Raw genomic sequence first — 142,757 nt, forward strand, 5'->3', positions numbered from 1 at the left:
CATCCCTGCGCAGCAAGGCGGGCAGCAGTTGTTGGAATTCCTGCTCCAGCAGCTCCGTCCGGCTGGGCTTCGTCGGGCAGATGGGAGGCGCCTTCCCGGCCGAGGCCCTTGCACCCTGAGTTGGGACAGAGGGGACGTGCATGGAGCCGCCGGGAGGCCTGGGGTGGGAGCGCAGCCCGCAGCCCGAGCTCTCGGGGGCCGTGGGGGGCAGGAGTGCCCACGGCAGGAACCCGGGCCTTGATGCCTTTGGCTCAGTCACTTAGCATCTGACTCTGGGCTGTGGCTCGGGTCGTGGCCTCAGCACCCTGGGATCCCGCCCTGGCAGGCCCTGCGCTTGGGGCCCAGTCTGCTTCAGGAGCCTGGGTCTCCCTCTCCCCTCCCTGCTCTCTGCCTGTCTCTTACACAAACAAGACAAACTATCCGATAAAGAAACAATCTTAGAGGATAAATGTTCAAAAAAGTTTGGATCAGTACAAGGACCTCAAGAGACACAGAGAGACAGAGACCGAGAGAGACAGACACACAGACAGAGGGAGAAGCAGCCCTGGTGCAGAGAGCCCGAGGCGGGACTCGATCCCGGGCCTGCGGGGTCAGGGCCTGGGCGGAAGGCAGGCGCTAAACCCCTGGGCGACCAGGCCGCCCCTGAAGGCTCTGCTCTGATATTCCTACACCTCTGTGCACAGGGACTCTGCATCTGGCCCAGGCAGGGGCAGGGCCCTGGGGCAAGTGTGGGGAGCAGGGGAATGCAGACTCATGTAGGAGCAGGAGTGTAGGGGGGAGCCCAGGGGAGTAGCAGGCTGGCTTCTGGGACCCGGGGCCCTTCGTGCCGCATCGGGGACCCGGGTGTCGGGGGTGCCCCGGCCCCTGCACTCATTTGAGCCCGCGCTGGCCTCTGTTAGCTGCGCAGGGCACTTCCCAGTTCCTCGAGGCGGTGGGGCAGAGCACCCCTTCCTCCCGCTCGCGCCCCCAGTCCCGGGTGGAGCTCTGTGGAGACAGTGCCCGGCAGCCAGGCAGGAGGCCTCAGCGCCCGGTCCGGCCGCCTCGGCTGGGCCGCACCCCCAGCGGCCCCCATCCAGACACACCACAGCGCAGGCGGCACCCCCCTCCCCCAAGGAGAGCAAAGGGATCGGCTGCAGGGCCTCGGGGGGACTCTTACTCGGAGGGTAAGAGGACCTCAGGAGCCCTGTTTGCACCCTGCCCACCTTGACCTCAGGGTGACCCTGAAGGGATCACCGGGGAACCTGCCGCCCTGCAATGTCCCCCAGCCTGGATGCACCTGCCCACACATCCCTGTTTCCCGGAAGCTGAAGAGGAGGGGATGGGGCCACCCAGGATGGCTGGCACAGGGGGCCTGGCCTGGCCTGCTCTGGGTTACCTGACGGCGCCTCCTGATAAACGCCCTGAGGCGTTGGTTTTTATGCTGGAGCCAAAGCCTACAGCATTGGAACAAGCGGCACCCCTGGGGTTCCTGGGAGCCAGAGCCCCCAGAGGTGGGCCGGCAGCAGGAGAACATCTTCCAGGAGCGGATGTCTCCAGCCAAGTGAGCCTGAGGTGGGGCTGCACTAGATGCGGTTGCCTGGTCACGGGGGTTCCAAGTTCTGTTGGGCTCTGTGTCACGGGAGTGACCTCACTTCCTGGGACCCCCTCCCTGACCCACTCCTGGAGGAAGCTGCAGGGGTGGCGCTCGGGGCTGCCGACGGCTCCCCCGTCCCTGCAGGCGATGGCCTGTGCACACAGTGACACACCCGCACCCCTGTCCACAGGCCCCAGGGAAGGACTGTGTGCAGCCAGGGCCCCAGCCTGGACACACGCCTGCGTTCAGACACAACTTTCCATTCTTCCCCGGTTTTGACCCCAGAGAAGCCGTTGTGCCCGTCGGGGATGGTCTGCATCTTGTCCGTGGGACAGGGATTATCCTAGCGGGTGCTTCCTCCAGACGTCCCCAGGCCACTGTGGCATCATATCTATGACATTGGAGGCGGGTGTCACATGCGGGAAATACCTCCAACCACATGTTCTTCCTTGGTGTGTACATGCGCCCAGGCCCACGAGGTCCATGTGCACACACGTGGGCACCAGTTCTCTCATACTGGAGGCCCAGAAGATGACAGTCCCACCGGGGGAGGCATGGGCAATAGCTCCCCACGATCCTAGGCTCCTGAATCCAAGGCAAACCCTACAGAAGGTGTCAGAGTCTCGGCCTAGAAGGTGTGAGGCCGTCCTTATCCTGAACCCCTGCCTGTCGTGTGTTATGGGCCCTTCCCTCCTTCCCACTGGGTGAGCTGTGGACAGCGGTGCACCCAGTGGGTCGCCCTGACCTGGGCTCTAGGGAACCTGCTGTCAGCCACAGAACTGAAAGTAGACAGGAGGCACTGACTCTCCGGCTTGACCCCCAACTGAACTGAAAGCACGTTGTGTGTCCACGTACACTGACAGAGAAACAGAGACACGGATATAAATGTAGACACAGATGCAGAACTAGGAAGTTAGCAGAGGAGAAGCAACATCACTGAAGATCATTAAATAAAAAAAGAAAGACAGCTGAGTCTCGAATGGAGAAAAATGGAGTAATTAAAATAGAATCATGAAAAAATAATTCATCAAACCGAAAAGCAGAGAGAGGGATAAAGAAGAAGGAGCACTTTGGTGACACAAAGAAACGGCAAGCCTCGAATGTAAGGGTGATCGTGCCTCACGGACTCCATGGAACCTAAGTTGGGCAACAAGCAGCACCTTCCAGCAAAGGCCTAAGCGAATTATTTTCTGTTGTTGTTTTTTATTTAAAGATTTTTATCTCTTTATTCATGAGAGTGACAGAGAGTGAGAGAGGCAGAGACATAGGCTGAGGGAGAAGCAGGCTCCATGCAGGAAGCCTGATGGGGGACTCGATCCCGGATCCCAGGATCAGGCCCTGGGCCGAAGGTGGATGCTCAGCTCAGCCCCTGAGTCACCTGGGGGTCTAGACTAAGCTAATGAAAATGTACAAGGGATTGTGTCATACTGTGTTTGTAAGGGGGTAAAATTTCTCTTTACTAAGAAAGCGAGGGCAGCCCGGGTGGCTCAGCGGTTTAGCACCGCCTTCGGTCCAGGGCCTGATCCTGGGGACCCGAGATCAAGTCCCCCCTCGGGCTCCCTGCATGGAGCCTGCTTCTCCCTCTGCCTGTGTCTCTGCCTCTCTCTCTCTCTCTCACTGTGTGCCTATCATAAATAAAAAATAAAAAAAAATTAAAAAAAAAAAAAAGAGTCATGGCTCGAGTAAAAGGGTTTTGGTATCAAACCACTGATCACACTGTTTTGTGCCAGTCTTAGCATATCAATATGCTAATATCAATATACCACTCTTGTGTTTGGACCCGCTATTGTGCTTCTTATTATGATTTCAAGATGCCCTTCAAGAACAATGGGAAACTTTGAAAAAATAGAGATTTATTATTTATAAGACCTGGAAATCACACAGCACACCTGGAACCACATAGCGAGGTCACACAGGGCAGGGGGAAGGAGGATGGCGAGCATACAAGTATGCACAGGCAGGTTTTCTGCTTTTATCAGAGCCAAGTGTGGGGGGCTAGGGTTTTATAGGCTCACTCTTTATTAGAAAATTTAAAATATAAGAGTGTGGAATTTAAAGCTCAGGAAGAGAAAAGGCAAGTGGCCCAAATGGTCACTTATTGAAATCAACCAAGTTCACAAAGGAGCCTAGGGGGCAGTGGGGCTGGCTCTTTGTCTAGTCTTGTGGTTGGCAATGTGTTTATTTGAAATAACTATCTTTTGTCAGTTACTCGTATTACCAAAAAAAAAAAAAAAAGCCAAAGCTCATGGCTTATATCGCATTGCCAAGTGCTGCAGAGTAACCATCCTGGAGTACCACTCTGTTCATCTGACCCCCCTGCAAAGTACCCTCACAATTGCTTCCTGATTATGCAAATTTTTCAGGTACAAAATGACCCAACTTTGCCTTCTCAATCCTGGATCCCACCACTGTAATCTACATGCCCTGTCTCCAACCAACTGGGCTATTCACTTCTCTTTTCACAACGCAGCACTCACCTAGCTCCTTGCCTTTGTCCATACTGGTGCCAACATGTTATCATCAAGCACATGGTGTTTTTGCAGAGATGGTTGGTAAATAAATAAGGAATGGGCCTCCAGTGGCCTCCATGATAATATATTATTCCTCACCCCTCTGATTTTCCTCCTCCTGTTTTTCTACCACAACCCCTCCTATCTAGTCACACTCCTAAATGTTCCACTCTCTTCATTAACCCACAGCTGAACTTCAGGCTTTACAATCCTAACATGTTAACAGACATTTATGCGGGGTCTACTCTGAAGCAGGTACTGCACAAGGTATATAGGTGAAACAAAGACGAATAAGCTACTTATGTTCCTGCCCTGAAAAAGCACACAATAAACTACAGAATGAGAAATGCAGGATGCTTGGGGAGTGCAGGAGGGAATTTAAAGACAGTTTTTTGGAGTTTTAACCTGAAAAATAAAACTATCAGTTATTTTACTAGCAAAAAAATGGTTTTTTTCAGGAATAACAGAATTCCAATTCTGGACATGCAACAAACAAAGAGGAACATTATTTTGTGCAGAAGAAGAATGAAGCTGGGAGGGTTTTTTCCGAACAAAAGTCCATCGGGGGGAAAAATAGCAGAAGTCCAGGTCATGATGGTTTCCAAAGGGCTGAGTTGCAGGGGTAGTGGAGATGTTGTCAGAGATACGAAATACATCTTTCCCTTGCAGGAGACTGTGATTGATGATTCTTTCCTGCTGCTGATTCTTCTGTTGGGCTCTTCATTGATAATTCTTTCTGTAATTAACCATAATTGATGTTGAGTGGTAAGGCTTCACCTCCTAACTTTCTCTTTTCTCCTCCTTTCCCTATTTTAGTGAGGTTCCACTAATTAATATTGTCTTAAACATTGGAAACCCTGGGGCCAAGTGAAGAGCATGGGAAAGAAGAAAGGGCAGGATTCCAGGGAGCAGAAGCAAACAGAGAGCATTCAGACATTTCCAACCATTTGGTGGGACTACGGTAGCAAAGGTTAGGTGGTGGGAAAAGAGGCCAGACTGTCAATAGTTTACTAAGCGATGCCGGGAGTTTCTCTCCTGAAAGTAATAGGTTGCCTTTAATAGATTTTTAGATTGGGGAATAATCAGCGAGTTCTCTAGAATGATCATTCAGGCAGCATTATCAGAGGTGGTTTGGAAGTGGGAGAAAAGGCAATCAGGGAAGTGAACTATCAAACTGTTGTAAGAGAGGCACCTGGGTGGCTGAGTTGGTGAAGGGTCAGCCTTCGGCTCAGGTCATGATCACAGAGTCCCAGAAGAGAGTCCCTGGTGGAGCCCCGGGATGGAGCCCCAGGAGGGAGCCCTACACGGAGCTCCGCCCCTCCCCCTGCTGTCGTTCTCTCTCTCTCCCTCCCTCTCAAATAAAAATAAAATGTTTTTTGAAACATTTTCTTTCTTTTTTTTTTTTTTTAAGAAACTGTCGGAAGATCCCGGAGCAGGCCGGAGACACGGTCGCGGGGGCTGGAGCGCCCCCCGAGGCCCCTGCTAGGCGGACAGACCTCTCGGGTCGTGAGTGTGCGCCTCGGCCTCCGCCGCACCTGCACCCGATTCCGACCGCGCTCGTGCCGTCTGCCCCCAAACTTATGCACTTAATTATCTTTTCCTGGACTCCCCAGTCGTTTCCTGCCCACCACTCCAGTCTCCCTAGATAACACAATAGGAATTGATGGGGTTGGAAGGGCTCGCAAGCCCTCGGAGGCCCAGCTCACGCCCAGGAAAGCGGGGAGGCGCTCCGGGAGCCCCATCACGGGGCTCATCACCCGGTCGCCTTCCCGGGACACGGAGCAGGACACCTCTAGCGCGCCCCCACAGCTGTCAGGCCCTCGGCGGCCGCCAGGGGGCGCGTCCGTTCCCCTCCCCATCCCCCCCCCCCCCCCGTTTTTTCTCTTTTGCGGAAACGCGAACCCGCGCTTCTCCAAAGCAAATGAACCCTGAGGTAATTCGGCCCTCTGCCGTCGCCGTAGCCCCAGACTGTAAACAGGAAGTAGGCGCCAAGAGGCGGGTGAAAAATAACGCCCGGGGCTCGGAGGCGCCGTCGCCTGCGCGCTCAGGGGGTCCCTGCGGTTCTGCGCGGGGAGGGCTTCCCTCGCCAGTCCCTCCTCCAGTGGAGGTCTTTTGCCGCTAGCCAGCTCTCCCCTCGGCGGACAGGGCGTCCCCCCAACCATGGCCGAATACTCGTACGTGAAGTCCACCAAACTCGTGCTCAAGGGAACCAAGGCCAAGAGGTAAGGCCAGAGCTGGCGCGGGAGACTCTGGGTCTCTTCCGACGGCGCCCCCGCCCCCCCCGCCCCCCCCGTGGGGAGGAGAGTCGAGTCTCGCGGAACTCGGGGTGTGAGGGAGCCGGGAACTCCGGCGCCCCGCCCTCGGGCCTGCTTCGGGCCGCGGGCTCTGTGGCTGCCGGGCAGCTCCGGGCGCTCGTGCGGGGCCGGCCTGACGGAGGAGACCTGAGGGCGCCACCGCGAGCCGCAGCTGCAGGCCCGGCCCCGGGTCAGGAGCCCCCCAGACCGCTGCTCGGCGCGTCCGCCTTAGTCTCGTGCTGCAGGTCGTGACAGCGACGTCTCCTGTTAGGGCTCGTTACTTCACGCCCGCCCCCCCGCCCAGTACTCCTTAAACGTCTCCCCTCAAAAAAAATCCTTCATTCCCCCCCCCACAAAAAAAACCCTTAATTAATCATCCCTCCCTCCCCCCGCCCCAAAAGAGCAAATCCTTAATTTTTTTAATACGATATGCAGATGTGCGTTTTGACAGGTATAGAATAAGCTCAAGTCCGCGTTCTCCGCAGTTACTAGTTTAGCAGTTTGTGGCAGGTCCGTTAATATCCTGGAGCTTCTATTTACTCATTCATTAGGGAAGATTAGCGGTAGGAGAACTGATGCTAGGGGGCAGCCCGGCGGCTCCGCGGCTTGGCGCCGCCTTGGGCCGGGAGCGTGACCCTGGTGACCCTGGAGTCCCGGGATCGGCCCCACGTCAGGCTCCCTGCACGGAGCCTGCTTCTCCCTCTGTCTGTGTCTCTGCCTCTCTCTCTGTCTTTCATTAATAAATAAATAAAATCTTAAAAAAAAAAAAAAAAAGAATTGCTACGAGGATTAGATGAGTTAACGCGTACAGTAAGCGGAACCAAATGCAAGGAGAAGGTCGTAGTGGTGATTTACGGTCGTTGGACTTTTTAGGAAAAAGTATCTGCCCGCCCAGATCTCCACCTCTCTTCTCTCTGGTAGATTTGCTCACGGTTGATCATTCATTACAGATGTTAATCTGAAGCTTGTCCTGCCTGGCTTTACAGGAGAGAGGGGAGAGTTAGCTTCTGAAAGCTTACGTTTCCATGAAAATACAAATAAGCGCATCTCATGCTCATCACAACTATCAATCTTCATTAACGCACGTAGATAGCACTTTCTGCCTGCCTAGAACAACTCTAAGCACTTTGAATACGACTTATTTGGAAACCCCCCCCCGGGTGTTGTGTTTTTTTTTTTTTTCTTTTTTTTATTACTGAGATATGATACATATAAAATTCACCCTATAAAGCACAGTTCTGTGGGTTTTAGTGTTTAGTCCACAAAGTTCCCCACTGTCATGTTGTCCAACATTTTCATGGTCTGGGAAGGAAACCCCATAATCCTTAGTAGTCCCTCTCCAGTCCACTCTTCCCTCATGCCCGCAACCACTAATATACTTTCTCTCTGTTATCAGTTTGCCTGTTCTGAATATTTCCTATAAATGGAGTCATGCAATATGCGGTCTCTTGTATCTGGCTTCATCCATGTCTAGCATGTATCAGTATCCTTATTTTTATGGCTGAATAATATTCCATTGTATGGATATAACACATTTTGTTTATCCTTTCACCCGTTGAAGGACATCTGGGGTATTTCCACTTTTTGGCTATTAGGAATCATGCTGTTACGAATTTCTTAGAAAATTTTTGTGTGGATGTGTGTTCTCATTTCTCTTGGGTATATACCTAGCAGTACATAGGTTAGGTCATATGATAACTCTGTTTAACTTTTTGAAGAACCCCAAACTATTTCCTTTTTTTTTTTTTTTTTTAAAGTTTTTTTTTAATTTTATTTATTTATGATAGTCACACACACGCACACACACACAGAGAGAGAGAGAGAGAGAGAGAGAGAGACAGGCAGAGACATAGGCAGAGGGAGAAGCAGGCTCCATGCACCGGGAGCCCGACGTGGGATTCGATCCCGGTTCTCCAGGATCGCGCCCTGGGCCAAAGGCAGGCGCCAAACTGCTGCGCCACCCAGGGATCCCCCAAACTATTTCCTATAGCAGCTGTACCACTTTTCATTTTCACCAGCAACATAGGAAGATTCACATTCACCCTTAATCCTCGCAGTAACCTTAAGAGCATAAATTATTATCCTCATGTTATAGATGAGAAGCTGACAGTGATTAAGAAATGTTCCAAAAGTCGCAGAGCTAAGAAATAACAAGATTAAAAAGGCAGTCCTCCAGAGCCTGTTCTCTTAACTATAATACAATACATACAGGATCAGAACTGACTTCTCAGTATTAGAAGGAAGAGAACATATCGGTGTAGATAACTGTGAATCAATAATTCATAAATCTGTGTACAGCTTAAAAGAGGCTTGTAAGATTCCATCTTAGATGTTTAACATCAAATCAATATTTCTAAACTTATCTATATAAATTATCTCCTACAGTAAGAAGAAAAAGAGCAAAGAGAAGAAGAGAAAAAGAGAAGAAGATGAAGAAACTCAACTTGATATTGTTGGTAAGTTTTCCATACTTTATTCTGGGAAAAGTTAATACTGCTGAGATGCCTTTAAAAATATTTTCCTAGTGGGACGTCTCGATGGCTCAGCAGCTGAGCGTCTGCCTTTGGCTCCGGGAGTGATCCCGGGGTCCGATACAGTTCTGAGTCTTTGCTCCTAGTCTATGGTTTAACTTTTCATTTTATTAAATGGTATTTTTCTTAAAGCAAAAGTTTAAAAAATTGAAAAAAATTTTTCAATTATAATTTTTCAACTATAAGTTTTTTTTTAAGATTTTATTTATTTATTCATGACAGACACAGAGAGAGAGGCAGAAACACAGGCAGAGGGAGAAGCAGGCTTCACCCAAGTGTCCCAGAAGTTTTTAGTTTTTATAAGATTCCATTTATTACTATTTTTCTGTTACATTACCATCTTATATCTTCAGTCTAAGAAGTTGTTGCTTACCCCAAGGTCATGAAGAAATTCTTCCACATTTTCTTTATGAGGCTTCAGTTTTAGTTTCTCATTAGATCTATGATCTATCGTGGTTTATGTATACAATGGAATATTGCTCAGCCATTAGAAACGACAAATACCCACCATTTGCTTCAACGTGGATGGAACTGGAGGGTATTATGCTGAGTGAAGTAAGTCAGTCGGAGAAGGACAAACATTGTATGTTCTCTTTCATTTGGGGAATATAATTATTAGTGAAAGGGAATATAAGGGAAGGGAGAAGAAATGTGTGGGAAATATCAGAAAGGGAGACAGAACGTAAAGACTGCTAACTCTGGGAAACGAACTAGGGGTGGTGGAAGGGGAGGAGGGTGGGGGGTGGGGGTGAATGGGTGACGGGCACTGAGGGGGGCACTTGACGGGATGAGCACTGGGTGTTATTCTGTATGTTGGTAGACTGAACACCAATAAAAAATAAATTTATTTTAAAAAAAGATCTATGATCTATCTCATTAATTTTTAGTCTTGTGTGAATTAGGGATCAAAGTTCTTTTTTTCATTTTTTCGTATTGATAACCAGTTGTTGTAGCACCACTGTTGAATAGACTTTCCTTTCTCCATTAAACTGCCTTAATACGTTTGTCAAAAATCATTTGACTTTATATGTGCTGATATATTTTTGGACTTTGTTCCATTGATTTGTCTGTTCTGTTGATATATTTGTCTTGATTACTGTCCCTTCGCAAGTTTTTGAAATCAGGAGGTCTTCAAGGTTCATCCATGTTACAGCATGTGTCAGTCTTCCTTTTAAGACTGATATTCCAGGCAGCCCAGGTGGCTCTGGGGTTGAGCACCTGCCTTTGGCCCAGGGCGTGACCCTGGAGACCCGGGATCGAGTCCCACATAGGGCTCCCTGCATGGAGCCTGCTTCTCCCTCTGCCTGTGTCTCTGCCTCTCTCTCTCTCTCTCTCTCTCTCTCTCTCTCTGTCTAATGAATAAATAAATAAAATCTTTAAAAAAAGAAAAAAAAAATACTGATACTCCATTGTGTATATACTGCATTTATCCATTCATATTTCAATGAACACATGAGTGACTTCCACTTTTTGCCTATTGTGGATAATTCTGCGAGGAATATGGGTGTACAGATATCTCTTCAAGACTTTGGTTTCAGTTCTTTTGGGCATGTACCTAGAAGTGGAATTGCTGGATCATGACAGTAATGCCATTTTTAATTTTGTGAGAAACCACCATACTGTTTTGCATAGTTGCATTTTATATTTCCACCAGCAGTGCACAGGGTTTCAATTTTTCCGTATCCTCACCAACATTTGTTATTTCTGGTTCTCTGATAATAGCCATCCTAGTGGGTATGAAATGGTATCTCATTATGGTTTATGCCTGTGTCTCTGCCTCTCTCCCCGTGTGTCTCTCATAAATAAATAAAAATCAGTATACACCACATTTTCTTTATCCATTTACCTTTGATGGACATCTGAGTTGCTCCCAGCCCTTGGCTATGATAAAGAATGCTTCTATGAGGATGGAGGTCTCTTGGCGACCCTGCTTTCAATTCTTTTGACTACACGTACCCCAGAAATAGGATTGCTGGATTATATGGTAGTTGTAGTTTTAATTTTTTTGAGGAACTCTCATACTGTTTACATAGTGGTTGCACCATGTTACATTCCTATCAGCAATGCACAAGTGTCCTGATTTCTCCATATCCTTGCCAACATTTTATTTTTTAACAGTGGTCATCCTAATGGGTGTGAGGTGACCCTCATCGTGGTTGTGATTTGCCTTTTTTGATGGTTAGTGATGTGGAGCATCATTTCATAGGTTCATTGGCCATTTATACATCTTCTTTCAAGGAATGTCTGTACAGGCTCTTCGTCCTTTCTTCCATTGGGCTACTTGTTGCCTTGTGACGAAGTTCGTAGGAGTTTTTTGTATGTTAACTTATTGTCAAATACATGGTTTGCACATATTTTTCCCATTCTATTCGTTGTCTCTTCACTCTCTAGATTGTATCCTTTGGTGCATTTGAAGTTTTATAGACCCCATTTGTCTATGTTTACTTGTTTGCTGGTGCTTTGGTATCGTAGTCAGGAAATCACTGCCAGGTCCGTGGATCCTGGGTGGCTCAGTCAGTAAGCATATGACTCAATGTCAGCTCAGGTCTTGATCTCAGGGTTGTGAGTTCAGGCCCCATATTAGGCTCCACCCTGGGTATGGAGCCTGTTTACAAAAAGAAAGAAATCATTGGCAGATCTAATATTGTGAATCTTTTCCTTATGTTTCCTTTCAAGCATTTTATCTATAAAATAGATATCTATTATTGGGGTTTTTTTTAAACATTACTCTTACATATGTTTTCTCATTTTCAGTGTATGATTCTTTCACTTCTTTCATTAGTCTTGTTCCTGAATATCTTACCTTTTTCAGTGTTGTGGTAAATGGAGTTGTGTTCTTGAGTTCCACTTCAAATTGTTCATTGTTAACATCTAGAGATGCAACTGCTTCTTGGTGTGTTGGTTTTCATTTCTGCAACCTTGTTGAATTTGTTTACTGCTTCTAATTTTTTTAATCCTTACGATTTCTACGTATAAGATTATGGTATATGCAAATATGATTCTTCTTCTTCCTTTCCAGTTTGGATGCGTTTTGTTTCTTTTACTTGCCTAATTGCTCTGGCTAAGTTTTCTAGTACTATATTTGATGGAAAGGCCAGAGTAAAGAACTTTATTTTGATCCTATTTTTAGAGGAAAAGTTTGAGTCTTTTGCTATTTTGTACATTAGTTGGAATTTTTTTTTCATATTTGGTCTTTATGATGTTTAGTTGGTTTACTTTTACTCCTAGTTTAGTAAGAGTTCTTTTCATGAAAGAGTATTAAGTCTCGTGAAGTGAAAAAAATAAACAACATACAAAGTCAGATGCTTTTACCATCTGAACCACCTAGGTGCCCCCCTTTGCACATTCTTTTTTTGTTTCTTAAATTACACTTAGGAATGAAATCATATGGTATTTGTGTTTCTCTGACTCACTTATTTCACTTAGCATTACTCTTTAGCTCCATGTACGTCATTCCAAATGACGAGATTTCATTCTTTTGTATAACTGAATAATACTCCATCGCATATGTACCACGTCTTCTTTATCCATTCATCTATTCTTTCTACAGTTCCTTGAGAGATTTATATATATTTTTTTTTCTTTTTTTTTCTGTATGTGTTTATAGCATTAAGCTCTCCTAGAAATCTTTTGCTGCAGCCTAAATGTTTTGGTATATTGGGTTTCCTTGTTTCATTTGTTTCAAGATACTATGTATTTATGTAAGAAAGAGAACCCAGGAGTGGGTGGGGGCAGGGGGAAAGGAGAGGGAGAATCTTAAGCAGGCTCCACACTCACTGCAGAACCCAGCACAGGGCTCGATCTCAAGATACTGAGATCATGATCTGAGCCAAATCAGGAGTCGAAGGCTTAACCAACTGAGCCACCCAGATGGCCTCAAGATGCTTTTTAATTTCCCCCTTAAGTTATTCTATGAAAAAGTTTTTCTTCTTTGACCTGTTGGTTGTTAAGAGAACGTTGTTTCATAATTGGCTCTTTATACATCTGAGACTTCACTAATGTGGTGGTCACTGGCCAGGCACATGTGACAATTTACATTAAAATTAATTAAAATTATATAAAATTTTATATAATTGAGAAAATTCACTTTCTCAATCACACTCGCCATATATATCAGATATGTAATAACCACATACCATATTGGGCAGCACTAGTAGACAGTATTTCCTTTTTACGGTACGATCCATTGGTAGTCTTGATATAGATAGAATAATAGTTGTCAACCAGGTGCAATTTTGTCCCCCATGGGACGTATGGCAATATTTGGAAACATGTTTGATTTCACAGGTAGGGGATCCGTGTTTTACTGGCACCTAGTGGGTGGAGTTCCGGAAAGCTGTTAAAATCCCGTAATTCACAGGACAGCCCCCCAACAAAGGCTCATCCGGCCCACATGCCAGTAGTTTTGACGGTGAAAACCTTTGACCTATAATATGTTTCAGCAGGACGTGGAGGGCTCGTTGTTTTTTCCCTCTGATTGGCCAGTTGACTAGACCCCCTCTGCTGTGTGTATTCAATTCATCCTCTGCTTACTGCTAGTGAACTTTAGGCTAAAAATGTGTTTTGGTTTTTTTTGTTTTTTTCTTTTTTTTTTTTTACTTAAATGGTGGAGAAGGTCCTATTCCTTGCTAATTAGCATGCAATTTTTTTTAAAGTGAAATTGATAGTTAAGGTCCTTTACAATGAAAGAATACATATTTAATTTTATTTTTTTATTTTTTAAAGATTTTCTTTATTTATTCATGAGAAGGACACAGAGGGAGAGAGAGGCACAGACACAGGCAGAGGGAGAAGCAGGCTCCACGCAGAAGCCTGACGTGGGACTCGATCCTGGGTCTCCAGGATCACACCCTGGGCCGAAGGCAGTCACCAAACCACTGAGCCACCCGGGCGGCCCAGCATACAATTTTAAAAAATTGACTTTTGCTGTCTTACAGGTTCTTTGACTCTGCACATATAGACAAATCTCTGTTTCTGGCTCATCATGGCTTCCACTTCAAGGTAAGTGCCTTTGATGAAAGCCTTTATGAAGGGCCACACCCAGGACATTTTTAGCTCTTGGTTCTGCTGGCCTCACTAAGCATATGGTGTCTAGGAAAGAAAAAGGAGGAAGAGAGAGCACAAAAGGGAGACTGAGGAAAGATGAGGCAAGCAGGGTAGTGCATGTGGTATAGGTGAGGCTTTGTAGCTCCAGGGTCTGCACTGTGTCTGAAAATGTGATTTATTTCTCTCATCTTATTTTTTTTTTTAAGATTTATATTATATATAAATCAGAGAGAGGGAGAGAGAGCACAAGTGGGAATTAGAGAGAGAGGGAGAACACGCTCCAGATTGAGCACGGAGCCCGATGTGGGACTCGACCTCATGACCCCGAGATCAGGATCCAAGCTGAAACCAACAGTTGGTCACATAACTGACTGTGCCATCCAGGCGCCCCCTCCTCATCTTTTAATGCACAAGGTGCTTGCTACTGGACTACCATGCTCCCTGCAAGCTTTACCATTCCATGAGTCTTCTTTCCTTATTTTTTCAAGTTTTTAGTTAACATATACTGTAATATTGGTTCAAGACTAGTGTTTAGTGATTCATCACTTACCTATAACACCCAGTGCTCATCACAACAAGTGCCCTCCTCACTGCCAATCACCACGCCAATCCCATGCCCTCCTTCCCTCCAGCAAGCCTGTTGTTCTCTGTACTAAAGAATCTCTTATAGTATACCTCCCACTCTTTTCCTTCCTTCCCCTATATCCGTTTGTTGTTGTTGTTGTTGTTGTTGTTGTTTTAATTCCACATATGAGTGAAATCATCTGGTATTTTCTCTGAATGACTGACTTTGCTTAACATATAGAATACACTCTAGGTCCTTTCTTTGGTGTTAGTAGTGATCTCTCCTTTCTCATCATGATTTTATTAGTTTGAGTGTTTTCTGTCTTCTTTTAAATAAGGCTGGCTAATGGTTTATCTACCTTCTTAATTGTTTCAAAGAACCAACTCCTGGTTTTGTTGATCTTTTCCACAGTTCTTCTGGTCTCTATTTCATTGAGTTCTGCTCGAGTCTTTTTTAACCCTCTTCTTCTGCTGGGTGTTGGATCTATTTGCTGTCTTTCACCAGCTCCCTTAGGTGGAAGGTTAGCTTTTCTATTTGAGTTTTTTCCAGTTTTTGGATGGATGCTTGTATTGCGATGTATTTCCCCCTCAGGACTGCTTTTGCTGTATCCCAAAGATTTTGAATGGTGGTGTCTTCATTCTCATTAGTTTCCATGAATCTTTTTAATTCTTCTCTAATTTCGTGGTTGACCCTTTCACCTTGTAGCAGGATGGTCCTTAACCTCCACGTATTTGAAATCCTTCCAAACTTCTTCTTGTGATTTAGTTCTAGTTTCAAAGCATTATGGTCTGAAAATACACAGGGTCGATCCCAATCTTTTGGTATCAATTAAGACCTGATGTGTGACCCAGTTTGTGGTCTCTTCTGGAGAAAGCCCCACGTGCACTTGAGAAGAATGTGTATTCAGTTGCGTTTGCATGTAAAGTTCTATAAATATCTGTGAAATCCATCTGGTCCAGTGTATCATTTAAAGCTCCTGTTTCTTTGGAGATGTTGTGCTTAAAAGACCTGTGGATTGCAGAAAGCGCTCCATTGAAGTCACCAAGTATAAGTGTATTATTATCTAAGTATGTCTTAACTTTGGTTATTAATCGATTGATATACTTGGCGGCTCACGCATCCGGGCCATAAATATTCGTGATTGTTAGGTCCTCTTGTTGGATAGATCCTTTAAGTATGATATAGTGTCCCTCTTCACCTCTCACTACAGTCTTTGGGACAAACTTTAATTTATCTGATATAAGGATGGCTACCCCTGCATTTATTGAGGACTATTTGAATGGTACACAGTTCTCCAACCTTTTATTTTCAGGCTGTAGGTGTCCTGATGTCTAAAATGAGTCTCTTGGAGACAGCAAATGGATGGGTCTTGCCTTTTTTTATCCAGTCTGAAACCCTGCGTCCTTTTGATGGGGTCATTAAGCCCATTCACGTTCAGAGTTACTATTGACAGATATGGATTTAGTGTCATCATGATACCTATTCAGTCCCTGTTTTTGTGGATTGTTTCCTTGGACTTCCCCTTTCTTTTACAGGGTCCCCCCTTAATATTTCTGGCAGAGCCGGCTTGGTGGTCACATATCCTGTCAGTTTCTGCCTCTCTTGGAAGCTCTTTATCTCTCCTTCTATTCTGAATGAGAGCCTTGCTGGATAAAGTATTCTTGGCTGCAGGTTCCTCTCATTTAGGACCCTGACTGTATCCTGCCGGCCCTTTCTCACCTCCCAGGTCTCTGTGGAGAGGTCTGCTGTTGTCCTAAAGCTTCTCCCCATAAAAGTTAGTGATTTCTTGTCTCTTGCTGCATTAAGGATCTTCTCTTTATCTTTGGAATTTGCAAGTTCCAGTATTAAATGTTAAATGTTGAGCGGTTTTTATGGATTTAAGGGGGGTGGGGGTGATCTCTCTAGCTCCTGGATCTAAATGCCTGTTTCCCTTCCCAAGTTAGGAAAGTTTTCAGCTATGATTTGTTCAAATACATAATCTGGACCTCTGTCCCTTTTGGCGCCCTCGGGAACCCCAATTAAACGTAGATTTTTTCCTTCTGAGGCTGTCATTTATTTCCCTTAACCTATCCTCATGGTCTCTTAATTGTCTTTCTTTTCTTCCCTCAGTTTCCGCCCTTGCCATCAACTTGTCTTCTGTGTCACTCACTCGTTCTTCTCCCTCGTTAACCCTGGTCGTTAGGACCTCCAGTTTGGATTGCATCTCATTTAACTGATTTTTAATTTCGGCCTGATTAGATCTAAATCCTACAGTCATGAAGTCTCTTGAGTCCTTTATGCTTTTTTCTAGAGCCACCAGTAGCTTTATAACTGTGCTTCTGAATTGGCTTTCTGACATTGAATTGTAATCCAAATGTTGTAACTCTGTGGGAGAGAGGACTGTTTCTGATTTCTTTCTTTGGAGGTGAGTTTTTCCTTCTAGCCATTTTACTCAGTGCGGAGTGGCCAAAAACAAGTTGTACTGGAATAACGAGAAAGAGAGAGAGAGAGAAAAAAAGAAAAGAAGAAATAAAAAAGAATTAAAAAGGGGGTGGGGGTGGGGAAACAACAGAAACAAACAGAAAAGAAAAAAACAAGGGGGAGTATCCTCTGATCCTATATACTGTAAATCCCTCGGCTTCCCCTGGAACTTTCCAGTGCTGCTTGGTCAATACCTTGCTTTTCCCCTGACCTTCTAGCTGGTCTTCTGAGGGAGGGGCCTGCTGTGCTGATTGTCGGGTGTGTGCACCTGGGGAGCTGCCCAGGCCCCTGCCAGGTGTATGGCTCAGTGGGAGTTGTTTATCTGTGAGGCCCCTGCTCAGTCCCAGGTACAGGGTGACACCAGGAGGGACAACAACAGTGGGGGCGGCCAGCTGTGCAGCTCTGGAGTCAGCTCCCGCAGTGACTACTGCAGCTCCCAGTGTGCAGGGGCCTGGATGCTCCAGGGGCGGGCCCGCCGATCTGTACAGCTCGGGCCGCCCGGGGGCAGGAGCCACCTGGCTGTCCTGTGTCCTCCCGGCCTCTGCCTGACCTGGGGGAGCACCCGATCCTGGGCTGTGTCCCCCGGCGCCCTGGGCTCTGGGACCTGTGACACTGTGAATGGACCTAAAGTGTAGGTCCACGATGTATAATTTAAAAGCATCAGAGTGAATTTTGTTTGAAGTTAACTTATACTTTATTACAATAAAACTCATAAGCCATTTTACAGGTTAAAGAAAAACTCAAAATATAGAAACAGTGAAATGACACGGGAAGGGCAAGCCTCCGTTGGGCTGCAGGCATGACGAGCCCCGCGGTGGGAGCTGGGGCGGGCTCCCGAGGTGGTCAGGGGGCTGCGCAGAGGTTGAAGCCAGTTGTCCCGGAGGCAATTGGCGGCTCTGGCACTCTGGGGACCCCGATTGCAGGTGCCAGGGCCTGCTCCTCCTCCGGGGTGGCCGCAGGTGCACGTGGCTCGTCCAGGGCGCAGCCGTGATCTAGAGCAGTGACCACTATCTGCAGGGGCTTCGCCTCCCCAGCTGGCACCTCAGCTGGGGCCAAGCCCTCAGCCCCAGCAGCCAGGGCGGCCTCGAGCACTTCAGGCCCATCCGAGGCAGCAGGCCCCACAGTTGGGGCTGGGGCGGGCTCCGGAAGTGCTTCAGGGTCTTTTGCTCGGGCCGAAGCTGTAGCTCCAAGAAGACAAAGTATCACCACCAGGACGGACTTTCCACGTCCCTCCCAAATCAAGGACACTCTTCCAACCGCTCAAAGAGCCCTGGGAGGTGTCCCCAGCCTGCAGCTCGTGGGGATGGGGTGTGAGCCGAACCCCTGCTCCCGGCCCAGCTGCACGGACGCTGGATCCGTGGGGCCCACCCTGTCCCCAGCTCGGCCACCCCCAGGCCTCCTCACCCCCAGCCTCTGGCTCCGCTGCATGGAGGCGTCTGAGTTGTTGCAGGTAACGCCGGGCACGGAGCTCCACGTCTGTGCCTGGCATGCGCTGCCTTATGAATTCCAGAATCTTCTTCAGGGAGGCAGATTGGGGGAGCCGACAAAAGTCCTCCTGATAATAGTCCATCCATATCTCCAGGATGCAGCAGATGGCCCTGGGGAGGGACAGGTGGGCACAGGGGTCAGAAGACAGGGCTCCCTCACACCGAGGTGTCCCGGGGAAGCCCTGCAGGACCCGGGGCCTCGGCCTCCCGTGCGGGGCTGTCAGAGGCCAGTCCTGCTCCTCGTCCACCTGCCACCTGGCGGTCCTGCCTGCCACAGGCCTGCTCCCCGAGGAGGGGCTGGCACGAAGCCTCTGTGCGGGGGAGCCCACGCCCAGCGGTGTGACCATCACGGTCTTTGCTGGGAAGCGGGGCTCCCTCCTCAGCCTGGCTCCCTGCCCACTTGCCCCTTGAATCCACCGGCAGGCGTCCGGGGACGGGGGGCGTCTGGCCCGTCATCGCCCTCACTGCACACACTGTCGCTCTGGGAAGGTCCAAGCCAGGAGGGCTCGGGCTCTGTGTCCTGCCAGGCCTTGCCAGGAGCCACCCGGGACCTCCACTTTCCCTCCCTGTGGCTCTGCGCTGCCTCCCTCATGAGGGGCCCCGGGGGGTGTCCTTCCACTGACTCTAATCTGCCGTCTCCCACGGGGCCAGGGCCACCGGGTCTGTGAGCCCTCAATGGCCCTCGTGGCAACCTGCTGTGCACTGGGTCCAGGTGCCACCAGATTGGGGAGTGCGATGCTCCCCACCCCCTCTGCTCTGGGTCCCAGGTGTGGGGCAGACAGAGGGCTGGGAGGGGCGGGCATGGAGAAAGTCTCCCTTAGGGGTCCCAGTGCTCTCCCACCAAGCCCACACCCTATTCACGGCTCTCCTTTCCTCCTTTCCTGAAGGGCCCTTAGACCTTTACCCCGTCACGGGAATTGCAGATGTGTGGGGTGAGGGTCCAGCACCCCCGGCCCACAGCCCCCTCGCTGCCCTCCTGGAGAGGGAAGGCCCTCGGGCAGGGGCCGGAGTCACTCACAGTTTCCAGCGCTGCAGGACCGCGTCGTCGCCACCACACGCAGCTGCGATGCACCCATATCTAGGGGAGGGCGGGGGCATCCCACGAATCATCCTGTGGCCGCGACCTCTCACCGTGGGGGCTGTCACCTCTGACCCCCGACTAGGCCGGAGCCCCGGGGGCCGTCAGCTCTGTGCGGGGGGCCACGGGCAGCCCCCGGAGAAGCGCCCGCACCTGCCGGGGCCTCCTGAATGCTGGAGCATGAAAGGCTCCGGCCAGGCCCACGGCCGATATCTGAGTGGGCCTGGGCGCCCGGGGACCCCGGGGTCCCCCTGTGTGGTTGCCCCAGGACACAGCCCCCCGATGGACTCTCCAACCTCCCTTTCAATGGGAAAAGAGGCCAGCTCAGGACCCCGGTGACGGTGGGGAGGAGGCACAGGCCCCGTCACGGGGGAGGAGGACGGCTGCGGAGCACAGGCACAGCCCCTCTGGCCGACCCGCCACAGGCCAGGCCCCGGGGCTGCCCTCCGGGACCCCACTGTGCCCTGGGTGACTCTGCTCCAGGCGGGGGAGCGGCCCGAGGCCGGGCAGCTCAGAACCATTCCCAGCCTCCCCACCAGCAGGTGGCCCACCCCTGGGCTGCGGAGGCGCAGGTGCTCACTTCGTAAACAGCAGATCCAGCACCTCGTCGGTGGTGGCAAATCCATGACAGTTGTCTAAAAAGATGAAAACGGAGATGACATCCCTGCGCAGCAAGGCGGGCAGCAGTTGTTGGAATTCCTGCTCCAGCAGCTCCGTCCGGCTGGGCTTCGTCGGGCAGATGGGAGGCGCCTTCCCGGCCGAGGCCCTTGCACCCTGAGTTGGGACAGAGGGGACGTGCATGGAGCCGCCGGGAGGCCTGGGGTGGGAGCGCAGCCCGCAGCCCGAGCTCTCGGGGGCCGTGGGGGGCAGGAGTGCCCACGGCAGGAACCCGGGCCTTGATGCCTGTGGCTCAGTCACTTAGCCTCTGACTCTGGGCTGTGGCTCGGGTCGTGGCCTCAGCACCCTGGGATCCCGCCCTGGCAGGCCCTGCGCTTGGGGCCCAGTCTGCTTCAGGAGCCTGGGTCTCCCTCTCCCCTCCCTGCTCTCTGCCTGTCTCTTACACAAACAAGACAAACTATCCGATAAAGAAACAATCTTAGAGGATAAATGTTCAAAAAAGTTTGGATCAGTACAAGGACCTCAAGAGACACAGAGAGACAGAGACCGAGAGAGACAGACACACAGACAGAGGGAGAAGCAGCCCTGGTGCAGAGAGCCCGAGGCGGGACTCGATCCCGGGCCTGCGGGGTCAGGGCCTGGGCGGAAGGCAGGCGCTAAACCCCTGGGCGACCAGGCCGCCCCTGAAGGCTCTGCTCTGATATTCCTACACCTCTGTGCACAGGGACTCTGCATCTGGCCCAGGCAGGGGCAGGGCCCTGGGGCAAGTGTGGGGAGCAGGGGAATGCAGACTCATGTGGGAGCAGGAGTGTAGGGGGGAGCCCAGGGGAGTAGCAGGCTGGCTTCTGGGACCCGGGGCCCTTCGTGCCGCATCGGGGACCCGGGTGTCGGGGGTGCCCCGGCCCCTGCACTCATTTGAGCCCGCGCTGGCCTCTGTTAGCTGCGCAGGGCACTTCCCAGTTCCTCGAGGCGGTGGGGCAGAGCACCCCTTCCTCCCGCTCGCGCCCCCTGTCCCGGGTGGAGCTCTGTGGAGACAGTGCCCGGCAGCCAGGCAGGAGGCCTCAGCGCCCGGTCCGGCCGCCTCGGCTGGGCCGCACCCCCAGCGGCCCCCATCCAGACACACCACAGCGCAGGCGGCACCCCCCTCCCCCAAGGAGAGCAAAGGGATCGGCTGCAGGGCCTCGGGGGGACTCTTACTCGGAGGGTAAGAGGACCTCAGGAGCCCTGTTTGCACCCTGCCCACCTTGACCTCAGGGTGACCCTGAAGGGATCACCGGGGAACCTGCCGCCCTGCAATGTCCCCCAGCCTGGATGCACCTGCCCACACATCCCTGTTTCCCGGAAGCTGAAGAGGAGGGGATGGGGCCACCCAGGATGGCTGGCACAGGGGGCCTGGCCTGGCCTGCTCTGGGTTACCTGACGGCGCCTCCTGATAAACGCCCTGAGGCGTTGGTTTTTATGCTGGAGCCAAAGCCTACAGCATTGGAACAAGCGGCACCCCTGGGGTTCCTGGGAGCCAGAGCCCCCAGAGGTGGGCCGGCAGCAGGAGAACATCTTCCAGGAGCGGATGTCTCCAGCCAAGTGAGCCTGAGGTGGGGCTGCACTAGATGCGGTTGCCTGGTCACGGGGGTTCCAAGTTCTGTTGGGCTCTGTGTCACGGGAGTGACCTCACTTCCTGGGACCCCCTCCCTGACCCACTCCTGGAGGAAGCTGCAGGGGCGGCGCTCGGGGCTGCCGACGGCTCCCCCGTCCCTGCAGGCGATGGCCTGTGCACACAGTGACACACCCGCACCCCTGTCCACAGGCCCCAGGGAAGGACTGTGTGCAGCCAGGGCCCCAGCCTGGACACACGCCTGCGTTCAGACACAACTTTCCATTCTTCCCCGGTTTTGACCCCAGAGAAGCCGTTGTGCCCGTCGGGGATGGTCTGCATCTTGCCCGTGGGACAGGGATTATCCTAGCGGGTGCTTCCTCCAGACGTCCCCAGGCCACTGTGGCATCATATCTATGACATTGGAGGCGGGTGTCACATGCGGGAAATACCTCCAACCACATGTTCTTCCTTGGTGTGTACATGCGCCCAGGCCCACGAGGTCCATGTGCACACACGTGGGCACCAGTTCTCTCATACTGGAGGCCCAGAAGATGACAGTCCCACCGGGGGAGGCATGGGCAATAGCTCCCCACGATCCTAGGCTCCTGAATCCAAGGCAAACCCTACAGAAGGTGTCAGAGTCTCGGCCTAGAAGGTGTGAGGCCGTCCTTATCCTGAACCCCTGCCTGTCGTGTGTTATGGGCCCTTCCCTCCTTCCCACTGGGTGAGCTGTGGACAGCGGTGCACCCAGTGGGTCGCCCTGACCTGGGCTCTAGGGAACCTGCTGTCAGCCACAGAACTGAAAGTAGACAGGAGGCACTGACTCTCCGGCTTGACCCCCAACTGAACTGAAAGCACGTTGTGTGTCCACGTACACTGACAGAGAAACAGAGACACGGATATAAATGTAGACACAGATGCAGAACTAGGAAGTTAGCAGAGGAGAAGCAACATCACTGAAGATCATTAAATAAAAAAAGAAAGACAGCTGAGTCTCGAATGGAGAAAAATGGAGTAATTAAAATAGAATCATGAAAAAATAATTCATCAAACCGAAAAGCAGAGAGAGGGATAAAGAAGAAGGAGCACTTTGGTGACACAAAGAAACGGCAAGCCTCGAATGTAAGGGTGATCGTGCCTCACGGACTCCATGGAACCTAAGTTGGGCAACAAGCAGCACCTTCCAGCAAAGGCCTAAGCGAATTATTTTCTGTTGTTGTTTTTTATTTAAAGATTTTTATCTCTTTATTCATGAGAGTGACAGAGAGTGAGAGAGGCAGAGACATAGGCCGAGGGAGAAGCAGGCTCCATGCAGGAAGCCTGATGGGGGACTCGATCCCGGATCCCAGGATCAGGCCCTGGGCCGAAGGTGGATGCTCAGCTCAGCCCCTGAGTCACCTGGGGGTCTAGACTAAGCTAATGAAAATGTACAAGGGATTGTGTCATACTGTGTTTGTAAGGGGGTAAAATTTCTCTTTACTAAGAAAGCGAGGGCAGCCCGGGTGGCTCAGCGGTTTAGCACCGCCTTCGGTCCAGGGCCTGATCCTGGGGACCCGAGATCAAGTCCCCCCTCGGGCTCCCTGCATGGAGCCTGCTTCTCCCTCTGCCTGTGTCTCTGCCTCTCTCTCTCTCTCTCACTGTGTGCCTATCATAAATAAAAAATAAAAAAAAATTAAAAAAAAAAAAGAGTCATGGCTCGAGTAAAAGGGTTTTGGTATCACACCACTGATCACACTGTTTTGTGCCAGTCTTAGCATATCAATATGCTAATATCAATATACCACTCTTGTGTTTGGACCCGCTATTGTGCTTCTTATTATGATTTCAAGATGCCCTTCAAGAACAATGGGAAACTTTGAAAAAATAGAGATTTATTATTTATAAGACCTGGAAATCACACAGCACACCTGGAACCACATAGCGAGGTCACACAGGGCAGGGGGAAGGAGGATGGCGAGCATACAAGTATGCACAGGCAGGTTTTCTGCTTTTATCAGAGCCAAGTGTGGGGGGCTAGGGTTTTATAGGCTCACTCTTTATTAGAAAATTTAAAATATAAGAGTGTGGAATTTAAAGCTCAGGAAGAGAAAAGGCAAGTGGCCCAAATGGTCACTTATTGAAATCAACCAAGTTCACAAAGGAGCCTAGGGGGCAGTGGGGCTGGCTCTTTGTCTAGTCTTGTGGTTGGCAATGTGTTTATTTGAAATAACTATCTTTTGTCAGTTACTCGTATTACCAAAAAAAAAAAAAAAAAAGCCAAAGCTCATGGCTTATATCGCATTGCCAAGTGCTGCAGAGTAACCATCCTGGAGTACCACTCTGTTCATCTGACCCCCCTGCAAAGTACCCTCACAATTGCTTCCTGATTATGCAAATTTTTCAGGTACAAAATGACCCAACTTTGCCTTCTCAATCCTGGATCCCACCACTGTAATCTACATGCCCTGTCTCCAACCAACTGGGCTATTCACTTCTCTTTTCACAACGCAGCACTCACCTAGCTCCTTGCCTTTGTCCATACTGGTGCCAACATGTTATCATCAAGCACATGGTGTTTTTGCAGAGATGGTTGGTAAATAAATAAGGAATGGGCCTCCAGTGGCCTCCATGATAATATATTATTCCTCACCCCTCTGATTTTCCTCCTCCTGTTTTTCTACCACAACCCCTCCTATCTAGTCACACTCCTAAATGTTCCACTCTCTTCATTAACCCACAGCTGAACTTCAGGCTTTACAATCCTAACATGTTAACAGACATTTATGCGGGGTCTACTCTGAAGCAGGTACTGCACAAGGTATATAGGTGAAACAAAGACGAATAAGCTACTTATGTTCCTGCCCTGAAAAAGCACACAATTAACTACAGAATGAGAAATGCAGGATGCTTGGGGAGTGCAGGAGGGAATTTAAAGACAGTTTTTTGGAGTTTTAACCTGAAAAATAAAACTATCAGTTATTTTACTAGCAAAAAAATGGTTTTTTTCAGGAATAACAGAATTCCAATTCTGGACATGCAACAAACAAAGAGGAACATTATTTTGTGCAGAAGAAGAATGAAGCTGGGAGGGTTTTTTCCGAACAAAAGTCCATCGGGGGGAAAAATAGCAGAAGTCCAGGTCATGATGGTTTCCAAAGGGCTGAGTTGCAGGGGTAGTGGAGATGTTGTCAGAGATACGAAATACATCTTTCCCTTGCAGGAGACTGTGATTGATGATTCTTTCCTGCTGCTGATTCTTCTGTTGGGCTCTTCATTGATAATTCTTTCTGTAATTAACCATAATTGATGTTGAGTGGTAAGGCTTCACCTCCTAACTTTCTCTTTTCTCCTCCTTTCCCTATTTTAGTGAGGTTCCACTAATTAATATTGTCTTAAACATTGGAAACCCTGGGGCCAAGTGAAGAGCATGGGAAAGAAGAAAGGGCAGGATTCCAGGGAGCAGAAGCAAACAGAGAGCATTCAGACATTTCCAACCATTTGGTGGGACTACGGTAGCAAAGGTTAGGTGGTGGGAAAAGAGGCCAGACTGTCAATAGTTTACTAAGCGATGCCGGGAGTTTCTCTCCTGAAAGTAATAGGTTGCCTTTAATAGATTTTTAGATTGGGGAATAATCAGCGAGTTCTCTAGAATGATCATTCAGGCAGCATTATCAGAGGTGGTTTGGAAGTGGGAGAAAAGGCAATCAGGGAAGTGAACTATCAAACTGTTGTAAGAGAGGCACCTGGGTGGCTGAGTTGGTGAAGGGTCAGCCTTCGGCTCAGGTCATGATCACAGAGTCCCAGAAGAGAGCCCCAGGAGGGAGCCCTACACGGAGCTCCGCCCCTCCCCCTGCTGTCGTTCTCTCTCTCTCCCTCCCTCTCAAATAAAAATAAAATGTTTTTTGAAACATTTTCTTTCTTTTTTTTTTTTTTTAAGAAACTGTCGGAAGATCCCGGAGCAGGCCGGAGACACGGTCGCGGGGGCTGGAGCGCCCCCCGAGGCCCCTGCTAGGCGGACAGACCTCTCGGGTCGTGAGTGTGCGCCTCGGCCTCCGCCGCACCTGCACCCGATTCCGACCGCGCTCGTGCCGTCTGCCCCCAAACTTATGCACTTAATTATCTTTTCCTGGACTCCCCAGTCGTTTCCTGCCCACCACTCCAGTCTCCCTAGATAACACAATAGGAATTGATGGGGTTGGAAGGGCTCGCAAGCCCTCGGAGGCCCAGCTCACGCCCAGGAAAGCGGGGAGGCGCTCCGGGAGCCCCATCACGGGGCTCATCACCCGGTCGCCTTCCCGGGACACGGAGCAGGACACCTCCCCGGGACACGGAGCAGGACACCTCTAGCGCGCCCCCACAGCTGTCAGGCCCTCGGCGGCCGCCAGGGGGCGCGTCCGTTCCCCCCCCTCCCCCCCCCCCCCCCCCGTTTTTTCTCTTTTGCGGAAACGCGAACCCGCGCTTCTCCAAAGCAAATGAACCCTGAGGTAATTCGGCCCTCTGCCGTCGCCGTAGCCCCAGACTGTAAACAGGAAGTAGGCGCCAAGAGGCGGGTGAAAAATAACGCCCGGGGCTCGGAGGCGCCGTCGCCTGCGCGCTCAGGGGGTCCCTGCGGTTCTGCGCGGGGAGGGCTTCCCTCGCCAGTCCCTCCTCCAGTGGAGGTCTTTTGCCGCTAGCCAGCTCTCCCCTCGGCGGACAGGGCGTCCCCCCAACCATGGCCGAATACTCGTACGTGAAGTCCACCAAACTCGTGCTCAAGGGAACCAAGGCCAAGAGGTAAGGCCAGAGCTGGCGCGGGAGACTCTGGGTCTCTTCCGACGGCGCCCCCGCCCCCCCCGCCCCCCCCGTGGGGAGGAGAGTCGAGTCTCGCGGAACTCGGGGTGTGAGGGAGCCGGGAACTCCGGCGCCCCGCCCTCGGGCCTGCTTCGGGCCGCGGGCTCTGTGGCTGCCGGGCAGCTCCGGGCGCTCGTGCGGGGCCGGCCTGACGGAGGAGACCTGAGGGCGCCACCGCGAGCCGCAGCTGCAGGCCCGGCCCCGGGTCAGGAGCCCCCCAGACCGCTGCTCGGCGCGTCCGCCTTAGTCTCGTGCTGCAGGTCGTGACAGCGACGTCTCCTGTTAGGGCTCGTTACTTCACGCCCGCCCCCCCGCCCAGTACTCCTTAAACGTCTCCCCTCAAAAAAAATCCTTCATTCCCCCCCCCACAAAAAAAACCCTTAATTAATCATCCCTCCCTCCCCCCGCCCCAAAAGAGCAAATCCTTAATTTTTTTAATACGATATGCAGATGTGCGTTTTGACAGGTATAGAATAAGCTCAAGTCCGCGTTCTCCGCAGTTACTAGTTTAGCAGTTTGTGGCAGGTCCGTTAATATCCTGGAGCTTCTATTTACTCATTCATTAGGGAAGATTAGCGGTAGGAGAACTGATGCTAGGGGGCAGCCCGGCGGCTCCGCGGCTTGGCGCCGCCTTGGGCCCGGAGCGTGACCCTGGTGACCCTGGAGTCCCGGGATCGGCCCCACGTCAGGCTCCCTGCACGGAGCCTGCTTCTCCCTCTGTCTGTGTCTCTGCCTCTCTCTCTGTCTTTCATTAATAAATAAATAAAATCTTAAAAAAAAAAAAAAAGAATTGCTACGAGGATTAGATGAGTTAACGCGTACAGTAAGCGGAACCAAATGCAAGGAGAAGGTCGTAGTGGTGATTTACGGTCGTTGGACTTTTTAGGAAAAAGTATCTGCCCGCCCAGATCTCCACCTCTCTTCTCTCTGGTAGATTTGCTCACGGTTGATCATTCATTACAGATGTTAATCTGAAGCTTGTCCTGCCTGGCTTTACAGGAGAGAGGGGAGAGTTAGCTTCTGAAAGCTTACGTTTCCATGAAAATACAAATAAGCGCATCTCATGCTCATCACAACTATCAATCTTCATTAACGCACGTAGATAGCACTTTCTGCCTGCCTAGAACAACTCTAAGCACTTTGAATACGACTTATTTGGAAACCCCCCCCGGGTGTTGTGTTTTTTTTTTTTTCTTTTTTTTATTACTGAGATATGATACATATAAAATTCACCCTATAAAGCACAGTTCTGTGGGTTTTAGTGTTTAGTCCACAAAGTTCCCCACTGTCATGTTGTCCAACATTTTCATGGTCTGGGAAGGAAACCCCATAATCCTTAGTAGTCCCTCTCCAGTCCACTCTTCCCTCATGCCCGCAACCACTAATATACTTTCTCTCTGTTATCAGTTTGCCTGTTCTGAATATTTCCTATAAATGGAGTCATGCAATATGCGGTCTCTTGTATCTGGCTTCATCCATGTCTAGCATGTATCAGTATCCTTATTTTTATGGCTGAATAATATTCCATTGTATGGATATAACACATTTTGTTTATCCTTTCACCCGTTGAAGGACATCTGGGGTATTTCCACTTTTTGGCTATTAGGAATCATGCTGTTACGAATTTCTTAGAAAATTTTTGTGTGGATGTGTGTTCTCATTTCTCTTGGGTATATACCTAGCAGTACATAGGTTAGGTCATATGATAACTCTGTTTAACTTTTTGAAGAACCCCAAACTATTTCCTTTTTTTTTTTTTTTTTTAAAGTTTTTTTTTAATTTTATTTATTTATGATAGTCACACACACGCACACACACACAGAGAGAGAGAGAGAGAGAGAGAGAGAGACAGGCAGAGACATAGGCAGAGGGAGAAGCAGGCTCCATGCACCGGGAGCCCGACGTGGGATTCGATCCCGGTTCTCCAGGATCGCGCCCTGGGCCAAAGGCAGGCGCCAAACTGCTGCGCCACCCAGGGATCCCCCAAACTATTTCCTATAGCAGCTGTACCACTTTTCATTTTCACCAGCAACATAGGAAGATTCACATTCACCCTTAATCCTCGCAGTAACCTTAAGAGCATAAATTATTATCCTCATGTTATAGATGAGAAGCTGACAGTGATTAAGAAATGTTCCAAAAGTCGCAGAGCTAAGAAATAACAAGATTAAAAAGGCAGTCCTCCAGAGCCTGTTCTCTTAACTATAATACAATACATACAGGATCAGAACTGACTTCTCAGTATTAGAAGGAAGAGAACATATCGGTGTAGATAACTGTGAATCAATAATTCATAAATCTGTGTACAGCTTAAAAGAGGCTTGTAAGATTCCATCTTAGATGTTTAACATCAAATCAATATTTCTAAACTTATCTATATAAATTATCTCCTACAGTAAGAAGAAAAAGAGCAAAGAGAAGAAGAGAAAAAGAGAAGAAGATGAAGAAACTCAACTTGATATTGTTGGTAAGTTTTCCATACTTTATTCTGGGAAAAGTTAATACTGCTGAGATGCCTTTAAAAATATTTTCCTAGTGGGACGTCTCGATGGCTCAGCAGCTGAGCGTCTGCCTTTGGCTCCGGGAGTGATCCCGGGGTCCGATACAGTTCTGAGTCTTTGCTCCTAGTCTATGGTTTAACTTTTCATTTTATTAAATGGTATTTTTCTTAAAGCAAAAGTTTAAAAAATTGAAAAAAATTTTTCAATTATAATTTTTCAACTATAAGTTTTTTTTTAAGATTTTATTTATTTATTCATGACAGACACAGAGAGAGAGGCAGAAACACAGGCAGAGGGAGAAGCAGGCTTCACCCAAGTGTCCCAGAAGTTTTTAGTTTTTATAAGATTCCATTTATTACTATTTTTCTGTTACATTACCATCTTATATCTTCAGTCTAAGAAGTTGTTGCTTACCCCAAGGTCATGAAGAAATTCTTCCACATTTTCTTTATGAGGCTTCAGTTTTAGTTTCTCATTAGATCTATGATCTATCGTGGTTTATGTATACAATGGAATATTGCTCAGCCATTAGAAACGACAAATACCCACCATTTGCTTCAACGTGGATGGAACTGGAGGGTATTATGCTGAGTGAAGTAAGTCAGTCGGAGAAGGACAAACATTGTATGTTCTCTTTCATTTGGGGAATATAATTATTAGTGAAAGGGAATATAAGGGAAGGGAGAAGAAATGTGTGGGAAATATCAGAAAGGGAGACAGAACGTAAAGACTGCTAACTCTGGGAAACGAACTAGGGGTGGTGGAAGGGGAGGAGGGTGGGGGGTGGGGGTGAATGGGTGACGGGCACTGAGGGGGGCACTTGACGGGATGAGCACTGGGTGTTATTCTGTATGTTGGTAGACTGAACACCAATAAAAAATAAATTTATTTTAAAAAAAGATCTATGATCTATCTCATTAATTTTTAGTCTTGTGTGAATTAGGGATCAAAGTTCTTTTTTTCATTTTTTCGTATTGATAACCAGTTGTTGTAGCACCACTGTTGAATAGACTTTCCTTTCTCCATTAAACTGCCTTAATACGTTTGTCAAAAATCATTTGACTTTATATGTGCTGATATATTTTTGGACTTTGTTCCATTGATTTGTCTGTTCTGTTGATATATTTGTCTTGATTACTGTCCCTTCGCAAGTTTTTGAAATCAGGAGGTCTTCAAGGTTCATCCATGTTACAGCATGTGTCAGTCTTCCTTTTAAGACTGATATTCCAGGCAGCCCAGGTGGCTCTGGGGTTGAGCACCTGCCTTTGGCCCAGGGCGTGACCCTGGAGACCCGGGATCGAGTCCCACATAGGGCTCCCTGCATGGAGCCTGCTTCTCCCTCTGCCTGTGTCTCTGCCTCTCTCTCTCTCTCTCTCTCTCTCTCTCTCTCTGTCTAATGAATAAATAAATAAAATCTTTAAAAAAAGAAAAAAAAAATACTGATACTCCATTGTGTATATACTGCATTTATCCATTCATATTTCAATGAACACATGAGTGACTTCCACTTTTTGCCTATTGTGGATAATTCTGCGAGGAATATGGGTGTACAGATATCTCTTCAAGACTTTGGTTTCAGTTCTTTTGGGCATGTACCTAGAAGTGGAATTGCTGGATCATGACAGTAATGCCATTTTTAATTTTGTGAGAAACCACCATACTGTTTTGCATAGTTGCATTTTATATTTCCACCAGCAGTGCACAGGGTTTCAATTTTTCCGTATCCTCACCAACATTTGTTATTTCTGGTTCTCTGATAATAGCCATCCTAGTGGGTATGAAATGGTATCTCATTATGGTTTATGCCTGTGTCTCTGCCTCTCTCCCCGTGTGTCTCTCATAAATAAATAAAAATCAGTATACACCACATTTTCTTTATCCATTTACCTTTGATGGACATCTGAGTTGCTCCCAGCCCTTGGCTATGATAAAGAATGCTTCTATGAGGATGGAGGTCTCTTGGCGACCCTGCTTTCAATTCTTTTGACTACACGTACCCCAGAAATAGGATTGCTGGATTATATGGTAGTTGTAGTTTTAATTTTTTTGAGGAACTCTCATACTGTTTACATAGTGGTTGCACCATGTTACATTCCTATCAGCAATGCACAAGTGTCCTGATTTCTCCATATCCTTGCCAACATTTTATTTTTTAACAGTGGTCATCCTAATGGGTGTGAGGTGACCCTCATCGTGGTTGTGATTTGCCTTTTTTGATGGTTAGTGATGTGGAGCATCATTTCATAGGTTCATTGGCCATTTATACATCTTCTTTCAAGGAATGTCTGTACAGGCTCTTCGTCCTTTCTTCCATTGGGCTACTTGTTGCCTTGTGACGAAGTTCGTAGGAGTTTTTTGTATGTTAACTTATTGTCAAATACATGGTTTGCACATATTTTTCCCATTCTATTCGTTGTCTCTTCACTCTCTAATTGTATCCTTTGGTGCATTTGAAGTTTTATAGACCCCATTTGTCTATGTTTACTTGTTTGCTGGTGCTTTGGTATCGTAGTCAGGAAATCACTGCCAGGTCCGTGGATCCTGGGTGGCTCAGTCAGTAAGCATATGACTCAATGTCAGCTCAGGTCTTGATCTCAGGGTTGTGAGTTCAGGCCCCATATTAGGCTCCACCCTGGGTATGGAGCCTGTTTACAAAAAGAAAGAAATCATTGGCAGATCTAATATTGTGAATCTTTTCCTTATGTTTCCTTTCAAGCATTTTATCTATAAAATAGATATCTATTATTGGGGTTTTTTTTAAACATTACTCTTACATATGTTTTCTCATTTTCAGTGTATGATTCTTTCACTTCTTTCATTAGTCTTGTTCCTGAATATCTTACCTTTTTCAGTGTTGTGGTAAATGGAGTTGTGTTCTTGAGTTCCACTTCAAATTGTTCATTGTTAACATCTAGAGATGCAACTGCTTCTTGGTGTGTTGGTTTTCATTTCTGCAACCTTGTTGAATTTGTTTACTGCTTCTAATTTTTTTAATCCTTACGATTTCTACGTATAAGATTATGGTATATGCAAATATGATTCTTCTTCTTCCTTTCCAGTTTGGATGCGTTTTGTTTCTTTTACTTGCCTAATTGCTCTGGCTAAGTTTTCTAGTACTATATTTGATGGAAAGGCCAGAGTAAAGAACTTTATTTTGATCCTATTTTTAGAGGAAAAGTTTGAGTCTTTTGCTATTTTGTACATTAGTTGGAATTTTTTTTTCATATTTGGTCTTTATGATGTTTAGTTGGTTTACTTTTACTCCTAGTTTAGTAAGAGTTCTTTTCATGAAAGAGTATTAAGTCTCGTGAAGTGAAAAAAATAAACAACATACAAAGTCAGATGCTTTTACCATCTGAACCACCTAGGTGCCCCCCTTTGCACATTCTTTTTTTGTTTCTTAAATTACACTTAGGAATGAAATCATATGGTATTTGTGTTTCTCTGACTCACTTATTTCACTTAGCATTACTCTTTAGCTCCATGTACGTCATTCCAAATGACGAGATTTCATTCTTTTGTATAACTGAATAATACTCCATCGCATATGTACCACGTCTTCTTTATCCATTCATCTATTCTTTCTACAGTTCCTTGAGAGATTTATATATATTTTTTTTTCTTTTTTTTTCTGTATGTGTTTATAGCATTAAGCTCTCCTAGAAATCTTTTGCTGCAGCCTAAATGTTTTGGTATATTGGGTTTCCTTGTTTCATTTGTTTCAAGATACTATGTATTTATGTAAGAAAGAGAACCCAGGAGTGGGTGGGGGCAGGGGGAAAGGAGAGGGAGAATCTTAAGCAGGCTCCACACTCACTGCAGAACCCAGCACAGGGCTCGATCTCAAGATACTGAGATCATGATCTGAGCCAAATCAGGAGTCGAAGGCTTAACCAACTGAGCCACCCAGATGGCCTCAAGATGCTTTTTAATTTCCCCCTTAAGTTATTCTATGAAAAAGTTTTTCTTCTTTGACCTGTTGGTTGTTAAGAGAACGTTGTTTCATAATTGGCTCTTTATACATCTGAGACTTCACTAATGTGGTGGTCACTGGCCAGGCACATGTGACAATTTACATTAAAATTAATTAAAATTATATAAAATTTTATATAATTGAGAAAATTCACTTTCTCAATCACACTCGCCATATATATCAGATATGTAATAACCACATACCATATTGGGCAGCACTAGTAGACAGTATTTCCTTTTTACGGTACGATCCATTGGTAGTCTTGATATAGATAGAATAATAGTTGTCAACCAGGTGCAATTTTGTCCCCCATGGGACGTATGGCAATATTTGGAAACATGTTTGATTTCACAGGTAGGGGATCCGTGTTTTACTGGCACCTAGTGGGTGGAGTTCCGGAAAGCTGTTAAAATCCCGTAATTCACAGGACAGCCCCCCAACAAAGGCTCATCCGGCCCACATGCCAGTAGTTTTGACGGTGAAAACCTTTGACCTATAATATGTTTCAGCAGGACGTGGAGGGCTCGTTGTTTTTTCCCTCTGATTGGCCAGTTGACTAGACCCCCTCTGCTGTGTGTATTCAATTCATCCTCTGCTTACTGCTAGTGAACTTTAGGCTAAAAATGTGTTTTGGTTTTTTTTGTTTTTTTCTTTTTTTTTTTTTACTTAAATGGTGGAGAAGGTCCTATTCCTTGCTAATTAGCATGCAATTTTTTTTAAAGTGAAATTGATAGTTAAGGTCCTTTACAATGAAAGAATACATATTTAATTTTATTTTTTTATTTTTTAAAGATTTTCTTTATTTATTCATGAGAAGGACACAGAGGGAGAGAGAGGCACAGACACAGGCAGAGGGAGAAGCAGGCTCCACGCAGAAGCCTGACGTGGGACTCGATCCTGGGTCTCCAGGATCACACCCTGGGCCGAAGGCAGTCACCAAACCACTGAGCCACCCGGGCGGCCCAGCATACAATTTTAAAAAATTGACTTTTGCTGTCTTACAGGTTCTTTGACTCTGCACATATAGACAAATCTCTGTTTCTGGCTCATCATGGCTTCCACTTCAAGGTAAGTGCCTTTGATGAAAGCCTTTATGAAGGGCCACACCCAGGACATTTTTAGCTCTTGGTTCTGCTGGCCTCACTAAGCATATGGTGTCTAGGAAAGAAAAAGGAGGAAGAGAGAGCACAAAAGGGAGACTGAGGAAAGATGAGGCAAGCAGGGTAGTGCATGTGGTATAGGTGAGGCTTTGTAGCTCCAGGGTCTGCACTGTGTCTGAAAATGTGATTTATTTCTCTCATCTTATTTTTTTTTTTAAGATTTATATTATATATAAATCAGAGAGAGGGAGAGAGAGCACAAGTGGGAATTAGAGAGAGAGGGAGAACACGCTCCAGATTGAGCACGGAGCCCGATGTGGGACTCGACCTCATGACCCCGAGATCAGGATCCAAGCTGAAACCAACAGTTGGTCACATAACTGACTGTGCCATCCAGGCGCCCCCTCCTCATCTTTTAATGCACAAGGTGCTTGCTACTAGACTACCATGCTCCCTGCAAGCTTTACCATTCCATGAGTCTTCTTTCCTTATTTTTTTCAAGTTTTTACTTAAATTCTAGTTAGTTAACATATACTGTAATATTGGTTCAAGACTAGTGTTTAGTGATTCATCACTTACCTATAACACCCAGTGCTCATCACAACAAGTGCCCTCCTCACTGCCAATCACCACGCCAATCCCATGCCCTCCTTCCCTCCAGCAAGCCTGTTGTTCTCTGTACTAAAGAATCTCTTATAGTATACCTCCCACTCTTTTCCTTCCTTCCCCTATATCCGTTTGTTGTTGTTGTTGTTGTTGTTGTTGTTTTAATTCCACATATGAGTGAAATCATCTGGTATTTTCTCTGAATGACTGACTTTGCTTAACATATAGAATACACTCTAGGTCCTTTCTTTGGTGTTAGTAGTGATCTCTCCTTTCTCATCATGATTTTATTAGTTTGAGTGTTTTCTGTCTTCTTTTAAATAAGGCTGGCTAATGGTTTATCTACCTTCTTAATTGTTTCAAAGAACCAACTCCTGGTTTTGTTGATCTTTTCCACAGTTCTTCTGGTCTCTATTTCATTGAGTTCTGCTCGAGTCTTTTTTAACCCTCTTCTTCTGCTGGGTGTTGGATCTATTTGCTGTCTTTCACCAGCTCCCTTAGGTGGAAGGTTAGCTTTTCTATTTGAGTTTTTTCCAGTTTTTGGATGGATGCTTGTATTGCGATGTATTTCCCCCTCAGGACTGCTTTTGCTGTATCCCAAAGATTTTGAATGGTGGTGTCTTCATTCTCATTAGTTTCCATGAATCTTTTTAATTCTTCTCTAATTTCGTGGTTGACCCTTTCACCTTGTAGCAGGATGGTCCTTAACCTCCACGTATTTGAAATCCTTCCAAACTTCTTCTTGTGATTTAGTTCTAGTTTCAAAGCATTATGGTCTGAAAATACACAGGGTCGATCCCAATCTTTTGGTATCAATTAAGACCTGATGTGTGACCCAGTTTGTGGTCTCTTCTGGAGAAAGCCCCACGTGCACTTGAGAAGAATGTGTATTCAGTTGCGTTTGCATGTAAAGTTCTATAAATATCTGTGAAATCCATCTGGTCCAGTGTATCATTTAAAGCTCCTGTTTCTTTGGAGATGTTGTGCTTAAAAGACCTGTGGATTGCAGAAAGCGCTCCATTGAAGTCACCAAGTATAAGTGTATTATTATCTAAGTATGTCTTAACTTTGGTTATTAATCGATTGATATACTTGGCGGCTCACGCATCCGGGCCATAAATATTCGTGATTGTTAGGTCCTCTTGTTGGATAGATCCTTTAAGTATGATATAGTGTCCCTCTTCACCTCTCACTACAGTCTTTGGGACAAACTTTAATTTATCTGATATAAGGATGGCTACCCCTGCATTTATTGAGGACTATTTGAATGGTACACAGTTCTCCAACCTTTTATTTTCAGGCTGTAGGTGTCCTGATGTCTAAAATGAGTCTCTTGGAGACAGCAAATGGATGGGTCTTGCCTTTTTTTATCCAGTCTGAAACCCTGCGTCCTTTTGATGGGGTCATTAAGCCCATTCACGTTCAGAGTTACTATTGACAGATATGGATTTAGTGTCATCATGATACCTATTCAGTCCCTGTTTTTGTGGATTGTTTCCTTGGACTTCCCCTTTCTTTTACAGGGTCCCCCCTTAATATTTCTGGCAGAGCCGGCTTGGTGGTCACATATCCTGTCAGTTTCTGCCTCTCTTGGAAGCTCTTTATCTCTCCTTCTATTCTGAATGAGAGCCTTGCTGGATAAAGTATTCTTGGCTGCAGGTTCCTCTCATTTAGGACCCTGACTGTATCCTGCCGGCCCTTTCTCACCTCCCAGGTCTCTGTGGAGAGGTCTGCTGTTGTCCTAAAGCTTCTCCCCATAAAAGTTAGTGATTTCTTGTCTCTTGCTGCATTAAGGATCTTCTCTTTATCTTTGGAATTTGCAAGTTCCAGTATTAAATGTTAAATGTTGAGCGGTTTTTATGGATTTAAGGGGGGTGGGGGTGATCTCTCTAGCTCCTGGATCTAAATGCCTGTTTCCCTTCCCAAGTTAGGAAAGTTTTCAGCTATGATTTGTTCAAATACATAATCTGGACCTCTGTCCCTTTTGGCGCCCTCGGGAACCCCAATTAAACGTAGATTTTTTCCTTCTGAGGCTGTCATTTATTTCCCTTAACCTATCCTCATGGTCTCTTAATTGTCTTTCTTTTCTTCCCTCAGTTTCCGCCCTTGCCATCAACTTGTCTTCTGTGTCACTCACTCGTTCTTCTCCCTCGTTAACCCTGGTCGTTAGGACCTCCAGTTTGGATTGCATCTCATTTAACTGATTTTTAATTTCGGCCTGATTAGATCTAAATCCTACAGTCATGAAGTCTCTTGAGTCCTTTATGCTTTTTTCTAGAGCCACCAGTAGCTTTATAACTGTGCTTCTGAATTGGCTTTCTGACATTGAATTGTAATCCAAATGTTGTAACTCTGTGGGAGAGAGGACTGTTTCTGATTTCTTTCTTTGGAGGTGAGTTTTTCCTTCTAGCCATTTTACTCAGTGCGGAGTGGCCAAAAACAAGTTGTACTGGAATAACGAGAAAGAGAGAGAGAGAGAAAAAAAGAAAAGAAGAAATAAAAAAGAATTAAAAAGGGGGTGGGGGTGGGGAAACAACAGAAACAAACAGAAAAGAAAAAAACAAGGGGGAGTATCCTCTGATCCTATATACTGTAAATCCCTCGGCTTCCCCTGGAACTTTCCAGTGCTGCTTGGTCAATACCTTGCTTTTCCCCTGACCTTCTAGCTGGTCTTCTGAGGGAGGGGCCTGCTGTGCTGATTGTCGGGTGTGTGCACCTGGGGAGCTGCCCAGGCCCCTGCCAGGTGTATGGCTCAGTGGGAGTTGTTTATCTGTGAGGCCCCTGCTCAGTCCCAGGTACAGGGTGACACCAGGAGGGACAACAACAGTGGGGGCGGCCAGCTGTGCAGCTCTGGAGTCAGCTCCCGCAGTGACTACTGCAGCTCCCAGTGTGCAGGGGCCTGGATGCTCCAGGGGCGGGCCCGCCGATCTGTACAGCTCGGGCCGCCCGGGGGCAGGAGCCACCTGGCTGTCCTGTGTCCTCCCGGCCTCTGCCTGACCTGGGGGAGCACCCGATCCTGGGCTGTGTCCCCCGGCGCCCTGGGCTCTGGGACCTGTGACACTGTGAATGGACCTAAAGTGTAGGTCCACGATGTATAATTTAAAAGCATCAGAGTGAATTTTGTTTGAAGTTAACTTATACTTTATTACAATAAAACTCATAAGCCATTTTACAGGTTAAAGAAAAACTCAAAATATAGAAACAGTGAAATGACACGGGAAGGGCAAGCCTCCGTTGGGCTGCAGGCATGACGAGCCCCGCGGTGGGAGCTGGGGCGGGCTCCCGAGGTGGTCAGGGGGCTGCGCAGAGGTTGAAGCCAGTTGTCCCGGAGGCAATTGGCGGCTCTGGCACTCTGGGGACCCCGATTGCAGGTGCCAGGGCCTGCTCCTCCTCCGGGGTGGCCGCAGGTGCACGTGGCTCGTCCAGGGCGCAGCCGTGATCTAGAGCAGTGACCACTATCTGCAGGGGCTTCGCCTCCCCAGCTGGCACCTCAGCTGGGGCCAAGCCCTCAGCCCCAGCAGCCAGGGCGGCCTCGAGCACTTCAGGCCCATCCGAGGCAGCAGGCCCCACAGTTGGGGCTGGGGCGGGCTCCGGAAGTGCTTCAGGGTCTTTTGCTCGGGCCGAAGCTGTAGCTCCAAGAAGACAAAGTATCACCACCAGGACGGACTTTCCACGTCCCTCCCAAATCAAGGACACTCTTCCAACCGCTCAAAGAGCCCTGGGAGGTGTCCCCAGCCTGCAGCTCGTGGGGATGGGGTGTGAGCCGAACCCCTGCTCCCGGCCCAGCTGCACGGACGCTGGATCCGTGGGGCCCACCCTGTCCCCAGCTCGGCCACCCCCAGGCCTCCTCACCCCCAGCCTCTGGCTCCGCTGCATGGAGGCGTCTGAGTTGTTGCAGGTAACGCCGGGCACGGAGCTCCACGTCTGTGCCTGGCATGCGCTGCCTTATGAATTCCAGAATCTTCTTCAGGGAGGCAGATTGGGGGAGCCGACAAAAGTCCTCCTGATAATAGTCCATCCATATCTCCAGGATGCAGCAGATGGCCCTGGGGAGGGACAGGTGGGCACAGGGGTCAGAAGACAGGGCTCCCTCACACCGAGGTGTCCCGGGGAAGCCCTGCAGGACCCGGGGCCTCGGCCTCCCGTGCGGGGCTGTCAGAGGCCAGTCCTGCTCCTCGTCCACCTGCCACCTGGCGGTCCTGCCTGCCACAGGCCTGCTCCCCGAGGAGGGGCTGGCACGAAGCCTCTGTGCGGGGGAGCCCACGCCCAGCGGTGTGACCATCACGGTCTTTGCTGGGAAGCGGGGCTCCCTCCTCAGCCTGGCTCCCTGCCCACTTGCCCCTTGAATCCACCGGCAGGCGTCCAGGGACGGGGGGCGTCTGGCCCGTCATCGCCCTCACTGCACACACTGTCGCTCTGGGAAGGTCCAAGCCAGGAGGGCTCGGGCTCTGTGTCCTGCCAGGCCTTGCCAGGAGCCACCCGGGACCTCCACTTTCCCTCCCTGTGGCTCTGCGCTGCCTCCCTCATGAGGGGCCCCGGGGGGTGTCCTTCCACTGACTCTAATCTGCCGTCTCCCACGGGGCCAGGGCCACCGGGTCTGTGAGCCCTCAATGGCCCTCGTGGCAACCTGCTGTGCACTGGGTCCAGGTGCCACCAGATTGGGGAGTGCGATGCTCCCCACCCCCTCTGCTCTGGGTCCCAGGTGTGGGGCAGACAGAGGGCTGGGAGGGGCGGGCATGGAGAAAGTCTCCCTTAGGGGTCCCAGTGCTCTCCCACCAAGCCCACACCCTATTCACGGCTCTCCTTTCCTCCTTTCCTGAAGGGCCCTTAGACCTTTACCCCGTCACGGGAATTGCAGATGTGTGGGGTGAGGGTCCAGCACCCCCGGCCCACAGCCCCCTCGCTGCCCTCCTGGAGAGGGAAGGCCCTCGGGCAGGGGCCGGAGTCACTCACAGTTTCCAGCGCTGCAGGACCGCGTCGTCGCCACCACACGCAGCTGCGATGCACCCATATCTAGGGGAGGGCGGGGGCATCCCACGAATCATCCTGTGGCCGCGACCTCTCACCGTGGGGGCTGTCACCTCTGACCCCCGACTAGGCCGGAGCCCCGGGGGCCGTCAGCTCTGTGCGGGGGGCCACGGGCAGCCCCCGGAGAAGCGCCCGCACCTGCCGGGGCCTCCTGAATGCTTGAGCATGAAAGGCTCCGGCCAGGCCCACGGCCGATATCTGAGTGGGCCTGGGCGCCCGGGGACCCCGGGGTCCCCCTGTGTGGTTGCCCCAGGACACAGCCCCCCGATGGACTCTCCAACCTCCCTTTCAATGGGAAAAGAGGCCAGCTCAGGACCCCGGTGACGGTGGGGAGGAGGCACAGGCCCCGTCACGGGGGAGGAGGACGGCTGCGGAGCACAGGCACAGCCCCTCTGGCCGACCCGCCACAGGCCAGGCCCCGGGGCTGCCCTCCGGGACCCCACTGTGCCCTGGGTGACTCTGCTCCAGGCGGGGGAGCGGCCCGAGGCCGGGCAGCTCAGAACCATTCCCAGCCTCCCCACCAGCAGGTGGCCCACCCCTGGGCTGCGGAGGCGCAGGTGCTCACTTCGTAAACAGCAGATCCAGCACCTCGTCGGTGGTGGCAAATCCATGACAGTTGTCTAAAAAGATGAAAACGGAGATGACATCCCTGCGCAGCAAGGCGGGCAGCAGTTGTTGGAATTCCTGCTCCAGCAGCTCCGTCCGGCTGGGCTTCGTCGGGCAGATGGGAGGCGCCTTCCCGGCCGAGGCCCTTGCACCCTGAGTTGGGACAGAGGGGACGTGCATGGAGCCGCCGGGAGGCCTGGGGTGGGAGCGCAGCCCGCAGCCCGAGCTCTCGGGGGCCGTGGGGGGCAGGAGTGCCCACGGCAGGAACCCGGGCCTTGATGCCTGTGGCTCAGTCACTTAGCCTCTGACTCTGGGCTGTGGCTCGGGTCGTGGCCTCAGCACCCTGGGATCCCGCCCTGGCAGGCCCTGCGCTTGGGGCCCAGTCTGCTTCAGGAGCCTGGGTCTCCCTCTCCCCTCCCTGCTCTCTGCCTGTCTCTTACACAAACAAGACAAACTATCCGATAAAGAAACAATCTTAGAGGATAAATGTTCAAAAAAGTTTGGATCAGTACAAGGACCTCAAGAGACACAGAGAGACAGAGACCGAGAGAGACAGACACACAGACAGAGGGAGAAGCAGCCCTGGTGCAGAGAGCCCGAGGCGGGACTCGATCCCGGGCCTGCGGGGTCAGGGCCTGGGCGGAAGGCAGGCGCTAAACCCCTGGGCGACCAGGCCGCCCCTGAAGGCTCTGCTCTGATATTCCTACACCTCTGTGCACAGGGACTCTGCATCTGGCCCAGGCAGGGGCAGGGCCCTGGGGCAAGTGTGGGGAGCAGGGGAATGCAGACTCATGTGGGAGCAGGAGTGTAGGGGGGAGCCCAGGGGAGTAGCAGGCTGGCTTCTGGGACCCGGGGCCCTTCGTGCCGCATCGGGGACCCGGGTGTCGGGGGTGCCCCGGCCCCTGCACTCATTTGAGCCCGCGCTGGCCTCTGTTAGCTGCGCAGGGCACTTCCCAGTTCCTCGAGGCGGTGGGGCAGAGCACCCCTTCCTCCCGCTCGCGCCCCCTGTCCCGGGTGGAGCTCTGTGGAGACAGTGCCCGGCAGCCAGGCAGGAGGCCTCAGCGCCCGGTCCGGCCGCCTCGGCTGGGCCGCACCCCCAGCGGCCCCCATCCAGACACACCACAGCGCAGGCGGCACCCCCCTCCCCCAAGGAGAGCAAAGGGATCGGCTGCAGGGCCTCGGGGGGACTCTTACTCGGAGGGTAAGAGGACCTCAGGAGCCCTGTTTGCACCCTGCCCACCTTGACCTCAGGGTGACCCTGAAGGGATCACCGGGGAACCTGCCGCCCTGCAATGTCCCCCAGCCTGGATGCACCTGCCCACACATCCCTGTTTCCCGGAAGCTGAAGAGGAGGGGATGGGGCCACCCAGGATGGCTGGCACAGGGGGCCTGGCCTGGCCTGCTCTGGGTTACCTGACGGCGCCTCCTGATAAACGCCCTGAGGCGTTGGTTTTTATGCTGGAGCCAAAGCCTACAGCATTGGAACAAGCGGCACCCCCGGGGTTCCTGGGAGCCAGAGCCCCCAGAGGTGGGCCGGCAGCAGGAGAACATCTTCCAGGAGCGGATGTCTCCAGCCAAGTGAGCCTGAGGTGGGGCTGCACTAGATGCGGTTGCCTGGTCACGGGGGTTCCAAGTTCTGTTGGGCTCTGTGTCACGGGAGTGACCTCACTTCCTGGGACCCCCTCCCTGACCCACTCCTGGAGGAAGCTGCAGGGGTGGCGCTCGGGGCTGCCGACGGCTCCCCCGTCCCTGCAGGCGATGGCCTGTGCACACAGTGACACACCCGCACCCCTGTCCACAGGCCCCAGGGAAGGACTGTGTGCAGCCAGGGCCCCAGCCTGGACACACGCCTGCGTTCAGACACAACTTTCCATTCTTCCCCGGTTTTGACCCCAGAGAAGCCGTTGTGCCCGTCGGGGATGGTCTGCATCTTGCCCGTGGGACAGGGATTATCCTAGCGGGTGCTTCCTCCAGACGTCCCCAGGCCACTGTGGCATCATATCTATGACATTGGAGGCGGGTGTCACATGCGGGAAATACCTCCAACCACATGTTCTTCCTTGGTGTGTACATGCGCCCAGGCCCACGAGGTCCATGTGCACACACGTGGGCACCAGTTCTCTCATACTGGAGGCCCAGAAGATGACAGTCCCACCGGGGGAGGCATGGGCAATAGCTCCCCACGATCCTAGGCTCCTGAATCCAAGGCAAACCCTACAGAAGGTGTCAGAGTCTCGGCCTAGAAGGTGTGAGGCCGTCCTTATCCTGAACCCCTGCCTGTCGTGTGTTATGGGCCCTTCCCTCCTTCCCACTGGGTGAGCTGTGGACAGCGGTGCACCCAGTGGGTCGCCCTGACCTGGGCTCTAGGGAACCTGCTGTCAGCCACAGAACTGAAAGTAGACAGGAGGCACTGACTCTCCGGCTTGACCCCCAACTGAACTGAAAGCACGTTGTGTGTCCACGTACACTGACAGAGAAACAGAGACACGGATATAAATGTAGACACAGATGCAGAACTAGGAAGTTAGCAGAGGAGAAGCAACATCACTGAAGATCATTAAATAAAAAAAGAAAGACAGCTGAGTCTCGAATGGAGAAAAATGGAGTAATTAAAATAGAATCATGAAAAAATAATTCATCAAACCGAAAAGCAGAGAGAGGGATAAAGAAGAAGGAGCACTTTGGTGACACAAAGAAACGGCAAGCCTCGAATGTAAGGGTGATCGTGCCTCACGGACTCCATGGAACCTAAGTTGGGCAACAAGCAGCACCTTCCAGCAAAGGCCTAAGCGAATTATTTTCTGTTGTTGTTTTTTATTTAAAGATTTTTATCTCTTTATTCATGAGAGTGACAGAGAGTGAGAGAGGCAGAGACATAGGCTGAGGGAGAAGCAGGCTCCATGCAGGAAGCCTGATGGGGGACTCGATCCCGGATCCCAGGATCAGGCCCTGGGCCGAAGGTGGATGCTCAGCTCAGCCCCTGAGTCACCTGGGGGTCTAGACTAAGCTAATGAAAATGTACAAGGGATTGTGTCATACTGTGTTTGTAAGGGGGTAAAATTTCTCTTTACTAAGAAAGCGAGGGCAGCCCGGGTGGCTCAGCGGTTTAGCACCGCCTTCGGTCCAGGGCCTGATCCTGGGGACCCGAGATCAAGTCCCCCCTCGGGCTCCCTGCATGGAGCCTGCTTCTCCCTCTGCCTGTGTCTCTGCCTCTCTCTCTCTCTCTCACTGTGTGCCTATCATAAATAAAAAATAAAAAAAAATTAAAAAAAAAAAAAAGAGTCATGGCTCGAGTAAAAGGGTTTTGGTATCAAACCACTGATCACACTGTTTTGTGCCAGTCTTAGCATATCAATATGCTAATATCAATATACCACTCTTGTGTTTGGACCCGCTATTGTGCTTCTTATTATGATTTCAAGATGCCCTTCAAGAACAATGGGAAACTTTGAAAAAATAGAGATTTATTATTTATAAGACCTGGAAATCACACAGCACACCTGGAACCACATAGCGAGGTCACACAGGGCAGGGGGAAGGAGGATGGCGAGCATACAAGTATGCACAGGCAGGTTTTCTGCTTTTATCAGAGCCAAGTGTGGGGGGCTAGGGTTTTATAGGCTCACTCTTTATTAGAAAATTTAAAATATAAGAGTGTGGAATTTAAAGCTCAGGAAGAGAAAAGGCAAGTGGCCCAAATGGTCACTTATTGAAATCAACCAAGTTCACAAAGGAGCCTAGGGGGCAGTGGGGCTGGCTCTTTGTCTAGTCTTGTGGTTGGCAATGTGTTTATTTGAAATAACTATCTTTTGTCAGTTACTCGTATTACCAAAAAAAAAAAAAAAAAAAAAAATAGCCAAAGCTCATGGCTTATATCGCATTGCCAAGTGCTGCAGAGTAACCATCCTGGAGTACCACTCTGTTCATCTGACCCCCCTGCAAAGTACCCTCACAATTGCTTCCTGATTATGCAAATTTTTCAGGTACAAAATGACCCAACTTTGCCTTCTCAATCCTGGATCCCACCACTGTAATCTACATGCCCTGTCTCCAACCAACTGGGCTATTCACTTCTCTTTTCACAACGCAGCACTCACCTAGCTCCTTGCCTTTGTCCATACTGGTGCCAACATGTTATCATCAAGCACATGGTGTTTTTGCAGAGATGGTTGGTAAATAAATAAGGAATGGGCCTCCAGTGGCCTCCATGATAATATATTATTCCTCACCCCTCTGATTTTCCTCCTCCTGTTTTTCTACCACAACCCCTCCTATCTAGTCACACTCCTAAATGTTCCACTCTCTTCATTAACCCACAGCTGAACTTCAGGCTTTACAATCCTAACATGTTAACAGACATTTATGCGGGGTCTACTCTGAAGCAGGTACTGCACAAGGTATATAGGTGAAACAAAGACGAATAAGCTACTTATGTTCCTGCCCTGAAAAAGCACACAATTAACTACAGAATGAGAAATGCAGGATGCTTGGGGAGTGCAGGAGGGAATTTAAAGACAGCTTTTTGGAGTTTTAACCTGAAAAATAAAACTATCAGTTATTTTACTAGCAAAAAAATGGTTTTTTTCAGGAATAACAGTATTCCAATTCTGGACATGCAACAAACAAAGAGGAACATTATTTTGTGCAGAAGAAGAATGAAGCTGGGAGGGTTTTTTCCAAACAAAAGTCCATTGGGGGGGAAAAAATAGCAGAAGTCCAGGTCATGATGGTTTCCAAAGGGCTGAGTTGCAGGGGTAGTGGAGATGTTGTCAGAGATACGAAATACATCTTTCCCTTGCAGGAGACTGTGATTGATGATTCTTTCCTGCTGCTGATTCTTCTGTTGGGCTCTTCATTGATAATTCTTTCTGTAATTAACCATAATTGATGTTGAGTGGTAAGGCTTCACCTCCTAACTTTCTCTTTTCTCCTCCTTTCCCTATTTTAGTGAGGTTCCACTAATTAATATTGTCTTAAACATTGGAAACCCTGGGGCCAAGTGAAGAGCATGGGAAAGAAGAAAGGGCAGGATTCCAGGGAGCAGAAGCAAACAGAGAGCATTCAGACATTTCCAACCATTTGGTGGGACTACGGTAGCAAAGGTTAGGTGGTGGGAAAAGAGGCCAGACTGTCAATAGTTTACTAAGCGATGCCGGGAGTTTCTCTCCTGAAAGTAATAGGTTGCCTTTAATAGATTTTTAGATTGGGGAATAATCAGCGAGTTCTCTAGAATGATCATTCAGGCAGCATTATCAGAGGTGGTTTGGAAGTGGGAGAAAAGGCAATCAGGGAAGTGAACTATCAAACTGTTGTAAGAGAGGCACCTGGGTGGCTGAGTTGGTGAAGGGTCAGCCTTCGGCTCAGGTCATGATCACAGAGTCCCAGAAGAGAGTCCCTGGTGGAGCCCCGGGATGGAGCCCCAGGAGGGAGCCCTACACGGAGCTCCGCCCCTCCCCCTGCTGTCGTTCTCTCTCTCTCCCTCCCTCTCAAATAAAAATAAAATGTTTTTTGAAACATTTTCTTTCTTTTTTTTTTTTTTTAAGAAACTGTCGGAAGATCCCGGAGCAGGCCGGAGACACGGTCGCGGGGGCTGGAGCGCCCCCCGAGGCCCCTGCTAGGCGGACAGACCTCTCGGGTCGTGAGTGTGCGCCTCGGCCTCCGCCGCACCTGCACCCGATTCCGACCGCGCTCGTGCCGTCTGCCCCCAAACTTATGCACTTAATTATCTTTTCCTGGACTCCCCAGTCGTTTCCTGCCCACCACTCCAGTCTCCCTAGATAACACAATAGGAATTGATGGGGTTGGAAGGGCTCGCAAGCCCTCGGAGGCCCAGCTCACGCCCAGGAAAGCGGGGAGGCGCTCCGGGAGCCCCATCACGGGGCTCATCACCCGGTCGCCTTCCCGGGACACGGAGCAGGACACCTCTAGCGCGCCCCCACAGCTGTCAGGCCCTCGGCGGCCGCCAGGGGGCGCGTCCGTTCCCCTCCCCATCCCCCCCCCCCCCCCCCGTTTTTTCTCTTTTGCGGAAACGCGAACCCGCGCTTCTCCAAAGCAAATGAACCCTGAGGTAATTCGGCCCTCTGCCGTCGCCGTAGCCCCAGACTGTAAACAGGAAGTAGGCGCCAAGAGGCGGGTGAAAAATAACGCCCGGGGCTCGGAGGCGCCGTCGCCTGCGCGCTCAGGGGGTCCCTGCGGTTCTGCGCGGGGAGGGCTTCCCTCGCCAGTCCCTCCTCCAGTGGAGGTCTTTTGCCGCTAGCCAGCTCTCCCCTCGGCGGACAGGGCGTCCCCCCAACCATGGCCGAATACTCGTACGTGAAGTCCACCAAACTCGTGCTCAAGGGAACCAAGGCCAAGAGGTAAGGCCAGAGCTGGCGCGGGAGACTCTGGGTCTCTTCCGACGGCGCCCCCGCCCCCCCCGCCCCCCCCGTGGGGAGGAGAGTCGAGTCTCGCGGAACTCGGGGTGTGAGGGAGCCGGGAACTCCGGCGCCCCGCCCTCGGGCCTGCTTCGGGCCGCGGGCTCTGTGGCTGCCGGGCAGCTCCGGGCGCTCGTGCGGGGCCGGCCTGACGGAGGAGACCTGAGGGCGCCACCGCGAGCCGCAGCTGCAGGCCCGGCCCCGGGTCAGGAGCCCCCCAGACCGCTGCTCGGCGCGTCCGCCTTAGTCTCGTGCTGCAGGTCGTGACAGCGACGTCTCCTGTTAGGGCTCGTTACTTCACGCCCGCCCCCCCGCCCAGTACTCCTTAAACGTCTCCCCTCAAAAAAAATCCTTCATTCCCCCCCCCACAAAAAAAACCCTTAATTAATCATCCCTCCCTCCCCCCGCCCCAAAAGAGCAAATCCTTAATTTTTTTAATACGATATGCAGATGTGCGTTTTGACAGGTATAGAATAAGCTCAAGTCCGCGTTCTCCGCAGTTACTAGTTTAGCAGTTTGTGGCAGGTCCGTTAATATCCTGGAGCTTCTATTTACTCATTCATTAGGGAAGATTAGCGGTAGGAGAACTGATGCTAGGGGGCAGCCCGGCGGCTCCGCGGCTTGGCGCCGCCTTGGGCCCGGAGCGTGACCCTGGTGACCCTGGAGTCCCGGGATCGGCCCCACGTCAGGCTCCCTGCACGGAGCCTGCTTCTCCCTCTGTCTGTGTCTCTGCCTCTCTCTCTGTCTTTCATTAATAAATAAATAAAATCTTAAAAAAAAAAAAAAGAATTGCTACGAGGATTAGATGAGTTAACGCGTACAGTAAGCGGAACCAAATGCAAGGAGAAGGTCGTAGTGGTGATTTACGGTCGTTGGACTTTTTAGGAAAAAGTATCTGCCCGCCCAGATCTCCACCTCTCTTCTCTCTGGTAGATTTGCTCACGGTTGATCATTCATTACAGATGTTAATCTGAAGCTTGTCCTGCCTGGCTTTACAGGAGAGAGGGGAGAGTTAGCTTCTGAAAGCTTACGTTTCCATGAAAATACAAATAAGCGCATCTCATGCTCATCACAACTATCAATCTTCATTAACGCACGTAGATAGCACTTTCTGCCTGCCTAGAACAACTCTAAGCACTTTGAATACGACTTATTTGGAAACACCCCCCGGGTGTTGTGTTTTTTTTTTTTTTTCTTTTTTTTATTACTGAGATATGATACATATAAAATTCACCCTATAAAGCACAGTTCTGTGGGTTTTAGTGTTTAGTCCACAAAGTTCCCCAGTGTCATGTTGTCCAACATTTTCATGGTCTGGGAAGGAAACCCCATAATCCTTAGTAGTCCCTCTCCAGTCCACTCTTCCCTCATGCCCGCAACCACTAATATACTTTCTCTCTGTTATCAGTTTGCCTGTTCTGAATATTTCCTATAAATGGAGTCATGCAATATGCGGTCTCTTGTATCTGGCTTCATCCATGTCTAGCATGTATCAGTATCCTTATTTTTATGGCTGAATAATATTCCATTGTATGGATATAACACATTTTGTTTATCCTTTCACCCGTTGAAGGACATCTGGGGTATTTCCACTTTTTGGCTATTAGGAATCATGCTGTTACGAATTTCTTAGAAAATTTTTGTGTGGATGTGTGTTCTCATTTCTCTTGGGTATATACCTAGCAGTACATAGGTTAGGTCATATGATAACTCTGTTTAACTTTTTGAAGAACCCCAAACTATTTCCTAAAGCAGCTGTACCACTTTTCATTTTCACCAGCAACATAGGAAGATTCACATTCACCCTTAATCCTCGCAGTAACCTTAAGAGCATAAATTATTATCCTCATGTTATAGATGAGAAGCTGACAGTGATTAAGAAATGTTCCAAAAGTCGCAGAGCTAAGAAATAACAAGATTAAAAAGGCAGTCCTCCAGAGCCTGTTCTCTTAACTATAATACAATACATACAGGATCAGAACTGACTTCTCAGTATTAGAAGGAAGAGAACATATCGGTGTAGATAACTGTGAATCAATAATTCATAAATCTGTGTACAGCTTAAAAGAGGCTTGTAAGATTCCATCTTAGATGTTTAACATCAAATCAATATTTCTAAACTTATCTATATAAATTATCTCCTACAGTAAGAAGAAAAAGAGCAAAGAGAAGAAGAGAAAAAGAGAAGAAGATGAAGAAACTCAACTTGATATTGTTGGTAAGTTTTCCATACTTTATTCTGGGAAAAGTTAATACTGCTGAGATGCCTTTAAAAATATTTTCCTAGTGGGACGTCTCAATGGCTCAGCAGCTGAGCGTCTGCCTTTGGCTCCGGGAGTGATCCCGGGGTCCGATACAGTTCTGAGTCTTTGCTCCTAGTCTATGGTTTAACTTTTCATTTTATTAAATGGTATTTTTCTTAAAGCAAAAGTTTAAAAAATTGAAAAAAATTTTTCAATTATAATTTTTCAACTATAAGTTTTTTTTTAAGATTTTATTTATTTATTCATGACAGACACAGAGAGAGAGGCAGAAACACAGGCAGAGGGAGAAGCAGGCTTCACCCAAGTGTCCCAGAAGTTTTTAGTTTTTATAAGATTCCATTTATTACTATTTTTCTGTTACATTACCATCTTATATCTTCAGTCTAAGAAGTTGTTGCTTACCCCAAGGTCATGAAGAAATTCTTCCACGTTTTCTTTATGAGGCTTCAGTTTTAGTTTCTCATTAGATCTATGATCTATCGTGGTTTATGTATACAATGGAATATTGCTCAGCCATTAGAAACGACAAATACCCACCATTTGCTTCAACGTGGATGGAACTGGAGGGTATTATGCTGAGTGAAGTAAGTCAGTCGGAGAAGGACAAACATTGTATGTTCTCTTTCATTTGGGGAATATAATTAATAGTGAAAGGGAATATAAGGGAAGGGAGAAGAAATGTGTGGGAAATATCAGAAAGGGAGACAGAACGTAAAGACTGCTAACTCTGGGAAACGAACTAGGGGTGGTGGAAGGGGAGGAGGGTGGGGGGTGGGGGTGAATGGGTGACGGGCACTGAGGGGGGCACTTGACGGGATGAGCACTGGGTGTTATTCTGTATGTTGGTAGACTGAACACCAATAAAAAATAAATTTATTTTAAAAAAAGATCTATGATCTATCTCATTAATTTTTAGTCTTGTGTGAATTAGGGATCAAAGTTCTTTTTTTCATTTTTTCGTATTGATAACCAGTTGTTGTAGCACCACTGTTGAATAGACTTTCCTTTCTCCATTAAACTGCCTTAATACGTTTGTCAAAAATCATTTGACTTTATATGTGCTGATATATTTTTGGACTTTGTTCCATTGATTTGTCTGTTCTGTTCATATATTTGTCTTGATTACTGTCCCTTCGCAAGTTTTTGAAATCAGGAGGTCTTCAAGGTTCATCCATGTTACAGCATGTGTCAGTCTTCCTTTTAAGACTGATATTCCAGGCAGCCCAGGTGGCTCTGGGGTTGAGCACCTGCCTTTGGCCCAGGGCGTGACCCTGGAGACCCGGGATCGAGTCCCACATAGGGCTCCCTGCATGGAGCCTGCTTCTCCCTCTGCCTGTGTCTCTGCCTCTCTCTCTCTCTCTCTCTCTCTCTGTCTAATGAATAAATAAATAAAATCTTTAAAAAAAGAAAAAAAAAATACTGATACTCCATTGTGTATATACTGCATTTATCCATTCATATTTCAATGAACACATGAGTGACTTCCACTTTTTGCCTATTGTGGATAATTCTGCGAGGAATATGGGTGTACAGATATCTCTTCAAGACTTTGGTTTCAGTTCTTTTGGGCATGTACCTAGAAGTGGAATTGCTGGATCATGACAGTAATGCCATTTTTAATTTTGTGAGAAACCACCATACTGTTTTGCATAGTTGCATTTTATATTTCCACCAGCAGTGCACAGGGTTTCAATTTTTCCGTATCCTCACCAACATTTGTTATTTCTGGTTCTCTGATAATAGCCATCCTAGTGGGTATGAAATGGTATCTCATTATGGTTTATGCCTGTGTCTCTGCCTCTCTCCCCGTGTGTCTCTCATAAATAAATAAAAATCAGTATACACCACATTTTCTTTATCCATTTACCTTTGATGGACATCTGAGTTGCTCCCAGCCCTTGGCTATGATAAAGAATGCTTCTATGAGGATGGAGGTCTCTTGGCGACCCTGCTTTCAATTCTTTTGACTACACGTACCCCAGAAATAGGATTGCTGGATTATATGGTAGTTGTAGTTTTAATTTTTTTGAGGAACTCTCATACTGTTTACATAGTGCTTGCACCATGCTACATTCCTATCAGCAATGCACAAGTGTCCTGATTTCTCCATATCCTTGCCAACATTTTATTTTTTAACAGTGGTCATCCTAATGGGTGTGAGGTGACCCTCATCGTGGTTGTGATTTGCCTTTTTTGATGGTTAGTGATGTGGAGCATCATTTCATAGGTTCATTGGCCATTTATACATCTTCTTTCAAGGAATGTCTGTACAGGCTCTTCGTCCTTTCTTCCATTGGGCTACTTGTTGCCTTGTGACGAAGTTCGTAGGAGTTTTTTGTATGTTAACTTATTGTCAAATACATGGTTTGCACATATTTTTCCCATTCTATTCGTTGTCTCTTCACTCTCTAGATTGTATCCTTTGGTGCATTTGAAGTTTTATAGACCCCATTTGTCTATGTTTACTTGTTTGCTGGTGCTTTGGTATCGTAGTCAGGAAATCACTGCCAGGTCCGTGGATCCTGGGTGGCTCAGTCAGTAAGCATATGACTCAATGTCAGCTCAGGTCTTGATCTCAGGGTTGTGAGTTCAGGCCCCATATTAGGCTCCACCCTGGGTATGGAGCCTGTTTACAAAAAGAAAGAAATCATTGGCAGATCTAATATTGTGAATCTTTTCCTTATGTTTCCTTTCAAGCATTTTATCTATAAAATAGATATCTATTTTGGGGTTTTTTTTTAAACATTACTCTTACATATGTTTTCTCATTTTCAGTGTATGATTCTTTCACTTCTTTCATTAGTCTTGTTCCTGAATATCTTACCTTTTTCAGTGTTGTGGTAAATGGAGTTGTGTTCTTGAGTTCCACTTCAAATTGTTCATTGTTAACATCTAGAGATGCAACTGCTTCTTGGTGTGTTGGTTTTCATTTCTGCAACCTTGTTGAATTTGTTTACTGCTTCTAATTTTTTTAATCCTTACGATTTCTACGTATAAGATTATGGTATATGCAAATATGATTCTTCTTCTTCCTTTCCAGTTTGGATGCGTTTTGTTTCTTTTACTTGCCTAATTGCTCTGGCTAAGTTTTCTAGTACTATATTTGATGGAAAGGCCAGAGTAAAGAACTTTATTTTGATCCTATTTTTAGAGGAAAAGTTTGAGTCTTTTGCTATTTTGTACATTAGTTGGAATTTTTTTTTCATATTTGGTCTTTATGATGTTTAGTTGGTTTACTTTTACTCCTAGTTTAGTAAGAGTTCTTTTCATGAAAGAGTATTAAGTCTCGTGAAGTGAAAAAAATAAACAACATACAAAGTCAGATGCTTTTACCATCTGAACCACCTAGGTGCCCCCCTTTGCACATTCTTTTTTTGTTTCTTAAATTACACTTAGGAATGAAATCATATGGTATTTGTGTTTCTCTGACTCACTTATTTCACTTAGCATTACTCTTTAGCTCCATGTACGTCATTCCAAATGACGAGATTTCATTCTTTTGTATAACTGAATAATACTCCATCGCATATGTACCACGTCTTCTTTATCCATTCATCTATTCTTTCTAGAGTTCCTTGAGAGATTTATATATATATATTTTTTTCTTTTTTTTTCTGTATGTGTTTATAGCATTAAGCTCTCCTAGAAATCTTTTGCTGCAGCCTAAATGTTTTGGTATATTGGGTTTCCTTGTTTCATTTGTTTCAAGATACTATGTATTTATGTAAGAAAGAGAACCCAGGAGTGGGTGGGGGCAGGGGGAAAGGAGAGGGAGAATCTTAAGCAGGCTCCACACTCACTGCAGAACCCAGCACAGGGCTCGATCTCAAGATACTGAGATCATGATCTGAGCCAAATCAGGAGTCGAAGGCTTAACCAACTGAGCCACCCAGATGGCCTCAAGATGCTTTTTAATTTCCCCCTTAAGTTATTCTATGAAAAAGTTTTTCTTCTTTGACCTGTTGGTTGTTAAGAGAACGTTGTTTCATAATTGGCTCTTTATACATGTGAGACTTCACTAATGTGGTGGTCACTGGCCAGGCACATGTGACAATTTACATTAAAATTAATTAAAATTATATAAAATTTTATATAATTGAGAAAATTCACTTTCTCAATCACACTCGCCATATATATCAGATATGTAATAACCACATACCATATTGGGCAGCACTAGTAGACAGTATTTCCTTTTTACGGTACGATCCATTGGTAGTCTTGATATAGATAGAATAATAGTTGTCAACCAGGTGCAATTTTGTCCCCCATGGGACGTATGGCAATATCTGGAAACATGTTTGATTTCACAGGTAGGGGATCCGTGTTTTACTGGCACCTAGTGGGTGGAGTTCCGGAAAGCTGTTAAAATCCCGTAATTCACAGGACAGCCCCCCAACAAAGGCTCATCCGGCCCACATGCCAGTAGTTTTGACGGTGAAAACCTTTGACCTATAATATGTTTCAGCAGGACGTGGAGGGCTCGTTGTTTTTTCCCTCTGATTGGCCAGTTGACTAGACCCCCTCTGCTGTGTGTATTCAATCCATCCTCTGCTTACTGCTAGTGAACTTTAGGCTAAAAATGTGTTTTGGTTTTTTTTGTTTTTTTCTTTTTTTTTTTTTACTTAAATGGTGGAGAAGGTCCTATTCCTTGCTAATTAGCATGCAATTTTTTTTAAAGTGAAATTGATAGTTAAGGTCCTTTACAATGAAAGAATACATATTTAATTTTATTTTTTTATTTTTTAAAGATTTTCTTTATTTATTCATGAGAGAGACACAGAGGGAGAGAGAGGCACAGACACAGGCAGAGGGAGAAGCAGGCCCCACGCAGAAGCCTGACGTGGGACTCGATCCTGGGTCTCCAGGATCACACCCTGGGCCGAAGGCAGTCACCAAACCACTGAGCCACCCGGGCGGCCCAGCATACAATTTTAAAAAATCGACTTTTGCTGTCTTACAGGTTCTTTGACTCTGCACATATAGACAAATCTCTGTTTCTGGCTCATCATGGCTTCCACTTCAAGGTAAGTGCCTTTGATGAAAGCCTTTATGAAGGGCCACACCCAGGACATTTTTAGCTCTTGGTCCTGCTGGCCTCACTAAGCTTATGGTGTCTAGGAAAGAAAAAGGAGGAAGAGAGAGCACAAAAGGGAGACTGAGGAAAGATGAGGCAAGCAGGGTAGTGCATGTGGTATAGGTGAGGCTTTGTAGCTCCAGGGTCTGCACTGTGTCTGAAAATGTGATTTATTTCTCTCATCTTATTTTTTTTTTAAAGATTTATATTATATATAAATCAGAGAGAGGGAGAGAGAGCACAAGTGGGAGTTAGAGAGAGAGGGAGAACACGCTCCAGATTGAGCACGGAGCCCGATGTGGGACTCGACCTCATGACCCCGAGATCAGGATCCAAGCTGAAACCAACAGTTGGTCACATAACTGACTGTGCCATCCAGGCGCCCCCTCCTCATCTTTTAATGCACAAGGTGCTTGCTACTAGACTACCATGCTCCCTGCAAGCTTTACCATTCCATGAGTCTTCTTTCCTTATTTTTTTCAAGTTTTTACTTAAATTCTAGTTAGTTAACATATACTGTAATATTGGTTCAAGACTAGTGTTTAGTGATTCATCACTTACCTATAACACCCAGTGCTCATCACAACAAGTGCCCTCCTCACTGCCAATCACCACGCCAATCCCATGCCCTCCTTCCCTCCAGCAAGCCTGTTGTTCTCTGTACTAAAGAATCTCTTATAGTATACCTCCCACTCTTTTCCTTCCTTCCCCTATATCCGTTTGTTGTTGTTGTTGTTGTTGTTGTTGTTTTAATTCCACATATGAGTGAAATCATCTGGTATTTTCTCTGAATGACTGACTTTGCTTAACATATAGAATACACTCTAGGTCCTTTCTTTGGTGTTAGTAGTGATCTCTCCTTTCTCATCATGATTTTATTAGTTTGAGTGTTTTCTGTCTTCTTTTAAATAAGGCTGGCTAATGGTTTATCTACCTTCTTAATTGTTTCAAAGAACCAACTCCTGGTTTTGTTGATCTTTTCCACAGTTCTTCTGGTCTCTATTTCATTGAGTTCTGCTCGAGTCTTTTTTAACCCTCTTCTTCTGCTGGGTGTTGGATCTATTTGCTGTCTTTCACCAGCTCCCTTAGGTGGAAGGTTAGCTTTTCTATTTGAGTTTTTTCCAGTTTTTGGATGGATGCTTGTATTGCGATGTATTTCCCCCTCAGGACTGCTTTTGCTGTATCCCAAAGATTTTGAATGGTGGTGTCTTCATTCTCATTAGTTTCCATGAATCTTTTTAATTCTTCTCTAATTTCGTGGTTGACCCTTTCACCTTGTAGCAGGATGGTCCTTAACCTCCACGTATTTGAAATCCTTCCAAACTTCTTCTTGTGATTTAGTTCTAGTTTCAAAGCATTATGGTCTGAAAATACACAGGGTCGATCCCAATCTTTTGGTATCAATTAAGACCTGATGTGTGACCCAGTTTGTGGTCTCTTCTGGAGAAAGCCCCACGTGCACTTGAGAAGAATGTGTATTCAGTTGCGTTTGCATGTAAAGTTCTATAAATATCTGTGAAATCCATCTGGTCCAGTGTATCATTTAAAGCTCCTGTTTCTTTGGAGATGTTGTGCTTAAAAGACCTGTGGATTGCAGAAAGCGCTCCATTGAAGTCACCAAGTATAAGTGTATTATTATCTAAGTATGTCTTAACTTTGGTTATTAATCGATTGATATACTTGGCGGCTCACGCATCCGGGCCATAAATATTCGTGATTGTTAGGTCCTCTTGTTGGATAGATCCTTTAAGTATGATATAGTGTCCCTCTTCACCTCTCACTACAGTCTTTGGGACAAACTTTAATTTATCTGATATAAGGATGGCTACCCCTGCATTTATTGAGGACTATTTGAATGGTACACAGTTCTCCAACCTTTTATTTTCAGGCTGTAGGTGTCCTGATGTCTAAAATGAGTCTCTTGGAGACAGCAAATGGATGGGTCTTGCCTTTTTTTATCCAGTCTGAAACCCTGCGTCCTTTTGATGGGGTCATTAAGCCCATTCACGTTCAGAGTTACTATTGACAGATATGGATTTAGTGTCATCATGATACCTATTCAGTCCCTGTTTTTGTGGATTGTTTCCTTGGACTTCCCCTTTCTTTTACAGGGTCCCCCCTTAATATTTCTGGCAGAGCCGGCTTGGTGGTCACATATCCTGTCAGTTTCTGCCTCTCTTGGAAGCTCTTTATCTCTCCTTCTATTCTGAATGAGAGCCTTGCTGGATAAAGTATTCTTGGCTGCAGGTTCCTCTCATTTAGGACCCTGACTGTATCCTGCCGGCCCTTTCTCACCTCCCAGGTCTCTGTGGAGAGGTCTGCTGTTGTCCTAAAGCTTCTCCCCATAAAAGTTAGTGATTTCTTGTCTCTTGCTGCATTAAGGATCTTCTCTTTATCTTTGGAATTTGCAAGTTCCAGTATTAAATGTTAAATGTTGAGCGGTTTTTATGGATTTAAGGGGGGTGGGGGTGATCTCTCTAGCTCCTGGATCTAAATGCCTGTTTCCCTTCCCAAGTTAGGAAAGTTTTCAGCTATGATTTGTTCAAATACATAATCTGGACCTCTGTCCCTTTTGGCGCCCTCGGGAACCCCAATTAAACGTAGATTTTTCCTTCTGAGGCTGTCATTTATTTCCCTTAACCTATCCTCATGGTCTCTTAATTGTCTTTCTTTTCTTCCCTCAGTTTCCGCCCTTGCCATCAACTTGTCTTCTGTGTCACTCACTCGTTCTTCTCCCTCGTTAACCCTGGTCGTTAGGACCTCCAGTTTGGATTGCATCTCATTTAACTGATTTTTAATTTCGGCCTGATTAGATCTAAATCCTACAGTCATGAAGTCTCTTGAGTCCTTTATGCTTTTTTCTAGAGCCACCAGTAGCTTTATAACTGTGCTTCTGAATTGGCTTTCTGACATTGAATTGTAATCCAAATGTTGTAACTCTGTGGGAGAGAGGACTGTTTCTGATTTCTTTCTTTGGAGGTGAGTTTTTCCTTCTAGCCATTTTACTCAGTGCGGAGTGGCCAAAAACAAGTTGTACTGGAATAACGAGAAAGAGAGAGAGAGAGAAAAAAAGAAAAGAAGAAATAAAAAAGAATTAAAAAGGGGGTGGGGGTGGGGAAACAACAGAAACAAACAGAAAAGAAAAAAACAAGGGGGAGTATCCTCTGATCCTATATACTGTAAATCCCTCGGCTTCCCCTGGAACTTTCCAGTGCTGCTTGGTCAATACCTTGCTTTTCCCCTGACCTTCTAGCTGGTCTTCTGAGGGAGGGGCCTGCTGTGCTGATTGTCGGGTGTGTGCACCTGGGGAGCTGCCCAGGCCCCTGCCAGGTGTATGGCTCAGTGGGAGTTGTTTATCTGTGAGGCCCCTGCTCAGTCCCAGGTACAGGGTGACACCAGGAGGGACAACAACAGTGGGGGCGGCCAGCTGTGCAGCTCTGGAGTCAGCTCCCGCAGTGACTACTGCAGCTCCCAGTGTGCAGGGGCCTGGATGCTCCAGGGGCGGGCCCGCCGATCTGTACAGCTCGGGCCGCCCGGGGGCAGGAGCCACCTGGCTGTCCTGTGTCCTCCCGGCCTCTGCCTGACCTGGGGGAGCACCCGATCCTGGGCTGTGTCCCCCGGCGCCCTGGGCTCTGGGACCTGTGACACTGTGAATGGACCTAAAGTGTAGGTCCACGATGTATAATTTAAAAGCATCAGAGTGAATTTTGTTTGAAGTTAACTTATACTTTATTACAATAAAACTCATAAGCCATTTTACAGGTTAAAGAAAAACTCAAAATATAGAAACAGTGAAATGACACGGGAAGGGCAAGCCTCCGTTGGGCTGCAGGCATGACGAGCCCCGCGGTGGGAGCTGGGGCGGGCTCCCGAGGTGGTCAGGGGGCTGCGCAGAGGTTGAAGCCAGTTGTCCCGGAGGCAATTGGCGGCTCTGGCACTCTGGGGACCCCGATTGCAGGTGCCAGGGCCTGCTCCTCCTCCGGGGTGGCCGCAGGTGCACGTGGCTCGTCCAGGGCGCAGCCGTGATCTAGAGCAGTGACCACTATCTGCAGGGGCTTCGCCTCCCCAGCTGGCACCTCAGCTGGGGCCAAGCCCTCAGCCCCAGCAGCCAGGGCGGCCTCGAGCACTTCAGGCCCATCCGAGGCAGCAGGCCCCACAGTTGGGGCTGGGGCGGGCTCCGGAAGTGCTTCAGGGTCTTTTGCTCGGGCCGAAGCTGTAGCTCCAAGAAGACAAAGTATCACCACCAGGACGGACTTTCCACGTCCCTCCCAAATCAAGGACACTCTTCCAACCGCTCAAAGAGCCCTGGGAGGTGTCCCCAGCCTGCAGCTCGTGGGGATGGGGTGTGAGCCGAACCCCTGCTCCCGGCCCAGCTGCACGGACGCTGGATCCGTGGGGCCCACCCTGTCCCCAGCTCGGCCACCCCCAGGCCTCCTCACCCCCAGCCTCTGGCTCCGCTGCATGGAGGCGTCTGAGTTGTTGCAGGTAACGCCGGGCACGGAGCTCCACGTCTGTGCCTGGCATGCGCTGCCTTATGAATTCCAGAATCTTCTTCAGGGAGGCAGATTGGGGGAGCCGACAAAAGTCCTCCTGATAATAGTCCATCCATATCTCCAGGATGCAGCAGATGGCCCTGGGGAGGGACAGGTGGGCACAGGGGTCAGAAGACAGGGCTCCCTCACACCGAGGTGTCCCGGGGAAGCCCTGCAGGACCCGGGGCCTCGGCCTCCCGTGCGGGGCTGTCAGAGGCCAGTCCTGCTCCTCGTCCACCTGCCACCTGGCGGTCCTGCCTGCCACAGGCCTGCTCCCCGAGGAGGGGCTGGCACGAAGCCTCTGTGCGGGGGAGCCCACGCCCAGCGGTGTGACCATCACGGTCTTTGCTGGGAAGCGGGGCTCCCTCCTCAGCCTGGCTCCCTGCCCACTTGCCCCTTGAATCCACCGGCAGGCGTCCGGGGACGGGGGGCGTCTGGCCTGTCATCGCCCTCACTGCACACACTGTCGCTCTGGGAAGGTCCAAGCCAGGAGGGCTCGGGCTCTGTGTCCTGCCAGGCCTTGCCAGGAGCCACCCGGGACCTCCACTTTCCCTCCCTGTGGCTCTGCGCTGCCTCCCTCATGAGGGGCCCCGGGGGGTGTCCTTCCACTGACTCTAATCTGCCGTCTCCCACGGGGCCAGGGCCACCGGGTCTGTGAGCCCTCAATGGCCCTCGTGGCAACCTGCTGTGCACTGGGTCCAGGTGCCACCAGATTGGGGAGTGCGATGCTCCCCACCCCCTCTGCTCTGGGTCCCAGGTGTGGGGCAGACAGAGGGCTGGGAGGGGCGGGCATGGAGAAAGTCTCCCTTAGGGGTCCCAGTGCTCTCCCACCAAGCCCACACCCTATTCACGGCTCTCCTTTCCTCCTTTCCTGAAGGGCCCTTAGACCTTTACCCCGTCACGGGAATTGCAGATGTGTGGGGTGAGGGTCCAGCACCCCCGGCCCACAGCCCCCTCGCTGCCCTCCTGGAGAGGGAAGGCCCTCGGGCAGGGGCCGGAGTCACTCACAGTTTCCAGCGCTGCAGGACCGCGTCGTCGCCACCACACGCAGCTGCGATGCACCCATATCTAGGGGAGGGCGGGGGCATCCCACGAATCATCCTGTGGCCGCGACCTCTCACCGTGGGGGCTGTCACCTCTGACCCCCGACTAGGCCGGAGCCCCGGGGGCCGTCAGCTCTGTGCGGGGGGCCACGGGCAGCCCCCGGAGAAGCGCCCGCACCTGCCGGGGCCTCCTGAATGCTTGAGCATGAAAGGCTCCGGCCAGGCCCACGGCCGATATCTGAGTGGGCCTGGGCGCCCGGGGACCCCGGGGTCCCCCTGTGTGGTTGCCCCAGGACACAGCCCCCCGATGGACTCTCCAACCTCCCTTTCAATGGGAAAAGAGGCCAGCTCAGGACCCCGGTGACGGTGGGGAGGAGGCACAGGCCCCGTCACGGGGGAGGAGGACGGCTGCGGAGCACAGGCACAGCCCCTCTGGCCGACCCGCCACAGGCCAGGCCCCGGGGCTGCCCTCCGGGACCCCACTGTGCCCTGGGTGACTCTGCTCCAGGCGGGGGAGCGGCCCGAGGCCGGGCAGCTCAGAACCATTCCCAGCCTCCCCACCAGCAGGTGGCCCACCCCTGGGCTGCGGAGGCGCAGGTGCTCACTTCGTAAACAGCAGATCCAGCACCTCGTCGGTGGTGGCAAATCCATGACAGTTGTCTAAAAAGATGAAAACGGAGATGACATCCCTGCGCAGCAAGGCGGGCAGCAGTTGTTGGAATTCCTGCTCCAGCAGCTCCGTCCGGCTGGGCTTCGTCGGGCAGATGGGAGGCGCCTTCCCGGCCGAGGCCCTTGCACCCTGAGTTGGGACAGAGGGGACGTGCATGGAGCCGCCGGGAGGCCTGGGGTGGGAGCGCAGCCCGCAGCCCGAGCTCTCGGGGGCCGTGGGGGGCAGGAGTGCCCACGGCAGGAACCCGGGCCTTGATGCCTGTGGCTCAGTCACTTAGCCTCTGACTCTGGGCTGTGGCTCGGGTCGTGGCCTCAGCACCCTGGGATCCCGCCCTGGCAGGCCCTGCGCTTGGGGCCCAGTCTGCTTCAGGAGCCTGGGTCTCCCTCTCCCCTCCCTGCTCTCTGCCTGTCTCTTACACAAACAAGACAAACTATCCGATAAAGAAACAATCTTAGAGGATAAATGTTCAAAAAAGTTTGGATCAGTACAAGGACCTCAAGAGACACAGAGAGACAGAGACCGAGAGAGACAGACACACAGACAGAGGGAGAAGCAGCCCTGGTGCAGAGAGCCCGAGGCGGGACTCGATCCCGGGCCTGCGGGGTCAGGGCCTGGGCGGAAGGCAGGCGCTAAACCCCTGGGCGACCAGGCCGCCCCTGAAGGCTCTGCTCTGATATTCCTACACCTCTGTGCACAGGGACTCTGCATCTGGCCCAGGCAGGGGCAGGGCCCTGGGGCAAGTGTGGGGAGCAGGGGAATGCAGACTCATGTGGGAGCAGGAGTGTAGGGGGGAGCCCAGGGGAGTAGCAGGCTGGCTTCTGGGACCCGGGGCCCTTCGTGCCGCATCGGGGACCCGGGTGTCGGGGGTGCCCCGGCCCCTGCACTCATTTGAGCCCGCGCTGGCCTCTGTTAGCTACGCAGGGCACTTCCCAGTTCCTCGAGGCGGTGGGGCAGAGCACCCCTTCCTCCCGCTCGCGCCCCCTGTCCCGGGTGGAGCTCTGTGGAGACAGTGCCCGGCAGCCAGGCAGGAGGCCTCAGCGCCCGGTCCGGCCGCCTCGGCTGGGCCGCACCCCCAGCGGCCCCCATCCAGACACACCACAGCGCAGGCGGCACCCCCCTCCCCCAAGGAGAGCAAAGGGATCGGCTGCAGGGCCTCGGGGGGACTCTTACTCGGAGGGTAAGAGGACCTCAGGAGCCCTGTTTGCACCCTGCCCACCTTGACCTCAGGGTGACCCTGAAGGGATCACCGGGGAACCTGCCGCCCTGCAATGTCCCCCAGCCTGGATGCACCTGCCCACACATCCCTGTTTCCCGGAAGCTGAAGAGGAGGGGATGGGGCCACCCAGGATGGCTGGCACAGGGGGCCTGGCCTGGCCTGCTCTGGGTTACCTGACGGCGCCTCCTGATAAACGCCCTGAGGCGTTGGTTTTTATGCTGGAGCCAAAGCCTACAGCATTGGAACAAGCGGCACCCCTGGGGTTCCTGGGAGCCAGAGCCCCCAGAGGTGGGCCGGCAGCAGGAGAACATCTTCCAGGAGCGGATGTCTCCAGCCAAGTGAGCCTGAGGTGGGGCTGCACTAGATGCGGTTGCCTGGTCACGGGGGTTCCAAGTTCTGTTGGGCTCTGTGTCACGGGAGTGACCTCACTTCCTGGGACCCCCTCCCTGACCCCCACCTGATCCTGGGGACCCGAGATTGAGTCCCCCCTCAGGCTCCCTGCATGTGTCTCTGCCTCTCTCCCCGTGTGTCTCTCATAAATAAATAAAAATCAGTATACACCACATTTTCTTTATCCATTTACCTTTGATGGACATCTGAGTTGCTCCCAGCCCTTGGCTATGATAAAGAATGCTTCTATGAGGATGGAGGTCTCTTGGCGACCCTGCTTTCAATTCTTTTGACTACACGTACCCCAGAAATAGGATTGCTGGATTATATGGTAGTTGTAGTTTTAATTTTTTTGAGGAACTCTCATACTGTTTACATAGTGCTTGCACCATGCTACATTCCTATCAGCAATGCACAAGTGTCCTGATTTCTCCATATCCTTGCCAACATTTTATTTTTTAACAGTGGTCATCCTAATGGGTGTGAGGTGACCCTCATCGTGGTTGTGATTTGCCTTTTTTGATGGTTAGTGATGTGGAGCATCATTTCATAGGTTCATTGGCCATTTATACATCTTCTTTCAAGGAATGTCTGTACAGGCTCTTCGTCCTTTCTTCCATTGGGCTACTTGTTGCCTTGTGACAAAGTTCGTAGGAGTTTTTTGTATATTAACTTATTGTCAAATACATGGTTTGCACATATTTTTCCCATTCTATTCGTTGTCTCTTCACTCTCTAGATTGTATCCTTTGGTGCATTTGAAGTTTTATAGACCCCATTTGTCTATGTTTACTTGTTTGCTGGTGCTTTGGTATCGTAGTCAGGAAATCACTGCCAGGTCCGTGGATCCTGGGTGGCTCAGTCAGTAAGCATATGACTCAATGTCAGCTCAGGTCTTGATCTCAGGGTTGTGAGTTCAGGCCCCATATTAGGCTCCACCCTGGGTATGGAGCCTGTTTACAAAAAGAAAGAAATCATTGGCAGATCTAATATTGTGAATCTTTTCCTTATGTTTCCTTTCAAGCATTTTATCTATAAAATAGATATCTATTTTGGGGTTTTTTTTAAACATTACTCTTACATATGTTTTCTCATTTTCAGTGTATGATTCTTTCACTTCTTTCATTAGTCTTGTTCCTGAATATCTTACCTTTTTCAGTGTTGTGGTAAATGGAGTTGTGTTCTTGAGTTCCACTTCAAATTGTTCATTGTTAACATCTAGAGATGCAACTGCTTCTTGGTGTGTTGGTTTTCATTTCTGCAACTTGTTGAATTTGTTTACTGCTTCTAATTTTTTTAATCCTTACGATTTCTACGTATAAGATTATGGTATATGCAAATATGATTCTTCTTCTTCCTTTCCAGTTTGGATGCGTTTTGTTTCTTTTACTTGCCTAATTGCTCTGGCTAAGTTTTCTAGTACTATATTTGATGGAAAGGCCAGAGTAAAGAACTTTATTTTGATCCTATTTTTAGAGGAAAAGTTTGAGTCTTTTGCTATTTTGTACATTAGTTGGGATTTTTTTTTTTCATATTTGGTCTTTATGATGTTTAGTTGGTTTACTTTTACTCCTAGTTTAGTAAGAGTTCTTTTCATGAAAGAGTATTAAGTCTCGTGAAGTGAAAAAAATAAACAGCATACAAAGTCAGATGCTTTTACCATCTGAACCACCTAGGTGCCCCCCTTTGCACATTCTTTTTTTGTTTCTTAAATTACACTTAGGAATGAAATCATATGGTATTTGTGTTTCTCTGACTCACTTATTTCACTTAGCATTACTCTTTAGCTCCATGTACGTCATTCCAAATGACGAGATTTCATTCTTTTGTATAACTGAATAATACTCCATCGCATAGGGATCCCTGGGTGGCACAGCAGTTTAGCGCTTGCCTTTAGCCCAGGGCGCGAGCCTGGAGACCCGGGATCGAGTCCCACATCGGGCTCCTGGTGCATGGAGCCTGCTTCTCCCTCTGCCTGTGTCTCTGCCTCTCTCGCTCTCTCTGTGTGACTATCATAAATAAATAAAAATTAAAAAAAATATTTAAAAAAAATACTCCATCGCATATGTACCACGTCTTCTTTATCCATTCATCTATTCTTTCTAGAGTTCCTTGAGAGATTTATATATATATATATATTTTTTTTTTTTTTTTTTCTGTATGTGTTTATAGCATTAAGCTCTCCTAGAAATCTTTTGCTGCAGCCTAAATGTTTTGGTATATTGGGTTTCCTTGTTTCATTTGTTTCAAGATACTATGTATTTATGTAAGAAAGAGAACCCAGGAGTGGGTGGGGGCAGGGGGAAAGGAGAGGGAGAATCTTAAGCAGGCTCCACACTCACTGCAGAACCCAGCACAGGGCTCGATCTCAAGATACTGAGATCATGATCTGAGCCAAATCAGGAGTCGAAGGCTTAACCAACTGAGCCACCCAGATGGCCTCAAGATGCTTTTTAATTTCCCCCTTAAGTTAACCTAGGAAAAAGTTTTTCTTCTTTGACCTGTTGGTTGTTAAGAGAACGTTGTTTCATAATTGGCTCTTTATACATCTGAGACTTCACTAATGTGGTGGTCACTGGCCAGGCACATGTGACAATTTACATTAAAATTAATTAAAATTATATAAAATTTTATATAATTGAGAAAATTCACTTTCTCAATCACACTCGCCATATATATCAGATATGTAATAACCACATACCATATTGGGCAGCACTAGTAGACAGTATTTCCTTTTTACGGTACGATCCATTGGTAGTCTTGATATAGATAGAATAATAGTTGTCAACCAGGTGCAATTTTGTCCCCCATGGGACGTATGGCAATATCTGGAAACATGTTTGATTTCACAGGTAGGGGATCCGTGTTTTACTGGCACCTAGTGGGTGGAGTTCCGGAAAGCTGTTAAAATCCCGTAATTCACAGGACAGCCCCCCAACAAAGGCTCATCCGGCCCACATGCCAGTAGTTTTGACGGTGAAAACCTTTGACCTATAATATGTTTCAGCAGGACGTGGAGGGCTCGTTGTTTTTTCCCTCTGATTGGCCAGTTGACTAGACCCCCTCTGCTGTGTGTATTCAATCCATCCTCTGCTTACTGCTAGTGAACTTTAGGCTAAAAATGTGTTTTGGTTTTTTTTGTTTTTTTCTTTTTTTTTTTTCACTTAAATGGTGGAGAAGGTCCTATTCCTTGCTAATTAGCATGCAATTTTTTTTAAAGTGAAATTGATAGTTAAGGTCCTTTACAATGAAAGAATACATATTTAATTTTATTTTTTTATTTTTTAAAGATTTTCTTTATTTATTCATGAGAGAGACACAGAGGGAGAGAGAGGCACAGACACAGGCAGAGGGAGAAGCAGGCCCCACGCAGAAGCCTGACGTGGGACTCGATCCTGGGTCTCCAGGATCACACCCTGGGCCGAAGGCAGTCACCAAACCACTGAGCCACCCGGGCGGCCCAGCATACAATTTTAAAAAATCAACTTTTGCTGTCTTACAGGTTCTTTGACTCTGCACATATAGACAAATCTCTGTTTCTGGCTCATCATGGCTTCCACTTCAAGGTAAGTGCCTTTGATGAAAGCCTTTATGAAGGGCCACACCCAGGACATTTTTAGCTCTTGGTCCTGCTGGCCTCACTAAGCATATGGTGTCTAGGAAAGAAAAAGGAGGAAGAGAGAGCACAAAAGGGAGACTGAGGAAAGATGAGGCAAGCAGGGTAGTGCATGTGGTATAGGTGAGGCTTTGTAGCTCCAGGGTCTGCACTGTGTCTGAAAATGTGATTTATTTCTCTCATCTTATTTTTTTTTTTAAGATTTATATTATATATAAATCAGAGAGAGGGAGAGAGAGCACAAGTGGGAGTTAGAGAGAGAGGGAGAACACGCTCCAGATTGAGCACGGAGCCCGATGTGGGACTCGACCTCATGACCCCGAGATCAGGATCCAAGCTGAAACCAACAGTTGGTCACATAACTGACTGTGCCATCCAGGCGCCCCCTCCTCATCTTTTAATGCACAAGGTGCTTGCTACTGGACTACCATGGTCCCTGCAAGCTTTACCATTCCATGAGTCTTCTTTCCTTATTTTTTTCAAGTTTTTACTTAAATTCTAGTTAGTTAACATATACTGTAATATTGGTTCAAGACTAGTGTTTAGTGATTCATCACTTACCTATAACACCCAGTGCTCATCACAACAAGTGCCCTCCTCACTGCCAATCACCACGCCAATCCCATGCCCTCCTTCCCTCCAGCAAGCCTGTTGTTCTCTGTACTAAAGAATCTCTTATAGTATACCTCCCACTCTTTTCCTTCCTTCCCCTATATCCGTTTGTTGTTGTTGTTGTTGTTGTTGTTGTTTTGTTGTTGTTGTTGTTTTAATTCCACGTATGAGTGAAATCATCTGGTATTTTCTCTGAATGACTGACTTTGCTTAACATATAGAATACACTCTAGGTCCTTTCTTTGGTGTTAGTAGTGATCTCTCCTTTCTCATCATGATTTTATTAGTTTGAGTGTTTTCTGTCTTCTTTTAAATAAGGCTGGCTAATGGTTTATCTACCTTCTTAATTGTTTCAAAGAACCAACTCCTGGTTTTGTTGATCTTTTCCACAGTTCTTCTGGTCTCTATTTCATTGAGTTCTGCTCGAGTCTTTTTTAACCCTCTTCTTCTGCTGGGTGTTGGATCTATTTGCTGTCTTTCACCAGCTCCCTTAGGTGGAAGGTTAGCTTTTCTATTTGAGTTTTTTCCAGTTTTTGGATGGATGCTTGTATTGCGATGTATTTCCCCCTCAGGACTGCTTTTGCTGTATCCCAAAGATTTTGAATGGTGGTGTCTTCATTCTCATTAGTTTCCATGAATCTTTTTAATTCTTCTCTAATTTCGTGGTTGACCCTTTCACCTTGTAGCAGGATGGTCCTTAACCTCCACGTATTTGAAATCCTTCCAAACTTCTTCTTGTGATTTAGTTCTAGTTTCAAAGCATTATGGTCTGAAAATACACAGGGTCGATCCCAATCTTTTGGTATCAATTAAGACCTGATGTGTGACCCAGTTTGTGGTCTCTTCTGGAGAAAGCCCCACGTGCACTTGAGAAGAATGTGTATTCAGTTGCGTTTGCATGTAAAGTTCTATAAATATCTGTGAAATCCATCTGGTCCAGTGTATCATTTAAAGCTCCTGTTTCTTTGGAGATGTTGTGCTTAAAAGACCTGTGGATTGCAGAAAGCGCTCCATTGAAGTCACCAAGTATAAGTGTATTATTATCTAAGTATGTCTTAACTTTGGTTATTAATCGATTGATATACTTGGCGGCTCACGCATCCGGGCCATAAATATTCGTGATTGTTAGGTCCTCTTGTTGGATAGATCCTTTAAGTATGATATAGTGTCCCTCTTCACCTCTCACTACAGTCTTTGGGACAAACTTTAATTTATCTGATATAAGGATGGCTACCCCTGCATTTATTGAGGACTATTTGAATGGTACACAGTTCTCCAACCTTTTATTTTCAGGCTGTAGGTGTCCTGATGTCTAAAATGAGTCTCTTGGAGACAGCAAATGGATGGGTCTTGCCTTTTTTTATCCAGTCTGAAACCCTGCGTCCTTTTGATGGGGTCATTAAGCCCATTCACGTTCAGAGTTACTATTGACAGATATGGATTTAGTGTCATCATGATACCTATTCAGTCCCTGTTTTTGTGGATTGTTTCCTTGGACTTCCCCTTTCTTTTACAGGGTCCCCCCTTAATATTTCTGGCAGAGCCGGCTTGGTGGTCACATATCCTGTCAGTTTCTGCCTCTCTTGGAAGCTCTTTATCTCTCCTTCTATTCTGAATGAGAGCCTTGCTGGATAAAGTATTCTTGGCTGCAGGTTCCTCTCATTTAGGACCCTGACTGTATCCTGCCGGCCCTTTCTCACCTCCCAGGTCTCTGTGGAGAGGTCTGCTGTTGTCCTAAAGCTTCTCCCCATAAAAGTTAGTGATTTCTTGTCTCTTGCTGCATTAAGGATCTTCTCTTTATCTTTGGAATTTGCAAGTTCCAGTATTAAATGTTAAATGTTGAGCGGTTTTTATGGATTTAAGGGGGGTGGGGGTGATCTCTCTAGCTCCTGGATCTAAATGCCTGTTTCCCTTCCCAAGTTAGGAAAGTTTTCAGCTATGATTTGTTCAAATACATAATCTGGACCTCTGTCCCTTTTGGCGCCCTCGGGAACCCCAATTAAACGTAGATTTTTCCTTCTGAGGCTGTCATTTATTTCCCTTAACCTATCCTCATGGTCTCTTAATTGTCTTTCTTTTCTTCCCTCAGTTTCCGCCCTTGCCATCAACTTGTCTTCTGTGTCACTCACTCGTTCTTCTCCCTCGTTAACCCTGGTCGTTAGGACCTCCAGTTTGGATTGCATCTCATTTAACTGATTTTTAATTTCGGCCTGATTAGATCTAAATCCTACAGTCATGAAGTCTCTTGAGTCCTTTATGCTTTTTTCTAGAGCCACCAGTAGCTTTATAACTGTGCTTCTGAATTGGCTTTCTGACATTGAATTGTAATCCAAATGTTGTAACTCTGTGGGAGAGAGGACTGTTTCTGATTTCTTTCTTTGGAGGTGAGTTTTTCCTTCTAGCCATTTTACTCAGTGCGGAGTGGCCAAAAACAAGTTGTACTGGAATAACGAGAAAGAGAGAGAGAGAGAAAAAAAGAAAAGAAGAAATAAAAAAGAATTAAAAAGGGGGTGGGGGTGGGGAAACAACAGAAACAAACAGAAAAGAAAAAAACAAGGGGGAGTATCCTCTGATCCTATATACTGTAAATCCCTCGGCTTCCCCTGGAACTTTCCAGTGCTGCTTGGTCAATACCTTGCTTTTCCCCTGACCTTCTAGCTGGTCTTCTGAGGGAGGGGCCTGCTGTGCTGATTGTCGGGTGTGTGCACCTGGGGAGCTGCCCAGGCCCCTGCCAGGTGTATGGCTCAGTGGGAGTTGTTTATCTGTGAGGCCCCTGCTCAGTCCCAGGTACAGGGTGACACCAGGAGGGACAACAACAGTGGGGGCGGCCAGCTGTGCAGCTCTGGAGTCAGCTCCCGCAGTGACTACTGCAGCTCCCAGTGTGCAGGGGCCTGGATGCTCCAGGGGCGGGCCCGCCGATCTGTACAGCTCGGGCCGCCCGGGGGCAGGAGCCACCTGGCTGTCCTGTGTCCTCCCGGCCTCTGCCTGACCTGGGGGAGCACCCGATCCTGGGCTGTGTCCCCCGGCGCCCTGGGCTCTGGGACCTGTGACACTGTGAATGGACCTAAAGTGTAGGTCCACGATGTATAATTTAAAAGCATCAGAGTGAATTTTGTTTGAAGTTAACTTATACTTTATTACAATAAAACTCATAAGCCATTTTACAGGTTAAAGAAAAACTCAAAATATAGAAACAGTGAAATGACACGGGAAGGGCAAGCCTCCGTTGGGCTGCAGGCATGACGAGCCCCGCGGTGGGAGCTGGGGCGGGCTCCCGAGGTGGTCAGGGGGCTGCGCAGAGGTTGAAGCCAGTTGTCCCGGAGGCAATTGGCGGCTCTGGCACTCTGGGGACCCCGATTGCAGGTGCCAGGGCCTGCTCCTCCTCCGGGGTGGCCGCAGGTGCACGTGGCTCGTCCAGGGCGCAGCCGTGATCTAGAGCAGTGACCACTATCTGCAGGGGCTTCGCCTCCCCAGCTGGCACCTCAGCTGGGGCCAAGCCCTCAGCCCCAGCAGCCAGGGCGGCCTCGAGCACTTCAGGCCCATCCGAGGCAGCAGGCCCCACAGTTGGGGCTGGGGCGGGCTCCGGAAGTGCTTCAGGGTCTTTTGCTCGGGCCGAAGCTGTAGCTCCAAGAAGACAAAGTATCACCACCAGGACGGACTTTCCACGTCCCTCCCAAATCAAGGACACTCTTCCAACCGCTCAAAGAGCCCTGGGAGGTGTCCCCAGCCTGCAGCTCGTGGGGATGGGGTGTGAGCCGAACCCCTGCTCCCGGCCCAGCTGCACGGACGCTGGATCCGTGGGGCCCACCCTGTCCCCAGCTCGGCCACCCCCAGGCCTCCTCACCCCCAGCCTCTGGCTCCGCTGCATGGAGGCGTCTGAGTTGTTGCAGGTAACGCCGGGCACGGAGCTCCACGTCTGTGCCTGGCATGCGCTGCCTTATGAATTCCAGAATCTTCTTCAGGGAGGCAGATTGGGGGAGCCGACAAAAGTCCTCCTGATAATAGTCCATCCATATCTCCAGGATGCAGCAGATGGCCCTGGGGAGGGACAGGTGGGCACAGGGGTCAGAAGACAGGGCTCCCTCACACCGAGGTGTCCCGGGGAAGCCCTGCAGGACCCGGGGCCTCGGCCTCCCGTGCGGGGCTGTCAGAGGCCAGTCCTGCTCCTCGTCCACCTGCCACCTGGCGGTCCTGCCTGCCACAGGCCTGCTCCCCGAGGAGGGGCTGGCACGAAGCCTCTGTGCGGGGGAGCCCACGCCCAGCGGTGTGACCATCACGGTCTTTGCTGGGAAGCGGGGCTCCCTCCTCAGCCTGGCTCCCTGCCCACTTGCCCCTTGAATCCACCGGCAGGCGTCCGGGGACGGGGGGCGTCTGGCCCGTCATCGCCCTCACTGCACACACTGTCGCTCTGGGAAGGTCCAAGCCAGGAGGGCTCGGGCTCTGTGTCCTGCCAGGCCTTGCCAGGAGCCACCCGGGACCTCCACTTTCCCTCCCTGTGGCTCTGCGCTGCCTCCCTCATGAGGGGCCCCGGGGGGTGTCCTTCCACTGACTCTAATCTGCCGTCTCCCACGGGGCCAGGGCCACCGGGTCTGTGAGCCCTCAATGGCCCTCGTGGCAACCTGCTGTGCACTGGGTCCAGGTGCCACCAGATTGGGGAGTGCGATGCTCCCCACCCCCTCTGCTCTGGGTCCCAGGTGTGGGGCAGACAGAGGGCTGGGAGGGGCGGGCATGGAGAAAGTCTCCCTTAGGGGTCCCAGTGCTCTCCCACCAAGCCCACACCCTATTCACGGCTCTCCTTTCCTCTTTTCCTGAAGGGTCCTTAGACCTTTACCCCGTCACGGGAATTGCAGATGTGTGGGGTGAGGGTCCAGCACCCCGGCCCACAGCCCCCTCGCTGCCCTCCTGGAGAGGGAAGGCCCTCGGGCAGGGGCCGGAGTCACTCACAGTTTCCAGCGCTGCAGGACCGCGTCGTCGCCACCACACGCAGCTGCGATGCACCCATATCTAGGGGAGGGCGGGGGCATCCCACGAATCATCCTGTGGCCGCGACCTCTCACCGTGGGGGCTGTCACCTCTGACCCCCGACTAGGCCGGAGCCCCGGGGGCCGTCAGCTCTGTGCGGGGGGCCACGGGCAGCCCCCGGAGAAGCGCCCGCACCTGCCGGGGCCTCCTGAATGCTGGAGCATGAAAGGCTCCGGCCAGGCCCACGGCCGATATCTGAGTGGGCCTGGGCGCCCGGGGACCCCGGGGTCCCCCTGTGTGGTTGCCCCAGGACACAGCCCCCCGATGGACTCTCCAACCTCCCTTTCAATGGGAAAAGAGGCCAGCTCAGGACCCCGGTGACGGTGGGGAGGAGGAACAGGCCCCGTCACGGGGGAGGAGGACGGCTGCGGAGCACAGGCACAGCCCCTCTGGCCGACCCGCCACAGGCCAGGCCCCGGGGCTGCCCTCCGGGACCCCACTGTGCCCTGGGTGACTCTGCTCCAGGCGGGGGAGCGGCCCGAGGCCGGGCAGCTCAGAACCATTCCCAGCCTCCCCACCAGCAGGTGGCCCACCCCTGGGCTGCGGAGGCGCAGGTGCTCACTTCGTAAACAGCAGATCCAGCACCTCGTCGGTGGTGGCAAATCCATGACAGTTGTCTAAAAAGATGAAAACGGAGATGACATCCCTGCGCAGCAAGGCGGGCAGCAGTTGTTGGAATTCCTGCTCCAGCAGCTCCGTCCGGCTGGGCTTCGTCGGGCAGATGGGAGGCGCCTTCCCGGCCGAGGCCCTTGCACCCTGAGTTGGGACAGAGGGGACGTGCATGGAGCCGCCGGGAGGCCTGGGGTGGGAGCGCAGCCCGCAGCCCGAGCTCTCGGGGGCCGTGGGGGGCAGGAGTGCCCACGGCAGGAACCCGGGCCTTGATGCCTGTGGCTCAGTCACTTAGCCTCTGACTCTGGGCTGTGGCTCGGGTCGTGGCCTCAGCACCCTGGGATCCCGCCCTGGCAGGCCCTGCGCTTGGGGCCCAGTCTGCTTCAGGAGCCTGGGTCTCCCTCTCCCCTCCCTGCTCTCTGCCTGTCTCTTACACAAACAAGACAAACTATCCGATAAAGAAACAATCTTAGAGGATAAATGTTCAAAACAGTTTGGATCAGTACAAGGACCTCAAGAGACACAGAGAGACAGAGACCGAGAGAGACAGACACACAGACAGAGGGAGAAGCAGCCCTGGTGCAGAGAGCCCGAGGCGGGACTCGATCCCGGGCCTGCGGGGTCAGGGCCTGGGCGGAAGGCAGGCGCTAAACCCCTGGGCGACCAGGCCGCCCCTGAAGGCTCTGCTCTGATATTCCTACACCTCTGTGCACAGGGACTCTGCATCTGGCCCAGGCAGGGGCAGGGCCCTGGGGCAAGTGTGGGGAGCAGGGGAATGCAGACTCATGTGGGAGCAGGAGTGTAGGGGGGAGCCCAGGGGAGTAGCAGGCTGGCTTCTGGGACCCGGGGCCCTTCGTGCCGCATCCCGGACCCGGGTGTCCGGCCTGCCCCGGCCCCTGCACTCATTTGAGCCCGCGCTGGCCTCTGTTAGCTGCGCAGGGCACTTCCCAGTTCCTCGAGGCGGTGGGGCAGAGCACCCCTTCCTCCCGCTCGCGCCCCCAGTCCCGGGTGGAGCTCTGTGGAGACAGTGCCCGGCAGCCAGGCAGGAGGCCTCAGCGCCCGGTCCGGCCGCCTCGGCTGGGCCGCACCCCCAGCGGCCCCCATCCAGACACACCACAGCGCAGGCGGCACCCCCCTCCCCCAAGGAGAGCAAAGGGATCGGCTGCAGGGCCTCGGGGGGACTCTTACTCGGAGGGTAAGAGGACCTCAGGAGCCCTGTTTGCACCCTGCCCACCTTGACCTCAGGGTGACCCTGAAGGGATCACCGGGGAACCTGCCGCCCTGCAATGTCCCCCAGCCTGGATGCACCTGCCCACACATCCCTGTTTCCCGGAAGCTGAAGAGGAGGGGATGGGGCCACCCAGGATGGCTGGCACAGGGGGCCTGGCCTGGCCTGCTCTGGGTTACCTGACGGCGCCTCCTGATAAACGCCCTGAGGCGTTGGTTTTTATGCTGGAGCCAAAGCCTACAGCATTGGAACAAGCGGCACCCCTGGGGTTCCTGGGAGCCAGAGCCCCCAGAGGTGGGCCGGCAGCAGGAGAACATCTTCCAGGAGCGGATGTCTCCAGCCAAGTGAGCCTGAGGTGGGGCTGCACTAGATGCGGTTGCCTGGTCACGGGGGTTCCAAGTTCTGTTGGGCTCTGTGTCACGGGAGTGACCTCACTTCCTGGGACCCCCTCCCTGACCCACTCCTGGAGGAAGCTGCAGGGGCGGCGCTCGGGGCTGCCGACGGCTCCCCCGTCCCTGCAGGCGATGGCCTGTGCACACAGTGACACACCCGCACCCCTGTCCACAGGCCCCAGGGAAGGACTGTGTGCAGCCAGGGCCCCAGCCTGGACACACGCCTGCGTTCAGACACAACTTTCCATTCTTCCCCGGTTTTGACCCCAGAGAAGCCGTTGTGCCCGTCGGGGATGGTCTGCATCTTGCCCGTGGGACAGGGATTATCCTAGCGGGTGCTTCCTCCAGACGTCCCCAGGCCACTGTGGCATCATATCTATGACATTGGAGGCGGGTGTCACATGCGGGAAATACCTCCAACCACATGTTCTTCCTTGGTGTGTACATGCGCCCAGGCCCACGAGGTCCATGTGCACACACGTGGGCACCAGTTCTCTCATACTGGAGGCCCAGAAGATGACAGTCCCACCGGGGGAGGCATGGGCAATAGCTCCCCACGATCCTAGGCTCCTGAATCCAAGGCAAACCCTACAGAAGGTGTCAGAGTCTCGGCCTAGAAGGTGTGAGGCCGTCCTTATCCTGAACCCCTGCCTGTCGTGTGTTATGGGCCCTTCCCTCCTTCCCACTGGGTGAGCTGTGGACAGCGGTGCACCCAGTGGGTCGCCCTGACCTGGGCTCTAGGGAACCTGCTGTCAGCCACAGAACTGAAAGTAGACAGGAGGCACTGACTCTCCGGCTTGACCCCCAACTGAACTGAAAGCACGTTGTGTGTCCACGTACACTGACAGAGAAACAGAGACACGGATATAAATGTAGACACAGATGCAGAACTAGGAAGTTAGCAGAGGAGAAGCAACATCACTGAAGATCATTAAATAAAAAAAGAAAGACAGCTGAGTCTCGAATGGAGAAAAATGGAGTAATTAAAATAGAATCATGAAAAAATAATTCATCAAACCGAAAAGCAGAGAGAGGGATAAAGAAGAAGGAGCACTTTGGTGACACAAAGAAACGGCAAGCCTCGAATGTAAGGGTGATCGTGCCTCACGGACTCCATGGAACCTAAGTTGGGCAACAAGCAGCACCTTCCAGCAAAGGCCTAAGCGAATTATTTTCTGTTGTTGTTTTTTATTTAAAGATTTTTATCTCTTTATTCATGAGAGTGACAGAGAGTGAGAGAGGCAGAGACATAGGCTGAGGGAGAAGCAGGCTCCATGCAGGAAGCCTGATGGGGGACTCGATCCCGGATCCCAGGATCAGGCCCTGGGCCGAAGGTGGATGCTCAGCTCAGCCCCTGAGTCACCTGGGGGTCTAGACTAAGCTAATGAAAATGTACAAGGGATTGTGTCATACTGTGTTTGTAAGGGGGTAAAATTTCTCTTTACTAAGAAAGCGAGGGCAGCCCGGGTGGCTCAGCGGTTTAGCACCGCCTTCGGTCCAGGGCCTGATCCTGGGGACCCGAGATCAAGTCCCCCCTCGGGCTCCCTGCATGGAGCCTGCTTCTCCCTCTGCCTGTGTCTCTGCCTCTCTCTCTCTCTCTCACTGTGTGCCTATCATAAATAAAAAATAAAAAAAAATTAAAAAAAAAAAAAAGAGTCATGGCTCGAGTAAAAGGGTTTTGGTATCAAACCACTGATCACACTGTTTTGTGCCAGTCTTAGCATATCAATATGCTAATATCAATATACCACTCTTGTGTTTGGACCCGCTATTGTGCTTCTTATTATGATTTCAAGATGCCCTTCAAGAACAATGGGAAACTTTGAAAAAATAGAGATTTATTATTTATAAGACCTGGAAATCACACAGCACACCTGGAACCACATAGCGAGGTCACACAGGGCAGGGGGAAGGAGGATGGCGAGCATACAAGTATGCACAGGCAGGTTTTCTGCTTTTATCAGAGCCAAGTGTGGGGGGCTAGGGTTTTATAGGCTCACTCTTTATTAGAAAATTTAAAATATAAGAGTGTGGAATTTAAAGCTCAGGAAGAGAAAAGGCAAGTGGCCCAAATGGTCACTTATTGAAATCAACCAAGTTCACAAAGGAGCCTAGGGGGCAGTGGGGCTGGCTCTTTGTCTAGTCTTGTGGTTGGCAATGTGTTTATTTGAAATAACTATCTTTTGTCAGTTACTCGTATTACCAAAAAAAAAAAAAAAAAAAAAAAAAAGCCAAAGCTCATGGCTTATATCGCATTGCCAAGTGCTGCAGAGTAACCATCCTGGAGTACCACTCTGTTCATCTGACCCCCCTGCAAAGTACCCTCACAATTGCTTCCTGATTATGCAAATTTTTCAGGTACAAAATGACCCAACTTTGCCTTCTCAATCCTGGATCCCACCACTGTAATCTACATGCCCTGTCTCCAACCAACTGGGCTATTCACTTCTCTTTTCACAACGCAGCACTCACCTAGCTCCTTGCCTTTGTCCATACTGGTGCCAACATGTTATCATCAAGCACATGGTGTTTTTGCAGAGATGGTTGGTAAATAAATAAGGAATGGGCCTCCAGTGGCCTCCATGATAATATATTATTCCTCACCCCTCTGATTTTCCTCCTCCTGTTTTTCTACCACAACCCCTCCTATCTAGTCACACTCCTAAATGTTCCACTCTCTTCATTAACCCACAGCTGAACTTCAGGCTTTACAATCCTAACATGTTAACAGACATTTATGCGGGGTCTACTCTGAAGCAGGTACTGCACAAGGTATATAGGTGAAACAAAGACGAATAAGCTACTTATGTTCCTGCCCTGAAAAAGCACACAATTAACTACAGAATGAGAAATGCAGGATGCTTGGGGAGTGCAGGAGGGAATTTAAAGACAGTTTTTTGGAGTTTTAACCTGAAAAATAAAACTATCAGTTATTTTACTAGCAAAAAAATGGTTTTTTTCAGGAATAACAGAATTCCAATTCTGGACATGCAACAAACAAAGAGGAACATTATTTTGTGCAGAAGAAGAATGAAGCTGGGAGGGTTTTTTCCGAACAAAAGTCCATCGGGGGGAAAAATAGCAGAAGTCCAGGTCATGATGGTTTCCAAAGGGCTGAGTTGCAGGGGTAGTGGAGATGTTGTCAGAGATACGAAATACATCTTTCCCTTGCAGGAGACTGTGATTGATGATTCTTTCCTGCTGCTGATTCTTCTGTTGGGCTCTTCATTGATAATTCTTTCTGTAATTAACCATAATTGATGTTGAGTGGTAAGGCTTCACCTCCTAACTTTCTCTTTTCTCCTCCTTTCCCTATTTTAGTGAGGTTCCACTAATTAATATTGTCTTAAACATTGGAAACCCTGGGGCCAAGTGAAGAGCATGGGAAAGAAGAAAGGGCAGGATTCCAGGGAGCAGAAGCAAACAGAGAGCATTCAGACATTTCCAACCATTTGGTGGGACTACGGTAGCAAAGGTTAGGTGGTGGGAAAAGAGGCCAGACTGTCAATAGTTTACTAAGCGATGCCGGGAGTTTCTCTCCTGAAAGTAATAGGTTGCCTTTAATAGATTTTTAGATTGGGGAATAATCAGCGAGTTCTCTAGAATGATCATTCAGGCAGCATTATCAGAGGTGGTTTGGAAGTGGGAGAAAAGGCAATCAGGGAAGTGAACTATCAAACTGTTGTAAGAGAGGCACCTGGGTGGCTGAGTTGGTGAAGGGTCAGCCTTCGGCTCAGGTCATGATCACAGAGTCCCAGAAGAGAGTCCCTGGTGGAGCCCCGGGATGGAGCCCCAGGAGGGAGCCCTACACGGAGCTCCGCCCCTCCCCCTGCTGTCGTTCTCTCTCTCTCCCTCCCTCTCAAATAAAAATAAAATGTTTTTTGAAACATTTTCTTTCTTTTTTTTTTTTTTTAAGAAACTGTCGGAAGATCCCGGAGCAGGCCGGAGACACGGTCGCGGGGGCTGGAGCGCCCCCCGAGGCCCCTGCTAGGCGGACAGACCTCTCGGGTCGTGAGTGTGCGCCTCGGCCTCCGCCGCACCTGCACCCGATTCCGACCGCGCTCGTGCCGTCTGCCCCCAAACTTATGCACTTAATTATCTTTTCCTGGACTCCCCAGTCGTTTCCTGCCCACCACTCCAGTCTCCCTAGATAACACAATAGGAATTGATGGGGTTGGAAGGGCTCGCAAGCCCTCGGAGGCCCAGCTCACGCCCAGGAAAGCGGGGAGGCGCTCCGGGAGCCCCATCACGGGGCTCATCACCCGGTCGCCTTCCCGGGACACGGAGCAGGACACCTCTAGCGCGCCCCCACAGCTGTCAGGCCCTCGGCGGCCGCCAGGGGGCGCGTCCGTTCCCCTCCCCATCCCCCCCCCCCCCCCCGTTTTTTCTCTTTTGCGGAAACGCGAACCCGCGCTTCTCCAAAGCAAATGAACCCTGAGGTAATTCGGCCCTCTGCCGTCGCCGTAGCCCCAGACTGTAAACAGGAAGTAGGCGCCAAGAGGCGGGTGAAAAATAACGCCCGGGGCTCGGAGGCGCCGTCGCCTGCGCGCTCAGGGGGTCCCTGCGGTTCTGCGCGGGGAGGGCTTCCCTCGCCAGTCCCTCCTCCAGTGGAGGTCTTTTGCCGCTAGCCAGCTCTCCCCTCGGCGGACAGGGCGTCCCCCCAACCATGGCCGAATACTCGTACGTGAAGTCCACCAAACTCGTGCTCAAGGGAACCAAGGCCAAGAGGTAAGGCCAGAGCTGGCGCGGGAGACTCTGGGTCTCTTCCGACGGCGCCCCCGCCCCCCCCGCCCCCCCCGTGGGGAGGAGAGTCGAGTCTCGCGGAACTCGGGGTGTGAGGGAGCCGGGAACTCCGGCGCCCCGCCCTCGGGCCTGCTTCGGGCCGCGGGCTCTGTGGCTGCCGGGCAGCTCCGGGCGCTCGTGCGGGGCCGGCCTGACGGAGGAGACCTGAGGGCGCCACCGCGAGCCGCAGCTGCAGGCCCGGCCCCGGGTCAGGAGCCCCCCAGACCGCTGCTCGGCGCGTCCGCCTTAGTCTCGTGCTGCAGGTCGTGACAGCGACGTCTCCTGTTAGGGCTCGTTACTTCACGCCCGCCCCCCCGCCCAGTACTCCTTAAACGTCTCCCCTCAAAAAAAATCCTTCATTCCCCCCCCCACAAAAAAAACCCTTAATTAATCATCCCTCCCTCCCCCCGCCCCAAAAGAGCAAATCCTTAATTTTTTTAATACGATATGCAGATGTGCGTTTTGACAGGTATAGAATAAGCTCAAGTCCGCGTTCTCCGCAGTTACTAGTTTAGCAGTTTGTGGCAGGTCCGTTAATATCCTGGAGCTTCTATTTACTCATTCATTAGGGAAGATTAGCGGTAGGAGAACTGATGCTAGGGGGCAGCCCGGCGGCTCCGCGGCTTGGCGCCGCCTTGGGCCCGGAGCGTGACCCTGGTGACCCTGGAGTCCCGGGATCGGCCCCACGTCAGGCTCCCTGCACGGAGCCTGCTTCTCCCTCTGTCTGTGTCTCTGCCTCTCTCTCTGTCTTTCATTAATAAATAAATAAAATCTTAAAAAAAAAAAAAAAGAATTGCTACGAGGATTAGATGAGTTAACGCGTACAGTAAGCGGAACCAAATGCAAGGAGAAGGTCGTAGTGGTGATTTACGGTCGTTGGACTTTTTAGGAAAAAGTATCTGCCCGCCCAGATCTCCACCTCTCTTCTCTCTGGTAGATTTGCTCACGGTTGATCATTCATTACAGATGTTAATCTGAAGCTTGTCCTGCCTGGCTTTACAGGAGAGAGGGGAGAGTTAGCTTCTGAAAGCTTACGTTTCCATGAAAATACAAATAAGCGCATCTCATGCTCATCACAACTATCAATCTTCATTAACGCACGTAGATAGCACTTTCTGCCTGCCTAGAACAACTCTAAGCACTTTGAATACGACTTATTTGGAAACCCCCCCCCGGGTGTTGTGTTTTTTTTTTTTTTTCTTTTTTTTATTACTGAGATATGATACATATAAAATTCACCCTATAAAGCACAGTTCTGTGGGTTTTAGTGTTTAGTCCACAAAGTTCCCCACTGTCATGTTGTCCAACATTTTCATGGTCTGGGAAGGAAACCCCATAATCCTTAGTAGTCCCTCTCCAGTCCACTCTTCCCTCATGCCCGCAACCACTAATATACTTTCTCTCTGTTATCAGTTTGCCTGTTCTGAATATTTCCTATAAATGGAGTCATGCAATATGCGGTCTCTTGTATCTGGCTTCATCCATGTCTAGCATGTATCAGTATCCTTATTTTTATGGCTGAATAATATTCCATTGTATGGATATAACACATTTTGTTTATCCTTTCACCCGTTGAAGGACATCTGGGGTATTTCCACTTTTTGGCTATTAGGAATCATGCTGTTACGAATTTCTTAGAAAATTTTTGTGTGGATGTGTGTTCTCATTTCTCTTGGGTATATACCTAGCAGTACATAGGTTAGGTCATATGATAACTCTGTTTAACTTTTTGAAGAACCCCAAACTATTTCCTTTTTTTTTTTTTTTTTTAAAGTTTTTTTTTAATTTTATTTATTTATGATAGTCACACACACGCACACACACACACAGAGAGAGAGAGAGAGAGAGAGAGAGACAGGCAGAGACATAGGCAGAGGGAGAAGCAGGCTCCATGCACCGGGAGCCCGACGTGGGATTCGATCCCGGTTCTCCAGGATCGCGCCCTGGGCCAAAGGCAGGCGCCAAACTGCTGCGCCACCCAGGGATCCCCCAAACTATTTCCTATAGCAGCTGTACCACTTTTCATTTTCACCAGCAACATAGGAAGATTCACATTCACCCTTAATCCTCGCAGTAACCTTAAGAGCATAAATTATTATCCTCATGTTATAGATGAGAAGCTGACAGTGATTAAGAAATGTTCCAAAAGTCGCAGAGCTAAGAAATAACAAGATTAAAAAGGCAGTCCTCCAGAGCCTGTTCTCTTAACTATAATACAATACATACAGGATCAGAACTGACTTCTCAGTATTAGAAGGAAGAGAACATATCGGTGTAGATAACTGTGAATCAATAATTCATAAATCTGTGTACAGCTTAAAAGAGGCTTGTAAGATTCCATCTTAGATGTTTAACATCAAATCAATATTTCTAAACTTATCTATATAAATTATCTCCTACAGTAAGAAGAAAAAGAGCAAAGAGAAGAAGAGAAAAAGAGAAGAAGATGAAGAAACTCAACTTGATATTGTTGGTAAGTTTTCCATACTTTATTCTGGGAAAAGTTAATACTGCTGAGATGCCTTTAAAAATATTTTCCTAGTGGGACGTCTCGATGGCTCAGCAGCTGAGCGTCTGCCTTTGGCTCCGGGAGTGATCCCGGGGTCCGATACAGTTCTGAGTCTTTGCTCCTAGTCTATGGTTTAACTTTTCATTTTATTAAATGGTATTTTTCTTAAAGCAAAAGTTTAAAAAATTGAAAAAAATTTTTCAATTATAATTTTTCAACTATAAGTTTTTTTTTAAGATTTTATTTATTTATTCATGACAGACACAGAGAGAGAGGCAGAAACACAGGCAGAGGGAGAAGCAGGCTTCACCCAAGTGTCCCAGAAGTTTTTAGTTTTTATAAGATTCCATTTATTACTATTTTTCTGTTACATTACCATCTTATATCTTCAGTCTAAGAAGTTGTTGCTTACCCCAAGGTCATGAAGAAATTCTTCCACATTTTCTTTATGAGGCTTCAGTTTTAGTTTCTCATTAGATCTATGATCTATCGTGGTTTATGTATACAATGGAATATTGCTCAGCCATTAGAAACGACAAATACCCACCATTTGCTTCAACGTGGATGGAACTGGAGGGTATTATGCTGAGTGAAGTAAGTCAGTCGGAGAAGGACAAACATCGTATGTTCTCTTTCATTTGGGGAATATAATTATTAGTGAAAGGGAATATAAGGGAAGGGAGAAGAAATGTGTGGGAAATATCAGAAAGGGAGACAGAACGTAAAGACTGCTAACTCTGGGAAACGAACTAGGGGTGGTGGAAGGGGAGGAGGGTGGGGGGTGGGGGTGAATGGGTGACGGGCACTGAGGGGGGCACTTGACGGGATGAGCACTGGGTGTTATTCTGTATGTTGGTAGACTGAACACCAATAAAAAATAAATTTATTTTAAAAAAAGATCTATGATCTATCTCATTAATTTTTAGTCTTGTGTGAATTAGGGATCAAAGTTCTTTTTTTCATTTTTTCGTATTGATAACCAGTTGTTGTAGCACCACTGTTGAATAGACTTTCCTTTCTCCATTAAACTGCCTTAATACGTTTGTCAAAAATCATTTGACTTTATATGTGCTGATATATTTTTGGACTTTGTTCCATTGATTTGTCTGTTCTGTTGATATATTTGTCTTGATTACTGTCCCTTCGCAAGTTTTTGAAATCAGGAGGTCTTCAAGGTTCATCCATGTTACAGCATGTGTCAGTCTTCCTTTTAAGACTGATATTCCAGGCAGCCCAGGTGGCTCTGGGGTTGAGCACCTGCCTTTGGCCCAGGGCGTGACCCTGGAGACCCGGGATCGAGTCCCACATAGGGCTCCCTGCATGGAGCCTGCTTCTCCCTCTGCCTGTGTCTCTGCCTCTCTCTCTCTCTCTCTCTCTCTCTCTCTCTGTCTAATGAATAAATAAATAAAATCTTTAAAAAAAGAAAAAAAAAATACTGATACTCCATTGTGTATATACTGCATTTATCCATTCATATTTCAATGAACACATGAGTGACTTCCACTTTTTGCCTATTGTGGATAATTCTGCGAGGAATATGGGTGTACAGATATCTCTTCAAGACTTTGGTTTCAGTTCTTTTGGGCATGTACCTAGAAGTGGAATTGCTGGATCATGACAGTAATGCCATTTTTAATTTTGTGAGAAACCACCATACTGTTTTGCATAGTTGCATTTTATATTTCCACCAGCAGTGCACAGGGTTTCAATTTTTCCGTATCCTCACCAACATTTGTTATTTCTGGTTCTCTGATAATAGCCATCCTAGTGGGTATGAAATGGTATCTCATTATGGTTTATGCCTGTGTCTCTGCCTCTCTCCCCGTGTGTCTCTCATAAATAAATAAAAATCAGTATACACCACATTTTCTTTATCCATTTACCTTTGATGGACATCTGAGTTGCTCCCAGCCCTTGGCTATGATAAAGAATGCTTCTATGAGGATGGAGGTCTCTTGGCGACCCTGCTTTCAATTCTTTTGACTACACGTACCCCAGAAATAGGATTGCTGGATTATATGGTAGTTGTAGTTTTAATTTTTTTGAGGAACTCTCATACTGTTTACATAGTGGTTGCACCATGTTACATTCCTATCAGCAATGCACAAGTGTCCTGATTTCTCCATATCCTTGCCAACATTTTATTTTTTAACAGTGGTCATCCTAATGGGTGTGAGGTGACCCTCATCGTGGTTGTGATTTGCCTTTTTTGATGGTTAGTGATGTGGAGCATCATTTCATAGGTTCATTGGCCATTTATACATCTTCTTTCAAGGAATGTCTGTACAGGCTCTTCGTCCTTTCTTCCATTGGGCTACTTGTTGCCTTGTGACGAAGTTCGTAGGAGTTTTTTGTATGTTAACTTATTGTCAAATACATGGTTTGCACATATTTTTCCCATTCTATTCGTTGTCTCTTCACTCTCTAGATTGTATCCTTTGGTGCATTTGAAGTTTTATAGACCCCATTTGTCTATGTTTACTTGTTTGCTGGTGCTTTGGTATCGTAGTCAGGAAATCACTGCCAGGTCCGTGGATCCTGGGTGGCTCAGTCAGTAAGCATATGACTCAATGTCAGCTCAGGTCTTGATCTCAGGGTTGTGAGTTCAGGCCCCATATTAGGCTCCACCCTGGGTATGGAGCCTGTTTACAAAAAGAAAGAAATCATTGGCAGATCTAATATTGTGAATCTTTTCCTTATGTTTCCTTTCAAGCATTTTATCTATAAAATAGATATCTATTATTGGGGTTTTTTTTAAACATTACTCTTACATATGTTTTCTCATTTTCAGTGTATGATTCTTTCACTTCTTTCATTAGTCTTGTTCCTGAATATCTTACCTTTTTCAGTGTTGTGGTAAATGGAGTTGTGTTCTTGAGTTCCACTTCAAATTGTTCATTGTTAACATCTAGAGATGCAACTGCTTCTTGGTGTGTTGGTTTTCATTTCTGCAACCTTGTTGAATTTGTTTACTGCTTCTAATTTTTTTAATCCTTACGATTTCTACGTATAAGATTATGGTATATGCAAATATGATTCTTCTTCTTCCTTTCCAGTTTGGATGCGTTTTGTTTCTTTTACTTGCCTAATTGCTCTGGCTAAGTTTTCTAGTACTATATTTGATGGAAAGGCCAGAGTAAAGAACTTTATTTTGATCCTATTTTTAGAGGAAAAGTTTGAGTCTTTTGCTATTTTGTACATTAGTTGGAATTTTTTTTTCATATTTGGTCTTTATGATGTTTAGTTGGTTTACTTTTACTCCTAGTTTAGTAAGAGTTCTTTTCATGAAAGAGTATTAAGTCTCGTGAAGTGAAAAAAATAAACAACATACAAAGTCAGATGCTTTTACCATCTGAACCACCTAGGTGCCCCCCTTTGCACATTCTTTTTTTGTTTCTTAAATTACACTTAGGAATGAAATCATATGGTATTTGTGTTTCTCTGACTCACTTATTTCACTTAGCATTACTCTTTAGCTCCATGTACGTCATTCCAAATGACGAGATTTCATTCTTTTGTATAACTGAATAATACTCCATCGCATATGTACCACGTCTTCTTTATCCATTCATCTATTCTTTCTACAGTTCCTTGAGAGATTTATATATATTTTTTTTTCTTTTTTTTTCTGTATGTGTTTATAGCATTAAGCTCTCCTAGAAATCTTTTGCTGCAGCCTAAATGTTTTGGTATATTGGGTTTCCTTGTTTCATTTGTTTCAAGATACTATGTATTTATGTAAGAAAGAGAACCCAGGAGTGGGTGGGGGCAGGGGGAAAGGAGAGGGAGAATCTTAAGCAGGCTCCACACTCACTGCAGAACCCAGCACAGGGCTCGATCTCAAGATACTGAGATCATGATCTGAGCCAAATCAGGAGTCGAAGGCTTAACCAACTGAGCCACCCAGATGGCCTCAAGATGCTTTTTAATTTCCCCCTTAAGTTATTCTATGAAAAAGTTTTTCTTCTTTGACCTGTTGGTTGTTAAGAGAACGTTGTTTCATAATTGGCTCTTTATACATCTGAGACTTCACTAATGTGGTGGTCACTGGCCAGGCACATGTGACAATTTACATTAAAATTAATTAAAATTATATAAAATTTTATATAATTGAGAAAATTCACTTTCTCAATCACACTCGCCATATATATCAGATATGTAATAACCACATACCATATTGGGCAGCACTAGTAGACAGTATTTCCTTTTTACGGTACGATCCATTGGTAGTCTTGATATAGATAGAATAATAGTTGTCAACCAGGTGCAATTTTGTCCCCCATGGGACGTATGGCAATATTTGGAAACATGTTTGATTTCACAGGTAGGGGATCCGTGTTTTACTGGCACCTAGTGGGTGGAGTTCCGGAAAGCTGTTAAAATCCCGTAATTCACAGGACAGCCCCCCAACAAAGGCTCATCCGGCCCACATGCCAGTAGTTTTGACGGTGAAAACCTTTGACCTATAATATGTTTCAGCAGGACGTGGAGGGCTCGTTGTTTTTTCCCTCTGATTGGCCAGTTGACTAGACCCCCTCTGCTGTGTGTATTCAATTCATCCTCTGCTTACTGCTAGTGAACTTTAGGCTAAAAATGTGTTTTGGTTTTTTTTGTTTTTTTCTTTTTTTTTTTTTACTTAAATGGTGGAGAAGGTCCTATTCCTTGCTAATTAGCATGCAATTTTTTTTAAAGTGAAATTGATAGTTAAGGTCCTTTACAATGAAAGAATACATATTTAATTTTATTTTTTTATTTTTTAAAGATTTTCTTTATTTATTCATGAGAAGGACACAGAGGGAGAGAGAGGCACAGACACAGGCAGAGGGAGAAGCAGGCTCCACGCAGAAGCCTGACGTGGGACTCGATCCTGGGTCTCCAGGATCACACCCTGGGCCGAAGGCAGTCACCAAACCACTGAGCCACCCGGGCGGCCCAGCATACAATTTTAAAAAATTGACTTTTGCTGTCTTACAGGTTCTTTGACTCTGCACATATAGACAAATCTCTGTTTCTGGCTCATCATGGCTTCCACTTCAAGGTAAGTGCCTTTGATGAAAGCCTTTATGAAGGGCCACACCCAGGACATTTTTAGCTCTTGGTTCTGCTGGCCTCACTAAGCATATGGTGTCTAGGAAAGAAAAAGGAGGAAGAGAGAGCACAAAAGGGAGACTGAGGAAAGATGAGGCAAGCAGGGTAGTGCATGTGGTATAGGTGAGGCTTTGTAGCTCCAGGGTCTGCACTGTGTCTGAAAATGTGATTTATTTCTCTCATCTTATTTTTTTTTTTAAGATTTATATTATATATAAATCAGAGAGAGGGAGAGAGAGCACAAGTGGGAATTAGAGAGAGAGGGAGAACACGCTCCAGATTGAGCACGGAGCCCGATGTGGGACTCGACCTCATGACCCCGAGATCAGGATCCAAGCTGAAACCAACAGTTGGTCACATAACTGACTGTGCCATCCAGGCGCCCCCTCCTCATCTTTTAATGCACAAGGTGCTTGCTACTGGACTACCATGCTCCCTGCAAGCTTTACCATTCCATGAGTCTTCTTTCCTTATTTTTTCAAGTTTTTAGTTAACATATACTGTAATATTGGTTCAAGACTAGTGTTTAGTGATTCATCACTTACCTATAACACCCAGTGCTCATCACAACAAGTGCCCTCCTCACTGCCAATCACCACGCCAATCCCATGCCCTCCTTCCCTCCAGCAAGCCTGTTGTTCTCTGTACTAAAGAATCTCTTATAGTATACCTCCCACTCTTTTCCTTCCTTCCCCTATATCCGTTTGTTGTTGTTGTTGTTGTTGTTGTTGTTTTAATTCCACATATGAGTGAAATCATCTGGTATTTTCTCTGAATGACTGACTTTGCTTAACATATAGAATACACTCTAGGTCCTTTCTTTGGTGTTAGTAGTGATCTCTCCTTTCTCATCATGATTTTATTAGTTTGAGTGTTTTCTGTCTTCTTTTAAATAAGGCTGGCTAATGGTTTATCTACCTTCTTAATTGTTTCAAAGAACCAACTCCTGGTTTTGTTGATCTTTTCCACAGTTCTTCTGGTCTCTATTTCATTGAGTTCTGCTCGAGTCTTTTTTAACCCTCTTCTTCTGCTGGGTGTTGGATCTATTTGCTGTCTTTCACCAGCTCCCTTAGGTGGAAGGTTAGCTTTTCTATTTGAGTTTTTTCCAGTTTTTGGATGGATGCTTGTATTGCGATGTATTTCCCCCTCAGGACTGCTTTTGCTGTATCCCAAAGATTTTGAATGGTGGTGTCTTCATTCTCATTAGTTTCCATGAATCTTTTTAATTCTTCTCTAATTTCGTGGTTGACCCTTTCACCTTGTAGCAGGATGGTCCTTAACCTCCACGTATTTGAAATCCTTCCAAACTTCTTCTTGTGATTTAGTTCTAGTTTCAAAGCATTATGGTCTGAAAATACACAGGGTCGATCCCAATCTTTTGGTATCAATTAAGACCTGATGTGTGACCCAGTTTGTGGTCTCTTCTGGAGAAAGCCCCACGTGCACTTGAGAAGAATGTGTATTCAGTTGCGTTTGCATGTAAAGTTCTATAAATATCTGTGAAATCCATCTGGTCCAGTGTATCATTTAAAGCTCCTGTTTCTTTGGAGATGTTGTGCTTAAAAGACCTGTGGATTGCAGAAAGCGCTCCATTGAAGTCACCAAGTATAAGTGTATTATTATCTAAGTATGTCTTAACTTTGGTTATTAATCGATTGATATACTTGGCGGCTCACGCATCCGGGCCATAAATATTCGTGATTGTTAGGTCCTCTTGTTGGATAGATCCTTTAAGTATGATATAGTGTCCCTCTTCACCTCTCACTACAGTCTTTGGGACAAACTTTAATTTATCTGATATAAGGATGGCTACCCCTGCATTTATTGAGGACTATTTGAATGGTACACAGTTCTCCAACCTTTTATTTTCAGGCTGTAGGTGTCCTGATGTCTAAAATGAGTCTCTTGGAGACAGCAAATGGATGGGTCTTGCCTTTTTTTATCCAGTCTGAAACCCTGCGTCCTTTTGATGGGGTCATTAAGCCCATTCACGTTCAGAGTTACTATTGACAGATATGGATTTAGTGTCATCATGATACCTATTCAGTCCCTGTTTTTGTGGATTGTTTCCTTGGACTTCCCCTTTCTTTTACAGGGTCCCCCCTTAATATTTCTGGCAGAGCCGGCTTGGTGGTCACATATCCTGTCAGTTTCTGCCTCTCTTGGAAGCTCTTTATCTCTCCTTCTATTCTGAATGAGAGCCTTGCTGGATAAAGTATTCTTGGCTGCAGGTTCCTCTCATTTAGGACCCTGACTGTATCCTGCCGGCCCTTTCTCACCTCCCAGGTCTCTGTGGAGAGGTCTGCTGTTGTCCTAAAGCTTCTCCCCATAAAAGTTAGTGATTTCTTGTCTCTTGCTGCATTAAGGATCTTCTCTTTATCTTTGGAATTTGCAAGTTCCAGTATTAAATGTTAAATGTTGAGCGGTTTTTATGGATTTAAGGGGGGTGGGGGTGATCTCTCTAGCTCCTGGATCTAAATGCCTGTTTCCCTTCCCAAGTTAGGAAAGTTTTCAGCTATGATTTGTTCAAATACATAATCTGGACCTCTGTCCCTTTTGGCGCCCTCGGGAACCCCAATTAAACGTAGATTTTTTCCTTCTGAGGCTGTCATTTATTTCCCTTAACCTATCCTCATGGTCTCTTAATTGTCTTTCTTTTCTTCCCTCAGTTTCCGCCCTTGCCATCAACTTGTCTTCTGTGTCACTCACTCGTTCTTCTCCCTCGTTAACCCTGGTCGTTAGGACCTCCAGTTTGGATTGCATCTCATTTAACTGATTTTTAATTTCGGCCTGATTAGATCTAAATCCTACAGTCATGAAGTCTCTTGAGTCCTTTATGCTTTTTTCTAGAGCCACCAGTAGCTTTATAACTGTGCTTCTGAATTGGCTTTCTGACATTGAATTGTAATCCAAATGTTGTAACTCTGTGGGAGAGAGGACTGTTTCTGATTTCTTTCTTTGGAGGTGAGTTTTTCCTTCTAGCCATTTTACTCAGTGCGGAGTGGCCAAAAACAAGTTGTACTGGAATAACGAGAAAGAGAGAGAGAGAGAAAAAAAGAAAAGAAGAAATAAAAAAGAATTAAAAAGGGGGTGGGGGTGGGGAAACAACAGAAACAAACAGAAAAGAAAAAAACAAGGGGGAGTATCCTCTGATCCTATATACTGTAAATCCCTCGGCTTCCCCTGGAACTTTCCAGTGCTGCTTGGTCAATACCTTGCTTTTCCCCTGACCTTCTAGCTGGTCTTCTGAGGGAGGGGCCTGCTGTGCTGATTGTCGGGTGTGTGCACCTGGGGAGCTGCCCAGGCCCCTGCCAGGTGTATGGCTCAGTGGGAGTTGTTTATCTGTGAGGCCCCTGCTCAGTCCCAGGTACAGGGTGACACCAGGAGGGACAACAACAGTGGGGGCGGCCAGCTGTGCAGCTCTGGAGTCAGCTCCCGCAGTGACTACTGCAGCTCCCAGTGTGCAGGGGCCTGGATGCTCCAGGGGCGGGCCCGCCGATCTGTACAGCTCGGGCCGCCCGGGGGCAGGAGCCACCTGGCTGTCCTGTGTCCTCCCGGCCTCTGCCTGACCTGGGGGAGCACCCGATCCTGGGCTGTGTCCCCCGGCGCCCTGGGCTCTGGGACCTGTGACACTGTGAATGGACCTAAAGTGTAGGTCCACGATGTATAATTTAAAAGCATCAGAGTGAATTTTGTTTGAAGTTAACTTATACTTTATTACAATAAAACTCATAAGCCATTTTACAGGTTAAAGAAAAACTCAAAATATAGAAACAGTGAAATGACACGGGAAGGGCAAGCCTCCGTTGGGCTGCAGGCATGACGAGCCCCGCGGTGGGAGCTGGGGCGGGCTCCCGAGGTGGTCAGGGGGCTGCGCAGAGGTTGAAGCCAGTTGTCCCGGAGGCAATTGGCGGCTCTGGCACTCTGGGGACCCCGATTGCAGGTGCCAGGGCCTGCTCCTCCTCCGGGGTGGCCGCAGGTGCACGTGGCTCGTCCAGGGCGCAGCCGTGATCTAGAGCAGTGACCACTATCTGCAGGGGCTTCGCCTCCCCAGCTGGCACCTCAGCTGGGGCCAAGCCCTCAGCCCCAGCAGCCAGGGCGGCCTCGAGCACTTCAGGCCCATCCGAGGCAGCAGGCCCCACAGTTGGGGCTGGGGCGGGCTCCGGAAGTGCTTCAGGGTCTTTTGCTCGGGCCGAAGCTGTAGCTCCAAGAAGACAAAGTATCACCACCAGGACGGACTTTCCACGTCCCTCCCAAATCAAGGACACTCTTCCAACCGCTCAAAGAGCCCTGGGAGGTGTCCCCAGCCTGCAGCTCGTGGGGATGGGGTGTGAGCCGAACCCCTGCTCCCGGCCCAGCTGCACGGACGCTGGATCCGTGGGGCCCACCCTGTCCCCAGCTCGGCCACCCCCAGGCCTCCTCACCCCCAGCCTCTGGCTCCGCTGCATGGAGGCGTCTGAGTTGTTGCAGGTAACGCCGGGCACGGAGCTCCACGTCTGTGCCTGGCATGCGCTGCCTTATGAATTCCAGAATCTTCTTCAGGGAGGCAGATTGGGGGAGCCGACAAAAGTCCTCCTGATAATAGTCCATCCATATCTCCAGGATGCAGCAGATGGCCCTGGGGAGGGACAGGTGGGCACAGGGGTCAGAAGACAGGGCTCCCTCACACCGAGGTGTCCCGGGGAAGCCCTGCAGGACCCGGGGCCTCGGCCTCCCGTGCGGGGCTGTCAGAGGCCAGTCCTGCTCCTCGTCCACCTGCCACCTGGCGGTCCTGCCTGCCACAGGCCTGCTCCCCGAGGAGGGGCTGGCACGAAGCCTCTGTGCGGGGGAGCCCACGCCCAGCGGTGTGACCATCACGGTCTTTGCTGGGAAGCGGGGCTCCCTCCTCAGCCTGGCTCCCTGCCCACTTGCCCCTTGAATCCACCGGCAGGCGTCCGGGGACGGGGGGCGTCTGGCCCGTCATCGCCCTCACTGCACACACTGTCGCTCTGGGAAGGTCCAAGCCAGGAGGGCTCGGGCTCTGTGTCCTGCCAGGCCTTGCCAGGAGCCACCCGGGACCTCCACTTTCCCTCCCTGTGGCTCTGCGCTGCCTCCCTCATGAGGGGCCCCGGGGGGTGTCCTTCCACTGACTCTAATCTGCCGTCTCCCACGGGGCCAGGGCCACCGGGTCTGTGAGCCCTCAATGGCCCTCGTGGCAACCTGCTGTGCACTGGGTCCAGGTGCCACCAGATTGGGGAGTGCGATGCTCCCCACCCCCTCTGCTCTGGGTCCCAGGTGTGGGGCAGACAGAGGGCTGGGAGGGGCGGGCATGGAGAAAGTCTCCCTTAGGGGTCCCAGTGCTCTCCCACCAAGCCCACACCCTATTCACGGCTCTCCTTTCCTCCTTTCCTGAAGGGCCCTTAGACCTTTACCCCGTCACGGGAATTGCAGATGTGTGGGGTGAGGGTCCAGCACCCCCGGCCCACAGCCCCCTCGCTGCCCTCCTGGAGAGGGAAGGCCCTCGGGCAGGGGCCGGAGTCACTCACAGTTTCCAGCGCTGCAGGACCGCGTCGTCGCCACCACACGCAGCTGCGATGCACCCATATCTAGGGGAGGGCGGGGGCATCCCACGAATCATCCTGTGGCCGCGACCTCTCACCGTGGGGGCTGTCACCTCTGACCCCCGACTAGGCCGGAGCCCCGGGGGCCGTCAGCTCTGTGCGGGGGGCCACGGGCAGCCCCCGGAGAAGCGCCCGCACCTGCCGGGGCCTCCTGAATGCTGGAGCATGAAAGGCTCCGGCCAGGCCCACGGCCGATATCTGAGTGGGCCTGGGCGCCCGGGGACCCCGGGGTCCCCCTGTGTGGTTGCCCCAGGACACAGCCCCCCGATGGACTCTCCAACCTCCCTTTCAATGGGAAAAGAGGCCAGCTCAGGACCCCGGTGACGGTGGGGAGGAGGCACAGGCCCCGTCACGGGGGAGGAGGACGGCTGCGGAGCACAGGCACAGCCCCTCTGGCCGACCCGCCACAGGCCAGGCCCCGGGGCTGCCCTCCGGGACCCCACTGTGCCCTGGGTGACTCTGCTCCAGGCGGGGGAGCGGCCCGAGGCCGGGCAGCTCAGAACCATTCCCAGCCTCCCCACCAGCAGGTGGCCCACCCCTGGGCTGCGGAGGCGCAGGTGCTCACTTCGTAAACAGCAGATCCAGCACCTCGTCGGTGGTGGCAAATCCATGACAGTTGTCTAAAAAGATGAAAACGGAGATGACATCCCTGCGCAGCAAGGCGGGCAGCAGTTGTTGGAATTCCTGCTCCAGCAGCTCCGTCCGGCTGGGCTTCGTCGGGCAGATGGGAGGCGCCTTCCCGGCCGAGGCCCTTGCACCCTGAGTTGGGACAGAGGGGACGTGCATGGAGCCGCCGGGAGGCCTGGGGTGGGAGCGCAGCCCGCAGCCCGAGCTCTCGGGGGCCGTGGGGGGCAGGAGTGCCCACGGCAGGAACCCGGGCCTTGATGCCTTTGGCTCAGTCACTTAGCCTCTGACTCTGGGCTGTGGCTCGGGTCGTGGCCTCAGCACCCTGGGATCCCGCCCTGGCAGGCCCTGCGCTTGGGGCCCAGTCTGCTTCAGGAGCCTGGGTCTCCCTCTCCCCTCCCTGCTCTCTGCCTGTCTCTTACACAAACAAGACAAACTATCCGATAAAGAAACAATCTTAGAGGATAAATGTTCAAAAAAGTTTGGATCAGTACAAGGACCTCAAGAGACACAGAGAGACAGAGACCGAGAGAGACAGACACACAGACAGAGGGAGAAGCAGCCCTGGTGCAGAGAGCCCGAGGCGGGACTCGATCCCGGGCCTGCGGGGTCAGGGCCTGGGCGGAAGGCAGGCGCTAAACCCCTGGGCGACCAGGCCGCCCCTGAAGGCTCTGCTCTGATATTCCTACACCTCTGTGCACAGGGACTCTGCATCTGGCCCAGGCAGGGGCAGGGCCCTGGGGCAAGTGTGGGGAGCAGGGGAATGCAGACTCATGTGGGAGCAGGAGTGTAGGGGGGAGCCCAGGGGAGTAGCAGGCTGGCTTCTGGGACCCGGGGCCCTTCGTGCCGCATCGGGGACCCGGGTGTCGGGGGTGCCCCGGCCCCTGCACTCATTTGAGCCCGCGCTGGCCTCTGTTAGCTGCGCAGGGCACTTCCCAGTTCCTCGAGGCGGTGGGGCAGAGCACCCCTTCCTCCCGCTCGCGCCCCCTGTCCCGGGTGGAGCTCTGTGGAGACAGTGCCCGGCAGCCAGGCAGGAGGCCTCAGCGCCCGGTCCGGCCGCCTCGGCTGGGCCGCACCCCCAGCGGCCCCCATCCAGACACACCACAGCGCAGGCGGCACCCCCCTCCCCCAAGGAGAGCAAAGGGATCGGCTGCAGGGCCTCGGGGGGACTCTTACTCGGAGGGTAAGAGGACCTCAGGAGCCCTGTTTGCACCCTGCCCACCTTGACCTCAGGGTGACCCTGAAAGGATCACCGGGGAACCTGCCGCCCTGCAATGTCCCCCAGCCTGGATGCACCTGCCCACACATCCCTGTTTCCCGGAAGCTGAAGAGGAGGGGATGGGGCCACCCAGGATGGCTGGCACAGGGGGCCTGGCCTGGCCTGCTCTGGGTTACCTGACGGCGCCTCCTGATAAACGCCCTGAGGCGTTGGTTTTTATGCTGGAGCCAAAGCCTACAGCATTGGAACAAGCGGCACCCCTGGGGTTCCTGGGAGCCAGAGCCCCCAGAGGTGGGCCGGCAGCAGGAGAACATCTTCCAGGAGCGGATGTCTCCAGCCAAGTGAGCCTGAGGTGGGGCTGCACTAGATGCGGTTGCCTGGTCACGGGGGTTCCAAGTTCTGTTGGGCTCTGTGTCACGGGAGTGACCTCACTTCCTGGGACCCCCTCCCTGACCCACTCCTGGAGGAAGCTGCAGGGGCGGCGCTCGGGGCTGCCGACGGCTCCCCCGTCCCTGCAGGCGATGGCCTGTGCACACAGTGACACACCCGCACCCCTGTCCACAGGCCCCAGGGAAGGACTGTGTGCAGCCAGGGCCCCAGCCTGGACACACGCCTGCGTTCAGACACAACTTTCCATTCTTCCCCGGTTTTGACCCCAGAGAAGCCGTTGTGCCCGTCGGGGATGGTCTGCATCTTGCCCGTGGGACAGGGATTATCCTAGCGGGTGCTTCCTCCAGACGTCCCCAGGCCACTGTGGCATCATATCTATGACATTGGAGGCGGGTGTCACATGCGGGAAATACCTCCAACCACATGTTCTTCCTTGGTGTGTACATGCGCCCAGGCCCACGAGGTCCATGTGCACACACGTGGGCACCAGTTCTCTCATACTGGAGGCCCAGAAGATGACAGTCCCACCGGGGGAGGCATGGGCAATAGCTCCCCACGATCCTAGGCTCCTGAATCCAAGGCAAACCCTACAGAAGGTGTCAGAGTCTCGGCCTAGAAGGTGTGAGGCCGTCCTTATCCTGAACCCCTGCCTGTCGTGTGTTATGGGCCCTTCCCTCCTTCCCACTGGGTGAGCTGTGGACAGCGGTGCACCCAGTGGGTCGCCCTGACCTGGGCTCTAGGGAACCTGCTGTCAGCCACAGAACTGAAAGTAGACAGGAGGCACTGACTCTCCGGCTTGACCCCCAACTGAACTGAAAGCACGTTGTGTGTCCACGTACACTGACAGAGAAACAGAGACACGGATATAAATGTAGACACAGATGCAGAACTAGGAAGTTAGCAGAGGAGAAGCAACATCACTGAAGATCATTAAATAAAAAAAGAAAGACAGCTGAGTCTCGAATGGAGAAAAATGGAGTAATTAAAATAGAATCATGAAAAAATAATTCATCAAACCGAAAAGCAGAGAGAGGGATAAAGAAGAAGGAGCACTTTGGTGACACAAAGAAACGGCAAGCCTCGAATGTAAGGGTGATCGTGCCTCACGGACTCCATGGAACCTAAGTTGGGCAACAAGCAGCACCTTCCAGCAAAGGCCTAAGCGAATTATTTTCTGTTGTTGTTTTTTATTTAAAGATTTTTATCTCTTTATTCATGAGAGTGACAGAGAGTGAGAGAGGCAGAGACATAGGCCGAGGGAGAAGCAGGCTCCATGCAGGAAGCCTGATGGGGGACTCGATCCCGGATCCCAGGATCAGGCCCTGGGCCGAAGGTGGATGCTCAGCTCAGCCCCTGAGTCACCTGGGGGTCTAGACTAAGCTAATGAAAATGTACAAGGGATTGTGTCATACTGTGTTTGTAAGGGGGTAAAATTTCTCTTTACTAAGAAAGCGAGGGCAGCCCGGGTGGCTCAGCGGTTTAGCACCGCCTTCGGTCCAGGGCCTGATCCTGGGGACCCGAGATCAAGTCCCCCCTCGGGCTCCCTGCATGGAGCCTGCTTCTCCCTCTGCCTGTGTCTCTGCCTCTCTCTCTCTCTCTCACTGTGTGCCTATCATAAATAAAAAATAAAAAAAAATTAAAAAAAAAAAAGAGTCATGGCTCGAGTAAAAGGGTTTTGGTATCACACCACTGATCACACTGTTTTGTGCCAGTCTTAGCATATCAATATGCTAATATCAATATACCACTCTTGTGTTTGGACCCGCTATTGTGCTTCTTATTATGATTTCAAGATGCCCTTCAAGAACAATGGGAAACTTTGAAAAAATAGAGATTTATTATTTATAAGACCTGGAAATCACACAGCACACCTGGAACCACATAGCGAGGTCACACAGGGCAGGGGGAAGGAGGATGGCGAGCATACAAGTATGCACAGGCAGGTTTTCTGCTTTTATCAGAGCCAAGTGTGGGGGGCTAGGGTTTTATAGGCTCACTCTTTATTAGAAAATTTAAAATATAAGAGTGTGGAATTTAAAGCTCAGGAAGAGAAAAGGCAAGTGGCCCAAATGGTCACTTATTGAAATCAACCAAGTTCACAAAGGAGCCTAGGGGGCAGTGGGGCTGGCTCTTTGTCTAGTCTTGTGGTTGGCAATGTGTTTATTTGAAATAACTATCTTTTGTCAGTTACTCGTATTACCAAAAAAAAAAAAAAAAAAAAAAAAAGCCAAAGCTCATGGCTTATATCGCATTGCCAAGTGCTGCAGAGTAACCATCCTGGAGTACCACTCTGTTCATCTGACCCCCCTGCAAAGTACCCTCACAATTGCTTCCTGATTATGCAAATTTTTCAGGTACAAAATGACCCAACTTTGCCTTCTCAATCCTGGATCCCACCACTGTAATCTACATGCCCTGTCTCCAACCAACTGGGCTATTCACTTCTCTTTTCACAACGCAGCACTCACCTAGCTCCTTGCCTTTGTCCATACTGGTGCCAACATGTTATCATCAAGCACATGGTGTTTTTGCAGAGATGGTTGGTAAATAAATAAGGAATGGGCCTCCAGTGGCCTCCATGATAATATATTATTCCTCACCCCTCTGATTTTCCTCCTCCTGTTTTTCTACCACAACCCCTCCTATCTAGTCACACTCCTAAATGTTCCACTCTCTTCATTAACCCACAGCTGAACTTCAGGCTTTACAATCCTAACATGTTAACAGACATTTATGCGGGGTCTACTCTGAAGCAGGTACTGCACAAGGTATATAGGTGAAACAAAGACGAATAAGCTACTTATGTTCCTGCCCTGAAAAAGCACACAATTAACTACAGAATGAGAAATGCAGGATGCTTGGGGAGTGCAGGAGGGAATTTAAAGACAGTTTTTTGGAGTTTTAACCTGAAAAATAAAACTATCAGTTATTTTACTAGCAAAAAAATGGTTTTTTTCAGGAATAACAGAATTCCAATTCTGGACATGCAACAAACAAAGAGGAACATTATTTTGTGCAGAAGAAGAATGAAGCTGGGAGGGTTTTTTCCGAACAAAAGTCCATCGGGGGGAAAAATAGCAGAAGTCCAGGTCATGATGGTTTCCAAAGGGCTGAGTTGCAGGGGTAGTGGAGATGTTGTCAGAGATACGAAATACATCTTTCCCTTGCAGGAGACTGTGATTGATGATTCTTTCCTGCTGCTGATTCTTCTGTTGGGCTCTTCATTGATAATTCTTTCTGTAATTAACCATAATTGATGTTGAGTGGTAAGGCTTCACCTCCTAACTTTCTCTTTTCTCCTCCTTTCCCTATTTTAGTGAGGTTCCACTAATTAATATTGTCTTAAACATTGGAAACCCTGGGGCCAAGTGAAGAGCATGGGAAAGAAGAAAGGGCAGGATTCCAGGGAGCAGAAGCAAACAGAGAGCATTCAGACATTTCCAACCATTTGGTGGGACTACGGTAGCAAAGGTTAGGTGGTGGGAAAAGAGGCCAGACTGTCAATAGTTTACTAAGCGATGCCGGGAGTTTCTCTCCTGAAAGTAATAGGTTGCCTTTAATAGATTTTTAGATTGGGGAATAATCAGCGAGTTCTCTAGAATGATCATTCAGGCAGCATTATCAGAGGTGGTTTGGAAGTGGGAGAAAAGGCAATCAGGGAAGTGAACTATCAAACTGTTGTAAGAGAGGCACCTGGGTGGCTGAGTTGGTGAAGGGTCAGCCTTCGGCTCAGGTCATGATCACAGAGTCCCAGAAGAGAGTCCCTGGTGGAGCCCCGGGATGGAGCCCCAGGAGGGAGCCCTACACGGAGCTCCGCCCCTCCCCCTGCTGTCGTTCTCTCTCTCTCCCTCCCTCTCAAATAAAAATAAAATGTTTTTTGAAACATTTTCTTTCTTTTTTTTTTTTTTTAAGAAACTGTCGGAAGATCCCGGAGCAGGCCGGAGACACGGTCGCGGGGGCTGGAGCGCCCCCCGAGGCCCCTGCTAGGCGGACAGACCTCTCGGGTCGTGAGTGTGCGCCTCGGCCTCCGCCGCACCTGCACCCGATTCCGACCGCGCTCGTGCCGTCTGCCCCCAAACTTATGCACTTAATTATCTTTTCCTGGACTCCCCAGTCGTTTCCTGCCCACCACTCCAGTCTCCCTAGATAACACAATAGGAATTGATGGGGTTGGAAGGGCTCGCAAGCCCTCGGAGGCCCAGCTCACGCCCAGGAAAGCGGGGAGGCGCTCCGGGAGCCCCATCACGGGGCTCATCACCCGGTCGCCTTCCCGGGACACGGAGCAGGACACCTCTAGCGCGCCCCCACAGCTGTCAGGCCCTCGGCGGCCGCCAGGGGGCGCGTCCGTTCCCCTCCCCATCCCCCCCCCCCCCCCGTTTTTTCTCTTTTGCGGAAACGCGAACCCGCGCTTCTCCAAAGCAAATGAACCCTGAGGTAATTCGGCCCTCTGCCGTCGCCGTAGCCCCAGACTGTAAACAGGAAGTAGGCGCCAAGAGGCGGGTGAAAAATAACGCCCGGGGCTCGGAGGCGCCGTCGCCTGCGCGCTCAGGGGGTCCCTGCGGTTCTGCGCGGGGAGGGCTTCCCTCGCCAGTCCCTCCTCCAGTGGAGGTCTTTTGCCGCTAGCCAGCTCTCCCCTCGGCGGACAGGGCGTCCCCCCAACCATGGCCGAATACTCGTACGTGAAGTCCACCAAACTCGTGCTCAAGGGAACCAAGGCCAAGAGGTAAGGCCAGAGCTGGCGCGGGAGACTCTGGGTCTCTTCCGACGGCGCCCCCGCCCCCCCCGCCCCCCCCGTGGGGAGGAGAGTCGAGTCTCGCGGAACTCGGGGTGTGAGGGAGCCGGGAACTCCGGCGCCCCGCCCTCGGGCCTGCTTCGGGCCGCGGGCTCTGTGGCTGCCGGGCAGCTCCGGGCGCTCGTGCGGGGCCGGCCTGACGGAGGAGACCTGAGGGCGCCACCGCGAGCCGCAGCTGCAGGCCCGGCCCCGGGTCAGGAGCCCCCCAGACCGCTGCTCGGCGCGTCCGCCTTAGTCTCGTGCTGCAGGTCGTGACAGCGACGTCTCCTGTTAGGGCTCGTTACTTCACGCCCGCCCCCCCGCCCAGTACTCCTTAAACGTCTCCCCTCAAAAAAAATCCTTCATTCCCCCCCCCACAAAAAAAACCCTTAATTAATCATCCCTCCCTCCCCCCGCCCCAAAAGAGCAAATCCTTAATTTTTTTAATACGATATGCAGATGTGCGTTTTGACAGGTATAGAATAAGCTCAAGTCCGCGTTCTCCGCAGTTACTAGTTTAGCAGTTTGTGGCAGGTCCGTTAATATCCTGGAGCTTCTATTTACTCATTCATTAGGGAAGATTAGCGGTAGGAGAACTGATGCTAGGGGGCAGCCCGGCGGCTCCGCGGCTTGGCGCCGCCTTGGGCCCGGAGCGTGACCCTGGTGACCCTGGAGTCCCGGGATCGGCCCCACGTCAGGCTCCCTGCACGGAGCCTGCTTCTCCCTCTGTCTGTGTCTCTGCCTCTCTCTCTGTCTTTCATTAATAAATAAATAAAATCTTAAAAAAAAAAAAAAAGAATTGCTACGAGGATTAGATGAGTTAACGCGTACAGTAAGCGGAACCAAATGCAAGGAGAAGGTCGTAGTGGTGATTTACGGTCGTTGGACTTTTTAGGAAAAAGTATCTGCCCGCCCAGATCTCCACCTCTCTTCTCTCTGGTAGATTTGCTCACGGTTGATCATTCATTACAGATGTTAATCTGAAGCTTGTCCTGCCTGGCTTTACAGGAGAGAGGGGAGAGTTAGCTTCTGAAAGCTTACGTTTCCATGAAAATACAAATAAGCGCATCTCATGCTCATCACAACTATCAATCTTCATTAACGCACGTAGATAGCACTTTCTGCCTGCCTAGAACAACTCTAAGCACTTTGAATACGACTTATTTGGAAACCCCCCCCGGGTGTTGTGTTTTTTTTTTTTTCTTTTTTTTATTACTGAGATATGATACATATAAAATTCACCCTATAAAGCACAGTTCTGTGGGTTTTAGTGTTTAGTCCACAAAGTTCCCCACTGTCATGTTGTCCAACATTTTCATGGTCTGGGAAGGAAACCCCATAATCCTTAGTAGTCCCTCTCCAGTCCACTCTTCCCTCATGCCCGCAACCACTAATATACTTTCTCTCTGTTATCAGTTTGCCTGTTCTGAATATTTCCTATAAATGGAGTCATGCAATATGCGGTCTCTTGTATCTGGCTTCATCCATGTCTAGCATGTATCAGTATCCTTATTTTTATGGCTGAATAATATTCCATTGTATGGATATAACACATTTTGTTTATCCTTTCACCCGTTGAAGGACATCTGGGGTATTTCCACTTTTTGGCTATTAGGAATCATGCTGTTACGAATTTCTTAGAAAATTTTTGTGTGGATGTGTGTTCTCATTTCTCTTGGGTATATACCTAGCAGTACATAGGTTAGGTCATATGATAACTCTGTTTAACTTTTTGAAGAACCCCAAACTATTTCCTTTTTTTTTTTTTTTTTTAAAGTTTTTTTTTAATTTTATTTATTTATGATAGTCACACACACGCACACACACACAGAGAGAGAGAGAGAGAGAGAGAGAGAGACAGGCAGAGACATAGGCAGAGGGAGAAGCAGGCTCCATGCACCGGGAGCCCGACGTGGGATTCGATCCCGGTTCTCCAGGATCGCGCCCTGGGCCAAAGGCAGGCGCCAAACTGCTGCGCCACCCAGGGATCCCCCAAACTATTTCCTATAGCAGCTGTACCACTTTTCATTTTCACCAGCAACATAGGAAGATTCACATTCACCCTTAATCCTCGCAGTAACCTTAAGAGCATAAATTATTATCCTCATGTTATAGATGAGAAGCTGACAGTGATTAAGAAATGTTCCAAAAGTCGCAGAGCTAAGAAATAACAAGATTAAAAAGGCAGTCCTCCAGAGCCTGTTCTCTTAACTATAATACAATACATACAGGATCAGAACTGACTTCTCAGTATTAGAAGGAAGAGAACATATCGGTGTAGATAACTGTGAATCAATAATTCATAAATCTGTGTACAGCTTAAAAGAGGCTTGTAAGATTCCATCTTAGATGTTTAACATCAAATCAATATTTCTAAACTTATCTATATAAATTATCTCCTACAGTAAGAAGAAAAAGAGCAAAGAGAAGAAGAGAAAAAGAGAAGAAGATGAAGAAACTCAACTTGATATTGTTGGTAAGTTTTCCATACTTTATTCTGGGAAAAGTTAATACTGCTGAGATGCCTTTAAAAATATTTTCCTAGTGGGACGTCTCGATGGCTCAGCAGCTGAGCGTCTGCCTTTGGCTCCGGGAGTGATCCCGGGGTCCGATACAGTTCTGAGTCTTTGCTCCTAGTCTATGGTTTAACTTTTCATTTTATTAAATGGTATTTTTCTTAAAGCAAAAGTTTAAAAAATTGAAAAAAATTTTTCAATTATAATTTTTCAACTATAAGTTTTTTTTTAAGATTTTATTTATTTATTCATGACAGACACAGAGAGAGAGGCAGAAACACAGGCAGAGGGAGAAGCAGGCTTCACCCAAGTGTCCCAGAAGTTTTTAGTTTTTATAAGATTCCATTTATTACTATTTTTCTGTTACATTACCATCTTATATCTTCAGTCTAAGAAGTTGTTGCTTACCCCAAGGTCATGAAGAAATTCTTCCACATTTTCTTTATGAGGCTTCAGTTTTAGTTTCTCATTAGATCTATGATCTATCGTGGTTTATGTATACAATGGAATATTGCTCAGCCATTAGAAACGACAAATACCCACCATTTGCTTCAACGTGGATGGAACTGGAGGGTATTATGCTGAGTGAAGTAAGTCAGTCGGAGAAGGACAAACATTGTATGTTCTCTTTCATTTGGGGAATATAATTATTAGTGAAAGGGAATATAAGGGAAGGGAGAAGAAATGTGTGGGAAATATCAGAAAGGGAGACAGAACGTAAAGACTGCTAACTCTGGGAAACGAACTAGGGGTGGTGGAAGGGGAGGAGGGTGGGGGGTGGGGGTGAATGGGTGACGGGCACTGAGGGGGGCACTTGACGGGATGAGCACTGGGTGTTATTCTGTATGTTGGTAGACTGAACACCAATAAAAAATAAATTTATTTTAAAAAAAGATCTATGATCTATCTCATTAATTTTTAGTCTTGTGTGAATTAGGGATCAAAGTTCTTTTTTTCATTTTTTCGTATTGATAACCAGTTGTTGTAGCACCACTGTTGAATAGACTTTCCTTTCTCCATTAAACTGCCTTAATACGTTTGTCAAAAATCATTTGACTTTATATGTGCTGATATATTTTTGGACTTTGTTCCATTGATTTGTCTGTTCTGTTGATATATTTGTCTTGATTACTGTCCCTTCGCAAGTTTTTGAAATCAGGAGGTCTTCAAGGTTCATCCATGTTACAGCATGTGTCAGTCTTCCTTTTAAGACTGATATTCCAGGCAGCCCAGGTGGCTCTGGGGTTGAGCACCTGCCTTTGGCCCAGGGCGTGACCCTGGAGACCCGGGATCGAGTCCCACATAGGGCTCCCTGCATGGAGCCTGCTTCTCCCTCTGCCTGTGTCTCTGCCTCTCTCTCTCTCTCTCTCTCTCTCTCTCTCTGTCTAATGAATAAATAAATAAAATCTTTAAAAAAAGAAAAAAAAAATACTGATACTCCATTGTGTATATACTGCATTTATCCATTCATATTTCAATGAACACATGAGTGACTTCCACTTTTTGCCTATTGTGGATAATTCTGCGAGGAATATGGGTGTACAGATATCTCTTCAAGACTTTGGTTTCAGTTCTTTTGGGCATGTACCTAGAAGTGGAATTGCTGGATCATGACAGTAATGCCATTTTTAATTTTGTGAGAAACCACCATACTGTTTTGCATAGTTGCATTTTATATTTCCACCAGCAGTGCACAGGGTTTCAATTTTTCCGTATCCTCACCAACATTTGTTATTTCTGGTTCTCTGATAATAGCCATCCTAGTGGGTATGAAATGGTATCTCATTATGGTTTATGCCTGTGTCTCTGCCTCTCTCCCCGTGTGTCTCTCATAAATAAATAAAAATCAGTATACACCACATTTTCTTTATCCATTTACCTTTGATGGACATCTGAGTTGCTCCCAGCCCTTGGCTATGATAAAGAATGCTTCTATGAGGATGGAGGTCTCTTGGCGACCCTGCTTTCAATTCTTTTGACTACACGTACCCCAGAAATAGGATTGCTGGATTATATGGTAGTTGTAGTTTTAATTTTTTTGAGGAACTCTCATACTGTTTACATAGTGGTTGCACCATGTTACATTCCTATCAGCAATGCACAAGTGTCCTGATTTCTCCATATCCTTGCCAACATTTTATTTTTTAACAGTGGTCATCCTAATGGGTGTGAGGTGACCCTCATCGTGGTTGTGATTTGCCTTTTTTGATGGTTAGTGATGTGGAGCATCATTTCATAGGTTCATTGGCCATTTATACATCTTCTTTCAAGGAATGTCTGTACAGGCTCTTCGTCCTTTCTTCCATTGGGCTACTTGTTGCCTTGTGACGAAGTTCGTAGGAGTTTTTTGTATGTTAACTTATTGTCAAATACATGGTTTGCACATATTTTTCCCATTCTATTCGTTGTCTCTTCACTCTCTAGATTGTATCCTTTGGTGCATTTGAAGTTTTATAGACCCCATTTGTCTATGTTTACTTGTTTGCTGGTGCTTTGGTATCGTAGTCAGGAAATCACTGCCAGGTCCGTGGATCCTGGGTGGCTCAGTCAGTAAGCATATGACTCAATGTCAGCTCAGGTCTTGATCTCAGGGTTGTGAGTTCAGGCCCCATATTAGGCTCCACCCTGGGTATGGAGCCTGTTTACAAAAAGAAAGAAATCATTGGCAGATCTAATATTGTGAATCTTTTCCTTATGTTTCCTTTCAAGCATTTTATCTATAAAATAGATATCTATTATTGGGGTTTTTTTTTAAACATTACTCTTACATATGTTTTCTCATTTTCAGTGTATGATTCTTTCACTTCTTTCATTAGTCTTGTTCCTGAATATCTTACCTTTTTCAGTGTTGTGGTAAATGGAGTTGTGTTCTTGAGTTCCACTTCAAATTGTTCATTGTTAACATCTAGAGATGCAACTGCTTCTTGGTGTGTTGGTTTTCATTTCTGCAACCTTGTTGAATTTGTTTACTGCTTCTAATTTTTTTAATCCTTACGATTTCTACGTATAAGATTATGGTATATGCAAATATGATTCTTCTTCTTCCTTTCCAGTTTGGATGCGTTTTGTTTCTTTTACTTGCCTAATTGCTCTGGCTAAGTTTTCTAGTACTATATTTGATGGAAAGGCCAGAGTAAAGAACTTTATTTTGATCCTATTTTTAGAGGAAAAGTTTGAGTCTTTTGCTATTTTGTACATTAGTTGGAATTTTTTTTTCATATTTGGTCTTTATGATGTTTAGTTGGTTTACTTTTACTCCTAGTTTAGTAAGAGTTCTTTTCATGAAAGAGTATTAAGTCTCGTGAAGTGAAAAAAATAAACAACATACAAAGTCAGATGCTTTTACCATCTGAACCACCTAGGTGCCCCCCTTTGCACATTCTTTTTTTGTTTCTTAAATTACACTTAGGAATGAAATCATATGGTATTTGTGTTTCTCTGACTCACTTATTTCACTTAGCATTACTCTTTAGCTCCATGTACGTCATTCCAAATGACGAGATTTCATTCTTTTGTATAACTGAATAATACTCCATCGCATATGTACCACGTCTTCTTTATCCATTCATCTATTCTTTCTACAGTTCCTTGAGAGATTTATATATATTTTTTTTTCTTTTTTTTTCTGTATGTGTTTATAGCATTAAGCTCTCCTAGAAATCTTTTGCTGCAGCCTAAATGTTTTGGTATATTGGGTTTCCTTGTTTCATTTGTTTCAAGATACTATGTATTTATGTAAGAAAGAGAACCCAGGAGTGGGTGGGGGCAGGGGGAAAGGAGAGGGAGAATCTTAAGCAGGCTCCACACTCACTGCAGAACCCAGCACAGGGCTCGATCTCAAGATACTGAGATCATGATCTGAGCCAAATCAGGAGTCGAAGGCTTAACCAACTGAGCCACCCAGATGGCCTCAAGATGCTTTTTAATTTCCCCCTTAAGTTATTCTATGAAAAAGTTTTTCTTCTTTGACCTGTTGGTTGTTAAGAGAACGTTGTTTCATAATTGGCTCTTTATACATCTGAGACTTCACTAATGTGGTGGTCACTGGCCAGGCACATGTGACAATTTACATTAAAATTAATTAAAATTATATAAAATTTTATATAATTGAGAAAATTCACTTTCTCAATCACACTCGCCATATATATCAGATATGTAATAACCACATACCATATTGGGCAGCACTAGTAGACAGTATTTCCTTTTTACGGTACGATCCATTGGTAGTCTTGATATAGATAGAATAATAGTTGTCAACCAGGTGCAATTTTGTCCCCCATGGGACGTATGGCAATATCTGGAAACATGTTTGATTTCACAGGTAGGGGATCCGTGTTTTACTGGCACCTAGTGGGTGGAGTTCCGGAAAGCTGTTAAAATCCCGTAATTCACAGGACAGCCCCCCAACAAAGGCTCATCCGGCCCACATGCCAGTAGTTTTGACGGTGAAAACCTTTGACCTATAATATGTTTCAGCAGGACGTGGAGGGCTCGTTGTTTTTTCCCTCTGATTGGCCAGTTGACTAGACCCCCTCTGCTGTGTGTATTCAATTCATCCTCTGCTTACTGCTAGTGAACTTTAGGCTAAAAATGTGTTTTGGTTTTTTTTGTTTTTTTCTTTTTTTTTTTTTACTTAAATGGTGGAGAAGGTCCTATTCCTTGCTAATTAGCATGCAATTTTTTTTAAAGTGAAATTGATAGTTAAGGTCCTTTACAATGAAAGAATACATATTTAATTTTATTTTTTTATTTTTTAAAGATTTTCTTTATTTATTCATGAGAAGGACACAGAGGGAGAGAGAGGCACAGACACAGGCAGAGGGAGAAGCAGGCTCCACGCAGAAGCCTGACGTGGGACTCGATCCTGGGTCTCCAGGATCACACCCTGGGCCGAAGGCAGTCACCAAACCACTGAGCCACCCGGGCGGCCCAGCATACAATTTTAAAAAATTGACTTTTGCTGTCTTACAGGTTCTTTGACTCTGCACATATAGACAAATCTCTGTTTCTGGCTCATCATGGCTTCCACTTCAAGGTAAGTGCCTTTGATGAAAGCCTTTATGAAGGGCCACACCCAGGACATTTTTAGCTCTTGGTTCTGCTGGCCTCACTAAGCATATGGTGTCTAGGAAAGAAAAAGGAGGAAGAGAGAGCACAAAAGGGAGACTGAGGAAAGATGAGGCAAGCAGGGTAGTGCATGTGGTATAGGTGAGGCTTTGTAGCTCCAGGGTCTGCACTGTGTCTGAAAATGTGATTTATTTCTCTCATCTTATTTTTTTTTTTAAGATTTATATTATATATAAATCAGAGAGAGGGAGAGAGAGCACAAGTGGGAATTAGAGAGAGAGGGAGAACACGCTCCAGATTGAGCACGGAGCCCGATGTGGGACTCGACCTCATGACCCCGAGATCAGGATCCAAGCTGAAACCAACAGTTGGTCACATAACTGACTGTGCCATCCAGGCGCCCCCTCCTCATCTTTTAATGCACAAGGTGCTTGCTACTGGACTACCATGCTCCCTGCAAGCTTTACCATTCCATGAGTCTTCTTTCCTTATTTTTTCAAGTTTTTAGTTAACATATACTGTAATATTGGTTCAAGACTAGTGTTTAGTGATTCATCACTTACCTATAACACCCAGTGCTCATCACAACAAGTGCCCTCCTCACTGCCAATCACCACGCCAATCCCATGCCCTCCTTCCCTCCAGCAAGCCTGTTGTTCTCTGTACTAAAGAATCTCTTATAGTATACCTCCCACTCTTTTCCTTCCTTCCCCTATATCCGTTTGTTGTTGTTGTTGTTGTTGTTGTTGTTTTAATTCCACATATGAGTGAAATCATCTGGTATTTTCTCTGAATGACTGACTTTGCTTAACATATAGAATACACTCTAGGTCCTTTCTTTGGTGTTAGTAGTGATCTCTCCTTTCTCATCATGATTTTATTAGTTTGAGTGTTTTCTGTCTTCTTTTAAATAAGGCTGGCTAATGGTTTATCTACCTTCTTAATTGTTTCAAAGAACCAACTCCTGGTTTTGTTGATCTTTTCCACAGTTCTTCTGGTCTCTATTTCATTGAGTTCTGCTCGAGTCTTTTTTAACCCTCTTCTTCTGCTGGGTGTTGGATCTATTTGCTGTCTTTCACCAGCTCCCTTAGGTGGAAGGTTAGCTTTTCTATTTGAGTTTTTTCCAGTTTTTGGATGGATGCTTGTATTGCGATGTATTTCCCCCTCAGGACTGCTTTTGCTGTATCCCAAAGATTTTGAATGGTGGTGTCTTCATTCTCATTAGTTTCCATGAATCTTTTTAATTCTTCTCTAATTTCGTGGTTGACCCTTTCACCTTGTAGCAGGATGGTCCTTAACCTCCACGTATTTGAAATCCTTCCAAACTTCTTCTTGTGATTTAGTTCTAGTTTCAAAGCATTATGGTCTGAAAATACACAGGGTCGATCCCAATCTTTTGGTATCAATTAAGACCTGATGTGTGACCCAGTTTGTGGTCTCTTCTGGAGAAAGCCCCACGTGCACTTGAGAAGAATGTGTATTCAGTTGCGTTTGCATGTAAAGTTCTATAAATATCTGTGAAATCCATCTGGTCCAGTGTATCATTTAAAGCTCCTGTTTCTTTGGAGATGTTGTGCTTAAAAGACCTGTGGATTGCAGAAAGCGCTCCATTGAAGTCACCAAGTATAAGTGTATTATTATCTAAGTATGTCTTAACTTTGGTTATTAATCGATTGATATACTTGGCGGCTCACGCATCCGGGCCATAAATATTCGTGATTGTTAGGTCCTCTTGTTGGATAGATCCTTTAAGTATGATATAGTGTCCCTCTTCACCTCTCACTACAGTCTTTGGGACAAACTTTAATTTATCTGATATAAGGATGGCTACCCCTGCATTTATTGAGGACTATTTGAATGGTACACAGTTCTCCAACCTTTTATTTTCAGGCTGTAGGTGTCCTGATGTCTAAAATGAGTCTCTTGGAGACAGCAAATGGATGGGTCTTGCCTTTTTTTATCCAGTCTGAAACCCTGCGTCCTTTTGATGGGGTCATTAAGCCCATTCACGTTCAGAGTTACTATTGACAGATATGGATTTAGTGTCATCATGATACCTATTCAGTCCCTGTTTTTGTGGATTGTTTCCTTGGACTTCCCCTTTCTTTTACAGGGTCCCCCCTTAATATTTCTGGCAGAGCCGGCTTGGTGGTCACATATCCTGTCAGTTTCTGCCTCTCTTGGAAGCTCTTTATCTCTCCTTCTATTCTGAATGAGAGCCTTGCTGGATAAAGTATTCTTGGCTGCAGGTTCCTCTCATTTAGGACCCTGACTGTATCCTGCCGGCCCTTTCTCACCTCCCAGGTCTCTGTGGAGAGGTCTGCTGTTGTCCTAAAGCTTCTCCCCATAAAAGTTAGTGATTTCTTGTCTCTTGCTGCATTAAGGATCTTCTCTTTATCTTTGGAATTTGCAAGTTCCAGTATTAAATGTTAAATGTTGAGCGGTTTTTATGGATTTAAGGGGGGTGGGGGTGATCTCTCTAGCTCCTGGATCTAAATGCCTGTTTCCCTTCCCAAGTTAGGAAAGTTTTCAGCTATGATTTGTTCAAATACATAATCTGGACCTCTGTCCCTTTTGGCGCCCTCGGGAACCCCAATTAAACGTAGATTTTTTCCTTCTGAGGCTGTCATTTATTTCCCTTAACCTATCCTCATGGTCTCTTAATTGTCTTTCTTTTCTTCCCTCAGTTTCCGCCCTTGCCATCAACTTGTCTTCTGTGTCACTCACTCGTTCTTCTCCCTCGTTAACCCTGGTCGTTAGGACCTCCAGTTTGGATTGCATCTCATTTAACTGATTTTTAATTTCGGCCTGATTAGATCTAAATCCTACAGTCATGAAGTCTCTTGAGTCCTTTATGCTTTTTTCTAGAGCCACCAGTAGCTTTATAACTGTGCTTCTGAATTGGCTTTCTGACATTGAATTGTAATCCAAATGTTGTAACTCTGTGGGAGAGAGGACTGTTTCTGATTTCTTTCTTTGGAGGTGAGTTTTTCCTTCTAGCCATTTTACTCAGTGCGGAGTGGCCAAAAACAAGTTGTACTGGAATAACGAGAAAGAGAGAGAGAGAGAAAAAAAGAAAAGAAGAAATAAAAAAGAATTAAAAAGGGGGTGGGGGTGGGGAAACAACAGAAACAAACAGAAAAGAAAAAAACAAGGGGGAGTATCCTCTGATCCTATATACTGTAAATCCCTCGGCTTCCCCTGGAACTTTCCAGTGCTGCTTGGTCAATACCTTGCTTTTCCCCTGACCTTCTAGCTGGTCTTCTGAGGGAGGGGCCTGCTGTGCTGATTGTCGGGTGTGTGCACCTGGGGAGCTGCCCAGGCCCCTGCCAGGTGTATGGCTCAGTGGGAGTTGTTTATCTGTGAGGCCCCTGCTCAGTCCCAGGTACAGGGTGACACCAGGAGGGACAACAACAGTGGGGGCGGCCAGCTGTGCAGCTCTGGAGTCAGCTCCCGCAGTGACTACTGCAGCTCCCAGTGTGCAGGGGCCTGGATGCTCCAGGGGCGGGCCCGCCGATCTGTACAGCTCGGGCCGCCCGGGGGCAGGAGCCACCTGGCTGTCCTGTGTCCTCCCGGCCTCTGCCTGACCTGGGGGAGCACCCGATCCTGGGCTGTGTCCCCCGGCGCCCTGGGCTCTGGGACCTGTGACACTGTGAATGGACCTAAAGTGTAGGTCCACGATGTATAATTTAAAAGCATCAGAGTGAATTTTGTTTGAAGTTAACTTATACTTTATTACAATAAAACTCATAAGCCATTTTACAGGTTAAAGAAAAACTCAAAATATAGAAACAGTGAAATGACACGGGAAGGGCAAGCCTCCGTTGGGCTGCAGGCATGACGAGCCCCGCGGTGGGAGCTGGGGCGGGCTCCCGAGGTGGTCAGGGGGCTGCGCAGAGGTTGAAGCCAGTTGTCCCGGAGGCAATTGGCGGCTCTGGCACTCTGGGGACCCCGATTGCAGGTGCCAGGGCCTGCTCCTCCTCCGGGGTGGCCGCAGGTGCACGTGGCTCGTCCAGGGCGCAGCCGTGATCTAGAGCAGTGACCACTATCTGCAGGGGCTTCGCCTCCCCAGCTGGCACCTCAGCTGGGGCCAAGCCCTCAGCCCCAGCAGCCAGGGCGGCCTCGAGCACTTCAGGCCCATCCGAGGCAGCAGGCCCCACAGTTGGGGCTGGGGCGGGCTCCGGAAGTGCTTCAGGGTCTTTTGCTCGGGCCGAAGCTGTAGCTCCAAGAAGACAAAGTATCACCACCAGGACGGACTTTCCACGTCCCTCCCAAATCAAGGACACTCTTCCAACCGCTCAAAGAGCCCTGGGAGGTGTCCCCAGCCTGCAGCTCGTGGGGATGGGGTGTGAGCCGAACCCCTGCTCCCGGCCCAGCTGCACGGACGCTGGATCCGTGGGGCCCACCCTGTCCCCAGCTCGGCCACCCCCAGGCCTCCTCACCCCCAGCCTCTGGCTCCGCTGCATGGAGGCGTCTGAGTTGTTGCAGGTAACGCCGGGCACGGAGCTCCACGTCTGTGCCTGGCATGCGCTGCCTTATGAATTCCAGAATCTTCTTCAGGGAGGCAGATTGGGGGAGCCGACAAAAGTCCTCCTGATAATAGTCCATCCATATCTCCAGGATGCAGCAGATGGCCCTGGGGAGGGACAGGTGGGCACAGGGGTCAGAAGACAGGGCTCCCTCACACCGAGGTGACCCGGGGAAGCCCTGCAGGACCCGGGGCCTCGGCCTCCCGTGCGGGGCTGTCAGAGGCCAGTCCTGCTCCTCGTCCACCTGCCACCTGGCGGTCCTGCCTGCCACAGGCCTGCTCCCCGAGGAGGGGCTGGCACGAAGCCTCTGTGCGGGGGAGCCCACGCCCAGCGGTGTGACCATCACGGTCTTTGCTGGGAAGCGGGGCTCCCTCCTCAGCCTGGCTCCCTGCCCACTTGCCCCTTGAATCCACCGGCAGGCGTCCGGGGACGGGGGGCGTCTGGCCCGTCATCGCCCTCACTGCACACACTGTCGCTCTGGGAAGGTCCAAGCCAGGAGGGCTCGGGCTCTGTGTCCTGCCAGGCCTTGCCAGGAGCCACCCGGGACCTCCACTTTCCCTCCCTGTGGCTCTGCGCTGCCTCCCTCATGAGGGGCCCCGGGGGGTGTCCTTCCACTGACTCTAATCTGCCGTCTCCCACGGGGCCAGGGCCACCGGGTCTGTGAGCCCTCAATGGCCCTCGTGGCAACCTGCTGTGCACTGGGTCCAGGTGCCACCAGATTGGGGAGTGCGATGCTCCCCACCCCCTCTGCTCTGGGTCCCAGGTGTGGGGCAGACAGAGGGCTGGGAGGGGCGGGCATGGAGAAAGTCTCCCTTAGGGGTCCCAGTGCTCTCCCACCAAGCCCACACCCTATTCACGGCTCTCCTTTCCTCCTTTCCTGAAGGGCCCTTAGACCTTTACCCCGTCACGGGAATTGCAGATGTGTGGGGTGAGGGTCCAGCACCCCCGGCCCACAGCCCCCTCGCTGCCCTCCTGGAGAGGGAAGGCCCTCGGGCAGGGGCCGGAGTCACTCACAGTTTCCAGCGCTGCAGGACCGCGTCGTCGCCACCACACGCAGCTGCGATGCACCCATATCTAGGGGAGGGCGGGGGCATCCCACGAATCATCCTGTGGCCGCGACCTCTCACCGTGGGGGCTGTCACCTCTGACCCCCGACTAGGCCGGAGCCCCGGGGGCCGTCAGCTCTGTGCGGGGGGCCACGGGCAGCCCCCGGAGAAGCGCCCGCACCTGCCGGGGCCTCCTGAATGCTGGAGCATGAAAGGCTCCGGCCAGGCCCACGGCCGATATCTGAGTGGGCCTGGGCGCCCGGGGACCCCGGGGTCCCCCTGTGTGGTTGCCCCAGGACACAGCCCCCCGATGGACTCTCCAACCTCCCTTTCAATGGGAAAAGAGGCCAGCTCAGGACCCCGGTGACGGTGGGGAGGAGGCACAGGCCCCGTCACGGGGGAGGAGGACGGCTGCGGAGCACAGGCACAGCCCCTCTGGCCGACCCGCCACAGGCCAGGCCCCGGGGCTGCCCTCCGGGACCCCACTGTGCCCTGGGTGACTCTGCTCCAGGCGGGGGAGCGGCCCGAGGCCGGGCAGCTCAGAACCATTCCCAGCCTCCCCACCAGCAGGTGGCCCACCCCTGGGCTGCGGAGGCGCAGGTGCTCACTTCGTAAACAGCAGATCCAGCACCTCGTCGGTGGTGGCAAATCCATGACAGTTGTCTAAAAAGATGAAAACGGAGATGACATCCCTGCGCAGCAAGGCGGGCAGCAGTTGTTGGAATTCCTGCTCCAGCAGCTCCGTCCGGCTGGGCTTCGTCGGGCAGATGGGAGGCGCCTTCCCGGCCGAGGCCCTTGCACCCTGAGTTGGGACAGAGGGGACGTGCATGGAGCTGCCGGGAGGCCTGGGGTGGGAGCGCAGCCCGCAGCCCGAGCTCTCGGGGGCCGTGGGGGGCAGGAGTGCCCACGGCAGGAACCCGGGCCTTGATGCCTTTGGCTCAGTCACTTAGCCTCTGACTCTGGGCTGTGGCTCGGGTCGTGGCCTCAGCACCCTGGGATCCCGCCCTGGCAGGCCCTGCGCTTGGGGCCCAGTCTGCTTCAGGAGCCTGGGTCTCCCTCTCCCCTCCCTGCTCTCTGCCTGTCTCTTACACAAACAAGACAAACTATCCGATAAAGAAACAATCTTAGAGGATAAATGTTCAAAACAGTTTGGATCAGTACAAGGACCTCAAGAGACACAGAGAGACAGAGACCGAGAGAGACAGACACACAGACAGAGGGAGAAGCAGCCCTGGTGCAGAGAGCCCGAGGCGGGACTCGATCCCGGGCCTGCGGGGTCAGGGCCTGGGCGGAAGGCAGGCGCTAAACCCCTGGGCGACCAGGCCGCCCCTGAAGGCTCTGCTCTGATATTCCTACACCTCTGTGCACAGGGACTCTGCATCTGGCCCAGGCAGGGGCAGGGCCCTGGGGCAAGTGTGGGGAGCAGGGGAATGCAGACTCATGTGGGAGCAGGAGTGTAGGGGGGAGCCCAGGGGAGTAGCAGGCTGGCTTCTGGGACCCGGGGCCCTTCGTGCCGCATCGGGGACCCGGGTGTCGGGGGTGCCCCGGCCCCTGCACTCATTTGAGCCCGCGCTGGCCTCTGTTAGCTGCGCAGGGCACTTCCCAGTTCCTCGAGGCGGTGGGGCAGAGCACCCCTTCCTCCCGCTCGCGCCCCCTGTCCCGGGTGGAGCTCTGTGGAGACAGTGCCCGGCAGCCAGGCAGGAGGCCTCAGCGCCCGGTCCGGCCGCCTCGGCTGGGCCGCACCCCCAGCGGCCCCCATCCAGACACACCACAGCGCAGGCGGCACCCCCCTCCCCCAAGGAGAGCAAAGGGATCGGCTGCAGGGCCTCGGGGGGACTCTTACTCGGAGGGTAAGAGGACCTCAGGAGCCCTGTTTGCACCCTGCCCACCTTGACCTCAGGGTGACCCTGAAGGGATCACCGGGGAACCTGCCGCCCTGCAATGTCCCCCAGCCTGGATGCACCTGCCCACACATCCCTGTTTCCCGGAAGCTGAAGAGGAGGGGATGGGGCCACCCAGGATGGCTGGCACAGGGGGCCTGGCCTGGCCTGCTCTGGGTTACCTGACGGCGCCTCCTGATAAACGCCCTGAGGCGTTGGTTTTTATGCTGGAGCCAAAGCCTACAGCATTGGAACAAGCGGCACCCCTGGGGTTCCTGGGAGCCAGAGCCCCCAGAGGTGGGCCGGCAGCAGGAGAACATCTTCCAGGAGCGGATGTCTCCAGCCAAGTGAGCCTGAGGTGGGGCTGCACTAGATGCGGTTGCCTGGTCACGGGGGTTCCAAGTTCTGTTGGGCTCTGTGTCACGGGAGTGACCTCACTTCCTGGGACCCCCTCCCTGACCCACTCCTGGAGGAAGCTGCAGGGGCGGCGCTCGGGGCTGCCGACGGCTCCCCCGTCCCTGCAGGCGATGGCCTGTGCACACAGTGACACACCCGCACCCCTGTCCACAGGCCCCAGGGAAGGACTGTGTGCAGCCAGGGCCCCAGCCTGGACACACGCCTGCGTTCAGACACAACTTTCCATTCTTCCCCGGTTTTGACCCCAGAGAAGCCGTTGTGCCCGTCGGGGATGGTCTGCATCTTGCCCGTGGGACAGGGATTATCCTAGCGGGTGCTTCCTCCAGACGTCCCCAGGCCACTGTGGCATCATATCTATGACATTGGAGGCGGGTGTCACATGCGGGAAATACCTCCAACCACATGTTCTTCCTTGGTGTGTACATGCGCCCAGGCCCACGAGGTCCATGTGCACACACGTGGGCACCAGTTCTCTCATACTGGAGGCCCAGAAGATGACAGTCCCACCGGGGGAGGCATGGGCAATAGCTCCCCACGATCCTAGGCTCCTGAATCCAAGGCAAACCCTACAGAAGGTGTCAGAGTCTCGGCCTAGAAGGTGTGAGGCCGTCCTTATCCTGAACCCCTGCCTGTCGTGTGTTATGGGCCCTTCCCTCCTTCCCACTGGGTGAGCTGTGGACAGCGGTGCACCCAGTGGGTCGCCCTGACCTGGGCTCTAGGGAACCTGCTGTCAGCCACAGAACTGAAAGTAGACAGGAGGCACTGACTCTCCGGCTTGACCCCCAACTGAACTGAAAGCACGTTGTGTGTCCACGTACACTGACAGAGAAACAGAGACACGGATATAAATGTAGACACAGATGCAGAACTAGGAAGTTAGCAGAGGAGAAGCAACATCACTGAAGATCATTAAATAAAAAAAGAAAGACAGCTGAGTCTCGAATGGAGAAAAATGGAGTAATTAAAATAGAATCATGAAAAAATAATTCATCAAACCGAAAAGCAGAGAGAGGGATAAAGAAGAAGGAGCACTTTGGTGACACAAAGAAACGGCAAGCCTCGAATGTAAGGGTGATCGTGCCTCACGGACTCCATGGAACCTAAGTTGGGCAACAAGCAGCACCTTCCAGCAAAGGCCTAAGCGAATTATTTTCTGTTGTTGTTTTTTATTTAAAGATTTTTATCTCTTTATTCATGAGAGTGACAGAGAGTGAGAGAGGCAGAGACATAGGCCGAGGGAGAAGCAGGCTCCATGCAGGAAGCCTGATGGGGGACTCGATCCCGGATCCCAGGATCAGGCCCTGGGCCGAAGGTGGATGCTCAGCTCAGCCCCTGAGTCACCTGGGGGTCTAGACTAAGCTAATGAAAATGTACAAGGGATTGTGTCATACTGTGTTTGTAAGGGGGTAAAATTTCTCTTTACTAAGAAAGCGAGGGCAGCCCGGGTGGCTCAGCGGTTTAGCACCGCCTTCGGTCCAGGGCCTGATCCTGGGGACCCGAGATCAAGTCCCCCCTCGGGCTCCCTGCATGGAGCCTGCTTCTCCCTCTGCCTGTGTCTCTGCCTCTCTCTCTCTCTCTCACTGTGTGCCTATCATAAATAAAAAATAAAAAAAAATTAAAAAAAAAAAAGAGTCATGGCTCGAGTAAAAGGGTTTTGGTATCACACCACTGATCACACTGTTTTGTGCCAGTCTTAGCATATCAATATGCTAATATCAATATACCACTCTTGTGTTTGGACCCGCTATTGTGCTTCTTATTATGATTTCAAGATGCCCTTCAAGAACAATGGGAAACTTTGAAAAAATAGAGATTTATTATTTATAAGACCTGGAAATCACACAGCACACCTGGAACCACATAGCGAGGTCACACAGGGCAGGGGGAAGGAGGATGGCGAGCATACAAGTATGCACAGGCAGGTTTTCTGCTTTTATCAGAGCCAAGTGTGGGGGGCTAGGGTTTTATAGGCTCACTCTTTATTAGAAAATTTAAAATATAAGAGTGTGGAATTTAAAGCTCAGGAAGAGAAAAGGCAAGTGGCCCAAATGGTCACTTATTGAAATCAACCAAGTTCACAAAGGAGCCTAGGGGGCAGTGGGGCTGGCTCTTTGTCTAGTCTTGTGGTTGGCAATGTGTTTATTTGAAATAACTATCTTTTGTCAGTTACTCGTATTACCAAAAAAAAAAAAAAAAAAGCCAAAGCTCATGGCTTATATCGCATTGCCAAGTGCTGCAGAGTAACCATCCTGGAGTACCACTCTGTTCATCTGACCCCCCTGCAAAGTACCCTCACAATTGCTTCCTGATTATGCAAATTTTTCAGGTACAAAATGACCCAACTTTGCCTTCTCAATCCTGGATCCCACCACTGTAATCTACATGCCCTGTCTCCAACCAACTGGGCTATTCACTTCTCTTTTCACAACGCAGCACTCACCTAGCTCCTTGCCTTTGTCCATACTGGTGCCAACATGTTATCATCAAGCACATGGTGTTTTTGCAGAGATGGTTGGTAAATAAATAAGGAATGGGCCTCCAGTGGCCTCCATGATAATATATTATTCCTCACCCCTCTGATTTTCCTCCTCCTGTTTTTCTACCACAACCCCTCCTATCTAGTCACACTCCTAAATGTTCCACTCTCTTCATTAACCCACAGCTGAACTTCAGGCTTTACAATCCTAACATGTTAACAGACATTTATGCGGGGTCTACTCTGAAGCAGGTACTGCACAAGGTATATAGGTGAAACAAAGACGAATAAGCTACTTATGTTCCTGCCCTGAAAAAGCACACAATTAACTACAGAATGAGAAATGCAGGATGCTTGGGGAGTGCAGGAGGGAATTTAAAGACAGTTTTTTGGAGTTTTAACCTGAAAAATAAAACTATCAGTTATTTTACTAGCAAAAAAATGGTTTTTTTCAGGAATAACAGAATTCCAATTCTGGACATGCAACAAACAAAGAGGAACATTATTTTGTGCAGAAGAAGAATGAAGCTGGGAGGGTTTTTTCCGAACAAAAGTCCATCGGGGGGAAAAATAGCAGAAGTCCAGGTCATGATGGTTTCCAAAGGGCTGAGTTGCAGGGGTAGTGGAGATGTTGTCAGAGATACGAAATACATCTTTCCCTTGCAGGAGACTGTGATTGATGATTCTTTCCTGCTGCTGATTCTTCTGTTGGGCTCTTCATTGATAATTCTTTCTGTAATTAACCATAATTGATGTTGAGTGGTAAGGCTTCACCTCCTAACTTTCTCTTTTCTCCTCCTTTCCCTATTTTAGTGAGGTTCCACTAATTAATATTGTCTTAAACATTGGAAACCCTGGGGCCAAGTGAAGAGCATGGGAAAGAAGAAAGGGCAGGATTCCAGGGAGCAGAAGCAAACAGAGAGCATTCAGACATTTCCAACCATTTGGTGGGACTACGGTAGCAAAGGTTAGGTGGTGGGAAAAGAGGCCAGACTGTCAATAGTTTACTAAGCGATGCCGGGAGTTTCTCTCCTGAAAGTAATAGGTTGCCTTTAATAGATTTTTAGATTGGGGAATAATCAGCGAGTTCTCTAGAATGATCATTCAGGCAGCATTATCAGAGGTGGTTTGGAAGTGGGAGAAAAGGCAATCAGGGAAGTGAACTATCAAACTGTTGTAAGAGAGGCACCTGGGTGGCTGAGTTGGTGAAGGGTCAGCCTTCGGCTCAGGTCATGATCACAGAGTCCCAGAAGAGAGCCCCAGGAGGGAGCCCTACACGGAGCTCCGCCCCTCCCCCTGCTGTCGTTCTCTCTCTCTCCCTCCCTCTCAAATAAAAATAAAATGTTTTTTGAAACATTTTCTTTCTTTTTTTTTTTTTTTAAGAAACTGTCGGAAGATCCCGGAGCAGGCCGGAGACACGGTCGCGGGGGCTGGAGCGCCCCCCGAGGCCCCTGCTAGGCGGACAGACCTCTCGGGTCGTGAGTGTGCGCCTCGGCCTCCGCCGCACCTGCACCCGATTCCGACCGCGCTCGTGCCGTCTGCCCCCAAACTTATGCACTTAATTATCTTTTCCTGGACTCCCCAGTCGTTTCCTGCCCACCACTCCAGTCTCCCTAGATAACACAATAGGAATTGATGGGGTTGGAAGGGCTCGCAAGCCCTCGGAGGCCCAGCTCACGCCCAGGAAAGCGGGGAGGCGCTCCGGGAGCCCCATCACGGGGCTCATCACCCGGTCGCCTTCCCGGGACACGGAGCAGGACACCTCTAGCGCGCCCCCACAGCTGTCAGGCCCTCGGCGGCCGCCAGGGGGCGCGTCCGTTCCCCTCCCCATCCCCCCCCCCCCCCCGTTTTTTCTCTTTTGCGGAAACGCGAACCCGCGCTTCTCCAAAGCAAATGAACCCTGAGGTAATTCGGCCCTCTGCCGTCGCCGTAGCCCCAGACTGTAAACAGGAAGTAGGCGCCAAGAGGCGGGTGAAAAATAACTCCCGGGGCTCGGAGGCGCCGTCGCCTGCGCGCTCAGGGGGTCCCTGCGGTTCTGCGCGGGGAGGGCTTCCCTCGCCAGTCCCTCCTCCAGTGGAGGTCTTTTGCCGCTAGCCAGCTCTCCCCTCGGCGGACAGGGCGTCCCCCCAACCATGGCCGAATACTCGTACGTGAAGTCCACCAAACTCGTGCTCAAGGGAACCAAGGCCAAGAGGTAAGGCCAGAGCTGGCGCGGGAGACTCTGGGTCTCTTCCGACGGCGCCCCCGCCCCCCCCGCCCCCCCCGTGGGGAGGAGAGTCGAGTCTCGCGGAACTCGGGGTGTGAGGGAGCCGGGAACTCCGGCGCCCCGCCCTCGGGCCTGCTTCGGGCCGCGGGCTCTGTGGCTGCCGGGCAGCTCCGGGCGCTCGTGCGGGGCCGGCCTGACGGAGGAGACCTGAGGGCGCCACCGCGAGCCGCAGCTGCAGGCCCGGCCCCGGGTCAGGAGCCCCCCAGACCGCTGCTCGGCGCGTCCGCCTTAGTCTCGTGCTGCAGGTCGTGACAGCGACGTCTCCTGTTAGGGCTCGTTACTTCACGCCCGCCCCCCCGCCCAGTACTCCTTAAACGTCTCCCCTCAAAAAAAATCCTTCATTCCCCCCCCCCACAAAAAAAACCCTTAATTAATCATCCCTCCCTCCCCCCGCCCCAAAAGAGCAAATCCTTAATTTTTTTAATACGATATGCAGATGTGCGTTTTGACAGGTATAGAATAAGCTCAAGTCCGCGTTCTCCGCAGTTACTAGTTTAGCAGTTTGTGGCAGGTCCGTTAATATCCTGGAGCTTCTATTTACTCATTCATTAGGGAAGATTAGCGGTAGGAGAACTGATGCTAGGGGGCAGCCCGGCGGCTCCGCGGCTTGGCGCCGCCTTGGGCCCGGAGCGTGACCCTGGTGCCCCTGGAGTCCCGGGATCGGCCCCACGTCAGGCTCCCTGCACGGAGCCTGCTTCTCCCTCTGTCTGTGTCTCTGCCTCTCTCTCTGTCTTTCATTAATAAATAAATAAAATCTTAAAAAAAAAAAAAAAAGAATTGCTACGAGGATTAGATGAGTTAACGCGTACAGTAAGCGGAACCAAATGCAAGGAGAAGGTCGTAGTGGTGATTTACGGTCGTTGGACTTTTTAGGAAAAAGTATCTGCCCGCCCAGATCTCCACCTCTCTTCTCTCTGGTAGATTTGCTCACGGTTGATCATTCATTACAGATGTTAATCTGAAGCTTGTCCTGCCTGGCTTTACAGGAGAGAGGGGAGAGTTAGCTTCTGAAAGCTTACGTTTCCATGAAAATACAAATAAGCGCATCTCATGCTCATCACAACTATCAATCTTCATTAACGCACGTAGATAGCACTTTCTGCCTGCCTAGAACAACTCTAAGCACTTTGAATACGACTTATTTGGAAACACCCCCCGGGTGTTGTGTTTTTTTTTTTTTCTTTTTTTTATTACTGAGATATGATACATATAAAATTCACCCTATAAAGCACAGTTCTGTGGGTTTTAGTGTTTAGTCCACAAAGTTCCCCACTGTCATGTTGTCCAACATTTTCATGGTCTGGGAAGGAAACCCCATAATCCTTAGTAGTCCCTCTCCAGTCCACTCTTCCCTCATGCCCGCAACCACTAATATACTTTCTCTCTGTTATCAGTTTGCCTGTTCTGAATATTTCCTATAAATGGAGTCATGCAATATGCGGTCTCTTGTATCTGGCTTCATCCATGTCTAGCATGTATCAGTATCCTTATTTTTATGGCTGAATAATATTCCATTGTATGGATATAACACATTTTGTTTATCCTTTCACCCGTTGAAGGACATCTGGGGTATTTCCACTTTTTGGCTATTAGGAATCATGCTGTTACGAATTTCTTAGAAAATTTTTGTGTGGATGTGTGTTCTCATTTCTCTTGGGTATATACCTAGCAGTACATAGGTTAGGTCATATGATAACTCTGTTTAACTTTTTGAAGAACCCCAAACTATTTCCTAAAGCAGCTGTACCACTTTTCATTTTCACCAGCAACATAGGAAGATTCACATTCACCCTTAATCCTCGCAGTAACCTTAAGAGCATAAATTATTATCCTCATGTTATAGATGAGAAGCTGACAGTGATTAAGAAATGTTCCAAAAGTCGCAGAGCTAAGAAATAACAAGATTAAAAAGGCAGTCCTCCAGAGCCTGTTCTCTTAACTATAATACAATACATACAGGATCAGAACTGACTTCTCAGTATTAGAAGGAAGAGAACATATCGGTGTAGATAACTGTGAATCAATAATTCATAAATCTGTGTACAGCTTAAAAGAGGCTTGTAAGATTCCATCTTAGATGTTTAACATCAAATCAATATTTCTAAACTTATCTATATAAATTATCTCCTACAGTAAGAAGAAAAAGAGCAAAGAGAAGAAGAGAAAAAGAGAAGAAGATGAAGAAACTCAACTTGATATTGTTGGTAAGTTTTCCATACTTTATTCTGGGAAAAGTTAATACTGCTGAGATGCCTTTAAAAATATCTTCCTAGTGGGACGTCTCGATGGCTCAGCAGCTGAGCGTCTGCCTTTGGCTCCGGGAGTGATCCCGGGGTCCGATACAGTTCTGAGTCTTTGCTCCTAGTCTATGGTTTAACTTTTCATTTTATTAAATGGTATTTTTCTTAAAGCAAAAGTTTAAAAAATTGAAAAAAATTTTTCAATTATAATTTTTCAACTATAAGTTTTTTTTTAAGATTTTATTTATTTATTCATGACAGACACAGAGAGAGAGGCAGAAACACAGGCAGAGGGAGAAGCAGGCTTCACCCAAGTGTCCCAGAAGTTTTTAGTTTTTATAAGATTCCATTTATTACTATTTTTCTGTTACATTACCATCTTATATCTTCAGTCTAAGAAGTTGTTGCTTACCCCAAGGTCATGAAGAAATTCTTCCACATTTTCTTTATGAGGCTTCAGTTTTAGTTTCTCATTAGATCTATGATCTATCGTGGTTTATGTATACAATGGAATATTGCTCAGCCATTAGAAACGACAAATACCCACCATTTGCTTCAACGTGGATGGAACTGGAGGGTATTATGCTGAGTGAAGTAAGTCAGTCGGAGAAGGACAAACATTGTATGTTCTCTTTCATTTGGGGAATATAATTATTAGTGAAAGGGAATATAAGGGAAGGGAGAAGAAATGTGTGGGAAATATCAGAAAGGGAGACAGAACGTAAAGACTGCTAACTCTGGGAAACGAACTAGGGGTGGTGGAAGGGGAGGAGGGTGGGGGGTGGGGGTGAATGGGTGACGGGCACTGAGGGGGGCACTTGACGGGATGAGCACTGGGTGTTATTCTGTATGTTGGTAGACTGAACACCAATAAAAAATAAATTTATTTTAAAAAAAGATCTATGATCTATCTCATTAATTTTTAGTCTTGTGTGAATTAGGGATCAAAGTTCTTTTTTTCATTTTTTCGTATTGATAACCAGTTGTTGTAGCACCACTGTTGAATAGACTTTCCTTTCTCCATTAAACTGCCTTAATACGTTTGTCAAAAATCATTTGACTTTATATGTGCTGATATATTTTTGGACTTTGTTCCATTGATTTGTCTGTTCTGTTGATATATTTGTCTTGATTACTGTCCCTTCGCAAGTTTTTGAAATCAGGAGGTCTTCAAGGTTCATCCATGTTACAGCATGTGTCAGTCTTCCTTTTAAGACTGATATTCCAGGCAGCCCAGGTGGCTCTGGGGTTGAGCACCTGCCTTTGGCCCAGGGCGTGACCCTGGAGACCCGGGATCGAGTCCCACATAGGGCTCCCTGCATGGAGCCTGCTTCTCCCTCTGCCTGTGTCTCTGCCTCTCTCTCTCTCTCTCTCTCTCTCTCTCTCTGTCTAATGAATAAATAAATAAAATCTTTAAAAAAAGAAAAAAAAAATACTGATACTCCATTGTGTATATACTGCATTTATCCATTCATATTTCAATGAACACATGAGTGACTTCCACTTTTTGCCTATTGTGGATAATTCTGCGAGGAATATGGGTGTACAGATATCTCTTCAAGACTTTGGTTTCAGTTCTTTTGGGCATGTACCTAGAAGTGGAATTGCTGGATCATGACAGTAATGCCATTTTTAATTTTGTGAGAAACCACCATACTGTTTTGCATAGTTGCATTTTATATTTCCACCAGCAGTGCACAGGGTTTCAATTTTTCCGTATCCTCACCAACATTTGTTATTTCTGGTTCTCTGATAATAGCCATCCTAGTGGGTATGAAATGGTATCTCATTATGGTTTATGCCTGTGTCTCTGCCTCTCTCCCCGTGTGTCTCTCATAAATAAATAAAAATCAGTATACACCACATTTTCTTTATCCATTTACCTTTGATGGACATCTGAGTTGCTCCCAGCCCTTGGCTATGATAAAGAATGCTTCTATGAGGATGGAGGTCTCTTGGCGACCCTGCTTTCAATTCTTTTGACTACACGTACCCCAGAAATAGGATTGCTGGATTATATGGTAGTTGTAGTTTTAATTTTTTTGAGGAACTCTCATACTGTTTACATAGTGGTTGCACCATGTTACATTCCTATCAGCAATGCACAAGTGTCCTGATTTCTCCATATCCTTGCCAACATTTTATTTTTTAACAGTGGTCATCCTAATGGGTGTGAGGTGACCCTCATCGTGGTTGTGATTTGCCTTTTTTGATGGTTAGTGATGTGGAGCATCATTTCATAGGTTCATTGGCCATTTATACATCTTCTTTCAAGGAATGTCTGTACAGGCTCTTCGTCCTTTCTTCCATTGGGCTACTTGTTGCCTTGTGACGAAGTTCGTAGGAGTTTTTTGTATGTTAACTTATTGTCAAATACATGGTTTGCACATATTTTTCCCATTCTATTCGTTGTCTCTTCACTCTCTAGATTGTATCCTTTGGTGCATTTGAAGTTTTATAGACCCCATTTGTCTATGTTTACTTGTTTGCTGGTGCTTTGGTATCGTAGTCAGGAAATCACTGCCAGGTCCGTGGATCCTGGGTGGCTCAGTCAGTAAGCATATGACTCAATGTCAGCTCAGGTCTTGATCTCAGGGTTGTGAGTTCAGGCCCCATATTAGGCTCCACCCTGGGTATGGAGCCTGTTTACAAAAAGAAAGAAATCATTGGCAGATCTAATATTGTGAATCTTTTCCTTATGTTTCCTTTCAAGCATTTTATCTATAAAATAGATATCTATTATTGGGGTTTTTTTTTAAACATTACTCTTACATATGTTTTCTCATTTTCAGTGTATGATTCTTTCACTTCTTTCATTAGTCTTGTTCCTGAATATCTTACCTTTTTCAGTGTTGTGGTAAATGGAGTTGTGTTCTTGAGTTCCACTTCAAATTGTTCATTGTTAACATCTAGAGATGCAACTGCTTCTTGGTGTGTTGGTTTTCATTTCTGCAACCTTGTTGAATTTGTTTACTGCTTCTAATTTTTTTAATCCTTACGATTTCTACGTATAAGATTATGGTATATGCAAATATGATTCTTCTTCTTCCTTTCCAGTTTGGATGCGTTTTGTTTCTTTTACTTGCCTAATTGCTCTGGCTAAGTTTTCTAGTACTATATTTGATGGAAAGGCCAGAGTAAAGAACTTTATTTTGATCCTATTTTTAGAGGAAAAGTTTGAGTCTTTTGCTATTTTGTACATTAGTTGGAATTTTTTTTTCATATTTGGTCTTTATGATGTTTAGTTGGTTTACTTTTACTCCTAGTTTAGTAAGAGTTCTTTTCATGAAAGAGTATTAAGTCTCGTGAAGTGAAAAAAATAAACAACATACAAAGTCAGATGCTTTTACCATCTGAACCACCTAGGTGCCCCCCTTTGCACATTCTTTTTTTGTTTCTTAAATTACACTTAGGAATGAAATCATATGGTATTTGTGTTTCTCTGACTCACTTATTTCACTTAGCATTACTCTTTAGCTCCATGTACGTCATTCCAAATGACGAGATTTCATTCTTTTGTATAACTGAATAATACTCCATCGCATATGTACCACGTCTTCTTTATCCATTCATCTATTCTTTCTACAGTTCCTTGAGAGATTTATATATATTTTTTTTTCTTTTTTTTTCTGTATGTGTTTATAGCATTAAGCTCTCCTAGAAATCTTTTGCTGCAGCCTAAATGTTTTGGTATATTGGGTTTCCTTGTTTCATTTGTTTCAAGATACTATGTATTTATGTAAGAAAGAGAACCCAGGAGTGGGTGGGGGCAGGGGGAAAGGAGAGGGAGAATCTTAAGCAGGCTCCACACTCACTGCAGAACCCAGCACAGGGCTCGATCTCAAGATACTGAGATCATGATCTGAGCCAAATCAGGAGTCGAAGGCTTAACCAACTGAGCCACCCAGATGGCCTCAAGATGCTTTTTAATTTCCCCCTTAAGTTATTCTATGAAAAAGTTTTTCTTCTTTGACCTGTTGGTTGTTAAGAGAACGTTGTTTCATAATTGGCTCTTTATACATCTGAGACTTCACTAATGTGGTGGTCACTGGCCAGGCACATGTGACAATTTACATTAAAATTAATTAAAATTATATAAAATTTTATATAATTGAGAAAATTCACTTTCTCAATCACACTCGCCATATATATCAGATATGTAATAACCACATACCATATTGGGCAGCACTAGTAGACAGTATTTCCTTTTTACGGTACGATCCATTGGTAGTCTTGATATAGATAGAATAATAGTTGTCAACCAGGTGCAATTTTGTCCCCCATGGGACGTATGGCAATATCTGGAAACATGTTTGATTTCACAGGTAGGGGATCCGTGTTTTACTGGCACCTAGTGGGTGGAGTTCCGGAAAGCTGTTAAAATCCCGTAATTCACAGGACAGCCCCCCAACAAAGGCTCATCCGGCCCACATGCCAGTAGTTTTGACGGTGAAAACCTTTGACCTATAATATGTTTCAGCAGGACGTGGAGGGCTCGTTGTTTTTTCCCTCTGATTGGCCAGTTGACTAGACCCCCTCTGCTGTGTGTATTCAATTCATCCTCTGCTTACTGCTAGTGAACTTTAGGCTAAAAATGTGTTTTGGTTTTTTTTGTTTTTTTCTTTTTTTTTTTTTACTTAAATGGTGGAGAAGGTCCTATTCCTTGCTAATTAGCATGCAATTTTTTTTAAAGTGAAATTGATAGTTAAGGTCCTTTACAATGAAAGAATACATATTTAATTTTATTTTTTTATTTTTTAAAGATTTTCTTTATTTATTCATGAGAAGGACACAGAGGGAGAGAGAGGCACAGACACAGGCAGAGGGAGAAGCAGGCTCCACGCAGAAGCCTGACGTGGGACTCGATCCTGGGTCTCCAGGATCACACCCTGGGCCGAAGGCAGTCACCAAACCACTGAGCCACCCGGGCGGCCCAGCATACAATTTTAAAAAATTGACTTTTGCTGTCTTACAGGTTCTTTGACTCTGCACATATAGACAAATCTCTGTTTCTGGCTCATCATGGCTTCCACTTCAAGGTAAGTGCCTTTGATGAAAGCCTTTATGAAGGGCCACACCCAGGACATTTTTAGCTCTTGGTTCTGCTGGCCTCACTAAGCATATGGTGTCTAGGAAAGAAAAAGGAGGAAGAGAGAGCACAAAAGGGAGACTGAGGAAAGATGAGGCAAGCAGGGTAGTGCATGTGGTATAGGTGAGGCTTTGTAGCTCCAGGGTCTGCACTGTGTCTGAAAATGTGATTTATTTCTCTCATCTTATTTTTTTTTTTAAGATTTATATTATATATAAATCAGAGAGAGGGAGAGAGAGCACAAGTGGGAATTAGAGAGAGAGGGAGAACACGCTCCAGATTGAGCACGGAGCCCGATGTGGGACTCGACCTCATGACCCCGAGATCAGGATCCAAGCTGAAACCAACAGTTGGTCACATAACTGACTGTGCCATCCAGGCGCCCCCTCCTCATCTTTTAATGCACAAGGTGCTTGCTACTGGACTACCATGCTCCCTGCAAGCTTTACCATTCCATGAGTCTTCTTTCCTTATTTTTTCAAGTTTTTAGTTAACATATACTGTAATATTGGTTCAAGACTAGTGTTTAGTGATTCATCACTTACCTATAACACCCAGTGCTCATCACAACAAGTGCCCTCCTCACTGCCAATCACCACGCCAATCCCATGCCCTCCTTCCCTCCAGCAAGCCTGTTGTTCTCTGTACTAAAGAATCTCTTATAGTATACCTCCCACTCTTTTCCTTCCTTCCCCTATATCCGTTTGTTGTTGTTGTTGTTGTTGTTGTTGTTTTAATTCCACATATGAGTGAAATCATCTGGTATTTTCTCTGAATGACTGACTTTGCTTAACATATAGAATACACTCTAGGTCCTTTCTTTGGTGTTAGTAGTGATCTCTCCTTTCTCATCATGATTTTATTAGTTTGAGTGTTTTCTGTCTTCTTTTAAATAAGGCTGGCTAATGGTTTATCTACCTTCTTAATTGTTTCAAAGAACCAACTCCTGGTTTTGTTGATCTTTTCCACAGTTCTTCTGGTCTCTATTTCATTGAGTTCTGCTCGAGTCTTTTTTAACCCTCTTCTTCTGCTGGGTGTTGGATCTATTTGCTGTCTTTCACCAGCTCCCTTAGGTGGAAGGTTAGCTTTTCTATTTGAGTTTTTTCCAGTTTTTGGATGGATGCTTGTATTGCGATGTATTTCCCCCTCAGGACTGCTTTTGCTGTATCCCAAAGATTTTGAATGGTGGTGTCTTCATTCTCATTAGTTTCCATGAATCTTTTTAATTCTTCTCTAATTTCGTGGTTGACCCTTTCACCTTGTAGCAGGATGGTCCTTAACCTCCACGTATTTGAAATCCTTCCAAACTTCTTCTTGTGATTTAGTTCTAGTTTCAAAGCATTATGGTCTGAAAATACACAGGGTCGATCCCAATCTTTTGGTATCAATTAAGACCTGATGTGTGACCCAGTTTGTGGTCTCTTCTGGAGAAAGCCCCACGTGCACTTGAGAAGAATGTGTATTCAGTTGCGTTTGCATGTAAAGTTCTATAAATATCTGTGAAATCCATCTGGTCCAGTGTATCATTTAAAGCTCCTGTTTCTTTGGAGATGTTGTGCTTAAAAGACCTGTGGATTGCAGAAAGCGCTCCATTGAAGTCACCAAGTATAAGTGTATTATTATCTAAGTATGTCTTAACTTTGGTTATTAATCGATTGATATACTTGGCGGCTCACGCATCCGGGCCATAAATATTCGTGATTGTTAGGTCCTCTTGTTGGATAGATCCTTTAAGTATGATATAGTGTCCCTCTTCACCTCTCACTACAGTCTTTGGGACAAACTTTAATTTATCTGATATAAGGATGGCTACCCCTGCATTTATTGAGGACTATTTGAATGGTACACAGTTCTCCAACCTTTTATTTTCAGGCTGTAGGTGTCCTGATGTCTAAAATGAGTCTCTTGGAGACAGCAAATGGATGGGTCTTGCCTTTTTTTATCCAGTCTGAAACCCTGCGTCCTTTTGATGGGGTCATTAAGCCCATTCACGTTCAGAGTTACTATTGACAGATATGGATTTAGTGTCATCATGATACCTATTCAGTCCCTGTTTTTGTGGATTGTTTCCTTGGACTTCCCCTTTCTTTTACAGGGTCCCCCCTTAATATTTCTGGCAGAGCCGGCTTGGTGGTCACATATCCTGTCAGTTTCTGCCTCTCTTGGAAGCTCTTTATCTCTCCTTCTATTCTGAATGAGAGCCTTGCTGGATAAAGTATTCTTGGCTGCAGGTTCCTCTCATTTAGGACCCTGACTGTATCCTGCCGGCCCTTTCTCACCTCCCAGGTCTCTGTGGAGAGGTCTGCTGTTGTCCTAAAGCTTCTCCCCATAAAAGTTAGTGATTTCTTGTCTCTTGCTGCATTAAGGATCTTCTCTTTATCTTTGGAATTTGCAAGTTCCAGTATTAAATGTTAAATGTTGAGCGGTTTTTATGGATTTAAGGGGGGTGGGGGTGATCTCTCTAGCTCCTGGATCTAAATGCCTGTTTCCCTTCCCAAGTTAGGAAAGTTTTCAGCTATGATTTGTTCAAATACATAATCTGGACCTCTGTCCCTTTTGGCGCCCTCGGGAACCCCAATTAAACGTAGATTTTTTCCTTCTGAGGCTGTCATTTATTTCCCTTAACCTATCCTCATGGTCTCTTAATTGTCTTTCTTTTCTTCCCTCAGTTTCCGCCCTTGCCATCAACTTGTCTTCTGTGTCACTCACTCGTTCTTCTCCCTCGTTAACCCTGGTCGTTAGGACCTCCAGTTTGGATTGCATCTCATTTAACTGATTTTTAATTTCGGCCTGATTAGATCTAAATCCTACAGTCATGAAGTCTCTTGAGTCCTTTATGCTTTTTTCTAGAGCCACCAGTAGCTTTATAACTGTGCTTCTGAATTGGCTTTCTGACATTGAATTGTAATCCAAATGTTGTAACTCTGTGGGAGAGAGGACTGTTTCTGATTTCTTTCTTTGGAGGTGAGTTTTTCCTTCTAGCCATTTTACTCAGTGCGGAGTGGCCAAAAACAAGTTGTACTGGAATAACGAGAAAGAGAGAGAGAGAGAAAAAAAGAAAAGAAGAAATAAAAAAGAATTAAAAAGGGGGTGGGGGTGGGGAAACAACAGAAACAAACAGAAAAGAAAAAAACAAGGGGGAGTATCCTCTGATCCTATATACTGTAAATCCCTCGGCTTCCCCTGGAACTTTCCAGTGCTGCTTGGTCAATACCTTGCTTTTCCCCTGACCTTCTAGCTGGTCTTCTGAGGGAGGGGCCTGCTGTGCTGATTGTCGGGTGTGTGCACCTGGGGAGCTGCCCAGGCCCCTGCCAGGTGTATGGCTCAGTGGGAGTTGTTTATCTGTGAGGCCCCTGCTCAGTCCCAGGTACAGGGTGACACCAGGAGGGACAACAACAGTGGGGGCGGCCAGCTGTGCAGCTCTGGAGTCAGCTCCCGCAGTGACTACTGCAGCTCCCAGTGTGCAGGGGCCTGGATGCTCCAGGGGCGGGCCCGCCGATCTGTACAGCTCGGGCCGCCCGGGGGCAGGAGCCACCTGGCTGTCCTGTGTCCTCCCGGCCTCTGCCTGACCTGGGGGAGCACCCGATCCTGGGCTGTGTCCCCCGGCGCCCTGGGCTCTGGGACCTGTGACACTGTGAATGGACCTAAAGTGTAGGTCCACGATGTATAATTTAAAAGCATCAGAGTGAATTTTGTTTGAAGTTAACTTATACTTTATTACAATAAAACTCATAAGCCATTTTACAGGTTAAAGAAAAACTCAAAATATAGAAACAGTGAAATGACACGGGAAGGGCAAGCCTCCGTTGGGCTGCAGGCATGACGAGCCCCGCGGTGGGAGCTGGGGCGGGCTCCCGAGGTGGTCAGGGGGCTGCGCAGAGGTTGAAGCCAGTTGTCCCGGAGGCAATTGGCGGCTCTGGCACTCTGGGGACCCCGATTGCAGGTGCCAGGGCCTGCTCCTCCTCCGGGGTGGCCGCAGGTGCACGTGGCTCGTCCAGGGCGCAGCCGTGATCTAGAGCAGTGACCACTATCTGCAGGGGCTTCGCCTCCCCAGCTGGCACCTCAGCTGGGGCCAAGCCCTCAGCCCCAGCAGCCAGGGCGGCCTCGAGCACTTCAGGCCCATCCGAGGCAGCAGGCCCCACAGTTGGGGCTGGGGCGGGCTCCGGAAGTGCTTCAGGGTCTTTTGCTCGGGCCGAAGCTGTAGCTCCAAGAAGACAAAGTATCACCACCAGGACGGACTTTCCACGTCCCTCCCAAATCAAGGACACTCTTCCAACCGCTCAAAGAGCCCTGGGAGGTGTCCCCAGCCTGCAGCTCGTGGGGATGGGGTGTGAGCCGAACCCCTGCTCCCGGCCCAGCTGCACGGACGCTGGATCCGTGGGGCCCACCCTGTCCCCAGCTCGGCCACCCCCAGGCCTCCTCACCCCCAGCCTCTGGCTCCGCTGCATGGAGGCGTCTGAGTTGTTGCAGGTAACGCCGGGCACGGAGCTCCACGTCTGTGCCTGGCATGCGCTGCCTTATGAATTCCAGAATCTTCTTCAGGGAGGCAGATTGGGGGAGCCGACAAAAGTCCTCCTGATAATAGTCCATCCATATCTCCAGGATGCAGCAGATGGCCCTGGGGAGGGACAGGTGGGCACAGGGGTCAGAAGACAGGGCTCCCTCACACCGAGGTGACCCGGGGAAGCCCTGCAGGACCCGGGGCCTCGGCCTCCCGTGCGGGGCTGTCAGAGGCCAGTCCTGCTCCTCGTCCACCTGCCACCTGGCGGTCCTGCCTGCCACAGGCCTGCTCCCCGAGGAGGGGCTGGCACGAAGCCTCTGTGCGGGGGAGCCCACGCCCAGCGGTGTGACCATCACGGTCTTTGCTGGGAAGCGGGGCTCCCTCCTCAGCCTGGCTCCCTGCCCACTTGCCCCTTGAATCCACCGGCAGGCGTCCGGGGACGGGGGGCGTCTGGCCCGTCATCGCCCTCACTGCACACACTGTCGCTCTGGGAAGGTCCAAGCCAGGAGGGCTCGGGCTCTGTGTCCTGCCAGGCCTTGCCAGGAGCCACCCGGGACCTCCACTTTCCCTCCCTGTGGCTCTGCGCTGCCTCCCTCATGAGGGGCCCCGGGGGGTGTCCTTCCACTGACTCTAATCTGCCGTCTCCCACGGGGCCAGGGCCACCGGGTCTGTGAGCCCTCAATGGCCCTCGTGGCAACCTGCTGTGCACTGGGTCCAGGTGCCACCAGATTGGGGAGTGCGATGCTCCCCACCCCCTCTGCTCTGGGTCCCAGGTGTGGGGCAGACAGAGGGCTGGGAGGGGCGGGCATGGAGAAAGTCTCCCTTAGGGGTCCCAGTGCTCTCCCACCAAGCCCACACCCTATTCACGGCTCTCCTTTCCTCCTTTCCTGAAGGGCCCTTAGACCTTTACCCCGTCACGGGAATTGCAGATGTGTGGGGTGAGGGTCCAGCACCCCCGGCCCACAGCCCCCTCGCTGCCCTCCTGGAGAGGGAAGGCCCTCGGGCAGGGGCCGGAGTCACTCACAGTTTCCAGCGCTGCAGGACCGCGTCGTCGCCACCACACGCAGCTGCGATGCACCCATATCTAGGGGAGGGCGGGGGCATCCCACGAATCATCCTGTGGCCGCGACCTCTCACCGTGGGGGCTGTCACCTCTGACCCCCGACTAGGCCGGAGCCCCGGGGGCCGTCAGCTCTGTGCGGGGGGCCACGGGCAGCCCCCGGAGAAGCGCCCGCACCTGCCGGGGCCTCCTGAATGCTGGAGCATGAAAGGCTCCGGCCAGGCCCACGGCCGATATCTGAGTGGGCCTGGGCGCCCGGGGACCCCGGGGTCCCCCTGTGTGGTTGCCCCAGGACACAGCCCCCCGATGGACTCTCCAACCTCCCTTTCAATGGGAAAAGAGGCCAGCTCAGGACCCCGGTGACGGTGGGGAGGAGGCACAGGCCCCGTCACGGGGGAGGAGGACGGCTGCGGAGCACAGGCACAGCCCCTCTGGCCGACCCGCCACAGGCCAGGCCCCGGGGCTGCCCTCCGGGACCCCACTGTGCCCTGGGTGACTCTGCTCCAGGCGGGGGAGCGGCCCGAGGCCGGGCAGCTCAGAACCATTCCCAGCCTCCCCACCAGCAGGTGGCCCACCCCTGGGCTGCGGAGGCGCAGGTGCTCACTTCGTAAACAGCAGATCCAGCACCTCGTCGGTGGTGGCAAATCCATGACAGTTGTCTAAAAAGATGAAAACGGAGATGACATCCCTGCGCAGCAAGGCGGGCAGCAGTTGTTGGAATTCCTGCTCCAGCAGCTCCGTCCGGCTGGGCTTCGTCGGGCAGATGGGAGGCGCCTTCCCGGCCGAGGCCCTTGCACCCTGAGTTGGGACAGAGGGGACGTGCATGGAGCCGCCGGGAGGCCTGGGGTGGGAGCGCAGCCCGCAGCCCGAGCTCTCGGGGGCCGTGGGGGGCAGGAGTGCCCACGGCAGGAACCCGGGCCTTGATGCCTTTGGCTCAGTCACTTAGCCTCTGACTCTGGGCTGTGGCTCGGGTCGTGGCCTCAGCACCCTGGGATCCCGCCCTGGCAGGCCCTGCGCTTGGGGCCCAGTCTGCTTCAGGAGCCTGGGTCTCCCTCTCCCCTCCCTGCTCTCTGCCTGTCTCTTACACAAACAAGACAAACTATCCGATAAAGAAACAATCTTAGAGGATAAATGTTCAAAAAAGTTTGGATCAGTACAAGGACCTCAAGAGACACAGAGAGACAGAGACCGAGAGAGACAGACACACAGACAGAGGGAGAAGCAGCCCTGGTGCAGAGAGCCCGAGGCGGGACTCGATCCCGGGCCTGCGGGGTCAGGGCCTGGGCGGAAGGCAGGCGCTAAACCCCTGGGCGACCAGGCCGCCCCTGAAGGCTCTGCTCTGATATTCCTACACCTCTGTGCACAGGGACTCTGCATCTGGCCCAGGCAGGGGCAGGGCCCTGGGGCAAGTGTGGGGAGCAGGGGAATGCAGACTCATGTGGGAGCAGGAGTGTAGGGGGGAGCCCAGGGGAGTAGCAGGCTGGCTTCTGGGACCCGGGGCCCTTCGTGCCGCATCGGGGACCCGGGTGTCGGGGGTGCCCCGGCCCCTGCACTCATTTGAGCCCGCGCTGGCCTCTGTTAGCTGCGCAGGGCACTTCCCAGTTCCTCGAGGCGGTGGGGCAGAGCACCCCTTCCTCCCGCTCGCGCCCCCTGTCCCGGGTGGAGCTCTGTGGAGACAGTGCCCGGCAGCCAGGCAGGAGGCCTCAGCGCCCGGTCCGGCCGCCTCGGCTGGGCCGCACCCCCAGCGGCCCCCATCCAGACACACCACAGCGCAGGCGGCACCCCCCTCCCCCAAGGAGAGCAAAGGGATCGGCTGCAGGGCCTCGGGGGGACTCTTACTCGGAGGGTAAGAGGACCTCAGGAGCCCTGTTTGCACCCTGCCCACCTTGACCTCAGGGTGACCCTGAAGGGATCACCGGGGAACCTGCCGCCCTGCAATGTCCCCCAGCCTGGATGCACCTGCCCACACATCCCTGTTTCCCGGAAGCTGAAGAGGAGGGGATGGGGCCACCCAGGATGGCTGGCACAGGGGGCCTGGCCTGGCCTGCTCTGGGTTACCTGACGGCGCCTCCTGATAAACGCCCTGAGGCGTTGGTTTTTATGCTGGAGCCAAAGCCTACAGCATTGGAACAAGCGGCACCCCTGGGGTTCCTGGGAGCCAGAGCCCCCAGAGGTGGGCCGGCAGCAGGAGAACATCTTCCAGGAGCGGATGTCTCCAGCCAAGTGAGCCTGAGGTGGGGCTGCACTAGATGCGGTTGCCTGGTCACGGGGGTTCCAAGTTCTGTTGGGCTCTGTGTCACGGGAGTGACCTCACTTCCTGGGACCCCCTCCCTGACCCACTCCTGGAGGAAGCTGCAGGGGCGGCGCTCGGGGCTGCCGACGGCTCCCCCGTCCCTGCAGGCGATGGCCTGTGCACACAGTGACACACCCGCACCCCTGTCCACAGGCCCCAGGGAAGGACTGTGTGCAGCCAGGGCCCCAGCCTGGACACACGCCTGCGTTCAGACACAACTTTCCATTCTTCCCCGGTTTTGACCCCAGAGAAGCCGTTGTGCCCGTCGGGGATGGTCTGCATCTTGCCCGTGGGACAGGGATTATCCTAGCGGGTGCTTCCTCCAGACGTCCCCAGGCCACTGTGGCATCATATCTATGACATTGGAGGCGGGTGTCACATGCGGGAAATACCTCCAACCACATGTTCTTCCTTGGTGTGTACATGCGCCCAGGCCCACGAGGTCCATGTGCACACACGTGGGCACCAGTTCTCTCATACTGGAGGCCCAGAAGATGACAGTCCCACCGGGGGAGGCATGGGCAATAGCTCCCCACGATCCTAGGCTCCTGAATCCAAGGCAAACCCTACAGAAGGTGTCAGAGTCTCGGCCTAGAAGGTGTGAGGCCGTCCTTATCCTGAACCCCTGCCTGTCGTGTGTTATGGGCCCTTCCCTCCTTCCCACTGGGTGAGCTGTGGACAGCGGTGCACCCAGTGGGTCGCCCTGACCTGGGCTCTAGGGAACCTGCTGTCAGCCACAGAACTGAAAGTAGACAGGAGGCACTGACTCTCCGGCTTGACCCCCAACTGAACTGAAAGCACGTTGTGTGTCCACGTACACTGACAGAGAAACAGAGACACGGATATAAATGTAGACACAGATGCAGAACTAGGAAGTTAGCAGAGGAGAAGCAACATCACTGAAGATCATTAAATAAAAAAAGAAAGACAGCTGAGTCTCGAATGGAGAAAAATGGAGTAATTAAAATAGAATCATGAAAAAATAATTCATCAAACCGAAAAGCAGAGAGAGGGATAAAGAAGAAGGAGCACTTTGGTGACACAAAGAAACGGCAAGCCTCGAATGTAAGGGTGATCGTGCCTCACGGACTCCATGGAACCTAAGTTGGGCAACAAGCAGCACCTTCCAGCAAAGGCCTAAGCGAATTATTTTCTGTTGTTGTTTTTTATTTAAAGATTTTTATCTCTTTATTCATGAGAGTGACAGAGAGTGAGAGAGGCAGAGACATAGGCCGAGGGAGAAGCAGGCTCCATGCAGGAAGCCTGATGGGGGACTCGATCCCGGATCCCAGGATCAGGCCCTGGGCCGAAGGTGGATGCTCAGCTCAGCCCCTGAGTCACCTGGGGGTCTAGACTAAGCTAATGAAAATGTACAAGGGATTGTGTCATACTGTGTTTGTAAGGGGGTAAAATTTCTCTTTACTAAGAAAGCGAGGGCAGCCCGGGTGGCTCAGCGGTTTAGCACCGCCTTCGGTCCAGGGCCTGATCCTGGGGACCCGAGATCAAGTCCCCCCTCGGGCTCCCTGCATGGAGCCTGCTTCTCCCTCTGCCTGTGTCTCTGCCTCTCTCTCTCTCTCTCACTGTGTGCCTATCATAAATAAAAAATAAAAAAAAATTAAAAAAAAAAAAGAGTCATGGCTCGAGTAAAAGGGTTTTGGTATCACACCACTGATCACACTGTTTTGTGCCAGTCTTAGCATATCAATATGCTAATATCAATATACCACTCTTGTGTTTGGACCCGCTATTGTGCTTCTTATTATGATTTCAAGATGCCCTTCAAGAACAATGGGAAACTTTGAAAAAATAGAGATTTATTATTTATAAGACCTGGAAATCACACAGCACACCTGGAACCACATAGCGAGGTCACACAGGGCAGGGGGAAGGAGGATGGCGAGCATACAAGTATGCACAGGCAGGTTTTCTGCTTTTATCAGAGCCAAGTGTGGGGGGCTAGGGTTTTATAGGCTCACTCTTTATTAGAAAATTTAAAATATAAGAGTGTGGAATTTAAAGCTCAGGAAGAGAAAAGGCAAGTGGCCCAAATGGTCACTTATTGAAATCAACCAAGTTCACAAAGGAGCCTAGGGGGCAGTGGGGCTGGCTCTTTGTCTAGTCTTGTGGTTGGCAATGTGTTTATTTGAAATAACTATCTTTTGTCAGTTACTCGTATTACCAAAAAAAAAAAAAAAAAAGCCAAAGCTCATGGCTTATATCGCATTGCCAAGTGCTGCAGAGTAACCATCCTGGAGTACCACTCTGTTCATCTGACCCCCCTGCAAAGTACCCTCACAATTGCTTCCTGATTATGCAAATTTTTCAGGTACAAAATGACCCAACTTTGCCTTCTCAATCCTGGATCCCACCACTGTAATCTACATGCCCTGTCTCCAACCAACTGGGCTATTCACTTCTCTTTTCACAACGCAGCACTCACCTAGCTCCTTGCCTTTGTCCATACTGGTGCCAACATGTTATCATCAAGCACATGGTGTTTTTGCAGAGATGGTTGGTAAATAAATAAGGAATGGGCCTCCAGTGGCCTCCATGATAATATATTATTCCTCACCCCTCTGATTTTCCTCCTCCTGTTTTTCTACCACAACCCCTCCTATCTAGTCACACTCCTAAATGTTCCACTCTCTTCATTAACCCACAGCTGAACTTCAGGCTTTACAATCCTAACATGTTAACAGACATTTATGCGGGGTCTACTCTGAAGCAGGTACTGCACAAGGTATATAGGTGAAACAAAGACGAATAAGCTACTTATGTTCCTGCCCTGAAAAAGCACACAATTAACTACAGAATGAGAAATGCAGGATGCTTGGGGAGTGCAGGAGGGAATTTAAAGACAGTTTTTTGGAGTTTTAACCTGAAAAATAAAACTATCAGTTATTTTACTAGCAAAAAAATGGTTTTTTTCAGGAATAACAGAATTCCAATTCTGGACATGCAACAAACAAAGAGGAACATTATTTTGTGCAGAAGAAGAATGAAGCTGGGAGGGTTTTTTCCGAACAAAAGTCCATCGGGGGGAAAAATAGCAGAAGTCCAGGTCATGATGGTTTCCAAAGGGCTGAGTTGCAGGGGTAGTGGAGATGTTGTCAGAGATACGAAATACATCTTTCCCTTGCAGGAGACTGTGATTGATGATTCTTTCCTGCTGCTGATTCTTCTGTTGGGCTCTTCATTGATAATTCTTTCTGTAATTAACCATAATTGATGTTGAGTGGTAAGGCTTCACCTCCTAACTTTCTCTTTTCTCCTCCTTTCCCTATTTTAGTGAGGTTCCACTAATTAATATTGTCTTAAACATTGGAAACCCTGGGGCCAAGTGAAGAGCATGGGAAAGAAGAAAGGGCAGGATTCCAGGGAGCAGAAGCAAACAGAGAGCATTCAGACATTTCCAACCATTTGGTGGGACTACGGTAGCAAAGGTTAGGTGGTGGGAAAAGAGGCCAGACTGTCAATAGTTTACTAAGCGATGCCGGGAGTTTCTCTCCTGAAAGTAATAGGTTGCCTTTAATAGATTTTTAGATTGGGGAATAATCAGCGAGTTCTCTAGAATGATCATTCAGGCAGCATTATCAGAGGTGGTTTGGAAGTGGGAGAAAAGGCAATCAGGGAAGTGAACTATCAAACTGTTGTAAGAGAGGCACCTGGGTGGCTGAGTTGGTGAAGGGTCAGCCTTCGGCTCAGGTCATGATCACAGAGTCCCAGAAGAGAGCCCCAGGAGGGAGCCCTACACGGAGCTCCGCCCCTCCCCCTGCTGTCGTTCTCTCTCTCTCCCTCCCTCTCAAATAAAAATAAAATGTTTTTTGAAACATTTTCTTTCTTTTTTTTTTTTTTTAAGAAACTGTCGGAAGATCCCGGAGCAGGCCGGAGACACGGTCGCGGGGGCTGGAGCGCCCCCCGAGGCCCCTGCTAGGCGGACAGACCTCTCGGGTCGTGAGTGTGCGCCTCGGCCTCCGCCGCACCTGCACCCGATTCCGACCGCGCTCGTGCCGTCTGCCCCCAAACTTATGCACTTAATTATCTTTTCCTGGACTCCCCAGTCGTTTCCTGCCCACCACTCCAGTCTCCCTAGATAACACAATAGGAATTGATGGGGTTGGAAGGGCTCGCAAGCCCTCGGAGGCCCAGCTCACGCCCAGGAAAGCGGGGAGGCGCTCCGGGAGCCCCATCACGGGGCTCATCACCCGGTCGCCTTCCCGGGACACGGAGCAGGACACCTCTAGCGCGCCCCCACAGCTGTCAGGCCCTCGGCGGCCGCCAGGGGGCGCGTCCGTTCCCCTCCCCATCCCCCCCCCCCCCCCCGTTTTTTCTCTTTTGCGGAAACGCGAACCCGCGCTTCTCCAAAGCAAATGAACCCTGAGGTAATTCGGCCCTCTGCCGTCGCCGTAGCCCCAGACTGTAAACAGGAAGTAGGCGCCAAGAGGCGGGTGAAAAATAACGCCCGGGGCTCGGAGGCGCCGTCGCCTGCGCGCTCAGGGGGTCCCTGCGGTTCTGCGCGGGGAGGGCTTCCCTCGCCAGTCCCTCCTCCAGTGGAGGTCTTTTGCCGCTAGCCAGCTCTCCCCTCGGCGGACAGGGCGTCCCCCCAACCATGGCCGAATACTCGTACGTGAAGTCCACCAAACTCGTGCTCAAGGGAACCAAGGCCAAGAGGTAAGGCCAGAGCTGGCGCGGGAGACTCTGGGTCTCTTCCGACGGCGCCCCCGCCCCCCCCGCCCCCCCCGTGGGGAGGAGAGTCGAGTCTCGCGGAACTCGGGGTGTGAGGGAGCCGGGAACTCCGGCGCCCCGCCCTCGGGCCTGCTTCGGGCCGCGGGCTCTGTGGCTGCCGGGCAGCTCCGGGCGCTCGTGCGGGGCCGGCCTGACGGAGGAGACCTGAGGGCGCCACCGCGAGCCGCAGCTGCAGGCCCGGCCCCGGGTCAGGAGCCCCCCAGACCGCTGCTCGGCGCGTCCGCCTTAGTCTCGTGCTGCAGGTCGTGACAGCGACGTCTCCTGTTAGGGCTCGTTACTTCACGCCCGCCCCCCCGCCCAGTACTCCTTAAACGTCTCCCCTCAAAAAAAATCCTTCATTCCCCCCCCCACAAAAAAAACCCTTAATTAATCATCCCTCCCTCCCCCCGCCCCAAAAGAGCAAATCCTTAATTTTTTTAATACGATATGCAGATGTGCGTTTTGACAGGTATAGAATAAGCTCAAGTCCGCGTTCTCCGCAGTTACTAGTTTAGCAGTTTGTGGCAGGTCCGTTAATATCCTGGAGCTTCTATTTACTCATTCATTAGGGAAGATTAGCGGTAGGAGAACTGATGCTAGGGGGCAGCCCGGCGGCTCCGCGGCTTGGCGCCGCCTTGGGCCCGGAGCGTGACCCTGGTGCCCCTGGAGTCCCGGGATCGGCCCCACGTCAGGCTCCCTGCACGGAGCCTGCTTCTCCCTCTGTCTGTGTCTCTGCCTCTCTCTCTGTCTTTCATTAATAAATAAATAAAATCTTAAAAAAAAAAAAAAAAGAATTGCTACGAGGATTAGATGAGTTAACGCGTACAGTAAGCGGAACCAAATGCAAGGAGAAGGTCGTAGTGGTGATTTACGGTCGTTGGACTTTTTAGGAAAAAGTATCTGCCCGCCCAGATCTCCACCTCTCTTCTCTCTGGTAGATTTGCTCACGGTTGATCATTCATTACAGATGTTAATCTGAAGCTTGTCCTGCCTGGCTTTACAGGAGAGAGGGGAGAGTTAGCTTCTGAAAGCTTACGTTTCCATGAAAATACAAATAAGCGCATCTCATGCTCATCACAACTATCAATCTTCATTAACGCACGTAGATAGCACTTTCTGCCTGCCTAGAACAACTCTAAGCACTTTGAATACGACTTATTTGGAAACCCCCCCCCGGGTGTTGTGTTTTTTTTTTTTTTTCTTTTTTTTATTACTGAGATATGATACATATAAAATTCACCCTATAAAGCACAGTTCTGTGGGTTTTAGTGTTTAGTCCACAAAGTTCCCCACTGTCATGTTGTCCAACATTTTCATGGTCTGGGAAGGAAACCCCATAATCCTTAGTAGTCCCTCTCCAGTCCACTCTTCCCTCATGCCCGCAACCACTAATATACTTTCTCTCTGTTATCAGTTTGCCTGTTCTGAATATTTCCTATAAATGGAGTCATGCAATATGCGGTCTCTTGTATCTGGCTTCATCCATGTCTAGCATGTATCAGTATCCTTATTTTTATGGCTGAATAATATTCCATTGTATGGATATAACACATTTTGTTTATCCTTTCACCCGTTGAAGGACATCTGGGGTATTTCCACTTTTTGGCTATTAGGAATCATGCTGTTACGAATTTCTTAGAAAATTTTTGTGTGGATGTGTGTTCTCATTTCTCTTGGGTATATACCTAGCAGTACATAGGTTAGGTCATATGATAACTCTGTTTAACTTTTTGAAGAACCCCAAACTATTTCCTAAAGCAGCTGTACCACTTTTCATTTTCACCAGCAACATAGGAAGATTCACATTCACCCTTAATCCTCGCAGTAACCTTAAGAGCATAAATTATTATCCTCATGTTATAGATGAGAAGCTGACAGTGATTAAGAAATGTTCCAAAAGTCGCAGAGCTAAGAAATAACAAGATTAAAAAGGCAGTCCTCCAGAGCCTGTTCTCTTAACTATAATACAATACATACAGGATCAGAACTGACTTCTCAGTATTAGAAGGAAGAGAACATATCGGTGTAGATAACTGTGAATCAATAATTCATAAATCTGTGTACAGCTTAAAAGAGGCTTGTAAGATTCCATCTTAGATGTTTAACATCAAATCAATATTTCTAAACTTATCTATATAAATTATCTCCTACAGTAAGAAGAAAAAGAGCAAAGAGAAGAAGAGAAAAAGAGAAGAAGATGAAGAAACTCAACTTGATATTGTTGGTAAGTTTTCCATACTTTATTCTGGGAAAAGTTAATACTGCTGAGATGCCTTTAAAAATATCTTCCTAGTGGGACGTCTCGATGGCTCAGCAGCTGAGCGTCTGCCTTTGGCTCCGGGAGTGATCCCGGGGTCCGATACAGTTCTGAGTCTTTGCTCCTAGTCTATGGTTTAACTTTTCATTTTATTAAATGGTATTTTTCTTAAAGCAAAAGTTTAAAAAATTGAAAAAAATTTTTCAATTATAATTTTTCAACTATAAGTTTTTTTTTAAGATTTTATTTATTTATTCATGACAGACACAGAGAGAGAGGCAGAAACACAGGCAGAGGGAGAAGCAGGCTTCACCCAAGTGTCCCAGAAGTTTTTAGTTTTTATAAGATTCCATTTATTACTATTTTTCTGTTACATTACCATCTTATATCTTCAGTCTAAGAAGTTGTTGCTTACCCCAAGGTCATGAAGAAATTCTTCCACATTTTCTTTATGAGGCTTCAGTTTTAGTTTCTCATTAGATCTATGATCTATCGTGGTTTATGTATACAATGGAATATTGCTCAGCCATTAGAAACGACAAATACCCACCATTTGCTTCAACGTGGATGGAACTGGAGGGTATTATGCTGAGTGAAGTAAGTCAGTCGGAGAAGGACAAACATTGTATGTTCTCTTTCATTTGGGGAATATAATTATTAGTGAAAGGGAATATAAGGGAAGGGAGAAGAAATGTGTGGGAAATATCAGAAAGGGAGACAGAACGTAAAGACTGCTAACTCTGGGAAACGAACTAGGGGTGGTGGAAGGGGAGGAGGGTGGGGGGTGGGGGTGAATGGGTGACGGGCACTGAGGGGGGCACTTGACGGGATGAGCACTGGGTGTTATTCTGTATGTTGGTAGACTGAACACCAATAAAAAATAAATTTATTTTAAAAAAAGATCTATGATCTATCTCATTAATTTTTAGTCTTGTGTGAATTAGGGATCAAAGTTCTTTTTTTCATTTTTTCGTATTGATAACCAGTTGTTGTAGCACCACTGTTGAATAGACTTTCCTTTCTCCATTAAACTGCCTTAATACGTTTGTCAAAAATCATTTGACTTTATATGTGCTGATATATTTTTGGACTTTGTTCCATTGATTTGTCTGTTCTGTTGATATATTTGTCTTGATTACTGTCCCTTCGCAAGTTTTTGAAATCAGGAGGTCTTCAAGGTTCATCCATGTTACAGCATGTGTCAGTCTTCCTTTTAAGACTGATATTCCAGGCAGCCCAGGTGGCTCTGGGGTTGAGCACCTGCCTTTGGCCCAGGGCGTGACCCTGGAGACCCGGGATCGAGTCCCACATAGGGCTCCCTGCATGGAGCCTGCTTCTCCCTCTGCCTGTGTCTCTGCCTCTCTCTCTCTCTCTCTCTCTCTCTCTCTCTGTCTAATGAATAAATAAATAAAATCTTTAAAAAAAGAAAAAAAAAATACTGATACTCCATTGTGTATATACTGCATTTATCCATTCATATTTCAATGAACACATGAGTGACTTCCACTTTTTGCCTATTGTGGATAATTCTGCGAGGAATATGGGTGTACAGATATCTCTTCAAGACTTTGGTTTCAGTTCTTTTGGGCATGTACCTAGAAGTGGAATTGCTGGATCATGACAGTAATGCCATTTTTAATTTTGTGAGAAACCACCATACTGTTTTGCATAGTTGCATTTTATATTTCCACCAGCAGTGCACAGGGTTTCAATTTTTCCGTATCCTCACCAACATTTGTTATTTCTGGTTCTCTGATAATAGCCATCCTAGTGGGTATGAAATGGTATCTCATTATGGTTTATGCCTGTGTCTCTGCCTCTCTCCCCGTGTGTCTCTCATAAATAAATAAAAATCAGTATACACCACATTTTCTTTATCCATTTACCTTTGATGGACATCTGAGTTGCTCCCAGCCCTTGGCTATGATAAAGAATGCTTCTATGAGGATGGAG

The 142,757-nt window shown here is 49.0% G+C and overlaps 5 long non-coding RNA genes across 5 annotated transcripts in view; all 5 read left to right on the top strand.

Annotated features, from left to right (window-relative positions):
• Window positions 1-5,467, top strand: part of LOC140604704 (uncharacterized) — a 42,543-nt gene extending 37,076 nt beyond the window's left edge. Inside the window, exon 4 of the long non-coding RNA XR_012007514.1 lies at window positions 4,753-5,467. This is a non-coding gene — a long non-coding RNA (uncharacterized lncRNA). The remainder of the gene's footprint in view (window positions 1-4,752) is intronic.
• Window positions 5,468-26,174: 20,707 nt separating this feature from the next.
• LOC140604706 (uncharacterized) lies at window positions 26,175-45,895 on the top strand. The gene is made up of 4 exons (XR_012007516.1): window positions 26,175-26,508; window positions 28,962-29,032; window positions 34,044-34,107; window positions 45,181-45,895. It is a non-coding gene; the product is annotated as an uncharacterized lncRNA (long non-coding RNA).
• A 566-nt stretch (window positions 45,896-46,461) lies between these two features.
• LOC140604705 (uncharacterized) lies at window positions 46,462-77,348 on the top strand. The gene is made up of 4 exons (XR_012007515.1): window positions 46,462-46,735; window positions 48,940-49,010; window positions 65,483-65,546; window positions 76,634-77,348. It is a non-coding gene; the product is annotated as an uncharacterized lncRNA (long non-coding RNA).
• A 505-nt stretch (window positions 77,349-77,853) lies between these two features.
• On the top strand, window positions 77,854-97,556 carry LOC140604707 (uncharacterized). Its single transcript, XR_012007517.1, has 4 exons — window positions 77,854-78,187; window positions 80,644-80,714; window positions 85,725-85,788; window positions 96,842-97,556. It is a non-coding gene; the product is annotated as an uncharacterized lncRNA (long non-coding RNA).
• A 40,603-nt stretch (window positions 97,557-138,159) lies between these two features.
• The window catches only part of LOC140604709 (uncharacterized), a 19,453-nt gene continuing 14,855 nt past the window's right edge, over window positions 138,160-142,757 (top strand). Inside the window, exons 1-2 of the long non-coding RNA XR_012007519.1 lie at window positions 138,160-138,493; window positions 140,701-140,771. This is a non-coding gene — a long non-coding RNA (uncharacterized lncRNA). The remainder of the gene's footprint in view (window positions 138,494-140,700; window positions 140,772-142,757) is intronic.

The sequence above is a fragment of the Canis lupus genome, chromosome 15 (genome assembly GCF_048164855.1).
Source record: "Canis lupus baileyi chromosome 15, mCanLup2.hap1, whole genome shotgun sequence".
In the NCBI taxonomy this organism is placed as follows: domain Eukaryota; kingdom Metazoa; phylum Chordata; class Mammalia; order Carnivora; family Canidae; genus Canis; species Canis lupus.